Below are 144,179 nucleotides of genomic sequence, written 5' to 3' on the forward strand. Positions count from 1 at the left end.
AAACTATGAAACAACTAGAAGAAAACATTGGGGCAAATGCTTCAGGACACTGGTCTAGGCAAAGATTTTTTGGAAAAGACCTCAAAAGCACAGGCAGTCAAAGCAAAAATAGACAAATTGGGTTATATCAAGTTTAAAAGAAACACAAAACTTCTGCAGAGCAAAGGAAACAATCAGCAAAGTGAAGACACAACCTAAAGAATGGGAGAAAACATTTGCAAACTATCCATCTTACAAGGAATTAATAATCAGAATATATAAAGATTCAACTCTACAGCAAAAAGCAATCTGATTAAATAATGGGCAGAGCCAGGCACATGGCACTCATCTGTAATCCCAGCTACTTAGGAGGCTGAAGCAGGAGGATTGCCTGAGCCAGGGAGTTGGAGACAAGCCTGAGCAACATAGTGAGACCCTATCTCAAAAAAGGAGTGGGGGGCAAAAGACCCAAATAGATGTTTCTCAAAAGAAGACATACAAATGGCCAACAGGTATAAAAAAAAATGCTCAACATCATTAATCATCAGGGAAATGCAAAGCAAAACCACAATGAGATATCATCTCATCCTAATTAAAATGGCTTTTATCAAAAAGCCAAAAAATAACAGATGGTGGTGAGGATGTGGAGAAAGAGGAATGCCCATACATTGTTGATGGGAATGTTAGTATACTCACTATAAAACACTATAGAAGTTCCTCAAAAAAATTATAGAGTTACCATATAATCTAGCAATCCTACTGCTAAAGACTTATTAAGTCTTTAATCCATTTTATCCAAAAGAAAGGAAATCAGTATATGGAAGACGTATCCGCACTTTCATATTTATTACTCTATTCACAATAGCAAAGATATGGAATCAACCTATGTGTCCATCAATGGATAAATGGATAAAGAAAATGTACATATACACAGTAGAATATTATTCAGCCATAAAAAATCCAATCCTTTCATTTACAGCAACATGGATGGACCTGGAGGTCATTATGTTGAGTGAAATAAGCTGAGCACAGAAAGACAAATACCACATGCTATCATTCACATGTGGGAGCTAAATGTGGATCTCATGGAGGTAGAGAGTGGATTCATGGTTACCAGAGGCTGGAAATAGTAGGGATGAAGGAGAGACAAAGAAAGGTTGGTTAGTAATCACATGAAAAGATTCTCAACAGTATTAGTTATTAGGGGAACGCAAACCAAAACCACAAGATACCACTTCACATATATTAAGTCATCTATCATCAAAAAGATAGACAATAAAAAGTGTTGACAAGGATGTGGGGAAATCCGAATCCTCATTTATCGTTGGTGAGAATGTAAATGATTCAGTCACTTTGGAAAATAGCTTGGCAGTTCCTCAAAAAGTTAACCATTGAGTTCCCATATGGCCTAGCAATGCCAGTGCTAGCTATACACCCAAGAGCACTGAAAACATGTCTACACAAAAACTTGTACACTCATGTTCATAGAACATGATTAATACTAGCTAAAATGTGGAAACAACCCAAATGTCCATCAGCTGATGAATAGACAGAATGTGTTATAGCCATACAATGGAATATTTGGCCATAAAAATGAATAAAGATGGATGGACCTTGAAAAATTACACTGAATGAAAGAATCCACATAATATATGATTCCATTTATATAAACTGTACAGAATAGGCAAGTCTGTAGAGACAGAAAATAGATTAATGGTTTCCAGGGGCTCCAGAAAAGGGGAATGGGGGTAACTGCAAATAAGCATAGGGCTTCTTTTTGGGATAATGAAAATAATCTGGAACTGGTGTCAATGGTTGCACAACTTTGTGAATGTACTAAGAACGCTGAATTGCACACGTTGAAAGGATGCATTTTTGATATGCGAATTATATCTCAATAAAGCTGTTATTTTATAAAAGAAAGAAAGGAAAAGAAAAAGCGAGCTATACAGAAAAAGATAGCTAGACAGCTATCGATGACGCTTTAGGCCACCATCGTCCCTGGCTGCTTCAACGCTGTCAGGTATTTACATTGATTAGCTTCTGTTTAGTTGTGCTTTTTGTCTTTTCTTTTTAAATTTTGAGGCTTCAATCCAAGTCATCTAGCCAAATAAATTCCCAAACATGTGTTTCTGACACATGGCCAAATAATCTAGATTTAGAGAGGAAATCATGAACAAATTAATTTTAGTCATAAATTAACAGACAGGCAGCTTCTAGAGACCCAAATATGTCTCTTTTTCAAACATGGTGACTGTCTTACTCCATTCAGGCAGCTATAACAAAAATACTATAGACTGGGTGGCTTAAACTACATTTACTTCTCACCATTCTGGAGGCTGGGAAGTCTGAGATTAAAATGCAGATTCAATGTCTGGTAGGGACCCACTTACCAGTTTATAAACTGTGGTCTTCTGACTAAGTCCTTACATGGCAGAAAGGGGTAAGAGAGCGCTCTGGGTCTCTTTTATAAGGGCACTAATCTTATTCATGAGGGCTCTGTCCTCATGACCTAATCACCTCCCCAAAGCCACACCTCCCAATGCAGCACAATGAGGGTTAGGATTTCAACATATGAATTTCTGGGGGACACAAATATTCAGTCCATAGTAGTGACCTAGAATCATTAAATTAATGGGTTTCCTTTAGTGCAAGGATAAAATCCTGAAAATACTAATTAATTTAAAAGTTAAAATGATTAACAAATGGAATGAAACACACACAGACATTTAAATGCACCCTGAGGAATGCCCTTTTATATTACCATATTAAGAGTGTCAAAAGAGAGAGAGAGAGAGCTTTACCTGTGGGTGTATAATGATTTTGGGTAGTTAAGCAGCACCCTTCTTTTGGATTGCTCACAATGCTTTATAGCATTCACTTCAATGGTGACAACACTCTTGTGGGTGGCAGGCATTGTACTAAAAGTGTAGTACAGCTGCAGGTCAGACAACCCAGGGACACACAGTTATCACATCAACAGTTTATAGCACAGGTGGGTGCAGAGCCCATAGGGTCGGTCCAGTCATGCCTCATCCACATCTGACCAAGGTGGCATCTTCTTGGACTGATAAGCTCTCGAATGAATAATAGTTTTGAGTTCCCATTATTCTGGGTTTCCCAAGTGTGCCTGCCATATCTGAAACAGATGGTCAGTATTACAGGATGATGACTGTTTTTAATTCTAATAGGAATCACATGATTAACACTTCCTGAAAGGAACTGGATTACATATTGAAAATTGGACCTCTGCTCTTAAAAAAAAAATTATTTGATTTCCTGTCTCATTTCCAGAAAATCATAGGAATACTGAAAAGTCTGTAAAGAGTATTTTGAAATGGATTACCATCTACACTTGTTTTATGTCACACTGATCTCTTAGGCCCCATCCAACTATTTACTTATTTGGCAGTTATGGTACTTTCTCTGCACAGCCAAAAGCCTGGGGAGGGACATGCATGCAGGGACAACATCCGTTTTCTTTTCCCGTGTCGTCCCATGCTTAGCACCGTGCCTGGCACATAGCACGTGCTCAACAACACTTTTTGAGTAAATAAATCTTGCATTTTTTTGCTTTATAAGACTTTTCTTTGACTATATGGCACTCCAGTTGGAGTTCTATTTATGATAACAACCCCTTCTAGCAATGCTTTTGTTGCATGGATAATGTGTTTTTATTTTTCCAGATTTCTTTGATTTCTGATTTACTCTGACCATTCACAAAAGTATATTAAGATTTTAAGATTTCCAAACACCTCTGGTGAGGGAATTTCTATAAGTGTTCAAATGTTTCTTGACTACATGTTAAAAGATTATTTATATCTGCAGTATTTTTGGCACTTAACAAGTAATAACATATTCATATTACATCAACACTTACTTCATTGTTTTTCCTTTAAAAGTTCTTTAAAAAAAAAGAACCTTAACATCTTCCCAGATTGTATTTCCCTCATCTCCATTAGTTACCAGTGTTGACTCTATTCTTTTTATTGCCAATATTCCTGCAGAAAACTTAGAGATGACCTATTTGTCCTTGATTTTTGCTTCCAAAGATGCGCCACCAAATAGGAATTTCTTACAGAATGCATACGCTTTAGGGGCATCTGTCCCTGTCTTTAACTTTACAAAAATAAAATAATAAAGTTATGTGTTTTCTTCACACATTTGAAAACCAGAAATAGATTCAAACGTACATTTTTCTATCCGCGTGCCAAGCTAATAAGTCGAGCGCAACAGACTGCAGCGCACAGGCCACCGCGGCTCCGCCCTCACACAGCGCTCTTCCTCCTCCCGCACCTCCCCCGCGCCTCCTCCCACTGGGGCCCGGCCGGCCAGCAGCCCCCCGCAGCCCTGCCAGCTGCTCTCCTGGCAGCTGCACGCTCGCCTCTGGGTCTCTCGTGCCGCGTTATGTTCCTGGGCATCATTAAAATCAGAATCACTGCGTTTTAGAGCCGAGTGACTTTGGACTGGCTCCTCTGACACCACCGAATTTCTGCAGATCATTTACTCCATTTTAGACTCTTAACACTTCACCATCTGGAAGGTCTTGGAGAGGGCACTGGGACCAGCGGAGTGTCTGCTGCGTCATGTGGGGCACTTTTAGTGACCTCCTCTTGAAGCAGACGTCAACGGGAAGTGTTCTAGGTGCCCACAGAGAGGGGTCTGATGGAGGACGCCTGTTACTGCTTCTTCACCCTCAAAGGAAGGAAACCTTCTAGACTTCTGAGGAGGTAGAACTCAACAGTATACATGCTTTTAACTAGCAATATGTGTGGTACACGTTCTTCATTTATAAAATCAGTTCTGCAATGCCTGTTACTCCAGTCTCTGTTATCTCAGGAACTCTTGAGTGAAGACTATCCCCTGACCTAAGCTGGGCCGATCAGAATCTCTCGGGGGAGTCTGGAATTGGGACAGAAATGCTCATCTCTGTCCTGGTTTCTCCAACAGGCAGGATGTGCATGGGCAGCTGGGGATGGGCAGTGTTTGGGGCTGTGTACCTTGAGGTAGTGAAAACAGATCTGCTGATCCTGCAGGCAGTGAGAGAGAGAGAGAAAGAAAAAAAAATCTACAGTGAGAAAAATAGACATGAGAAAAAGCCAGCTTCCCAGCTTCCCAGAAGCTTCCTGGCTCGTGGTTCTAGTCCCCCAGGAGACTGGGCTACTTCCCCGCCTGGCCTAAAGTTAGTTTCTCTTCCATGCAACAAAAATACTCTCCTAAGATGTTGACTCCACAAGGCTTCTGACCACAAAGCACAATCATAATCCTTTCATCGAGTTTAATTATCCAAAATCTCAAGAATCTCAAACGCAATTAAGAACCCAGAAGTAGATAGATGACATATCCAAATAGTGAAAGCTATGTTTTTGGTCCAGAATTGTGCAGTGTCAGTCCTAGCTGCCCCTGGCCCTGCTCACTAACTCCTCCTCAGAAAACAATTCATCAAATTTATCTTGCAGCTGGTATATGCTCTGCACCAGGTCAAATGCTGAAGTTTTGAAGGCCATCATCACACAGTCCAGTTCCCATGCTTTCAATCTAGCGGGGAACTCAGACAAGCAAAACACATTATACAAGGGGTCTTTAAAAAGTTCACTGAAATACGTATTATGAAAAACTATGCATAGATGTCAAAAATTTTTGCACCAAAATAAACTTGTACTAACTTGTTATAACATGTCTGAAAAGGATCTAGTTGGAGGCACTAAGATGAGACATCAGTTTGTAAGGAGTCCCTTATCAGAGCAACGTAAATTCTGCTAAAATTGAAGCAAGAACAAACATTAAATTTTTAGTGAAGCTTGGTTGGAAGAATGATGAAATCATTAACTTTTAATGAAAAGTTTATTGGGACAATGTGCCCCAAAATTAAGCAGTTTATAAATAGAATAATTCATTTTAAGAAGGGGCGAGATAATGTGAAAGGTGAAGCCTGCAGAGCAGACCATCCACATCAATTTGTGAGGAACAACTCGTCTTGTTTGAGCCCTAATTGAAGAGGACCAATGATTAACAGCAGAAACAATAGCCAACACCATAGACATCTCAGTCGGTTCCACTTACACAATTCTGACTGAAAAATTATAAAGTTGAGCAAACTCTCCACTTGATGGGTGTCAAAACCGTTGTGCCCAGATCAACAGCAGACAAAAGCAAAGCTTTTGATGGCAATTTTAAAACAAGTGGGATCAACAATCTCACGGCATTTCTTCAAAGAACTGTACAGCAAATAAAACATGGCTTTGCCAGTACAATCCTAAAGACAAAACACAATCACAGCAATAGCTACCAAGAGGGGGATGTGCGTCAGTCAAAGCACAAGCAGACCATCAAGAACCAAGGTCATGGTGAAGGTTTTTCTTTTTGGATGCCCAAGGCACTTCGCTCATTGACTTTCTGGAGGGCCAAAGAACAGTAATATTTGCTTATTATGAGTGTGTTTTGAGAAAGCCAAAGCTTTAGCAGAAAAATGCCCAGGAAAGCTTCACCAGAGAGTCCTCCACCACAACGATGCTCCTGCTCATTCATTCCTCTCATCAGACAAGGGCAATTTTTGTTTTTGTTTTTATGACGGAGTCTTGCTCTGTCGCCCAGGCTGGAGTGCAATGGCACAATCTCAGCTCACTGCAACCTCTGCCTCCTGGGTTCAAGCCATTCTCCTGCCTCAGCCTCCCGAGTAGCTGGGATTACAGGCCCGCACCACCACGCCCAGCTAATTTTTGTATTTTTAGTAGAGACGGGGTTTCACCATGTTGGCCAGGCTGGTCTCAAACTCCTGACCTCATGATCCGCCCGCCTCGGCCTCCCAAAGTGCTGGGATTACACCGTGCCTGGCCAGAGAAGGGCAATGTTTTGAGTTTTGATGCTAAATGATTAGGCATCCACCTTACAGTCCTGATTTGGCTCCTTCTGACTTTTTGTTTCCTAAAACGTCTTTAAATCTTTTTTTTCAGTTAATAATGTAAAAAAGACTATATTGACCTGGTTGATTTCCCAGAACCCTCAGTTCTTTAGGGATGGACTAAATGGCTATTATCACTTATAAAAATGTCTTGAATCTGTTGGAGCTTATGTTGAGAAATGAAGTTTATATATCTTTTAATTTCATTTCTTCATGAACCTTTTGAACTAGTAAGAGAATTTTCTAATTTAACTTTACTGAGTTTAAATCTCAGTGTTGTTCAAGAAATGATAATACTGGCCGGACACAGTGGCTCATGTCTGTAGTCCTAGTGCTTTGGGAGACTGAGACAGGAGGATTGCCTGAGGCCAGGAGTTTGAGACCAATCTGGCCAACATAGTGAGACCCTGTTTTTCTTTTTTCTTTTTTTTTTTTTTTTTGGAGATGGAGTCTCACTCTGTCGCCCAGGCTGGAGTGCAGTGGCACAATCTCGGCTCACTGCAAGCTCCACCTCCCGGGTTCACGCTATTCTCCTGCCTCAGCCTCCCTAGTAGCTGGGACTACAGGCGCCTGCCACTATGCCTGGCTAATTTTTTGTATTTTTAGTGGAGACAGGGTTTCACCGTGTTAGCCAGGATGGTCTCAATCTCCTGACCTCGTGATCCGCCTGCCTTGGCCTCCCAAAGTGCTGGGATTACAGGCGTGAGCCACCATACCCTGACAGTGAGACCCTGTTTCTAATTTAAAAAAAAAAAAAATCTGAGTCACATGGCAGAAAAAAATATATAAAAAATGATACTACTTTGCAGATTTTATCTTTTTAATATTTCAACAGGCCAAGCATGAGTATCAGCTATAAAAATCTCAAGAATTTTAAAGATATGACAAACTTAAATTATTTGAAGATGTTGTATGAGACTTGCAGAGTTCTAGATGGGGAAGAAACTGTTTCCAAGATGCTTACATATCCAACCGAATGAAGTAGATTAGAAAACAGCAGGATGATCACATAACACAGCTTCACTTTGCTGGTTGTGTGGAAAGGGCCTTACGGGACACCATCGACTTTGCTACGATCGTGTTGCATTTCTAACAAGGTCTCAGTGTTGACAGTACAGCAAAGCCCTTTTGGTCAAGGAAACAAACTTTAGACACTGTCAGAGACCAGTTACAAGATCAAGTGGTTTTATAAGATTAATGTAAAAAAATCTTTATATTAATATTTTACTACTTTTATTTTGAATATGTACCAAAGAGCATACATTATATTTTAAAGCTAATTTGGTAATTTAGAATAAGACTTATAAAAGCAACTTTATCAGATTATATATTAACACATGTTGATTGCAGAATATTTGGATAATATAGATCAATACTGTATGACCTAATCCACAAAACCACTTTATTGTTATAGTCATGACTTTTATTTTTGTAATTAATTTCTCAAATCCTCACTTACCCTATCAGGAGAAAGTCTAATATAGACTCTCCCCAAATTGTCCAAAGACACTATGGGCTAGGTGTGGTCGCTCACACCTGTAATCCCAGCACTTTGGGAAGCCAAGGTAGGCAGCTTGCTTGAGTCCAGGAGTTCGAGACCAGCCTGGGCAACATGGCAAAACCCCATCTCTACTAAAAATGCAAAAATTAGCTGGGCATGGTGGCACACATCTATAGTTCCAGCTACTTGGGAGGCTGAGGTGGGAGAATCACCTGAGCTCAGGAGGTAGAGGCTGCAGTGAGCTAACACCACTGTACTCTCTCCTGGGCAACTGGAGTAAGACCCTGTCTCAAAAAAAAAAAAAAAAAAAGAAAAGAAAAGAAAAGAAAAAGACACTATGGTCTTACTGGGTCCAAAGAGTGACAAGGGTGAGTTGTGTTTCCATTGCTAGGTCTAGAGGGAAGTGGGAAGCTTGACCATTTCACTAGTGCTCTCCTTCCTTGCAGCCTCACAGGCTCTCTCTAAGTATGGTCCTGCATGGTCCATGCTGTGGCAAATGCCCTTGCTGCATCTGAACCTGCCTAGCCATGGTGGGGCTCCAACCTGGGGTCCTACAATTATAGCTCTCTTGGCGTCCCTGTCAGTCAATGATAGTCACCATTTCCCGTATTCTCAGCATAGAACGAGAGTAGCTGGGTCCCAAGAAGCTTCTAACTTAGCCACGTGCTGTGCTTCCTCCAAGAATGCCTAGGCCCTTAAATTTATCCCAGGATGTCAACTTAGGTTTGCTGATTCCTAATGATAATTTTATTTCAGGTCCTCATTACTGTTCTCTGAGAATGGGCCTTGGCCTGGTTACCCTGATCAACCTTGAAAGAGCAGGGTAGAAAATGTGTCCTTGCCTTTCCAGATGGTCAAGGCTCCATCCTCATATTATCCAACCACTTCATCGGGGACCAATTTTGTTTACCCTGAGTTTCAGAGAATAGCATAATACCAGAAGGATGGGTAAACTCTACTCCCAACATTTCCATAGCTAAGGGGGCAACTGGAATGACTTGGAAGGCTACAAATGAAATCCTCTTATGTCAATTAAAAAAAATCCATGACAAAGCAGTAATATGTGGTCACTGCAGAATATATAGAATGTACAGAATATTACAAAGAAGAAAATAAAAATCCCTCATAATCCATCCACAGATAACCCGTTAATGCTCTTGTCAGTAAGGACTCTTGTCCTAACTTGCCTTCCCACCCACCCTTGCAGTACTCTCCCATACCCATCCAACAATTCAGACAAGTTGCTGCTCTGAACACTCCATTCTTTACTTCTTTGTGCATTGTACCTCCTTGTCCTGCAATGCCTTCCTTTCTATTTTTGCCTGTTGAAATCTACTTCTTTTAACTTCCAGATTGAATGTCACCTTCCTCTTAAATGCATTCTGCTCACACCCTCTGAATGAAGCTCCACCTACTCGGACCACCCACAATTTGTACTTTACTTGAGACACATATATCATGCCTTTGAATTGTACTAATTTTTGCAATAGTGTCAACTCCATGACTAAAGTGAAAGTTTGAGAGTAATTCCTACTTGAGAGTAAGAATTTTGTTGCACTCAACTTTTCCTTTTTTTTTTTTTGAGACAGGGTTTCGCTCTTGTTGCCCAGGCTGGAGTGCAATGGCGCGATCTTGGCTCACTGCAGCCTCCTCATTTCAGGTTCAAGTGATTCTCTCGCCTCAGCCTCCCGAGTAGCTGGGATTACAGGTGCCCACCACCATGCCCAGTGGAGATGGGGTTTCACGTTGGCCAGGCTGGTCTCGAACTCCTGACCTCTGGTGATCCACCTGCCTCGGCCACCCAAAGTGCTGGGATTATAGGCATGAGCCACCGCACCCAATCTGTATTCAACTTTTCATCTCCCATGTCAACTGGTACAGTGCAAATAGTTATACACTCAGCAAATGCTTGTTAAAAAATACATGTGTGTACCTAGCAATAGAGAGATAACATATCAATTAAGTTGGCCTAGTCAAATTATTTAACTTTATTAAAATAAAAAATGATAGGGCCAGGTACTGTGGCTCACACCTGCAATCTCAGTGACTCAGGAGACTGATACAGGAAGATCACCTGAGGCCAGGAATTCAAGACCAGCCTAAATAACAAAGCAAGACCCTGTCTCCACAACAAATTAAAAAATTAGCCAGGCATAGTGGTCACATGCCTATAGTTGTAGCTGTTTGGGAGGCTGAGGCAGGAAGATCGCTTGAGCCCAGAAGTTTGAGGTTACATTGAGCTATGATTGTGCCACTTCACCCCAGCCTGGGTGACAGAGCAAGATTCTGTGTCTTAAAAAAAAGAAAAGTATCAAATGTCTGTTATATGGAAGACTCCAGGTATTTACTGTTTCAAACTTTTCTTAAATTTATTTTTTAAAAGTTCAGATGTACAAAATTACAAATAATAATATAATAAACACCCACATACCCAGCATCCATATTAAGAAACAAAACATTACCAATATAACTGAAGTCCTGTAAATTCCATCCTTAACGCACCCCTTTATGCCTCTACCATAGTTAGGCAAATCCTGAACTTGGGGATTAATCTTTCTAAGCATTTATTTTTATTTTAACCATACTACACATGTATTTATAATGTGTGTTTGTTGGATTATTTAAGAATATTCAATTCTGCTATACAAAATAAGACAAACACATAGGGAGAAAAAAATGAAACTAAGAATTGAAGCAAGTAGCTTATGAAACAGGCAAAATTCCTACAAAATGTAGTATCGCATTTGTGTAATGAACATAATTAGAAAGAGATGGAAAGAGCAAGAAACACATAATAGTCATGATACATGAGGCCCTGAATCATCCAATTTTCATGACGTACTGAAGATACTTAAGGCATATCAGGCATTCTCTATTCAAAAGGTTTTAATTTGGCCAACCATTGGCTCCTCACATCCTCTGCAAAAGAAATATAAATAAAATTCATAGCTGCTGATGAGGTTAACTGACAAGCTACCGCCGTCAACCAGACCTACTCTGCTCCCAAGACTTTAGGGCAAGTGTGTGTTTTGACCCCAAACACCCCTTTCTGTGGGGCTGCTTTGGTTAAATCTCAACTCTGATCTTTGCAAGCAAACCCTTGGTTAGGAAGGCTGATGTGGCAAGGAGAGACAGGACTGAGGATTCAGGTGTTGTCATCTTTCCACCCTGCTTCCTGTGACACATCTTAAATGTGTTAACCCACTCCATGTCTTTCACCTAGCTTCTTATGGTGTGTTTTAAATTGATTTAATAAGCCAAGTGATTTGAGGATTTTGTTTTGGTTCATGAGCCTTTCTTGTTCTACGATCCCTTGAATAGCTTGCCTGTTAGTGTACTCACAGGCTACCATTGCAGCAACAATGGTTGCTGTTTCCCACACAATAGCATTTGCAAGTTTTTAATCTGGATAGAAATATATTCTACACATTCAACAGAAATTTTTTTTTAAGAGACAGGGTCTTGCTCTGTCACCCAGAATGGAGTGCATTGGTGCAACCATAGCTCACTGCAGCCTACAACTCTTGGGCTCAAGGAATCCTCCCATCTCAGCCTCCTGAGTAGCTAGGACCATGGGCATGTGCCAGCAAGCCTGGCTAATTTTATTTTTTGTAGAGCAGGGCCTTGCTATGTTGCCCAGGCTGGTCTCAAACTCTTGGCCTCAAGAAATCTTCCTGCCTTGGCCTCCCAAAGTGCTCCCAATTTACAGGCATGAGCCACTGGGTCTGGTCTTGCAACCTGATTTTTGGTCAACTTCATCAACATCTTGTTTGTGAGATTCTTCCATGGGAGATATGCATAGCTATTTCATTCATTTTCATAGCTATATTCATTGAATATTTAACAATTTACCCATAAATTCTTCTGTTGATCTAATGTACATCATTTCCAATTTTTTTCTATGCTGCTGTGAATATTCTTGTATGTATCTCCTTGGGCACAGGTAAGAGAGCTTCTCAGAGAATATACCTAGGAGCGCAATTTCTGGCTCACAGAGTATGCACAGCTTTAACTTGACTAAATACTGCCAAATTGCTCTCCAAAGTGTTTGTGCTAATTTATACTCTTACCAGAAGTAAGTTCCTATGTTGTTTGTTTTTTGAGACAGGCTCTCATTCTGTTGCCCAGGCTGGAGTGCAAAGGCATTATAGCTCATGGCAGCCTTGGACTGCAGACTTAAGCAATCCTCCCACTTCAGCCTCCCTAGTAGGTGAAACCACAGGCGTCTGCCATCATGCCTGGTTAAGTTTTTATTTTTTGTAGAGACGGGATCTCACTATATTGCTCAGGCTAGTTGCGAACTCCTGGACTCAGGTGATCCTTCTGCCTTGCCCTCCCAAAATACTGGAATTAAAGGCAGTTCCTATGTTCTTAATCCTAACCAACACTTTGTGCTGTCAGACTTTAAAATTTTTACTGATCTGATGAATGGATGAGCTCTGCTCACAAAGAATCATCTTATGGCATTTCCTCAGTACTTTAATTATGAGGAAAAAAAATCTGTGCAAATTTTGTGTCAGATTTTTGGATTTTCTCATTCTCTGCTTAAGGCCAAGTAAGGTTTCCTCTTTCTATTTCCATCACTGTCAGCACCAAAAGAAAAACTTTGCAACAAAACTTGTTATATTTTTTCAGAAGGATTAAAGTTTGGAAGAATACCATATTGGAGGCTTTAAGTCTCAAAAATATCCCTCTGATTATACAGGGGCATAAGAAAATGAATTTAACTGCATCCATGCAAATCAATCATCACTAAGCGTATGTCGTAATGAGGGTAGGTCAGTAGTGGAACAACTATGACTCACAGGCTGAGAATGCCCTCATTTAAGAAATTCTACAAAGTTGCTCCCTACCCCAGAATATCTACCCCAGGGGCTTGTTCCATGCCTCAAATTCAGCTACTAAAGTACTGAAGTCCAAAATTTTCATATTTAAGAAAACTCCAAAAGAAAACACATCTCAAAAAAAATTTTTGTAAGTCATTAGCACCTTATTTGTCACATCTCTTAAAAACACAAAAGGAATGGGCCACAGAACCTGCAAGTGCTAATAGGACATAAGGTGGAGGCCACCCTCATCTTCTTCCCCTCCCTTTATCCACAACATTCAGACAGACAAATCTCTGTTCTTAGCATCTTGCTTAAATATTTTGGATGGCTCCCCAAAAGGGCTACCTGTATTCTCCAAGTGTGGTCTAGGGGTCCCTTCTGGCTTCAGGTCCTTCACTAAGGTAATCATTTAAAAAGTACAGATTTCCCAAGTGCCAGCCCAGGCCTACTCAATCAGTATGTCTGACAGGGAGATCCTGGAATCTGTTTTCAATAAATAACCCAGTTTGATTTTCTTAGAGTTTTTCGCAATTGAGAAGTACAGTGTACAGTAAGTACAGAAAGCATAAATGTGCAGTTCAATGATTACAAAGTGAACATCCACATAACCATGGTCCAGAACAAGAGAGAGAGCCTTGCTTGCCAGCACTTCAGAAGCCCCCTTGTTCCCCTTTCAATGATTTCTCTCTTCCCTTAGTCATATCTATTATTCTCATGTCTGACACTCACAGCTTGATTCTTGCACTCACTGGTAGTGAGAACTACAGCTACAAGATAAAGTCCAGACTGCTTAGCATGTCAGAGGCGGCTCCTGCACAATTTGGTCTCTACAATTTCATCTTCTGCCTCTGCCCTCTTCATATGTAATTCTCAAGTCATTTGGAATCAGTTATGCTTCATTTTACAATGATTTCCGTAAGTTACTGCTCATGCTGCCTCCCTGCCTCTGTGCTTCTGTACTTGTTGGGGAGTGCCTGCACTTCCTGAGTCTTAATTTCATCCTTCCAGACCTGTCCAATTGTTGCTTGCTTACAAGGCCTACTGACTTCCACCCCTCTGCCCTACCCAAACCAGAACCATCACTCTTTCTTTGCGTGACTAAGAACATCTTATAATGTGTGCAAGTGCTTGTTTAATGTGTATTCCCCTTTCTAGACCAGGAATTAGTGCAGATATTTTTTAATTTTCTTGTGCATATAGGCTTAGTGTGTATCCCTCAGTCAGTGCTTATTTGTTGAACAAGCAAATAGTCTCCAGGTATAAACATCTTTGGAAAAGTAGCACACTGCAACCTTAATAACTCTGGGTATATTTGGATCAGATCACGTTCTTCCTTGTCAGGAAACAAATGCAGACATCAGTAACACACTGGGTGCCGGAGAGGAAGGTGAAAGCAAGTGAAGAAAGTGGGATGAAACACTGCAGGAGCAGGAGCGGGGGAGCTAGTGATGTTGTCTGAAGGGCTGCCAGAGCCTACAGAGCAAGGGACAATCAGAGTGCTCCCGGCAGCAATGAGCCTTCCCTTCTTTCTCTGAGAGGGCTCCCAGTTGTCAGACCACTTTGCTGCATGGGGAGCGTGGACTGTTCCAAATTCCTTACACCTTTTCCTGCCTCTGATTGTCCTCACATTGTCCATCTTCTTCTCTGAGTATCCATTCTGCTTGCAAAATGCCACCTTTTAAGTAAGTAACCTGCCTATTTTTGACCTTAGCATCAAAACTCCTATCCATCCATAGTATGTAAGTGGGAGTGGAAGGCGACAATGAGCCAGCCACACAGAGGGGCCTTGTGTAACTGCTTGGTGCTCAGAGGATCTGGACAGAAGCATCTGGGCAGCCTGCCACAGGAAACTTCACAGCAATGTCAATAGCCCTGACGAAAACGAACCTTGACTATTGGGCAAACTGAGAGGGTGGAAGGACAGGAATGAACATCACTTGAAATCTACTGATGCTGGAAAAGATACTGTAAAGCAAAATTTAAAACCAAAAAGTAGTTAATAAATTTAGGCCCTTTCTACTGTATGGGTCTGAAAGAGAGCCATCACTGGTGGTTTGATACCTGGGGAAAGGGTGAGGGCAGCTTTGAGTGGAGATGATCAAGGCAGGTCTGGAGCCCACACTTGGGAGATGCTTGCATCTGCAAAATGAAGAAAGAACTGCAGTCTCAGAGAAAGGGGGCTCTGCTATCCTCCCCTAAGGAACCATAGCAGCAGATGGGTCTCAAGCAGCACTGGACCAGTTTGGCACATGGTGGGCCAGTTTTCTGCAGCTAAACAGGGACTGGAACAAACAAATAGGGCATCAGAGGTGGCCCAGATGCCAGTTCTGTCATTGGGTGTGAAAGCCCAGTGAACGTCACATTTTGAACTGCAAAACTCTGGGACTGCATAGGTCCCCGGAACAGGAGGATCCTCAAGAAGATATAAAGAGATACATGCTTGAACGATTAATCAGGAAAAAAAGACTATCTGTGACATCAGATTTAAAGCCGTTCAAGCCAACTCTGTATCTATAAATATATATAAAATCAATATTAACACATTAAATTTTTTTGTAGCTAGTTGGGTGATAAGGCAACTCAGGATTGTATCTGAATCAGCATGGTGAAAGTATTTGGTGTGGTGGGGTATCTATGTCTTGAGGGTCCACCATGTGTCAGATGGTATACCCTCAAGACATGCAGTTATACAGGACAGATGACATACTAAGTGCTTGACACATACTTTTTAGCTCCCAGTTTTTGTTGACCTCCTGGTTTTTGTTGCCCTCTGCAAACAAGTGGATACATACATACAATTTTGTTTTCATTTTTATTTGTAAACTGCTTTTAAAGCAGAACCTTTGTTAAAAAACACTTATTTTCTTCCTGATTTTCAAAGTAATGCATGTTTAATGTTGTGTTTTTTTTTTTTTTTTTTTTTTTTAAGACAGAGTCTCACTCTGTCACCCAGGCTGGAGTGCAATGGCATGATCTCGACTCACTGCAACCTCCGCCTCCTGGGTTCAAGTGATTCTCCTGCCTCAGCCTCCCAAGCAGCCAGGACTAAACATGCCACCATGCCCGGCTAAGTTTTTGTATTTTTAGTAGAGACGGGGCTTCACTGTGTTAGCCAGGATGGTCTCCATCTCCTGACCTCGTGATCCACCTACCTCGGCCTCCCAAAGTCCTGGGATTACAGGCATGAGCCACTGCGCCCAGCCGAAATGTTTAAAAATTGAAAAACGCATAAAGAAGAAAATAAAAATTATCTATAATACCATCACCCAGATATAATTACTGCTAACATTTAGTAAATTTGCTTCCATGTTTATTTAGGTATAGAGATTACAGGTTGTTTTTCTCTGTTCTATTTTTACCCATAACATTATGAGCATTTCCCAATATTGTTAAATATTAATTGAATATATTCCATCATGTAGATGTAATACAACTTATTTAACCAATACATCATTTTTGATTTTTTCCATTTCACAAATAATGTTGTAATAAAAATGTATAAACTTAAATGTGTACAAACTTAGCATAATATCTTAGAAGTGAATTTGTTGGCTGAAATCATATAGACATGTTGAAACTCTTGGTTCAACTTGCCAAACTGCTGTTCTAAAGGTTGTTTATTTTTTTTTACCAGCAATGATGAGCCCCTAACCTCTGCAACACTGTGATTATTTGGAACAGTTTATTTAAGGAATATAATTTATAGTTGGAAAAACCCTTACTGTGCCACTATGAGAAATTATTATAGTAAGGAATGAAAAAATACAATAGATAGAAAACTTTAAAGTTCTTGACTACCACGTATTATTGCCAGTCCTGGGTAAGCTGAGTCATGATGTATAAGTCCAGGTACACAACAATATAATTCAAACTGTAAAGATGTAACTTTGCAATTATATGCAAACAGAACTACGTTTGATTTATCTGTATTTCAGTAGTTTAAAAGTCTCTCATTGTAGGATACATGCATTGTCCTTTCAAAGTATCCACTCCCAGAAGGCAGTGTTGAGTAATTTGCTGTGACAGTTCGCCAACTCATCAATATTAACACATTCAATTTTTTTTTTTTTTTTTGGTAGCTAGATGGGTGATATGGCAACTCAGGATGATATCTGAATCAGCATGGTAAAGTATTTGGTGTGCTGGCATAGTTTTTGAACCCATTCTCCTTTTCTTTCCTTTTCCTGACACTTACCTCTTGCAATCCAAGCGAAGAGAGAAGACTGGCTGCTGTTTCTCTGTCCCTTCTCCCTGCAGATCTGTCCCAACTACTCCATCCCAACACTCCCATCTGTCCCACATCAAGAGGCTGGTGTAGAGGAGATTATGTGAGGACGATCTCTTCCTTGCCCCCTCTGCCTTTTCTTTCCATTTCTTTTTCAGGGGAGCCCTGCACTTGGTACTTTTCCTTTGGCTTTTCACTTCTCCCAAAATAGTTATGTCTACTTTAGTCACTTTTCATAAGTACAGACACATCTTCTGTTATCTCCATTCTCTTTCCCCACTTCCTTCCAATTCTTGCCCATTTGCTTTAAGAAGGGCTCCCTTCCTTAACATGCCCTCTTCCTATTTCCTTGCTCCTTTCATGAAAAAGCCAACATCTTGGCTGACAAGTCACACACCTTTGTCAAGGAAACAAACAAAATCCTCCATCCACCCTCATGTGGAGTGCTTCACAGGGGTACTCCAGCTGCTGAGTCCTTTGGCTGCAGTCCTTTGACCTAGAAGAAGAGAGAAGCCCAGAGACTGAGCTGGGAGAGTGGGCACAGACTTGACATTGATCTCAGCAAACTGGGTGGAGAAGGGCAAAGCCAAAGCTGGGACTGTGAGGAACAAGGTGGCCAAGAATGCAGTGTGCAGTGGAAGACGGTTTGAATACATTCCAGAGATGGGGAGCAGAGCACTTTAACCTATTCTCCACCCTGGCTTGTGTTGTTAACAGACAATTATTAATGGCCAGGAATGAGCGGACAGTAGCCAGTGTGGCTGAGGCCTAAAACGGTGTTACAGATTAGTTAACTATACAAGTCCTGCACAGTGGATGCTGGGAGAAAAGGGAAGGAGTGGGAAGACAAGATAGAGTTGCAGAGTTTTAACCACTGTTGCCAAAGATAGGGGATAGAAGAGAAAGAAAAACAAGGCTCTAATCCTTAAAAAATTTCCCAAATTTCTCTTAAGAAAGTCTTTTCAAAAGTTTCCGTTTACATTTCTTCTGTCTTAAACACAAATTTTAACCATAATTACTATTCAGTCAATTAAATGTTTGGTTGTACTTACTGCCTAATATATTTTTCTACTCTTTCTATAAGCAATGTGTAGTATAAATTTCCTTATCTGTAGAAATCAATTGGATTAGATAATTTCTAGGATCCCACCTAATCCCCCAAAGTTTATAATATGGTATTTTCACTTGTATTTTATAAGCACTGGTAGCCCATCCTGGGAATCTAACCATCTTGGGTTTTTTGTTGTTGTTGTTGTTTGTTTTTTCTTACAACAGAGATTGCATTATAAGTTCAAAATAACCAACTTATAAAGAAATAAACAACTGGAAACTAAACTAGTTGCATGTTGAATTTCTGCAAGGTATTTGAATATATTTTGAATACACAAAAGAAGATGAACTAGGTAAACTTTATAATCCTTTATACCTTAAAATTCTATAGTACCTTGTAATAAAATACAATGGATGAAGGTTTGCTTATTTTTCAGAAAAGCAGATATTTTCAAAGTTGTGGCTCTTGAAATTATGAGTTATTATATATTCCTATTAACTTGTCTTTAAGAAACTTATTTATAACCTGTATATATTTTAAAATATTCAAATTTCCATGCAGTTACAAGTTTATTTAGTCTACAATACACTTCCAAAGCTTTGAATTTCATATTGCAAAATAAGGGAAATTTTAATTATATTCTGGTAATATGAATATTGTACATGACTCAGTTAATTGTAGGGCTACCACCACACAGAGTGGAAAATTTGTTAAGTATAGAATTGTTCTGAGGCAATAATAGGCAAGAATTATATTGTATCTTAGATCTTGTAGGTCGTAAGCCATAATGTTATTCTTCTTCTCCTCTAAGAACATTTTAAATCTATTCTTTTGTTTGGAATTACTGAAGCATTTTAAAGCAAGAAATCTTTCCAAAAGTAATAAATTAATGCTCTTTCAGTGAGATTTTCATTCAAAAGTCAAAATCACTACCAACTTCCTACGTTTTTTTTTCGCTGAAAACTTTTTTTTAGTTTCACAAAGTGGAAATGTTTTTTTTTTAATTTGTCAGAAGAATCCCCTATTTTTGCAAATGCTAAAATAATGCACTAATCATTGAAGCAGTTTTAATAACAATTTCTTAAAACCCCTTTTAAACATACATTTATTGAATTCAATAGAAGTACAAGGCATAGTTGCTCTTTCCAAGGGGGCCTTACTGTATCCTTAGGATAAATATAAATTAAGTAAAAATGCATAAATAACTATGAGCCTTCCATGTGGTACAAAAGAGAAGTGGAATGGGAGTTAGGGAAAGCAGAAGCTACAGAGGAAGGTGGAGCTCACGGTGATCTTCAAGGAAGTTAAACTGGACCTTTAAAGATGGGAGAAACACTTGTGTCAGTGTTTCTGAAACCTCCAGCACTGACTTGGCTGCTTAGAGCTATTTGTGTAATGGTCCAGACATAGGCTGTGGGACAGAGCTCTTGGCCTCAAAGCCTGGCTCTCCCATGTTACCTAAACAGGTTATTTTAGTACCCCACATTTCAGTTTCCTCAGTTCTACCAGAGAATGAAGTGAATAATACTGCATACTTTATAGCGCTGTTACGAGGATGAGATGAATTAGTACCGATAAAGTGCTACAGCACTTATTAGGCACTCAATACATGTTAGTTATTATTTTCTTGCACCACTAAAATAGCATTTACCCTTGGGAGGTGAGCTTGAACCCAGGAGTTCGAGACCAGTCTGGCCACCATGGTGAAACCCCGTTTCTATAAAAAACACAAAAATTAGCCGGGCATGGTGGTGTGCCTATAGTCTCAGCTATTTAGTAGACAGAGGTGGGAAGATCACTGGAGCCTGGGAGGTTGAGGCTGCAGTGGAAGCCGTGATTGTGCCACTGTACTCTAGCCTGGGTGACAGAGTGAGACCCTGTCTCAAAAACAAAAACAAACAAACAAAAAAAGAGTTTACTTAATAGTTCTCATTTTAAAATTAAGGCTTTTTGCTCAAGGAAATCTATTTAAAACGTATTTTGAGATCATTGTTCTAAATGCATAATGAATCTAATTTGCCTCAATAGAAGATAACCATAAAAACAAATACAAGGAAAACAATGCAATTAAATTCTAGCTATATACTGAGGCCTGCCAAAGGCTCTGAGCTGAAGCCTGTTTCCTCGTTGTAAAAAAAAAAAAACAGAATTCACCAAGTATTAGAGGGATTACAGACATACTGGCACCAATTTAAATTTCCTCCTTCAAAGGACTGAAAGAATTGAAAAGGGAATAGCTTGTTTCAGTATGTGGTTTACTGCTATTTAATGCCAACGTTCATCTTCCATATCGAATCATCTCAGCATGCTTCTGTGCTTTGACAGAGTCATCAGAAGACAAAGTGAAGGAGCAGTGTTCATTTACCATTGACTGGTCTTGTGTTCAAAGGTGTGTCATATATACTGACTGTATATTTTCAGTGGCATCCATTATATTCTATTTTCCATGAATTTCAACTTCCATTCAGAAGCAGAAAGAAATTATTCCTTTTCTTTAATTTCTAAACCTGAGAGCAGCCATAAAAAAAAGAATGACTTCATGTCTTTTGTAGGAACATGGATGGAGCTGGAGGCTGTTACCCTTAGCAAACTAACCCAGGAACAGAAAATCAAATACCTCAGGCTCTCACTTACAAGTGGGAGCTAAATGATAAGAACTCATGGACATGAAGAAGGAAACAACAGACACCGGGGTCTACTTGAGTGTGAGGGGTGGGAAGAGGGAGAGGGGGAGAGAAGACAACTATTGGGTAGTGGGCTTAATACCAGGGTGATGAAATAATCAGTACAATGAACTCCAGTGACGCAAGTTTACCTATGTAACAAACCACATGTGCCCCTCAACCTAAAATAAAAGTTAAACAACAACAACAACTTGAGAGGGGAAATCTGGTTTTCTGAGAAGGGAAATACATCTGGTGATTTGGCTGTGTCCTGTGACACACTCCACAGTACGGATTAAAATTATGAACAGGCCTGTAAAATAAGCTTCTCCCAAATCTACTCCTAACAGGTAAAAAACAAAAACCAAGTCAACGACCTGAAAGAAGGCTTTCAAATTTTTAAAAAAGTGTTTTCAAAATTTAAAACCGTACAAGTGATATTTATTAAAGCCATCAGAAGTAGCTCTGTCTTGCCCTTACTTTTATAGATAAGGAATAAGCCTGGGATGATATTTGCAAGAGATAGAGCTAAGAATAAACACATGAATAATAGATAAAAAACAGAATTTGATATATTTCGCAGGCCACTTTCCAAATGGTGTTAAAAATTCAGAATCTGGTGTATTTATTAACACTTTGTCATTTATTTAAAAAGAAATTCTGTACCTGAAAATCTAATATGAATTACTTTAGAACATTCTAAAATTACTTCACAATTTATACACTGCTTCAAAACATATTCTAACTCTTAATATTTTATTGAAAATGTTATATATTTAATCAGAAGTAAGTATCACATATTTTAGACACTTCTATTAGGAAATACAATTCATGCTAATAACATCTACAAAATACAAAAACTGTTATTCATGTTTTCCATTTCATTTATTCAACAAATATTTATTAAGTGACTAGTATGCGTCAGCCAGTGTTCTAGCCACTGAAGATACAGCAGTTAATAAAATGCCATAGCTAATAAAAAATTCTGCCCTCTTGGAAATTACACCCATGTCCTTTAGGCTCTTATTGAAATGTAACATGAAACGTGATTTTCCATTTATAAGCAAATTATTTTTATTTTACTGTGATTTGCATTAGTATTACAAAAATAATGTAGTCTCATTCCTCAGTAATTAGTTTTTATATTCATCTTTTAGAGTGCATGAAAAGATAATAAAAACTATAAACAGAGACAAAACATTTTCCTTTGTCTTTTAGACTTCCTTTTGTTCTCCTTATTTTCATTGTTTTATAGCAAACCCCTGGGGGCAGGGAACCATCCATGACTTACTTGTCTTTGTGTTCCAAGCATCCAGCCCTAAACCTGGCACATTCTTGATGCTCAACAAGCTGTACTGAATAAATGAGTAACTTCAATGTACAGGTATTTATAATAAAATCACACCCGGAGAAACCAAAACTATTTCATGGACGTTTAACAAAACATATCCAAAGTGGTCTGAATGGGAACTATTTGTGTTACCACATTCTTATACCTGTCTGGGATGCCTCCAAGAACACACTAAAGCCTTGAAACTGTTTGATCTCTTCCAGAGGGCCTTCAGAGGATAATCAGACACCATAATTGTTACCTTCCAGGATAGAATGTGCATCTCTTTGCTTTCCTCTAACAAATCATCAGGGTGTGGGAGTGGGAGAAGACTGTGTGTGTGCTGGAGTCCAGAGGAGGTATTAGGGATGGCATGAGTGACAAAAACTGGTAAGGTAGAAAAAAAGAATCCATCGTCTGACTTGTCTCACATACAGGCGATACTTCAGTTCTTTTTGAGCTACCATATTGACTACAGTGTTGTCATATAAATATATGGAATTGGATGCTTAAAAGCTTAAAATTTTATCTTTCCTTCATTTTCCTTCCTCCCACCACTTCCCCCAGCACCATAGGGCGTTTAAGGCAAAGTAAAGTGGGCCAAAAATGCCATTCTTAATGTGGGAAGAATACACTATCTAAATGTGCCCAGAAAACAAACAAGGATAGATTCCACTGTTTAACTGTAAAAATCAGTTACAAGTCAGAAGAAAAAGTTATCTGCCCTGACACATTTCCTTTTCAGCATCATGTTCAGCCAGACACAGACAAGCTTGGGAAGAGGATTTAATGTTGTTTCTTCCAACTCTGGAAACAATTCCACTTGAAGGCTCAATAGTTCAGGTAAGACTACCAATTTTGTAACTCATGAATCAGTGATTATACATCTTTATGGAAAAAAGTTCTTTTTCTCTAGCTGTTCAGAACCAACAATGTTTGCAAAACATCAAGATTCCAGAGAGGAATTAGAAGAGAATTTTGCAGATTTCGTTGCCTGAACATTACCTTCCCCACCAGCCAAGAAATTGGCTCAATCTTCTTTAACATAACCACCTTTCTCTTTAGTAGAACAGGATCCACAGCTGCAAAAACCGTGACAATTAGGGAGACTAAAAGAAACTTCCAGCAGTGATTTCTGCAGTTGAAGAATTTCAGGAATTAAGCAGACTTACTCTTTTGAAATATCAACTCAACTACTCCAGACAAAACCTGTCACTAATATTGAAAAGATTTAACTTTAATTACATATATACCATTGTGGCATTACTCATTTCTATAACATGATTTCGCAAAAAAAAAAGAGGTTCTGAACTTTAATTAAAGTCTTTTTCTTTCAATATCATCATCATCCTATCCATTGCTGCAACATAAAGATGTGGTTTGAAGAATTTCCCATCTCAAAGAATGCCTTGTATCCCCATCAGCGAAGTAGGCACACTCTGGGAGGCCAGCCAGGATGTGGGAATGGCCTCCTATAAAACTGAATTTTTATGTGTATGTTAATATGGGATTCTACCTGTGTTTGCAGTAGTTTTATATTAACGAATGCTCTCTAATCTTCAAGAACACAATGCTAAAATTCTTTAATTTTTCCATTTTTTGCAAAGAATGGAAATATCGATTTAAAAAATAGACTTCCAAAATTTTTTTGGCAATAGCTTAAGTACCTTTTTTTTTTTTTTTTTTTGAGACGGAGTTTCGCTCTTGTTGCCCAAGCTGGAGTGCAATGGCACGATCTCGGCTCACAGCAACCTCTGCCTCCCGGGTTCAAGCGATTGTCCTGCCTTAGCCTCCCGAGTAGCTGGGATTTCAGGCATGCGCCACCACGCCCGGCTAGTTTTGTATTTTTTGTAGAGAAGGGATTTCACCACGTTGGCCAGGCTGGTGTCGAACTCCTGACCTCAGGTGATCCGCCCGCCTCGGTCTCCCAAAGTGCTGGGATTACAGGTGTGAGCCCTGGCCAGCTTAACTACATTTTTGAAGGTGCTTTAATACTCCAGTTAGCAAAGTTTATGCAAACCAAAAAATTCTATATTGTGCCTTGGGAACTCTAATTTAACACACACTAGCACTATACTAGCGCCGTAGTTTTTCTACACCGTGGACACAGAAAACATTAAACAATAAAATAAAAGGCAGATTTTCAGGAGGTTAAAAAGGTTGGAATTAAGTTACCCGGCTAGCTCGACAGTTGTCAAAGGTGTACTTCGGACTCCCTGGTTCTATTCCTCCCTCCTCCTCAGGTCCCAACGCCAGGGCGGAGGTGAGGAGGGGGCATGATGGGCGAGGCAGAGATGCTCTCCCAGCCGCCGGTTCTTCCAGCGCCGCGCACCTGCCGCCCCTTCCTCTGTGTGGTCGCTGCCACCCTCCCGCCGGATGCCTCGCTCCCGGGGCAGGGGCGCACCTGGACCACCTGCCTCCCCGCCTCCGCCCCGAGCTTGCGGGGGCGAGGGGAGCCCGGCGCGGTTTTTTTTTTGTTTTTTTTTTTTCAAGTCAGCCTCCTAGGGGATGTTGGATTTGGCGGGTGTGCTCTTTGAAATACTATATCGGGAACCTCACACATAATTTTTTTTTTTAATTGCAAATCTTCCCAGTTCACTCCGCAGCTGGAGAGCAGGCCCGAGGCGGCGTCCCCCACCCGTCTCCCTCCTGCGTCCCCTCCCCGCGCCCGGAGCGGGACTCGCGGGAGCCGCCCACTCCCGGCGCCCACTTGGTTCCTCCCAGCTGCCGTGTGAATGGGCCGCCCTCCGGATTCCGCGGAGGGGGCGGCGGGAAGGGGCCGAGCCCCGGGCCCAGCGGCCGCCCCCGCCCCCGCCCGGCGGCGGCCCACGCCGGGATCTGCGTCACTCGGCCGCGCGTGGGCGGGAGCCAGAGCGGCGAATGTAGCAAGAGCGGAATCTCCCAATGTGACAGCGCGGGGTGGGGGAGTGGAGGCGGCGGAGGCGGGCGGGGGAGGGGGAGGAGGGTGCAGCCCGCGCGGGGAAGGCAGGGTAGGGGAAAGCAGGGGAGGGGAGGGCAGGGCGCGGCGGGGGAGGCGCTGCCGCCGCCGCCGCCCGCGCGCCGCAGCCCGGAGGAGCCGCCGCCGCGGCCAAGCGAGCGCCGTCGGGGCGGGTGGGCGGGAAGAAGCGGCGGGCCCGAGCTAGCGGGGGGAGCAGAGAGAGCGCGCCCACCACCTTCCCTTCCCCCCTCGATGGGAGCGGGGGCGTCCCGGCTCCTGCAGCCGCCAGAGGAGGGACAGCCGGGGGCCGTCGCTTCGGAGTTGGGGCTGAGCAGTCCTCGGGGAGAGCGCGCCAAGACCGCTGCAGCCGCTGGCTGAGTACGTACCGAAGCGGACGGTCGCCACTCCCGGTCCGCCAAGTGCGGGACGCTTTCGCGGCAGAGCGGCCGCGGGCGAACTTGGGGCGGCGGAGTCGCGGGGCCGCGCGGGCACTTTGGGGGCGGTGTCCGGGGAGTGGGCTCCGCGCGGCCGCCGCCGGAAGGAGAGGGCGGCCCCGGGCTCGTGTGGGCGATTCCCGGAGACATTCGGTGTGCCAGGGCCGCGGGGAGCGCGGCCCTGACTCGTGCATTTTCCCTCCGAGAAAGCTTGGGGTGCCGAGTCCGTTCTGCTAAGGGGGCTGGGGGTGTCTCGCGGCGCTCGGAGGAACCGTGGGGCGCTGTGGGGGTGTGCGATGTGGGTTGTGAGCGCCAGCCCCAGAGTTTTGCAGTCGCCTTTGTCAGGGCGGTCTTTTTGTTTGTTTACTTTATAAAAGTGCTGCACTTACCGTCTCGATTTTCTTCTTGGGTATCCTCCCCTTGCGAATGTAGTTTTCTTTTTAAAAGCGGAAGGAGAGTTTTGCATGGAAGAGGCTTACAGAAACTTGGCACTGAGGTGCAGGGAAGCGAGAAACTCTTTGTGCCTCTAAGGCCGATGAGGAATTTGCAAACATGTGGGACGTACAAGCCTTGGATGCAGAGGTGTGTGTGTGACCTTATCATGGAGAAATCCTGAAAATACTGTCCAGTCTTTGTGGTCTGCAAGCTCAGAGTTTCCAAAGCTTGAGTTAGGAAACGACACTTCTGATGAGCCTGAATGTTGAAGGATATTGAGGAAAGGGATAGTTGAGATGGAATATGCATTTGTAGATGCTGCAGACCAAGTTTTGCAGCAAGTGATCGGGAGGAATCGTAGAGTTGCATGTACTTACCCCTCGCTTCCTGAGATTCGGGAGGCACCGAAAATTTTGGGATGGCTGTTAATTTAAAATTTCATCTGAAAGAGTCGATTTGGAGTAACTTGTCACTACCAGTTGGTTTGCCAGTGACGTGTCTGCCAACTCAAGGAGTGCAAAGATCAGAAGCTGAAAGAGGAATTCTCAGATCTTGTTTAAAAATATTTTGGCAGTTTTAATAGATAATATGAGATTGCATAGGAACAGAGGAACCGAATTTAAAATAGATTAGTCACGTAGGAAATGCTTAGCTGTTGTTAAAGTATTCACGCAATGACTTACCTTCCTAGGTTTTCACTTTTTTGAAAATTTTTCCCAGAACAACATACTCAATTATGATATTTCATAATCTGTGTGTGTGTTATGAGAAGTATGAGAAGAGAAGATGCATAGGATTTGCTTTTTCTGTTTTGGGTGGAGATTGAGCTTTTCCTGAAGACCTGAAAGAGCTGCTTCTGATCTAATCTGAGTGCCAGTAAAAGTGGCTCTTAGATGAAAGGCTATCTTTTTCTCCTCCATATTTGTGTCCTTTAAGATATTTAATACTATCCTTTCATTTTTAAAAATATATTTTGTCATCGGTATTAACATACAAATAAGGATTTTCATGAGACTTTGTAGATGGCTGCCTAGGTCAGCCTTTTTTATCCCTGATTTGGTATTAGATATTGGAACATTAGGTCTTGAAAGAAAATTTCAAGGAACTTCTGGAAGAAGCGTTCTTGTTTCAATTTTATTATTTTTGCCATTTTGCACTAAAGTTAATATGTCATTTCGCTATTAAAAATTTTTCTTGGCTCTGATGGTCTCTTGTTACTTGTGAAGGTGTCAGTAATAATAGTAATAATGAAAACATTGAGGCACTGTAGATTTTTATTTTATCCTGCCTGCTAATTATGAATGTAATTCAAATGACAAATTCTTAGGATTACTATGGCTGTTACAAGGACGTTTAGTAAGCTTATATGTCTAGTAAATAACTTGGTCTATCTAATAAATACTTTATCTCATCTTATTTCAAAATTATTAATTCAATTGAGCAATCTCTTTTTTGTAAGTGGCAAATAACATCCACTGTCGTATGAGAAAGTTAATAGATGTTTATTCTCCTTAGAGAAACAGTGAAAGCATTAGGTATTTTCATCACGCTATAGCTAAGAGCCTATTGGTTTATTAAATATTTGGGGGGTTTGCACCGTGGATGCTTCTTTGAAAGAAAAAAATTATAAAGTGGGGGACATCTTTGACGAATTTGTTAATGAACTTTAAATGTTTAAAGTTCAGGTTGGATGAAAACAGAAGTATGTCAGTTTCTAAAGAAAATATAGACACGGGGTCTCGCTATGTTGCCCAGGTTGGCCTCAAACTCCTGGGCCAAGGGATTAGCCCACCTTAGCCTCCGAAGTTACGTCAGGTTTCATTGGCCTAAGACTTAGGACTCATTTATTCCATTATAACAAGCCTGGAGCTGTTTTTTGTGAGTGCTATTTATGTGCATTTTTGGAAATGAAATCTTTATAAAATTTACCTTTAAATGCAAAGCTGTGTTTTGGATGGAAGTGACCATTTTATAATATGTTTTGAACAGTTTAAGATCATGCTAATGTGTAATCAACCCATCTATGCATATTTCATTGTGGAATTTGCTAAACATATTATAGCATAAATAATACCCACTTGAGCATAATAGAAGGTTGCTAGCCCCTTTGCTTCGAATTTATTTTTATCTTACCTGCTTGTTTTATCCTTTTCAACAATAGAATGGTACAGTTACTATATTAAATGCAAATTCCCTTTCTGATCTGACATGTTCAATAAGTCATACAACAGAATATACTCCTTAAACTTAATAATGGAATAAGTGAGAAATTTGAGAAGTTGATGCTTGGAAAAAATAGTGATCCTCATCTTGTGAGAATTCACAAAGCTAAAACATACCATTAAGCTTTCAAAGAGTGTCATTTCTCACTACATTGTATTTAGGGGGTGACCCATTAATTTGCATAGTATATTAATTTAATGATTTTTACAGAGAAACTTCTGAAAAGGTGAAAAAGCTTATAAATATTGCCTGCATACTCTGTACTCAGTGGGTACTTAATGTTTGTTAAATGACTTGATGGTAGGTTGGTTGAGGATTTCCAGCCATTATATGAAATGCTAGTATTTGCTTATTGTTATTATAGTTAAATGAATACATAGTTATTTAGCAAAATAAATCTGGTTTAGTTTTTTCTAATTTTGGCAAGTAAATTTAATCTCACACTGACAATTTTTATTAAAATTTTAAGGTGTCTCTAATTTTTTTTTTTGAGACGGAGTCTTGCTCTGTCGCCCCAGGCTGGAGTGCAGTGGCGCAATCTCAGCTCGCTGCAAGCTCCGCCCCCCAGATTCACACCATTCTCTTGCCTCAGCCTCCCGAGTAGCTGGGACTACAGGCGCCCGCCACCACGCCCGGCTAGTTTTTTGTATTTTTTAGTAGAGACAGGGTTTCACGGTGTTAGCCAGGATGGTCTCAATCTCCTGACCTCGCCCGCCTCAGCCTTCCAAAGTGCTGGGATTACAGGCTTGAGCCACTGCGCCCGGCTCTAAAATTTTTTCCAACTTCATTCGGAGTTTAGAAACAAATCAGTAAGAGATGACATTTTAAGTTTCCCAAATTACCCTCAATTCACTAGAAGGTATATATTTAATTCATAGCTAAGGTCCAAAAGTGTCTTGATTTATATGGTACACCGCTTACTAATATGTGCCTAGGTAAATCATTTGGAACTTGAAACACACATGCGAGTTAGTACTTAGGCCAACCTTGCAATCTTAAGTAACCCATAAAGTGTAGCTGAACTCCATTTAATCATTTTAGCTTGAGTTCTGGGTTCTAGGATGAGAATAAAAGCAAAAATAATTAATTGCATAGAGCAAGCTTGTCCAACCTGAGGCCTGTGGTTGCACGCAGCCCAGGAGGGCTTTGAATGCGGCCCAATGCAAATGCGTAAACTTTCTTAAAAATTATGAGGCTTTTTTGCCATTTTTTTTAAAAGCTCATCAGCTATCGTTAGTGTATTTTTTGTGTGGCCCAACACAATTCTTCTTCCAATGTGGCTCAGGGAAGCCAAAAGATTGGACACCCCTGACATAGAGGCTCATCCTTCCCTGAGTCAGATTCTTGCTTTTTATAAACCTTTTCAGTTTCAGCCTCTGGTGTACCCATTTCACCCTTCTCCTAGGCCCCTGTACCTTCAAGCTATACTCTCCTAAACTTGGACTACTTCAGAGGCTCTAAAAGTGTAGTCTTTCTGTCCTCATATTTCCTATTTTCATTGTCCCCATTTCCCATCTCAGTATTTCATTAACGTGCATCAGATCTTGTCTAGATGTTAAGAGGAAAACAATCTGGTGGAACTAATTTACCTTAATCTGTAAATGACTCATGAGCTCTTAACTCTTTCCAAGGTTTTTCACATTTTTTGTAAGTCTGTAAGAGGTTGCTATTGACTCAGATAATTTTAAAGTAAAAATTGCAGGCTGCGTTGGGGGAAGGAATTTCTAGTCTTCTGCATAAATAAGTCAAGCCTTACTAGGATTTTGCCCTTGGTTTCTTCCCACTCCTGGAGGCGTGTGCATATGTGTATTGCTATATATGTTTGTGTATGTGTATATAATAATGATTCCCATAGCATGGAGGGGAGAAGATGCAAGAACAGTGATTATAAATCCCTTTGACTATATGGATTATTAATGAGATAGATATTTGATGATGACTTACACCGTGTTTATAGGAACAGAGAAGCAAAGACCTAGGATCTCATGACTGAACTTGAATTCTTAAAAGGCAGGTGGTGGGGCCAGACTCGATCCATGATATATAACACTAACCACTTGTAGTTCCTGTATTGGGAGAGCATCTTTTGCTTTCTTGGGAGAATAGCCATGTTACAGGAGTGCACCATATAGCTTTTTAAGAAAGAACAAGTATTAAGGATGAGAGAATGAAAAGGATTGTAGCTAAAGTAACAGGATGCCCTGTTATTGGATAGGCAATTCATTGAGATACCGGTTTACACAGAAGGCCTCCGTTTTGGAATATGAAAGGTTGCTGATCAGATTCTGACTCAGACATTGGGTTTCATTGCACAGCAACCTTTCCAGAGATGTTATTTATCGTAGAAACTTTGCTAGGAATAAAGGGGGACAAAAGAGTAATGAAACCTAATTCTGCCCTCGGGGTGCTTATAACCTAACAGTGACTTGTTCTGCAGAGCCAGGCAGGTTGCCTTCCTTGGGCCATGACTCCTTCACAGCTGCACAGCATTTACCACATCGTGTAAGTCTCTGCTGCTCGTGTTTCTCCTTGCTGTTAACTGACTCTCCATGAAGAGCTGTCTTTCCTCTGTTCCCCGGAACTGGCTTAGTTCATGGTGTGTTTGAATAAGTTCAAAATATAAGAGAGACAAAGTGTTGTGGAGTTGGGAGAAGGGCGAGGACAGCGGCAGCCAGGGGTAGTGGGAAGAACATTTTGGGAAAGGCTGTGGAGGTTGGAGGGAGAGAGGATACCTGGCACAGGAGCAGGGAAGTGGAATGCATATTTGAGGAACGCCTAATGTATCTGCTTGGAACAAGTATATGGGCATGTTAAGGAACAGAGAAAGGCTGGAAAGAGATAGGCTTGGGTCTGGGATGCCTATATGAGTAGTTTGGATTTCTTTATGCACTAGTGGAGAAGTTTGCAATTTTGTAAACTTAGCATTGCAGTGCGGGATCTATTGAAGGTGAAGTAGCTTTTTTCAAAGTTGGGGCAAGAAACAATGAACACTAGAATCTGGTGCTTTTGAGGCAGAGAAAGAAGTGGTGTAGCCTAAGGACATGTAGATTTGAGGAAGAAAGAACCAAAAGCAAAAACGGAATCCAAACTTACTTAAATCCTGGAAACTGAAAGACTCGCGGTGCAACTGAAAGAACTAAGAGAGTTGGAAAGAAGTAGACTTGGGAATCTGGAAGAGGGGAAGAAAATGAGAGAATGTACTTGCTTTCAGACACATCAGATTTGAGGTGTTGACAGTGCCCAGGTGGAACGCCAAATTACAGTTTAGAAGAACAATTTGGGCTGATGGTTCTGAACTTTTCAGGTGTGAGGATAGCTTTTTAAATAAATAATTGCAAATATTCATGACTACTTTTAGTATTTGTTTTTTGAGAATACATATAAAGACAAAACAAAACTTCAGTTACACTTTTAAGTGAGTTTTATTTTACTACATAACAGAAGTGTCTGTTTACCTTCCTTTGCAAAGTAGACGTGTGTGAGAGGCATCTTTTTCACTCAGCAGTCAGTGCTTTGTGTGCATTTGGATTTGAGAACACTTGGAGCCACTCCATGGCCCTGGTCCAAGCTACAGATACAGATTTGGAGGTCATCTGCCTATAGGGATAATTAAAGCCTGGAAATGGGTGAGATCATCAAAAGAAAATTATGGGCACACAATAGAAAAGAGATGCAATATTAAAATTTGGAGAATTCTTAGAATATAATGAGAGAAAGAAGGAAAAACAAATAATACAGCATTACCAAAGTAAGGCGAAGAGCATCTCAAGGAGTGTATCAGAGAGATTAATGAGAGAGAGGCCCAGAGTTTGGATAGAATGGTGAGCCCAGAAAACAAGCTGGCCTGAGTCAGGTTGGAAGGAATGGTTCTTCTTTTCCCTAGTGACAAAGGCCTCTGTCCTATCAAAAAATCCTCACATCCCAGCTTGGAGACCGTTAGGGAAATTTTGTTTTTCATAGCAAAATAGCAGTTGACCAGTACTTTTGTGGGCCAGACTAGCTCCTTCCTTCACTTGGCACAGTTGGAATCTGGCAGGTGACTGATGCTACCCTGTAAGGAGCCAAAGTGAGTTTTAAAAAAAGTTTTGTAACAAATGATTACTGTGTAAAAGATCAGTGAATAACAACAACAAATGGTCTTAATGCATTGTTTAATTCCTCTTCCCCGACATCATTGGGATTCTTTTCATTGGACTGAGCAGGGGGAGGAACATTTAAGCTAGTGGAAGTAGAAGTTTGCTGTACATTGGCAGCAAGGCCTCAGAGTTAACTTTTGAATGCAGTTAACGGGTTTCTCTTAACTGGAATTCGTTGAAAAATCAGACTCAGAGTGGTCGTTCCAGGATATCTTGAAAAGGTCAGGTAACAGTAGTTTTCAGCTGAGTAGATTTACAATACTATAAGCTACCTGTATGTACCATGTTAAGGACCCATTTTATATTTACTTCAGATTGGAGAGATACAGGTAGAAGCTTTCTTTTGACTTATTTGACCTTCATGTTGAAGCATTAATGATTACAGATTTTGTGAAAACAGAAAATCTTGTAAAAGTTTTCGTTCAAATCACATCAAGTTAATGTATGAAGGGGTGGGTGTTTAAATTACCACAGCAGGCTTTGGAAGGAAACTGAAACATTCTCTTAAAGCAAAAGCTTAGTAGGAAAACTCCTTTCCCAGCAGTAAGTGTGGGCCTCTAGAAAGCCTCCAGGACCGAATCGGTTACTTAGTTATCTTGCATCTGTTATCTTGGCTTTGGAAATGTACACTTGGTCCCATCAGTCTTTATGGAGATATTATATTCATAACTACTTTCTTACCCATACAGAGGGCTTTCTCTTAAGAACTAGGGGGTTTCATATTTTTTAAATCGGTAAAGATGAAAAAGGATAAAACTTGAAAATTGTTTTCTAAAATCATTGCCTTATCTCAGAAGAACAAAAAGAAGCTTGGGTGTTTTCGTTCTTAAGTTTCTCTTTTGTATTTGTCTAACATAGATATTTTTTTCTTATTGCTCATAAAAAGATTAAAAAGCATTTTTCCAGATTTCCTCATGTAATCTCTCCTCTATTCCATAATGTGAGAAGTACATATGGTGAGTTAATTGATCACCGTGTAAACCTTGCAAAGTTACAGTCCTCTTATTAAAAAAAAAAAAAAAAGACTGTGTGTGTACTACTGGGAAGCCCCCTGTCTTGGAACTTCTGTGTCTTACACAGTCTATTTTGATCGTGTGTATGTATATACACATTATACATGTCCTTTTTTTTTTTTTTTTTGTATTCTTGCATCGAAAGCTTATGGAGGAATTGCATGAGGTATACGATAGGAAAGTAAGTTTCTTTTCTTCCACTTCCAACACTTTATAGCAGGCCTTCTATTTGGTATAGTGTAGTTTAATATAGCTCTGAACTTGGGTCTGTAACTCCTGAAAGCTCTGTTGTTGTGAGTTAGTGCCCAGGTGGGTGACAGACTCTCCCTGGAGTGGAAGGACACGCAGAGCCTCCTTTAGGTGATTTAGAAGATGCAAGAACGTTTTTTTATCAAGAGTACTGAGGTGGCATGAATGTGAAGGTTGACCTAAAGAATTACGTGGATCATCACAGGACCTGTAGGAGTTTGTGGTGCCTGGAGGATTTATTAAGTAGGAATCTTGTGCAGTTTGTCAGATTTGCCTAATCATGGGAGTCTCCTGAGATGCATCTCAGGCACCTGGGAAACTGTATTTTTCAAAAGCACCCCAGGTGATTTCCTGGATGTTAGTAGAAGCTACTGGGCCCTAATTCAGCCTTTGTTGTCTTTTGGGAAGTCATCAGGTAACCTGGTTATGCCCATACTCGCCCTTGCAAAGAAAGAGACATCAAATTTGAGGAAGTCAGAACAGATTGTGGATGACACACAGGTTCCAGGAGATAGGGCTTCCAGTAGTCAGTGTTTAGAGTGGTAGGGACACCTATTCTCCTGGCTTGGAGTGGCTGGGACTAGAATTTTGTGTAGCATTCTGATTGGTGGCAAAAAACAAAAGTCCCAAGTTCGGTGACTTCTTGGCTTCCAGGGATGTCCCCGTTAACTATTACTGCATACTGTCAGTTGAGAGTGGGCCTTCCATTTTTCACTGATGCACATGTTCTTTTAGCCTTCTGTTGTTTTCTCCATAGAGGGCTACAGGGTACTTTTAATCCTAAGGGTGCATTTGATTACAAGTTTATTTGTTTCTCTTAAATGGAAGTACTTGGCCAACTCCTCTTTGTATGTGGGAGGTCTCCAGGCAACTGTGAACAACTTTTAAAGGCTGCTAAGAGGTCAAGAAGTACTTTGCTGAGTCTTGTTCTGTCTCTTTAAAAACAGACTTCTTTGTCTTGCTTGAGGTCTAAAAGTATGTTTCGTCTTTGGCTCTGTCTTAGGCTTTGTGCCGCTGCTTTGGAGGGATCACCCACCCTCCTTATTTTATCCTACAGCCCTCTCCCTAATACATAGTTAGATTCTAGTCTATTATTTTGCATGCAGGGCCGTTCTACATAAGCATTCTACCCTGTGCCATGTGCGAATGCCATGTGTTTGAATGGGAATCCCATCATCCTTATTTTTCTGTGTCCCTAATGCCTGTTAGATTTCTGAACTCTCAGATGTAATCTCATAGTCACCTGTAACTCTCCTTAAACCACAGACTACAAATAAGCGGTAACTGTTTTCTTCATCAATAAATGTCAATAAAGGGTAACTTCCTTCCTCACTTAGATCTAAATGATCACCAAGTCTTGTCACTTACTTGTTTGACTTTTCTCTACCTCTTCTTTCTTGATTCCTAAATATACCACCTTCTATTTCTCACCTCCAATTCATACTGAAAGCTATCTTCCTCTGCCTGCCAGGCTCATCTTGCTCATTTTTTCTCCATAAAATGGGAATAACTGTACCTGTGTCACAGGGCCCTTGTGAGAATTAAGACATGTGTAATGTAAAGTGTTTATTGTATTGCCTGGCACAAAATAAGTATTCAGCAAATGGTAGCATCCTCTGCTTCTTACCTCCTGCTAAATTTGATTGTCTTTCACTCCACCTGCTTCCATACCTTGGCAGTAGCAAAGTATATAGCCAAAAATATGGGACATGGAACCCTTGGTTTGAGCCTTGGTTTGAACCTCCAGATTCCCGCTTACCAGTTATTCTCTTTTGGGAAAATAAGTCAGTTTAGTTACTGACCTATAAGATTGTTAGGAGTGCAGAACGAGATAAAGTATGTAGAGAGAATGCTGCCTTCACAGGCAGTCACGATGCAGATGCTTCTTGTTTTTGTTCTTAAAACCTGTACCTATTTGGTGTAAGAAGTTTGAAGCAAGTATGATGAGTTTTTACTTTTTTTTTTTTTGGCAGGTTAAACCCATCCAGAGTAATGGCTGCGGCCTTACCCAGGACCCTGGGGGAGTTGCAGCTGTATAGAATATTACAAAAAGCCAATCTACTTTCTTATTTCGATGCCTTTATCCAACAAGGTGGTGATGATGTCCAGCAACTCTGTGAAGCAGGAGAAGAGGAGTTTTTGGAAATCATGGCACTCGTGGGCATGGCTAGCAAGCCCCTTCATGTTAGAAGGCTGCAGAAGGCTTTGAGAGACTGGGTCACAAACCCTGGGCTTTTCAATCAGCCGCTGACTTCCCTTCCTGTCAGTAGCATACCCATCTATAAATTACCAGAAGGATCACCGACATGGCTGGGAATATCCTGCAGTAGTTATGAAAGGAGTAGCAATGCCCGGGAACCTCATTTAAAAATCCCCAAATGTGCTGCTACCACCTGTGTGCAGAGCTTGGGACAGGGGAAGTCAGATGTGGTCGGGAGCCTAGCACTGCAGAGTGTTGGTGAGTCCAGACTCTGGCAAGGGCACCATGCCACCGAGAGCGAGCACAGCCTCTCCCCAGCAGACCTGGGCTCCCCCGCGTCCCCAAAGGAGAGCAGCGAGGCACTGGATGCTGCCGCTGCGCTCTCTGTGGCCGAGTGTGTGGAGCGGATGGCCCCCACACTGCCGAAAAGTGACTTGAATGAAGTGAAAGAGCTGCTAAAAACCAACAAGAAGTTGGCCAAAATGATAGGTCACATCTTTGAGATGAACGACGATGATCCACACAAAGAGGAGGAAATTCGGAAATACAGTGCAATATACGGCAGATTTGACTCAAAGAGGAAGGATGGGAAACATCTCACGCTCCATGAGGTACAAAGCCCGCGTTGTTCTTTCTCTGTGTGTGTGGCATGTTGCTAGTCGTTAGAGATAAATTTGGTAATAGTTTGCCGCAAATGTGATACACTCCCTGAAAGCAGTATTAAAAACACTGAGGTGTTAGCAACACGTAGCTCTTTTGTGAAAATGGACCATATTTATTGTGTTAGGGGTATATTTGTATTGAACTTGAACATGTTTGAGCTTTGGAACTACAGTATGAGGTGACTTTGAGAAAAATGTCAGAATTTAAGCAGTGAAAGCATAAAGTCTTTGCTTTTGAAAGGCAGTTTGTTTTTTAATTAAGAAATAAAACTAGGTTTTAAATATAACTTTTAAAAAACATTTTCGTAGGCTTTTTTTTAAGAAAATAATTTTGTAAAAATAGCAAGAACTTAAAGCAATTCTCAGCTTGCATAGAAAACAATTTGATGAATGTTGGAAGAATTCTTGCTTTGAACATCGTTTTGGTTTGATGTTTGGCATTAAACATTTTTATCTTTATAGTAAGTACTGTAGACATAGTCTGCTTAAGTTCATGTGTGTGTATATGTGTGTATAGACACATTTTCTCCATATAACATATATACTTTATGTGTGTGTATAAACTTTAACATTTACTCCTTTTCTTCTCGTCTATCTGGTCGACACATCATCTTTAAAACTCAGCCCAGAATAAGCTTAAGTGTTTTCTGTTATCTTTTCCTTCAGACAGAATGACCTTTCCTTTCCATTTTTATCCCTACATATACTTCTGTCACAATAGCTTCAACTTCTTATTGTACTTATTTGTGTACCAGTCTGTGCTTCACAGTATACTCTGGGTTTCTTCAACGCAGAGATCATGTCTCCTTCATCTTTATATTCACAGAGTCTAATGTACACAGTAAGTGCTTGGAAAATAAATGTGTTTTCAAAAATTAAAAAGACTATTTCATAGCTAATTTTTTTTTTTTTTTTTGAGATGGAGATCTCGCTCCGTCACCCAGGCTGGAGTGCAGTGAGTGCAGCCTCGACCTCCAGGGCTCAAGCAGTCCTCCCTGCTCAGCCTCTTGAGTAGCTTCAACAACAGGTGTGTGCCACCACACCCAGTTAATTTTTTTTTATAGAGATGGGAGTCTTTCCATGTTGCCCAGGCTGGTCTCAGACTCCTGGGCTCAAGTGATGTGACTGCCTTGGCCTCCCAAAGTGCTGGAATTACAGGTATGAGCCACTGTACCTAGCCTGATCTTTTTAAATAAATGATTTTAGACGTGAATGTTGGAGCTTGAGATCAGATAATTGGTTAGCAGAATGACTTAAGTCATAGCCAGTCTGTGACTTGGATCTATTTTGGGAGTATCCTTTGAACCAGTAGAGGAATCCACTAAAAGGGCTATATGGCTGTCATTAGTAGAAAAACAAAAGGCAAAATGTGTTGGCAATTTTAGTTTCAATTTTAGTTTCATGCTTTAATCTAGTTTTCTTATAATTTTTAAAACATAGCAGATGAAACTCAACAAAGTTGAGTCAAAATACCTGTATTTTTATCAAAATAAGAGTATTTCTAAAAGATTAACAAACCTAGTTAACCTGAGTTTAAAAAAATCACACCCTACTTTTAAAAAATCTAAAAAGAATTATTTTACACTTAGCTTTCGCCAAGGGGCTCTTTGCCTCTTTAGATAAGTAGGTACATATGGTATTTAAGTAATGAGACCGTGGGTTTCCCAAAATAAGGAAATACTCAAAATGAATGCCAGTAGGCTGAAATGTGGGGGTGGGGGCTTTGGAAGTTGTGGCTTGTGTTTTTGAAACTTAACTTAGGCCTACTTGTTTCTTGTGACTCCAGTATGTGAATCTGGTTCAATAATATAGTTTAGAATAAATGTTTGTGAATCAGGAAGCTTTCTTAAAACTAGTAAATATCTAAGATCTTGGAAGAAATGACAGAATCCTCAGGGAATTGAAAGAAGGTACTATTAGGTATATCTTTTAGGTATTATGAGAATTTTGCTTTTTTTCTCCTGATTATTTACAATTAGCAGAAGTTTTTTTAGTTCTTCTAAGTTCCTGAGATTAAAGAATGTTGCTAGTTTGTACTCAATTTCCACATAAGGAATATATGACTTATTCTTAATTCATTGTTGACTTAATCTCACTGTTCTGAGGGTTTTCTTCACATAAATTGTGTGGATACTGTTCTTTTAATCTTTCAAGACATAGAGCTATATGTAGGTCACTAGTGGATGAAATTCAGGAAGCTATCTATACCTGTAAGTTTTTTTCAACTGTTCAGTACATAAGATTATTTTTCTTGTAATAAGAAAAAAATATTTGTTTATATATTTATAATAACATAACTTGTTTCCAAATGTACACCATAAAGAATTATAGAATGACTTGTTGTTAAGCCCCCCCCCCTTTTTTTTTTAAGCTAAAGAATCAGTGATAGTCCTACAACCTGGCTAAGTCCGGTCTGTTATATAGGTGTCAGATTGTGAAGAGAGTGAGTTCTGAGGCTTAGAACCACTCATGTTGCTGGTGTTCGGCAGGTGCTAAGGGACAAACCCAGAAGCAATATCAGAAAAAAGCCAGCAGGCAGCGTTGCATCTATCATAAAGAGTGTTAACAGATAGCAGGTGGTAAACTAGGCAAGCAGTGTGCCCCCAATCTTCAATCAGTGAATGGATGAGGAGAGAGAGCAACTAAAACTTGGGAACAGCAAGGCAATAGAGAATATAGTAACTTGTAATACTCAGAAATGTAAGCAGGTAGATAATTTGGCATTACAGAATATTTGTCAGCAGATAGCAGCTTCTAGTCAAAGAGCTCTAGAAAGATAGGAAGGAGAAGAGGAGAATGTAGTCAGCGGGTAACTGTAGACTGAGCAGAAGAAATTCTGCAGGCATTGGGGTGCTAAGCAGGTTACCAAGATAAGGACCCGGGCCTGTAGAATGAACAGTGATGCCAAGCTTTGGTCAGTTTCCATTGTAGTGCTGAGAAGTCAAGGCTGAGTGTGTCAGAGGAGGCCAGCAATTTCACCTTTGAGAGAGGAGGAATGCTGAACCTGAGAACAGCATATACTTGGACACATTATTAAGTTAGCTTGTTTTATTCTGAACTCTCAATCTCAGAATTCATTGATTTCAGCATCTAACAATTGAAATGTTGGACTTTTCTTTCTGATGATTTTTAAAGACGAATTATGGTAGTCTATTTCTTGAGTCAGTTTTGGTAAGTTACATTTTTCTAAGAATGTCCATTTCATCTAAGTTTTCAAACTTAGTGGCATAAAATTATTTATAGTTTTTTAAGACCTAATATTGACCTAATATTGGTTGTACACTTATCTCTCCTTTGCCCCAAACAACCTTGCCAAAGGTTTGCCCATTGTATTCTTTTTCAGAGATCTGCAAACTAGAATCTATGTGCCCAGTCTCACTCACCTCCTGTTTTTATAAATAAACTTTTATTGGCACACAGCTGGGCCTATTTATTTATGTACTGTTTGTGGCTGGTTTTGAGCTGCAATGGTGAGTTAAGTAGTTGTGACACAGGCTGTTTGACCCGTAAAGCCTGAAATATTTACTCTCTGGCCTTTTACAGAAAAAACTTGCCCACCTCTGATCTTTTTGAAGAAGCCACTGTGGGCTTAGTTGCTATTCTTGCTTGTGCTGTGTACATGTATGTATGTGTCTCCTCTTAGTTATTTTATTGTTCTTATCTAACTTAATTCGGGTGCTTAGTTCATTAATTTTTAGTCATTCTTTTTCTAATATGAGCAATTAAAGTATAAATTTTCACTATGTATTGATTCAGTGTTATTCCCAAAGTTTTGTTATGAGGTTATTATTTTTCTATTTTAATTTTATGATTTATTTTCTGACCATGAGTTATTTAAAAGTGTTTCTTTATTTCCAAATATGAGTAATTTTTTTCCTTAATTATTTTTCCTAATGATTTCTGACTTCATTACATTGAGGGCAAGAGTGCATGGTTTGTGTGATGCCAACCCTTTAAAATTTGTTGCGAGTTTAGTTATGGTTCACTCTGTGGTCTGTGTTTTTTACGTTTGGAAATGGTATCTTAAGCAGTTGTTAGTAGAGTGTTCTGTATGTGTCTGTTCTAACAAGCTTACTAACTCTGTTATTCAAATCTTAGGTTCTTAACTATTTTGTCTGCTTGCTCTGTCAGTAAAAAAAGAGTTGTGTGCTAAACTTTTACTGTGATTGTAGTGTCTGTTTCTCTTTGTATCATGCAATAATCTTATCTTTAATAATGAATTTTGCTTTAAAAAGCTGTTTTCTTTTTTTTTTTTTTTTTTTTTTTTTTGAGACGGAGTCTCGTCGCTCTGTCGCCCAGGCTGGAGTGCAGTGGCGCAATCTCGGCTCACTGCAAGCTCCGCCTCCTGGGTTCACGCCATTCTCCTACCTCAGCCTCCCAAGTAGCTGGGACTACAGGCGCCCGCCACTGCGCCCGGCTAATTTTTTTTCTATTTTTTAGTAGAGACGGGGTTTCACCATGGTCTCGATCTCCTGACCTTGTGATCCACCCGCCTCGGCCTCCCAAAGTGCTGGGATTACAGGCGTGAGCCACCGCGCCCGGCCAAAAAGCTGTTTTCTTTAATGTTGATATAAATACATGAGTTCTCTTTTTGTTAGTCATTGCCTATTACATCTTTACATCTTTTTTTTTTTTTTTTTTTGGAGACAGGATTCACTTTGTCACCCAAGCTGGAGTGCAGTGGTGAGATCACAGCTCACTGTATCCTCGACCTCCCAGGCTTAGGTGATTCTCCCACTCAGCCTCCTGGGTAGCTGGGACCATAGGCATGTGCCACCACACCTAGCTAATTCCTCCTTCCCTCCCTCTCTCTCTCTCTCTCTCTCTCTTTCTCTCTCTCTCTCTCTCTCTCCCCTTCTCTCTCTCTCTTTCTCTCTCTCTCTCTCCCCTTCTCTCTCTCTCTCTCTCTCTATTTCTCTCTTTTTCTCTCTCCCCTTCTCTCTCTCTCTGTTTCTCTCTTTCTCTCTTCTCTCATTCTCTCTTTCTTTCTTTGTCTCTCTTTTTGTAGGGACGGGGTTTCCGTGTTGCCCAGGCTGTTCTCGAACTCCTGGGCTCAAGCGATCTATCTGCTTCAGCCTCCCAAAGTGTTGGGATTACAGGCGTGAGCCACCACACCTGGCCAATTGCTTATTATATCTTTATGTCATCCTTTTATTTTCAGCCTTTCTAATCCATGTTTTATATATATCTTTTATAAATACTAATCAGTTGGATTTTAAAGAACCCAGTCAGATGTTCTTTGTTTTTTAACTGGAACGCGTGGTCCATTTACATTTATTATATGACTAATATTTTGGATTTTTTCCCATTGTTTTATTTGTATCTCCCCTCTAGCCCTGATACACTTTAGTTTTTTTTCTGAGAGGGGCCAGTAATGGTACCTAGCCTTCTCAGTGCTGGAAATGAAAGTCCTGATTGCCTTTTGAGCCTCCCTAACACACAGTTGTTCACAGTGTTTTTGTGCCAACAGTACTTAAAGTCACAATCATTTGATTGTTGGAGATTATAATTTTAACAACCTGTAAAGAAAGTTTTTTTAGGAATCAGTAAATCACTCTTTTTAAGGATAAAGATAACTGTAGTGAGTCCAGTTTTTAAGTCCAGTTATAAAAGATAGAAAGCTAACTTTAAGAGGCCGTGCGTGGTGGGTACGCCTGTAATCCCGGCACTTTGGGAAGCCAAGGTGGGCGAATTGCTTGAGGTCAGGAGTTCGAGACCAGCCTGGCCAACATGATGTAACCCCGTCTGTACTAAAAGTACAAAAAAATTATCCGGGCATGGTGGTGCATGCCTGTAGTCCCAGCAATTTGGGAGGCTGAGACAGGAGAATCGCTTGAACCCGGGAGACTGAGTCCGCGCCACTGCATTCCAGCCTGGGTGACAGAGTGAGACTCCATCTCAAAAACAAAAAGGAAGCAAACTTTGAGAAATCTTTCATATAAAGAAATGAGTGGAATTTTGGTATTTTGGGCTACAAAAAGAGGAAATGGAGGAAATAAGTAAACCAGTAAGGGACAATATCTTGTTACTTTATCCTTTAAACAAAATTAGATTATTGGCATTCAGAAAAAGCTAACAGTGCTGCAGCAAGTGAAGAATTGTTTGGGAATATTTTCATTTTTCTTTTGTAATTATATCATAATCGTTATTGATTTCATTATTAGCAACTAGGGAGCATGAAATCTAGGTAACACTGACAGAACACATGTTTTTAAGGGAGAGTTATTGATTTGTTCATTATTAGCAACTAGGGAGCATGAAATCTGGGTAACACTGACAGAACACATGTTTTTAAGGGAGAGTTATTGATTTGTTCATTATTAGCAACTAGGGAGCATGAAATCTGGGTAACACTGACAGAACACATGTTTTTAAGGGAGAGGCTTCATGAATCAGCTTTTTATTACAACTCGGGGGTGAGCTAGAGTTATTTCTCCAGCCTCAGTTTTTTACCAGGTTCCCTGAGGGCCTGGAGTTTAGTCTACTTTTTTGGTCTGTGGGAGCCTGAATTCAGTGACAATGAATGCGTTGTGTTTATTTTTCTTGGTTTCTGGAAAGGTAATAGAAGGAATACTAGAATATTGTTTTCAATTTGTGTTGAAAAGTTACTTTCTGTGGTTGTGCATAAGCTAGTACCTCTGAAACCTTGTCAGTTAAAACACCTTACTGAAAATCAAGCGTTTCCTTAGTAATGTAGATTTATTAATATGAAAAAGAAATCGCTACATAAAAAGGTATTTGAGAATCCTCTTCAAGGTCATTTAGCTACTGCCATGCTGAAACTGAAGTTGATTTGTTTTGAAAATCATTATTTAAAGTATACATTTCACTTTTAACTCCAATAACATTGTGCCTTTCAAAGGCACTTAGGGGAGGAATTTATCTATTGATGACTCTTTAGGAGGAGGGGAGAAGGCTGAAAATAAATTCTTCCTTCAATTATGCTTTCATATTCAGCTATGGGTTTAAAATAGGAAACTTGGGTTTATTATTATAACTTGCTGTCAGTGGCCAAATTAATTGTTTCAGAACAATATAAATTACAGTTATAAATTTGGGGAGGAGGATGTTAGATGTCTACATCATACCATATACCATAACACATTCTAGATGGTTTAAATACTTAGGTGGGAAAAGTAAAACGATTAGACTAAATTATGGAACATTTATATATTATTAGAGTAGAAAGATTTTTCTGTGCCTGTCACCCACAGCATAGAAACTGTATGGCTGATGACAAACTTTAAAAAAAAAAAAAAAATCTCATTACATATGATGAAGAGTTGATGCTGTTAATAAAGAATTCCTGAAGTTCTAAGAGAACAAAACATTGTAATGAGTCAAAGATGTAAGAAAAAACTTTAGTTTCATAGTCAAAGAGATGCAAATTATAGCCAAATGCTGTTTTAGAAATGTAAAATTGGTAAAGTTTTCAAAAGATAATAACTAGTGTTGGTCAAGATTGTAGGAAATGTACTCATCATATAATCATTGTAACAGCATTATGATTTAGAGCAACTTCTCTGAGGGTAGTTTGGTGGAATGTATAAATTTCTTAAAATTTAGTATACCCTGTGACCTAACAGGTCTATTTGTAGGAATGTATTGCAAAGAAATAGTTGGATATGTGTGCAAAGGTGCACATTTAAGAATCTCTTATGCAGCTTTTTTTTAAATAGTACCTGGAAAACTGGAGGTAGTTCGATGTCCAGGGCGATGGTAGTTTAAATAATATATTGCTGTTTTCTACAATGGAATATTGTATGTGTGGGTAGTAAAAGTGATATTATAAAGGATTTCTCAATTCATTCATCAGTCAACAGATTTATATTGAACTTCCAACCCATGCCAGATGCTAATGTAAACAAGCTGTGTCTCTGTCTTAATACATTGGTAGAAATAAAAAATATACTGAAAAAAGTAGATTACAAATTTGTATGTACATATATATTTAATGTTTGTAAGTACACTGAAATATTGGAATAATGTATATTAGAATATCGTCATTCTGGATGGAATGATTGCATGCTATTTTTGTTTTCAAAAATTTTAAGTAAGAAAAATTCTAAATAAAGATGAGATGCCTGGGTAGGGAGAAAGGGTGACTACAGTAGTCCCCTCTTATCTGTGAGGGACACATTCCAAGGCCCCCAGTTGGATGCCTGAAACTGCAAATGGTACCAAACCTTATATACATTGTTCGTCCCTATACATGCATACCTATGATAAAATTTAACTTATAAATTAGACACAGCAAGAGATTAACAACCATAACTGTTAATAATAATAAAGTAGGACAATTAGAACAATATGCCAGCATTACTGCTCTTGCACTTTGGGGCCACTGTTGAGTAAAATAAGGATAACTGGCACATGAGCACTGAGATATCAGAAGAGTCCATCTGATGACTGAGATGGCCACCAAGTGACTGACGGCCAGGAGTGTAGACAGTGTAGACAGTGTAGATGTACTAGACAAAGGGATGATTCATCACTCGGACGAGACAGAGTGAGATGGCACACAGTTTAAAACTTACGAATTGTTTATTTGTATAATTTTTCATTTAATATTTTTGGGTCACAGTTGACCACAGGTAACTGAAACCTCAGACAGCAAAACTGTGGGTAAGGGGGTACTGCTGTACCTGATTTCTTATGAAAAGGAAACAAGAACTAACACTAACCACAACCTTGTGCCAGGTGTGTCTCCTCATCTGTTCTTGTTAGAGCCTTTTGGGATAGTGATATTATCCCATTTTGCCTCTCAGAATACCAAATACCAAGCCTCTCAAAAGTTTTGCATGTCCAGAGTCATAGCTGATAAATGATGGAGCAGGACTCTTCTCAGGTCTGCCTGCCATCACGTCCCATTTTCTTTTTGCGAATCATCGTGCCTTGGTTAAGTTCATCTTTTGCATATTAAAAAAGTTTGATATACCTCTTGACAATTTCCTGTATCTATTTATATTGACAAAATTATGTGAAAAATTTTCTACTTTGTTAAACAATTAAGATTTTGTGTTTATGATAACAGAATTTTAGTACAAAGTGTTTGGTCAACTAGCAACTCTATATTGACAATATTTAATAATTATTGAATTATGAAAGCGTGGTAGAATTAGATGGATCTTAGAGATTAGTCCAAGACCTTGATTTTCCAATATAGCCCTAGTACATGATAACTCTATTTTTTACTAAGTGATTTGATAAATGTTTAAAATCATATAGTCTTGATTCCTTTTTAAGAATTTTCATGTCAGTTCTTTAAAAATCTGTCAGACTATCTACATTGATTTTTGGTTAGAGAAGTGGTGTCAGCAAATCCTGTATTCTGATATTTTGGTTTTTTTATAAGCAAGATGCAGAATATTTTTCACTTTTTATTTTCCTTGTTGTCTATAAACTCTCCTACCTAACCAAAAAAAGCATATAAATAAATAAAATCAAGATGACTATCGTGATTAATTTGGACTCTGTGAGATGGCAGATTGGTTGATTTTCTTCAGAAATTTGGCATTAGGAATAATTAGGAATAAATACTATTCTGATTTTTGTGAATTATTATTTCATTATATAATGGTGTGACATTCTTATATTTTAAGTGAAATCTTTTGCATTTTGATGAAATTAAAATGTTCTTAATTTTGAAACTCTGTTTTGGATGTCCAGCTCACTGTTAATGAAGCAGCTGCTCAACTCTGTGTGAAGGATAATGCCCTGCTGACACGAAGAGATGAGCTTTTTGCCTTGGCTCGGCAGATTTCTCGAGAAGTCACCTATAAATATACTTACAGAACCACCAAGTAAGTATTTAACTAACTGTCAATATTTTTCCGTTGCTTGATAGAAGTAGAGTTTGAAACACTTGTTGATAGAATAAGCATTTCTGAAAAAGTAGAAGTATGATTATTGTTCTATGAAACTAAACGATGCAGTGACTTTTGAAAACCTTGCTAAGGTGATTTTTGTTGTTTAATCCTCCTCTTTCTCTTTTAAAAGGCATCATTCTCTGGGTTACTATAGCATTGTTCTGGTAGTGGTTTTAGACATTCGTCTCTCACACACACACTTTGGTTTTGAGCGTGATGAGGGGATTTAGTCAGCATTATAGATGTATTTGTACGCCTGCTAACTACATGAACTTGTTGAACTCTGAGGAAATAGAATGGTCCTTTTTGCAAGGTGTTTGCAATCTGATGAGATTAGCTGAACATGTAAAACTACTCTATTGACTAATATCAAGGGAAAATTGAAAGATACTTCTATTACTAGCAAATGGGTTATGGAACACAAGTCTGAAATAAAAAAAACGTGATGTTAGAAAGCAATGGTGGTTTCAAAATTTAATGTAAACACAGCATATTTTTCTTCACCTTATCCTTACTTGAGCCATAAGCATTGTCTACAGGACAGGACCATTTGATTTTGTTCACTTGATTCCACACAGACTCCGATTTCCAGCCTACATTGTGTTGTGCCTGCCACTGCCTCTCTGGATGCAGATGACCACTGCATTAGAGTAACTCTAAGTTTTTGTTGAAAAGCCGCATTCTGAGCACCCTCTCCAGCCCTAATAAATCACATTCTTGGAGGATGGATCCCTGGAATCTGAACTTTCACAAGCATCCCAGAGCATTCTTGTGCATCCTAAGTTTGAAAACCGGCACTATAGGCATTTGCCATCATTACCATTATTTTTCCTAACTCACAGCAGTTTTATTTTCTGCCCTATGTCAGTACCTACGTATTTATAACTGACAAGTGAAATCATGTAGACTAAATGAACAGGGTAAGAATATACAGCACATTCTATGGGATTATTTATGAGGTTTTTTTTTTTTGGAGTTGGATAATCAAGAGCTGATTCACTGATTTTTAATTTTCTTCATTGTATTATACACCATTTTCTTTCTGAGTATTTAAATAATTTTCTTTAATCAAAGTGATACATGTCCACAATTTAAGAAGTCATACAATACGTAAGGCTTTCAGTGAAACTCGACTATTCCTGTGCTCTGCCTTCCCGCTTCTCAGTTCCACGTTCAGAGGCAACTGCCTTCAGTGATTTTTAGCTGTTTCTTCTAGTAGTTACCTTCACCTTTCCTTTTTTTTCTTTTTCTTTATTTTTTTGAGATGGAGTCTTGCTCTGTTCCCAGGCTGGAGTGCAATAGCTCAATCTCAGCTCACTACAACCTCCACCTCCTGGGTTCAAGTGATTCTCTTGTCTCAGCCTCCCAGGTAGCTGGGACTACAGGCGTGCGTCACCATGCCCAGCTAATTTTTGTATTTTTAGTAGAGACGGGGTTTCACCGTGTTGGCCAGGATAGTCTCCATCTCTTGACCTAGTAATCCGCCCACCTCAGCCTCCCAAAGTGCTGGAATTACAGGCATGAGCCACCGTGCCTGGCCTAATCTATCCTTTTAAAGTTAAATGTACTTTAAAATATATTAACACTTTTACATAATTTAGAAGCCACCTTGGACTCCTAAGGTGCCCTCATTATTTTTTACGACTGCATGGTATTGAATTGTGTGGATGTGCCATGATTCATTTAGCCCCACACCCTATTGATGGCTACTGGGGTGGTGTCTAGTCTTTCACTCTAAATAATACAATAAATAACATCATACATTGTATGTTTTGTTGATTCTGAGGTGTACTTTTTCACATTTTAACATCTTTTATATTGAAGTATAATGTAGTTGACGGCTTGTAGTTTAATTTCATAGTGGTACATGAAATAATTATGTGTCTTACCATTGATGGAGCATCATTTTATATATGTGTAGGTACCTCTGGGATACGTTTTCCCAGCAGAGAAATTGCTGGGTCAGGGTAAATACATCTGTAGTTTCTGTAGATAGACAAAATGCATTTTAATCTCATGTAACCATAAACATACATCTTAAATAGTCATTTTAGTCATTTTATCCTAAATTATTCCTACTGAATCATAAAGAGATATCCTCCTTGATTTTTTTTTTTTCATTATGTGATGATCATTAAATATTTATTAAGTGCTAGGTTGGGCACAGTGGCTCATGCCTGTAATCCCAGCAATTTGGGAGGCTGAGGTGGGAGGATCATTTGAGCCTAGGACTTTGTGGCTAGTCTGGGTAACACAGTGAGACCCCGTCTTAAAAAAAAAAAAAAAATTATTGAGTGGCTTTCATACCAAAGCCAGAGGTGGGGAGTTCTTAGGTAGTGGCCTTTTAAAATGTATAATTGTATCTGTACATTCCCCTAGTGTTAATTTGGAAATGATGAAAGATATTTTCTTCATTATTTTAATGTTCATTATGAATATGTCATTTCTGGTGTTGGAGTTTCAGGGTATATATTTTGGTGGAAGATTATAGGCTGAGATGCCTTTGGAATAAAATCTGTTACTTTCTCAAGTTTTTGGTTTTTTTCCTCTCCCCTTTCCCTTAGGTCAAAATGTGGAGAAAGAGATGAATTATCCCCAAAGAGAATTAAAGTGGAGGTATGGTCATATGTTACATTTTCTTATGCTAATAATGTTTGTTTTTGTTTTAAGATCAAGCAAAATCTTAACTAGCTCAGACAAAACAAAAAAGATGGTCCCATAAACTGGTGAAAAATGGCTTTCAATCTTTAAAAAATATAGAATTTTGTAACTTTGAAATACAATATTTACAGTAATTTGAATTAGCAGACCAAGGAAAATTTTTTTAAACTTTTTTTTCTTGTAGAGATGTGGTCTCGCTATGTTGCCCAGGCTGGTCTTGCACTCGAACTCCTGGGTTCAAGTGATCCTCCCTCCTTGGCCTCCCAAAGTTCTGGGATTACAGGTGTGAACCACTATGCCTAATCCAAGGAAATTCTTAAATTTGGTGACTAGTCCAGTCAGTTTATCAAAGGTTGATTTGTAGTTGATGTTTCTTACAGATTTAAAACTTTACTGGTTAAACCATTTCTTTTATAGTCTTATTTACATCATTAGTCATCAAATACAGAGGAGCTAACTTTTCGTTTCTTTATATTAACTATCTAAGGCAAATGATAATTTAGTAACTATAAATTACAGAGACTTTAACTAAAGCCTCTTTTAGAGGGTCATGGTTGAGCCTGCTCTTTTGATTTTAGATTTGCAAGTGGTAAGATGGGAGTTAAGAAAAGCATACTTTTCTTAGGACTCTCAGAACTATAGAATGGTTTCAGAACTATTATTTCTTACAAATACTTTTTAAAAAGTCTAGGTTGCAGCAGAGTGGAAATCTGGTCAGGCGGCTCCTTTCTTTCTTTTTCTTTTAGGCAGGAGATGGAGATCAGTGTTCTCTTAACCATCCTATTATTTAATTTCAAGTTAAAGCAAATGGCTTATATTTGACCACCCTAAATTTCTATAATCAGTTATATCTACAGAGTATCTATTTGTATGGCAGTAATCCTTTATTCATACCTAAGCCAGAGTTATCTTATAAAAACATAAATCCCTTTCTTTCTTAAATCTTTTCAGTGGCTTTCTACTGTACCTGGAATAAAATCTAAGCTTTTTTTTTTAAAGGATCTAAGACCCCACATGCTCTGACTGCAGCTTGCATCTCCTACCTTGTCTGCTGCCACACTCTCCATTCTTACTGTGTTCCAGCCACACTGACTGACTTTCTGTTCCTGAACATGCCAGACTCATTTATGCCTCAACACTCACTATTTTCCCCCTACCTAGACTTCTATTTCTTTAGATGGCTTCAAGTTACAGCTGTGTTTCCCGAACATGTGTGTGACTTCCCTGCCTCTCTTTCTAAAGGGGTACCCTCTCCCCATAATCACACTCAGGCTTATTCTCCTGGTTTGTTTTCATAGCATTTGCCAGTATTTGAAACTATTAGATACTTGTTTTAAATTTATTATCAGTCTGCCCCATTGGATGAGAATAGATCTCTTATCTGTGAATCTGCTGCTGTATACTTAGAGTTTATAACTGTCTTGCACCTAATAGGCATTTAACAAAATCTATAGAATGAATAATGAATGGCTGCAGATAAGCATCTTTGACTTAACACTTTATCCTAAAGCAGTGACTCTCAAGGAAGAAAAGTATTTTGTCAAAAACAAAAAGCCACATTAAAAAAAGAAATGTGGGCTGGGTATGGTGGCTCACACCTATAAGCCCAACACTTTAGGAGGCCAAGACAGAAGGATTGCTTGAGCTCAGGAGGTCGAGACCAGCCTGGGCAACATGGGGAGACCCCGTCTCTACCGAAAAAAAAAAAAATAAACTACTTATATTTGTAACCTACCTCACTGTTAGCTCTGGAGTAATGTTTAAGATGGTTAACTCAGAAAATGTTGAAATTATCTAAAAGGCTACATTGAAAAATGATATAACTAGTGAGGTGTGTTATCTCTTGCTCCCCAGATAACAGGTTACAGAGGGTCCCTGTGGAGTTGGCTGTTAGTGACTCACTGCCACTTAAAGGGAAAGGCAGGTGAACATAGAAACTGCTAAGAAGGCATGTGCCATTGGAGGGTTGAGAGGAAAGAAAGCACAGAAACTACCCAGGGGCCAAAAAATTAGTCAGTTGCTAGGCTAGAAATACGTCTATATCTGTTTTTCACTGTTGGCCCTAAGTGTGATCGTGATTCAGGCTGCTCACATTTAAGCCACACTTGTCTAGCTTTAGAGGTCACTATTCAATATTGAAATTTGTGATCATGAATCTCATGGACTGTTTGAGCTGCAGTTGTTTCTTGATGAGCTTTATTGGTAAGTCTTTCTGACCCTCTCAGAGGCCTTGTATTTCATTACAGTGCTTTCAGTTTCTTATTAGAAGCCCAGAGTATTGGGCTGTAACATTAGATGTGGCCTTTCTGTTCCTTTAAATATACTCCACTAGAGATACTTGAATTATAGTTCTATATGGTTAGTTTATTGGTTTACTGGAGTTCACAAAGCCACTTGAACAGCTCTAGATTCAAAATTAAGATAATCAGTGTTTCTTTTTCCTGTGAATAGCTCTTCTAACCCTTCCTAAAGATGACAAGCGACAGTCGGCCTCAGGCTTCTTTAAATGCCTTTATAGACACTAGACTCTTGATTTTGTTTCCCAGAAATAAATAGTAACTATACCTTTGAATTTAGGACAGTGGCTCACTTTTTTGTTGTTGGTTTGTTTTTAATTTTGTTTTGTTTCTCTGTGGTTTCTTAAAAAGCACTTGTGTATTGCAGGTCATCAGTATCTCTTGAACATGTGTGTGTCTTGTGTGTATGTATACCTACACATGTAGATGTTGGTATGAATCCTTGTCTGTGCTGTACTATAAGTCAAATTTGAAATACCAGAACTATTGCTGGAAGCTGTTATGAGGTAGATAGTACCAGCTGTATAAAGTTACCACTCCCTTAAAACTTTTCACCAAGTACTGGTGCTTTATGTCTACCTTCTATATGACTTCTGGGGAGTGGGAGAATTTCTGGTATGAGAAGAGATCAGGGGAGACTATTGGGAAGGTGTAATTTGAGCTCAGTTTTTTAAAGAAGGGTAGAATTTCAAAAGGTAGGGATGTGGGGAGGGGATTGGAGTGGTATTATAAAGATAGACTAGCATGGGCAAAGACAGAGATAAGAAAATACTAAGCATGTTTAGAGAACATTAAGTTTGTCTAGGGAATGTGATTGACACAAAGGACCTCATAAATAAAACTAGAAAGAATTTAGAATTCTTTTAACATACTTTTTCTCTTATTTCATTTGAATCTTTCTCTTGTGATTCTCAGCTTATTATTTTCTATTTAAAGAAAGTAATATACAAGGCTGGGCATAGTGGCTTACGCCTGTAATCCTAGCACTTTGGGAGGCTGAGGCAGGTGGATTGTTTGAGTCCAGGAGTTCGAGAGCAGCCTGGGCAACGTGGCAAAACCCCATCCATACAAAAATTAGCCAGGCTTGATGGCATGCACCTGTAGTCCCACCTTCTCAGGAGGCTGAGGTGGGAGGATCACTGTGCCACTGCACTCCAGCCCGGGCAACAGAGCACCCCTGTCTCAAAGAAAAAAAAGTTTTAAGTAACGTACAAATAAACTTCAGCTTAGCCCATTTTAAAGTGTAACAGATTTCTGCTTACAGGACCCAAACTAATGAGACAAGTTTTTCTCTTTTTTAAAATCTTTAAGCGTTCTGAAATCCTTTATAACAAACAATAAGCATACGTGCCGAATTGCTGGCTTTTTCCATCTTAAAAGGATAATTTTTACAGTGAACAAAAAGAAATGTAATGTTGAGCAGATGAATTGACATCAAAATAATTTGACCTGTAAAGGAAAGAGAAACATTTTCTTGCTTGTCATGATTAATGCATTAGGGTACACTAATACAAGTAGTGCTTTGTTCAAGCTCAATAAGATCTTTCGTTGCTCAATACTGTATTTTCCTGATCTATACCTGAAGACTTGGGTGGAATGAAGTTTTAACTCATTCACTTGTCTGATTTTTCTACCTGGAAAGCTCTTATTTATGTAGTAGGTTGTTCTCCCTTAAAGGATAGTTAGTTACTTATTTGATTTAAGCAAAATAGCAGCATACACATTGCATAGAAGAACTCAAGATAATCTGTTTTCCTTAAATAGTGTTCTTGCTTACAGGATATGTTGAACATTAAAAAACAGACTTTGAACTTTAATTCCTAGAATATATGAAATGGACATGGAGAAAAAGATCACCTGCTAGCTTAGGTGTGCCTTAGGGAACCTACCATTTGAAATGAAATCTCTAGGGAAATATGTCTTCAGCCCTTTATGCTACTTAGTAAGTGAGGCTGAGAATCCTTCTGCTTAGCCTGAATGAATAACATGTCCGCTGGAACACAGCTCTCTGTGAGTCCACTTTCAGGTGAAATGAAAATATATTTTGTTTATTCTTACTTATCTTTTTAATTAGATCTTCTAATTAAATCTTCTCGTTCTGGGGCAGTTGTAAAAATCACTACTTTGTATTGCTTTCATTTTGTGTCAGTCCCTACTAGGCATTTGGAATTCATTATCACAAACATTCTTGTCTAACCTATGTGGAGGCTTTATGATTTCCGTTTTACAGCCAAGGAGAGACCCAGACAGGCTCAGTACCTTCGCCCGTGTTGCCAAATTGCTATCCAGTATTGCTATAGCAGAGCCAGGGCTTCCTATCTATGTCTGATTCCTGAATGTCAAAGCAGTACCACCTTCCTAGGTGCTAATGATCATTCACAAAGCATCATACCTGTGAAAAAAACACTATTGGGATTATACCTTTCCTCCTAGTGCCGTGTGAAGGGCGAAATGTGTGCAGAACTGGTAGTCTTTGGAAAGGGTGGATAGTGGCAGTTATTATTTTCTAATGCAAGAAATTTTATCTAGTAAACAGTTACAAGTTTTGAGTAGAAAATGTAGCAATGTAAGTTTCAAAATATTTAAATATAAGAAATTTTCATTTGATATGCCGATTGTTTACATCAGAAAAATTAGTTTGATTTCCTTATGTCCTACCTATGAAAGGACATATTTAAGGTGGCTTGACAGCTCATTCAAGGAGATGAAAAATCAAGAGCCAAAGTCCCTAGCTCTCTTGTCTTCTCCTAAATTTTTTTAAATGTTAGTTAAAAGTGAATTCAATTGGTAACCTTTCTTTTTCATTAAGAACACACTGAGGTTCATGAATAAATTAGTCATTAACTCCAATGTTATAAGTAACGTCTTAGAAGAGAGGAAGGCTATATAAAGCTACAATCTCCGAGCTGGTGATGGCAGCTGACTAACTGGACTGAGTGCTATATCTCACTTGAGTTTTCTTCATTCGCTGAAACTGCTGGAGACTGGGTAGAGATGGGAAATGACAGCATTCTTGACCCTGTGGGAGTCAGAGGTGCAAAGCATTCAGAGATAAGTGGATGAAAGAAATGAGGTTTGTTAATAGAGCCCAGGAAGTCAGAGAATTGGGGCTTGAAGAAGAAAGACCTAAAGGAAACATCTGCTAACAGTTCCAGCAGGTGGGGATGGGAGAGCGAGGAAGGGGGAGGAAAGAGGGTCAGAATATCCACCTACGCTGCTACTAAGCTTGTTGAAAAGAAAGCTGGTCTAATTTGACGTAGACTCTTCCCCTCTGGATCAGAAAAACAGAAGCATTACAATGTGCTATTCATACAGAAAGTGTGATTAGAAAAAAGGAAAATGCACGTGTGGGGTTGAGAACATCTGCTGTAACAAGTCATCTAGAGACAGCTAAGCAGTGGCTTTAAAGCAGCTTGCTAGTGTTCGGCAGAAAGGTTGAGGAGGAATGGGGATGGAGACCAATGGGAAGAGAGTAATTAGGTCATGCACCAGCCTCCGTCCTATATCTTTTATTTTCTCAGTGACAGACCCAGAGTCTCGTCAGCAAGGAAAGACTGTGATTAATGGCATCAGCCAAAAATATGACATGGAGATAGATCGCTCATAGCATGGTGCAGCTAGCTGGTGCCTGGGAAACAAGCTTACGAGACATATAACAAAAGTTGTGCACCAAACATAATGTGAAAAAGACCGGTTTCTTGGGAATGTTCTCACTTTTATTTCTAAGTCATGTATTTTGGGGACTTTAAATCTACTTTATGTGACATGCAGTGATAGCTACTCGATTTTGTAGTTTTTCCATCCACAATGAACTGTCAAGACTGTGGGAGTAAATAATGACTAATGTCCTCAGTTGCAGAGAGATCACTGATTACTTTGGATATTGTTATTTATTACTTATTTTAGGCTTTTATTTATCTTTATTAATGATGGGATACTGTCCATTTTCCAGCAACTTTCACATGTAGAGTTTGAGGTTCCCCATCCAGCTTTTTCAGTATTCTCATGGTTGAATAATCCTGACTTTGGTGCCACCATATATTTATATGGCAATGTGTACTCTTCCAAGGTTCACTTATTTGCATTACTTTATTTAATCCCCACAAACCCAATGGGCAGATACACAGTGGTGTAATCCTAATTTAAAAATTTGGATCACTGGAAATAATGAGGTTTACTTTTTTGCCTGAGATCACGCAGCTGGTTCCTAATGTAAAATGACTAGATCATACCTTTCTCCTGCAAGCTCTTCCAGAAACAGTATTGAGGCGTTGGGGCTCATGGGGATTCTGACTGGTGCACTCCACACTCCACTCAGATTCTACTGATGAACTGATAACCCTCTAATCTGGGTCTCCAGCCCTGATTTTACCCCAAGCTCCAAACTCACTGCTCCTGCTTACCTGGCTTATCTACACACAGAGATCTCACTAGCAAATGAGCTCAACCGAATTCATTAGCTTTCGGGCCCCTCCCAGACCTCGTGATCGTGAGTTCTTTATTCTAGTAAATGTCATAACCAAACTCTCAGTTGCCTTATTTCTGCGGCACCTGCCACTGTCCAGGTCTGGGCCTTCACCTGCAGCCCTCTAACCGGTGTCCCTGTCACCACCCTGACCTCCCCTCCTCCACGTGCGTTCTCCCCATCACATTCACATGTGCTTTCTGAAATGCAGATCCGATCAGTCTCTTTCCTGAGACTTTCAATGGCTTCTCTTTGTATTTAAGATAAAATCTAAAATTCTTAACATAGCTTACAAGGGCTTACAGAATCTGGCCCTATGTTTCCACCTTCCCTCGCCACTCCTTCTTTTTCAGTATATATTGAATATTTTCCGGCTTCCCAGAGTGTGCCCTGTTCCTTTTGCCTCCAGGGGTCTGTACCAGCTGCTTTCTTTTAGAACTCTCAGCTTAGACACCCTGGCCTCTGGGACGCCTGCTCTGTCACAGCGCCCTCTGCTGTGCTCTGGATGTCCGTCCATTTCCCTCCCTGGACTGTTGTCAGGAGCGCCCGAGGCATGGCCTTCTCGTTTGCCATTGTATTCCCATATTGAGTGCAGTGTATGAATCAGCTGGGTGGACATGACATTTTTGTTGAATGTATAAACACATGTTTCTAGATTTCCAGTGTTCTTTTCACTGAGATAGTTCCCCAACAATGTGCTCAATATTCTCTGGTTGATTTTAGTATTAAATTTTGAGTTCTTCCTTCTCTAAGATGTCTATACTTTATAATTGTCCATAAAATTTCTCTTTTCCCCAGTATCGTGCTTTACTCTGATTAAATCTGGTAGCTTTTTGGATGAACTTAACAGATATCAGTAACAAACATTTATCAAGTAGTTCATATGTGCCAGGCACTGTGTTAAGTATTTTTCATGAATTTTCTGCTTCCTTAAAATGATTCTGTAAGTTAAGTACTATTGTTATCCCCAGTTTATAGATGAGAAAATAGATACAGAGAGATGAAGTAATCTACCCAGTATCACAGCAAATAAGTAGTAGAGTTGAGTTTTGAACTCAGTGCAAGTCATACAGTTAAAGCCTGTTCAGCTTATGAAAAACAGAGCTATAATTTCTGTTTATAGAAATGCCTGTATTCTTGTGAGTTTCATAAAGATTGTAACTGTTTGAATTTATGGACTGAGTGTAGGCTTTGAAGCTAGTGTTGTAGCTGTAAAAAAAAAAAAAAAAAAAAAAAGGGAAACCCAGTCTTGAATGTGATGAAGATTAAATGAAATAATGAACATAAAATATAGAACATAGGGACTGGTACATTGTAGATTCCTGGAAAGTGATAACCGCTCATATTGAAGTTGTTCTAACTCTTCTTCTAGCTTACCTCACTGAACTTGAGAACTTAAGCAGTTCCAGTGGGGTGGGGGTATGCTAAAGAGAAAGTTGGATTTTTCAGTCTAAATAAATAAGAAAACTGAAATGGCTAAGAAAAAGTGAACTTTGGATTTAGCTTGGACTGTGTACACTTGTATGAAGTTCATTTTAGCTTGTTTTGTGATTATGTTCTATATACATCTGTGAGCCAACATGGAAACCTAGCAGAGTGGCTATTTTCAGCACTTTAGAAGTGCTAATTACATACTGACCCACAATAAAGCTATATAGGACCATCTTAAGATGTTAAGTTTATTAGCTCTTGGCTGTATATCATGTCTTTGAATTTTAAAAATAGCAAATTAGTTATTACTTGGGGAATGTATTTTGATAGATAAAATATTTGAAAATGTGAAATCTGCAGTGGAGAAATAATTTATTGAAAAGACCCTGATGGGGGAAAATTTTTGAACCACTATCTTATATCCCAAATAAGGTAAAATAGTTTGTTATTATTACATCATTGCATCTTTTTCTGCTGTGTATTGTAAGAACTTTGGTTTTTAAGGATTTGCCCTCTGCTGCAAATATATAGCTTATCAAAGAAGGGGAGAAATAATGTTTTGGAGTTTAATTGTTAATGCTAATTTCTGTGAGGAGTCCTTTAGGTGGTTTCACTCAAGTTACTAAAACCATGCTGTCATGATATTTTGTAGTTATAATGTTCATGAGCAATAAACAGCAGAAAAAGAAAACTTTGAAAAAAGTAGTAGGTGGAATGCCAAACATAAAATGGAAGTAATTTAAGTTGAAGTATTGTCCACTGCCCCCCAGATAGGCCCTGTTTATTATAGAAATTTAGTATGTATTGATATACCTGTTTAGTAGTTATTTCATGTTGAAGGCATTATCTCACTTGCTTTATCTCATTTGGTCCTCGCAACAATCCTAATAGATAGGTTCTCCTGTCCTCAGTTTTCCTATGAGGAAAATGAAGTTCAGAAAGGTTAAGTTACTCATCTGGTGTCACATAGCTAGTGAGTGGTGGAATTGGAACACAAATACAGGCCTTTCGAATTCCAAAACTCCATTTCCTGTCATAGGATATGATAAAGGAGAAATCACAAGCCAACATGAAGGAATCCTTGAGCAATTCAGGTTGGGATTATTGGTTAGCACTTTAAAGGAAATTTAGTTTGGATCGTTAGCCACGTTTCATGTAACAAAATTAATTTCAGATAGGTTAGACGGTTAAATTTTAAAAACAAATCAAAGTTTTAGAAAAACTAGAGGGTAGATTTGAGTACTTACCAAATTTCTGAAGCAGAATTTCCTGAAGCAGAATTTCTCTAAACTTTATAGCAGCAGTTGAAATCACAAAATAAAAGTATGTACAACTATAGCGTATAAAACAGGCATATAAAAATTAAATGATTTTTTAGTATCAAAAGTATAGATAAATTGGCATAAATTAAGAAAACAAGAATACTTAGTGCTGACAAGGAAATTGTCATATATTGCTTGTGGTATGATAAACTAGTAAAGGCCCTCTATAGGTTTAGCAAAAGTACATAAGCACAAAAATATCATCTCTGCAGTAATTCTGCTTCTGGGAATCTTTTGTAGTAGATAATCTAAGCTATCGAAAATGCTATTTCCATGAAAATATTTTTGCAGTGTTTTTCATAAAAGCAAAAATTAGGAAAAGAATAAAAAATGTCCAATGCAAGGATAGTGGCTAGTCAAACGCCCCACTGGGTTAAATGTTTTATTTTATTTTATTTTATTTTATTTTATTTTATTTTATTTTATTTATTTTATTTTATTTTATTTTAATTTAATTTTATTTTATTTTATTTTATTTTATTTTATTTTATTTTATTTTTATTTTATTTTATTTTATTTTATTTTTTTGAGACAGAATCTCACTTTGTCACCCAGGCTGGAGTGCAGTGGTGCAGTCTCGGCTCAGTGCAACCTCCGCCTCCCGGGTTCAAGCGATTCTCATGCCTCAGCTTCCCAAGTAGCTGCCCAGCCTCCCTAGTAGCTGGGATTTCTGGCATGTGCTACCATTCCCAGCTAATTTTTGTTTGTTTGTTTGTTTTAGTAGAGATGGGGTTTTACCATGTTAGACAGGCTGGTCTCGAACTCCTGACCTCAGGTGATCCGCCCACCTTGGCCTCCCAAAGTGCTGGGATTACAGGCGTGAGCCACTGCACCCAGCCTAGGTGAAATGTTATATAACCATTATTATCAATGATCATAAAGCCTACTTTCCAGTGTAAAGCAATGGGTATGATGACATTTTTCATCTTATTTATGTTTCTACTGAGGTTACCGCTGTAGAAAATAATGTATGTTTCATAAAAGGCTGAAATGAAATATTTTATAACCAATGAAAGATTTTATAACCATTAAAATCTTAATCATGATTATTCAGGTAGTGAGATTAAGAGTTTGCTTTATTTTCCAAGTTTTTGATAATTTATTATTTACAAACTCTAAATATAAAGGACTTCTTATTTGACCCACAGGATGGGTTTCCAGATTTCCAGGATTCTGTGCAAACGCTCTTCCAGCAGGCTAGAGCTAAGAGTGAAGAACTTGCAGCTCTTAGTTCACAGGTAACATAAACTCCCAGTTATTATTTCATAATAGTATCTGAAGGTTAAAAAATAAATGACTACTTCAACTAGCTTCAGTTTTAAGTGTTTGAGGACTGATTTTTATTTCCGGTTGTTTTTTAAAACGTCATCTGAGCCACAGCTGTATCAACATGAGAGCAATAACAACTTGGTTTGATTCAGTTTATGAACGGAATCTGATATGGTGCTACTTATTTATTCTTGTAGTTTTGTAGGAAGTGAGACAGATTCTGTACTCAAGAAAACTTAAAACAGTTTGATAATCAGGAAAACCAGCCATGTTGACCCTGGCTGTGTGTAATACAACTCTGAGATAAAATAATACTAGTTCTCAGTAAAATATCAATAAAATATTAATATGAACATTGTAATTATTGTTAAATCTTTTACATTCATATTTATTGAAAAACTGTTAAATGAATATGTGGCTTCAGGTGCTTTTGCCATTAAGTTATTTAATTGTGTCTGTGTACTGAAATTAAAATTTTAAAATGCTTTCTGCAAACGTCATCTTTTAGAAAGCACTGTAAGCTTTTATTCCTGTTGAACAACTGTCTTGTAATAAGTTGCTTTTGCTCAAATTTAGTACTGCTAAGTTTTGTTTTTTTCATGTTAGAATGAAAAATACATTTTTTACCTCAGATATGCTTATTTAAATTTTGTCAATTTAGTAACAATTTCAAATGAAATGAAGCTGTAGTTACTTTTGATTTGGTTTATATGCATTCAGAAAAATAGTATAAGTGTTTATCATGTTTATTCTGTAAATTAATATATTTTACCTAATGATTTTTACATTGTGAATCAGGGCTTTTTGTAACCAATTTTATATAGAAGCTTTCTTGTCCTACACTTTTATATAGCATGGTAGTGATTCATATCTGTGCATTTTGACTGTTATCTCCTTGGCAAAATACCACAACAAATACACTGCTCTGAATATCACATGTAAGTAATTTAGAGCATTGAAAAGGAACTTATAAAACACATGCAGAGATAAATTTATATGTCAGTTGACTAATTGTGTATTTAAAATATGCCTTTTTATGATTGGTTGGGAAATACTGCAGTTTCATGATGAAGGTGAAAATGCTTATTGGCACTGATGTTTTTCTGCATAATTTACATTGTTTAATTTTAGTGGGAGGTGTGTTTGTCTTGTTCTTCTAGACAGCCGTTTTACACCTTTTCTCCCCCAAACATATTGTCATCATATCAGAGTCTGTGTACTGCCAGATCCTAAAATAAAAATGCCAAGATTTCGCCCCAAGTGTTAGAAGTAGTTTATAGCAGATGTTGCTGTTGCTTTTAGATTTCTTTTTTAAAAAATCCTTTAAAGGACTTAGTACCTTGGAAAACAAAGGTAAGGTTATGTTGCTTTTGAACTGACATGGAATTCTCTTGAAAGAATTGAGAAGAAAGCTTTTACCTTTTGTACAATATCCAGCCTTTTACGTTTTAACATGATGATATAGACATCTATGCATATTTATGGAATTTGTATACCACATGAAGTATGAACTAATTTTAATGAATACTAAATATATTTGCTGGAGTCTGAAATTGGCATCTTTAAACCATTAAAAAATCTAGAATGTTTCAGTTACTGATGTGATTTTTGCTTTACTTACTAGCAGCCTGAAAAGGTGATGGCAAAGCAGATGGAGTTCCTTTGCAACCAAGCTGGCTATGAGAGACTGCAGCATGCCGAGAGGAGGTTGTCTGCAGGGCTTTACAGGCAGAGCTCAGAAGAGCACAGTCCTAACGGCTTGACTTCCGACAACTCAGATGGACAAGGTACATCTGTAGAATATCCTACGCCTTTAGGGCTACTATGTGCACTTCAAAGAGAAACAGAAGACAGTGGCTGATTTTTGAATTATGATATTTTGTAGAGATTATTTTACAGGTTCTCTTATCAAAGTTAATTTTTAAATTCTTCATTTTCTTAAAAGGAAATAATTTATCCTGCAGATTTTAATTTGTAAATGTTTTCATCTTTAAGCAGTTGGCACCTGAGATTGACATGTATTATTTTGTAAGAAGTTGGTGGGAATGTGAGATGTCAGCAGTACAGATTATTTTCCCCAAAGAAATGATTCCAGGAGAGATGTTTATCCTTTTTAAATGACCAAAACTTCATATTTTTTTAGACTTCAAAAACAAGTTTGTGAAATTTACAACATTTGCGTCTTAAAAGAATATGGTAACTGCTTCTAAAGTATTATGACAGAGTACAGCTCAGGTTTAGAAAGTCATGTGATTCGTGTTTTTACCATTCTACGAAGTACTTCATTCTTTTCACATCCTCACATAGAGAAAATCCCAAGCCATTGTTATTCGCTCATTCAACAGGCATTTTATTAGCATTTCCTACGTGCCAGGCACTCTCCTAGGCACTGAAGATGCAGCAGAGAACAAATCCCTGTTTACCTGGAGCTTACCTGGAGGGAGATGTACAGGTTATAAGTATATACATGTATCCCCTAGTTTCAAATAGTAATAACTGTTTGAAGAAAAAAATAATTTTATAGTGCCTTCTTTTTATATGTTATTGTTATACTTTTCTAGAGAATGGTTATTATTGTAGAAAAAAAAAAAAGGATTTCTAGGTAAGAATACCATCTTAACAAGGATTCTCAAGCCATGGAGTGAAATATTACATGTGTCAACAGATCAGAGTACTGAAAGAGAAGAAAGTTCTTCCTTTTAAAAATATTACAGGAACCTTTGAGTTGAGGTCTTGTTTAACTTCTCCAGTTGTCCTTAACATGTTAAGAAGCAAAGGCGGTTATTAAAGATTTGGTGACTCTAATTTGTGACACCAGGATAATTCAGTGTGGGGTGACAGTTTGCTAATGTGGTGGATTTCAGTACACGACAACATGATTGGGTGTATAATTTTTTCCCATATTTGTGCTAAATCTGTTTTTTCATGGATTTTGCTGTCATTTTGTTTTCTTTTTTTTTAAATCTGTGATTGGCTTGAAGCCTTCTCTGTCTTTCTAGTACTTGATATTATATGATTAATGACATGCCTTGGTAAAATGGTTGCACTAGTAAGAAAATGTCCTATAGAGGAGATGTATTATATGCCAAAACTGGAATGCTCACTGGAATTCTCAGTCTTTTGTTTAGCTCTTAAAAATATCCTGGCAGAATTGTAAACCTTGGGACTAGCATGAAATGACTTGCCATTTTCCTCTTAAATTATTTAAAATGTTCTTTCCAAGTCTTATTTAAATTCTTCAGTGCTCGTTGACTTTCCTCACTTTTTTCCTAAGGAGTGTTCAGGCAATATTTTTCAGGAAAACCATGATGTGTTTTTAATATTATGCATATTTCTTTTTTCATTAGGAGAAAGACCTTTGAATCTCCGAATGCCTAATTTACAGAACAGACAACCCCATCATTTTGTAGTGGATGGGGAGCTGAGCAGACTTTACCCCAGTGAGGCAAAGTCCCACTCATCAGGTGAGAATGTGCTATATGATGAGAGGGTAACACTTGAATAAAAGGATCTTTAAATTCTGTTCTCCTATTCCCTCCCCCACCAAAAAAAAATGTCATCGCTGACAGTGTTCCTACAGGTTGAATATCCCCAGTTGGAAAATTCGAAATGCTCTAGGATCCAAAACTTTTTCAGTGTCCGAATGACACTCAAAGGGAACCCCCATTAGAACATTCCAGATTTGGGATGCTGAACCTTCAGTATAATGCATGTAGTCCAAAATCTGAAAAAACTTGAAATCCAAAGCACTTCCTGGTCCCAGACATTTTGGATAAGGGATGCTCAGTTGTCAGTTTTTCTCCCCTTGGAAGTGATAGATTGCCATAACACTGGCTGCTCTAGCTAGTCTTTTTGCAAACTTCATATTCCGAACAATGACAGGGAAAACTCATAAAAGTTGAGATTACTTTGATTCACCATTACATGAATGGTGATGTTTATATGAAAGTTTAATAATAAATAGCTGGTTTGAGTTGTGTTACTACCTTTTTTGGCAATAACATAATATGAAATTGATGGACTACATGTTTGCTTTGACACTGAGAAAACCTTGTGTATCAAAATCTAGACTTTTCATGCAGATGCATTTTGGAGGTGATACTCATATTTCAGAAGTAAACTGAATTCCATAAAAGGATGAGCAGCTCCTTATCATAGTTAGATATTTACCTATTTTTACCCAAGTAAAGTGAGTTAGACCTAGTTAAAGCATTAGAGACCAGCACCATTTGAAAGAATCTGTTATCATTCCAAGTCTTAAAGTCGCTTTAAGAGTCACTTAATCTCTCAAAAAAAAAAAAAAAGAGTCACTTAATCACAGTCACTGATTTTATAGATGAGGTAGCTAAAGTCAAATAGCTCCAAATTTGCGTTGTAAGTCAGCGGGAAATGTAGTTTTATAAGCATTAGGATTAAACCTGACTTTAATTCTATCTAGATAGAATGAATTATGTATTTACTAGAAAAAAAGTTATCAAGAGCATTTATGTCTTTCAATTTTAGATCATACTCTTGGTAGCAGATGCTAAAAAGACGAGTTCTAAATAATGTTCTGGTGCTGTGACTTTATAGCATGCTATTGCATACTTGATTGTAGCCACTTTAATAATGTCAGAGGGAGGTTGAGAAATTGAAATTATCCTAAACAGCTGACATCTTGGTCTCATGTTTTCCACAGCACAAAAAAAGTGATCTATTCTTTAAAGTTTTTTAAAAATGAACAAAAAACCACGTTTTACCAATTTGTATTCCTTAGAAGACTGTATAACACGAATACTCCAATTACATTGATCATGTGTCTCATCATGGGGCATATTTACATATTTCATGGAGATACATTACATAGAGATAGAATTGATCTAGGTCTTTATGTAGAACTAAATGAAGAAATGCCTGAAAAAGCCTTTTTCTTTATTTTTAACTGAATAGAAATAATACAGGTTTCATATAGTGCAAGCCTGGGTCCAGATCTTAGCACCGATACTTGACTGAGTGACCTTGACTGAGTTACTTAAATACCCTGTCCTTCAGTTGCTTCATCTGTAAAAGCGAAGTAATTTCTACCTCATTGGGTAGTTACAAGTATTAAACAATATAGTGTACCTGCATCGTATGCTATCTATTCCAGCCAGCAGGAATTCAATAAATAGAAGCTACTTTTTTTATTACTCTTACACAGAATTTAAAATCCCCTTCTGTTTAGAGAAGATTCATAAATTGAACTATTTAATTTCAGATAAGCTGTTAGTGTTGATTACTTTCTAGAATCCAAGGTGTGAGTGTATGTGATATGGATGTTTGCATGTATATGTGTGTGTACGTATCTCCCAGTATTTGTACTTTACATAAAGGTTACATTTGATTGTTATTATGTAGTGTTTGTGTATGGTTGAAATAACTATACACATAGAACTCCATGGAATGATTTCTTATGAAAATAGTGTTCATATTTTATCCCTATTTCTCCCACCTTAATATGTCATTGTCAGAAGAACTTTAAAAAATAGTTCCAAGGTTATGAAGATATTTTTCAGTCTTTCCTTCATTGATGGTAAATATTTAACCAGTAACAGTTATATATGAATAATCAGCTTCCTTTTATATATTTATCATGTTGGATCAAGCATTAGATAAAAATTAATATGTTCTGTATGCTAAATGTTTTATGTGCATTTCATTATTTAACTTTCATACCACTTTATGTAGATACTATTCTTATTTTATAGATGAAGACAGTAAGGCTTGGAGAGGTGTATAACTTGCCCAGAGATGTATACACCTAGTAATTGGCAGAGTTGAAATTTAAATCCAGAATCCAAGCTCTTAATAGCTCTATGAACAGAAATTTTATATGGAATTGCAGAATCATGAATAGTTGATACTCTTTGGATTGGAGTTTGGGGGTTTGTTTTAAAACTTTGTTTGATTTTTATAGTCCATTGATTTAAAATATCAACTCACTTTGTTTCCATTTTTATGTAGAGAGCCTTGGGATTTTAAAAGACTACCCTCACTCAGCTTTTACCTTAGAAAAAAAAGTCATCAAAACAGAGCCTGAAGATTCAAGATAGCTGTGATTTCTCTCACCGTTTTCTGGAAATGGCATCAGATTTAAGGATAATACTCCATCATAGAAATAAGCCTTAATAACCAGTGTTGCCTCATTCAGCTCAAACAGATTTCATAGCCAAAGCAAAAGGACTGGTACGGTAGTCTGTGGAAACTGGGAAGATAAAACAACAGCCACAAAAGAGAAAATCAAGAGTGTTGCAATCTATAATAGTAATATTGATTCATTCACATTCCTGTGTTAAGTCATTTTATATGGAAAGGCTTACAAATCAATATTGTAAGCATTCATTATTTAAGAATGTACGATGTATTTGTGTAATTTATAGAAGTAAAATCTAGATGTTGAGACCTGTTTGGTCCAATAGATGTGGATACAGTTTATTTTACTTGAAATTTTGTTGTCTACTTTGTGTGTTCAACGTAAATATATGTCAGAGTTTAAAATCTTTGCCTGCAGTTGTGAAAAAGAAAGCTTAAGTGATGTAGTTATTGGCAAGATTGCAATGATTATGGAAAAATAGAAAGCAAATACTCAGTTTAAGCCAAGGAAAATATTGTGGATTTAGTATTTGATAAAACTGATTTTGTTTAACAGGAAATGTTTAGCATTCACTCATATAACATCTGATTATCAATGCACGTTTACACAATAAATACTTGAGTGGAGGAAAGTTAAAAAGATGAGCAATAGAGTAGAAAATATCTCTTAAACTAGTTGACCTAGATTGTATTAATAACTACTTGAGATGTTTCAAAGATAGGAAGCTATTACTTGGTCAGAGAACTTGAAATAAGTGGACCCATGTATAAAACCTTTGACTTAAACATTGATATTTCAGAATGTGTTAAATAGATTAAGACATAGTAAGTTAACCCTCATGTTAGAAAGATGGCGACTGTTAACAAAGGCTGTAACAGATTAAGTACTATTTTATATCCAGAAAGTCTTCTCTATGTAGAGAAGTCAGAGAGACTAGATGCTTTCACTAGGGAATGTCTTCCCACCCAGCCATCACAGGTGTGGACAATCACTGCATCCACATCTGTAGGCATATTTCCATGGAAGTTTAGTTGACAGCTATATTCATTATTTATTTTACGATTTCATTTTTCTACACCTTTGAGATTTATGAATGCAGTTTTTTCTTAAAATGTATTTTAACTTGACAGTATGTTTTTAGTTCCCCCAATTTAACTAATGGACCATATGCATATACATGGGAGTATGCTTACATGTTAATTATATACTTGCATACTTAGAGAATTTCACATTGGAATTCATAATGGTAAAAAAACATACATCTGCCAATATACGTTTTTTCTGTTGGTTTAAGAGAAGATAACTGACAGCTTTACCTACTTCCTACAGATGCATCTAAACCCAGATATTGCTGAGAAGAGTGTATTGACTCTAAGACTGAGTGTAAGAGAGTATATGTTTTTTTGTTTTTAGTTCTGCTCTAGATCATAACTATAAAAAATATTAAGTCATAATCTGTTACACTAAAATTTGTCAGCCAAATGTTAGATGAAATGTCTGCACTGTAGTCTCAGATCACTGTCACATATATAAATGGCTTCTTCATTTTAATTTGTAGAAGTACTTTACAGTAAGAAACACCAGTAAACAACTTTTATACTGTTAAAAGGCTTTTTTCCCCTTCCTAAATGTTTTAATTGTATCATAGTGTTTTGCTCACTGAAGAAGCTTCTTATGGACCTTGCAACTTTGTTGCTAGCTTGAGGTTGATTATTGTGGTTGTATCGTTCACTGTGTGTAGAAATAGTATGAGTACGATTTCAATAGACTGTTCAGTTTTTAATATTAGCCATAGCACTGGTTAGTATCTCAGTAGTTTCATGAAACGTTTCCTGTATTCTAATCTATTTTGAAACTTTTTGTTTTTTTTAATTGTGTTACAGTCAAGTTTGTAGATTTTCATAAGCCACAATTTTAAAAGATGCAGTAATCTTCCAACTTCCAATATTTATCCATTCGTTGTGGACCCACACATTGCATCTTTAAATTCATAATAAGTTTCCTTAACTATCTTATGTTTCTGGTCTTTTAAGCTTAGTGATAAGGTGGAAGCACAAGAAAAATTTCAGTAGAATACAGTTTTTATTTTGTAAACACTAATGTATTAAACTTGCTATACATTAAAGCAAATAATATATATTTTTATTTGAATTGTATATGTGAATTGGAAGTTATAACTAGTTGATTTTTTCATTTTGTTAGAGGTATTTTCACTGAACAAGGTCAATTGGTTACCTCAGTATTACAGCCAATATAGTCCAAGGGACCATTTCTCCCCGAGTCTCTTACACTTTATTGTGCGATGTCCACGTTTTTGTGACTCTTCAAGCTGTTGGTGAGGTGGGACGAGTGCACTTGCTTCCTGTGGCAATAAAGATTTTCTGTGCCTCACACATTTATGTTTATAGCGTTTTCTACATAGCAGTTTTCCAGTGACTAATATTAACCCACTCTGCCTCGCTTATCTGCTTATTTAAGCTGGGTTTCAGTATTAGGGGACAAGAACTTATGTCTTAAGTTGGAACTAAGTATTGTCAGCTACCGTCATTTCTAAGAAGTCATTTGGTAAACAGGTTCTCAGTAGACTCTGGTCTGGCAGAGAGAGGTCAATTTATATTGTTCTCATTTATGAGAAGTTTATGAAGACATTTTTAAAACTCTGCCATTTCTAACTATGAATAAAAGGAGGAACATTAGGATTTAACATCTATAATACATATTTGTAAAATATTAATGTGATTTGGGTTCAGTATTATGGGCTAATTATATGAAATAGAGCTAACCTGTAGTAAAGAACCAGAAAGAGCCTTTCAACAAGTATTGATGAGTTCTGTAGATTAATGATCATCAGTGTGCCAAGCACTGTGCTAGGTGCCAGGGAAGAGGTAAAGGCCCCAGATGAAATACATGATCCTTGCCCAAAACCTAGTTGGATGGGAACTAATACCACTCACATAAAAATAAAAATTTCAGTGCCTTACATATTGGGATGAGGAGCTGACATTTAAGTGCATTCTGTATTAGGCAGACATTATGGTAGCAGGCACTACAGGTGAGACAAAGCACTTTTAGTGAGATTCAGAAGAGATCGGCCAGGACTGAAAACATTTAGAGGTGGAATTTGATAAAAAGCCATAGTGGCAGCACATTTCGCTTTGAGGCTGCCTTTTTTTTTCTTCCTTGGTTGAATTACTGCACTTTTATTTTGAAACTGCATGGCAGATCTGCTTGCCTGGGTAATACTTCCTTTGACAATCTATTGAATCTGTCAAAAGGTAGTGGGGAAAGGTGCTTTTCATCTGTCCTTAATTAGTGAAACCACTTGGGTAAAAGCTTCAGGCTTTGGTAATTATGATACTACTAGCACCTCGTGTACCTTTACAACTATAGTTGACACTATTTAAGACTTAAAAGCTAAATAAGTATGCAGGGAATTTCCTAAGGTCTGCCCACTTGGGTCTCAAATGGTTAAGTATTACTAACACAATGCCCATTTTGCTTGTGACTTCACTTAATATACTACATCGAGTCTTCAAAAGAAAACCAAGGTATTAACCAACCTGATGAAGCCAGAAGGTCTGCCTCTTTTAGGAAGTGAATTCAATTGGTAAGTAGCTGAAGTTAGAATTGAACAAATCTTGTATGTTTGTAACAGCTTGAATGACCAAATACGGTAGTTGTTCTTTTACTAAAAGCCACCATATGGTCCAGCTGTGCATGGGTGGTGTTTCAGGGAATGCAAGCTTGTTATCTGTGGGTGTCCTCATAAATGAAATTTGTAAGCAGACCTCCAAAGTTAATAAAAGAATGATCCAATGTCCTGACATTTTTATTGTAAATACAATTTAATATCAAAAACCTTACTGTTAACTATGTCCATAGTGATCCAGTAAGACAATTTTTATTTCACGTAGAAGTGATCAAAAGCAAAATGCTGGAGCTAGGATTTTTCTTACTGAGTATGCAACAGTTAAACCTTTAAAACATCTTTGGGAGGCCAAGGTGGGTGGATCATGAGGTCAGGAGATCGAGATCATCCTGGCTAACGGTGAAACCCCGTCCCTACTAAAAAAAAGAAAATACAAAAAAATTAGCCAGGCATGGTGGCGGGCGCCTGTACTCCCAACTACTCAGGAGGGTGAGGCAGGAGAATGGCGTAAACCTGGGAGGCGGAACTTGGAGTGAGCTGAGATCGTGCCACTGCACTCCAGCCTGGGCGACAGTGCAAGTCTCCGTCTCAAAAACAAAAAAAAACACAAACATCTTTTGGCATCTGTTTCTGCTATCTATGACTTTTTTTTGTGGTCACCTCGAAGGTGTTTTTTATTTTTTGTGCAGAAAAACCTAATCAAATTTATTTTTTAAGTTCATAATCAACTTACTAGAGTTAGAATGCAAAAATGTATTGTGCTTAAGGTTAAGTTCAGCTTACAAATCTTTACTTTCTAAGTTTAGCAAATCTTAATCACTTTTAAGGGAACTGTGAACTGGTTCTGTTTACAAAGTTGGTTAATTAAGCCTTATTCTTCTATAGTCTTCCCATCTGTTAGGTCACACAATTCTTAAGTGTTAAAAAGATGTCCTGTTGAATTCTAGGTCTCCCAGCTGTGTTTGACTATTTGGTCACAATTTCCAAATTGTTATTCTGACTGCTAAGAGATTTACTTTCAAAGTATTGCTTCAATAATGTTAAAGGTCTAACTTCTAGCACTTCATCTTAAAGGAATGTTTAATGAGGTTTTTGGGGTTTTTTTTTTTTTTTTTTTTTTTTTGCAATTGGGATAAAACCCTCAAGGAACATCAGACTCACATAAAATAGTAATCAGTTCTTATTTTAACATCCATATGAAATCCTTAGTTACCATTATTTTTCCATTTTATTCTTTAAATTTAAAAATATTTGACAAAAAGATGTTAAAGTATACAGTGTGATGGTTTTTTATACAAGTACATTGTATACTGATTACCACAATCAAGTTAAGACACTAAAGTAGGAAATTACCTCTCCTAATTTTTGTTGACTTTGTATTTAGTGCACTCTAGTCAATTTAGTTATTAAATATCTTAATAAAGAATAACTTTCAGTAAAATGTTTAAAAAACTTCTTCTGTACAGAGCATTATTCTACATTTATGTAAACTGAGAAACCCACCTAAATACAGTTTTAAGTTTTAGAAGTTCCTATTGAAATGTTTGCTTTATTATACAATTCTATTTAAGTTTTCCATTCTAACTTATTAAAAGAATCGGCTTCTTCACAGTCTCTGAGAAGTAGTGATAGTTGAATGTTGCCATCAAAACATAATGTTGCAAAATGTAGATTAAGTACATCACATTGGTTCAAGATGGTAGTGCCACATATGTTAAAATCATGAACCCAATAATTTTTCTCACTTATTAAGAGTGACAAATTTTGTGAATTTCCTGTTAGTCCAAACAATTTGGTAATCAACCTAGCCTAGTTTTGCTGTGGGTGAGCACTAGTGATGGTATAAATTAGAATGTGCTTCATATGTACACATTCTGAAACCTTGTGAGTCATCTTTGCATTAAAAGTTTGCACCTCATAAATTTGTTTTTTAAAGTGCCATGTTCAACACCCACACATAATCCCAAGCAAGCATGGCCATTCTCTTGTAACTGTCACAGACACCCTATATTGGCAGGTCACTTAGGCTGCAGTATGTAGGAAGCTAGTTAAGTAGTGCACACGTAGGTGGAATCTTACTGGTAACTGTTTCAGCAGAGACATTTTATAATTTTCTGAGACTACCTATCGTCTTCAACTGAACTGTTAAACCAAACATCTGTGGTCTAGCACCCACCATACCCTGCTATTATCCTTCCCAAAAGACAAAGTGATTTTTTTGGTAGCATGTTCTTACACTGTAGGCTCTTCAGAGTCTCATCGTTTTCATTATTTCCCCCCCCAAAAAATATGTATTTTCCATCCCCAGATCCCTGACAACATAATGTAAGCATGTTTTTCATCAGCAGTTAAAACGGACTAGGTCATTCATTTTCTTTCTGAATTCAACCAATGTTTCCATCATCAGAAAATGCTCATATATTGACTTTTCTTTTGTGAGTTTCTTTTGCATATATTGGCTTTCTTTTTTTTTTTTTTCAAACCATCTCTTCATTTATTTTTTCTTTTTTTTATTATTATTATGCTTTAAGTTCTAGGGTACATGTGCATAACGTTCAGGTTTGTTACATATGTATACTTGTGCCATGTTGGTGTGCTGCACCCATCAACTCGTCATTTACATCAGGTATAACTCCCAATGCAATCCCTCCCCGCTCCCTCTTCCCCCCTCCCCGTGATAGGCCCCGGTGTGTGATGTTCCCCTTCCCAAGTCCAAGTGATCTCACTGTTCAGTTGCCACCTATGAGTGAGAACATGTGGTGTTTGGTTTTCTGTTCTTGGGATAGTTTGCTGAGAATGATGCTTTCCAGCTGCATCCATGTCCCTACAAAGGACACAAACTCATCCTTTTTTATGGCTGCACAGTATTCCATGGTGTATATGTGCCACATTTTCTTAATCCAGTCTGTCACTGATGGACATTTGGGTTGATTCCAAGTCTTTGCTATTGTGAATAGTGCTGCAATAAACATACGTGTGCATGTGTCTTTATAGCAGCATGATTTATAATCCTTTGGGTATATACCCAGTAATGGGATGGCTGGGTCATATGGTACTTCTAGTTCTAGATCCTTGAGGAATCGCCATACTGTTTAGAATGGCGATCATTAAAAAGTCAGGAAACAACAGGTGCTGGAGAGGATGTGGAGAAATAGGAACACTTTTACACTGTGGGATTATAAACTAGTTCAACCATATTGGCTAACTTTCAAGTTGGACCACATCTTTCTGATTTTTACTGATGAGAAGGCAACAGAAAAATTTGTATACTGAGATAGGGACATCGCAGATACAGCCAGGCACTTAATTCCAATTCTTAGGATAATAAAAGGCAATTTCCACTTTAAAAATTAACATTAAAGGGGAAATTAATTAGAGGTTATGTAATTTATTCAAAGAAGAACAAGTTTAATATATTTTAATATTTAAAAGTGAGAAGAGAGGATTCCATTTCTCAAGACTTTTCAATTTCATGTCACAGGTATGTGACAGCTGGCTTATAAGTGAAGTCACTTTTTCTGTGATTCCTTATTTAAAAGACAGGATCTAGTTCTGCCTTGCAAAGCAAAAGATTTAAAACTCAGGCTTATATTCTTAATCTAGTAGGTAGTGCTATATAACAAATCCACCATTTCTAGCACTGGGCCAACTGCTTTACATGTAATCCTCTGCAACTCCAGGAGCTACTTATCACCCCCATTTCGCAGATGAGAAAACAGACGTCTCAAGAGATAATAGTTACTTCACAACTAGTACTAGGAACTTGGGCCGGTCACTTGTCCATGAGCACCCGATCCTGTCAAATATCCTTTGAACTGAGTGGCCTGTACTATGTGTAGATATTTTACATGGTAAACACTTTTAAAAATATAGATAAAACTTGAATACACACATGTAGAAAGAACTAGGCCTTATGTGAGTACTGATCAGCTGGCTGTTAGTGGTGGCTAGACTGCAGCAGAGGCTTCCCAAAGGAAGTAAACATCAAGCCATTCTGAAGGCAGCTACTGAGGCGGAGAACTGAAAGGGCATTGCATGGTTTTGGGATTAGCATGTCTGAAAGGCCCAGGTTGGGAAGCAGAAAAGACACATTCCAATACCACTGGAAAATGTAATGCACTAAAGCAGAACATTCAAATAAAAGTTTAATTAGATATAAAACATCTAGAAAAGAGTGCCTACTAAAGGAAATCCTTTGAAACTCATACAAAGTTCTCATTCAATCTGGGAAGCAATTAGAAGTTGTTTTGTTTGTTTTTGTTTTTTGAGACAGGGTATTGTTCTCTTGCCCAGGCTCGAGTGTAGTGGTGCAATGTTGGCTCACGGTAACCTCTGCCTCCTGGGCCCAAGCAATCCTCCCATCTCAGCCTCCTGAATAGCTGGGACTATAGGTGTGCGCTACCATGCTCAGCTAATATTTTAAGGTTTATAAGCTGTTCCAAGATGCCCCCAAAGGGCTTAATTCTGGCTATGTTATGTGGAGGTAGTGACTAGGAAGCTGTTGCGGTTGTTCACTCTTCAGGTGGTCAAACTTGAGCAGTGACAATAAAGACCAAGGGGAAAAAGGGTGAAGGATATGCAATTATTCATTCGTTCATTCATTCAGCAAGCGTTTGTTAAGCCACCTGCTTAAAAATGCCCAGGCACAGTGTCAGAAACTGCCCTTGAGGGATACTCACGTCTAATAAAGGAAGACAGAAATTGTTGATGATGAAGTGGCAGGACTTGATGACAGATTAATTGTCTAGCTCATGAGAAAGGAACATATCGACTAATTGGAGAAAAAGAATTAATGGTTGTGACCCTAGTTAAAAGAATAGTAGCATCACTTTCCAAAAAAAGAATTTAGGAAAGAAAGGGAGTTTGGTGCTCAATAATACTTTGTGTCAGTTCAGTTTTGGGGTCATTGGTATATGTGAGTAGGGCTGTCCTGCAGGCAGCAACAAATAACTGACCAAAGAGAGTATACAAGATTCAAGCTGGAGTAGAGGAATTTTGAGAATTCAAAGTCATTTTCCTAGAGAGCTCCACCAAGAGCAAGCAAAGTTAGTTATAGATACATGATAACCTTTTTTTTTTTTTTTTTTTTTTTGAGTCAGTGTCTCACTCTTGCCCAGGCTGGAGTGCGGTGGTGTGATCTTGGCTCACTGCAACCTCTGTCTCCTGAGTTCAACCAATTCTCCTGCCTCAGCCTCTTCAGTAGCTGGAATTACAGGTACATGCCACCACGCCTGGCTAATTTTTGTATTTTCAGTAGAGACAAGGCTTCACCATGTTGGCCAGGCTGGTCAAACTCCTGACCTCAGGTGATCCACCTGCCTCAGCCTCCCAAAGTGCTGGGATTACAGGCATGAGCCACTGTGCCTAGCCTAAAGAAACCTTAAAGAACCCCATGATTAACGGTTGAGGTGTCTTTTATATGTGTTATTTAGAGGGCAAGGAGGAAGGGGAATTAAATGAAGGAAACAAACAAATTAGCTAGGTTTCAAACTATGGTTTAACTTAATTTGCATCTCCAAATTTCATGCACAAATTAGTTCTTAATTGTGCATGGAGACAAGTCAATTTTACAATTATGAAGTCTAGACTGTTTTCCTTTCTTGTGCTAAGTGGAAAATTCTATAAATAACACTTTTATTTAAAAGTTGCAAGGCTATCTTTATCATTAGTTGTAACCTAATTAATCCTTTACACAAACCAACAAATTTGGTACTATTATCCTCATTTTATGAAAGGAGAAACTGCACCGAGAGATTTAGGAACTCACTGATACCTAGAGAAGAAATCAGTTTGCAGGTGATAAGTATTATTTCTGCTCTGGTTTCTGTCTGTAATGAGAAGGAAAAATCAGATTGTGCATTTTAAAAATACAGGTTTTCTCCAGTTCCTTGATGTGGGCCAGTGTGACGGCCCTAATGAGACAGTTGTGTAGGGACTGAGGAAGCAGCAGCACAGCAGCATAGATACTGATGACTTGAGAGAGTTTCAAAATTAAATATAAATATTGTATTTTGCTTGTTTCTTAAATTGAGGGTTTGTTTGTTTGTTTGTTTGTTTGTTTTGTGAGACAGGCTCTTACTGTCACCCAGGCTGAGGAGTGCAGTGGTGCAACCACGGCTTATTGTGACCCCAGCCTCAACAGCTGGGACTGCAGGTGCTCATGCCACTATGCCTGGCTAATTTTTTGAATTTTTTTAGAGATGGAGTCTCACTATGTTGCCCAGGCTGGCCTTGAACTCCTGGGTTCAAGCAATCCTCCCACCTTGGCCTCCCAAATTGCTGGGATTACAGTTGGGAGCCATTGTGCCTGGCCATTAGAGGTCTGTTTTTAAGATGGAGAAATGTTTTTAAAAACTCAAGAGTTTCCTAAACACAACAAAAAATTATCCTCATTAACATTTTTAGGCACATCTAAGGACAAGGTGACCAGAAGAACAAATTAAAATATGATTGTTGAGCTTGAAACAGTTGTAATCTAAAACAGACAAGCACTATCCTGAACAAATACAAAGAATGTAATAAAGCATTATAAGCCGCCCACTACTCAGACTCACTCTCTGCTTCCACTCCAGGACATGAATGTGTACCAGGAAATGGGTGCCGTTGGGGGCCACCCGGGAGACCGCCTTCCACAGTGAGGGAGACAATGAATTCTATTTGGGGCCTGTGGAGTTTGAGAGGCCTTCAGTTTATTTCAGTGGAGCTATTTAGGATTCACTTGGAGACAAAAGTCTGGAGATCAGAAAAGCCTGGAATTCAGGTCAAGACCAGGATCTTAGATTTGATCATCATTGGAGTCTCCTAATTGGCAGCTGAAACCATGGGAGTGAATGAGACAACAGGAAAATAAAAGAGAAGATGGGTAAGGCTAGGTGTCTGGGAAATATTAACTATATGGGATAGGTGGAACAACAACTAAAACCATCAAGGATATCAAGAAAGAGCAGTCAGAGAAATGGGAGGACAACCGAGAGAGAAAAACATCCTAGAAGAACAGGCACAAAGTCACAGAATAGAAGGTATTGGGAATGTCAAACTAGGTAAGAGTCAAGCAGGGTGAGAACAGGCTGTGGAAGTGGATTATCAAAGAGGCTACAGTTAACTTTAAGAATGTTAAGAGAGTGCTACCAAACAGGGTAACTGGGAAGAATAATTGATGCAATAGTTTAATTTACTAAAGTAAATTGAAGAGAGAGAAGTAAATACTGAGAGAAGTAAAAAGGAAGAATATGAAAATGAGTAATGGACTCACTATATGGCATCTTTTATTCAAATGTAAGGGTTGCCTATTCCTCAACAAACACCACATTCCTCCTTTATACAGAGAAGGTTGGAGAGATGTTCTTACAGCTGTTTGACATATCCAAGCTCACTAGACATGCCACCTTTGCACTGTCTGTACCTAAAAAGGTCAAAGAAGAATCCCATAGAACAACTGATCAGGCAACACCTAAACTTTACAGCACAGGGAATTAGTGTAAAAGGAAACATTTGTTTTTATTTTCTTTGTTTTTTTCATAAATTTCAGTAAAATGACTTTTTAATCTCAATCTGTTAATGACTCTTGACCCATGACACCAGGAAACCCTCACTGACATCTGGCTGTTTGTACTAGCCTGTGTTTCTTTGGTTTAAAACACTTTACTCATCTTATTACTGCGTATCTGCAGTTGTTATGGCTTCAAAAATATGTAGTAAAAATCAAGGCATGAAGAGAAGTTTTAGAAGGCAACACTAACAATTCACCATTGATTTTTTAAAAAAGGACTTGAAATATGTTTAAGCCTCTAAAGTAGACTTGTTTTTCTCCGGTTAAGAGCAGGTTTGACTTATGATCAGAACACTTTAATAGCAGTAGTTCAACCTAAACATATTCTTCCTGATCTCACAGAAATGATGAATTTTTATGACATTTATTCCATGAAAGTAAACTACATCCGCTTCTAGCTTCTCCCATCAAAGAGAGTGAATGTATACATGACAAATCCTAGAAAACAGTATGTGCCCAACCACATATTTGGGGAAGAAAAAACCCACTAAAACTCAAAGAATGTTGGAATTGGAAGTAAAGAGCTATCAAATTTTAAAATTTTAGTAGCCTACGATACACTATTCTTGAACTAAGTTGCAAGGGAATTAACTCATGAAGACTCCTGAGTTAAAGAAATTAGACTGATTGTTCTCATCCTTCATAGTTTGCTACTTTTAACTTAATAAAAATGGCTTTCAAAATTCACTTCATTCTCTCAAAAATATCTTACAACATGTCCATTTTGTTTGTTTGACTGCAGATAGGGCACCAGAATGCGAATTCTGCCACATTATCACATGGGCGATGACACACGCACAGAAGAATCAAAAAAGCCTTTCCTATTGAAAGAGTGTAGAATGTTGAGGTCACCTGTCCCATTTCCCAAAGCAAATCCAGGCCCAGCTGTTAAGTGACTTGTCAAAGGTCTCACACAGTCAACAAGTGGCACAGCCAGAGACCCCAGGTCCCTGTTTCCCTAGTACAGGTCTTGTTTCCCTGCAGCACCCTTCTTCTCCGCTAGGTGAGATTTTTATTACTTAACAAACAACAACAATATAAACACAAACTTTTTACTATTAGTGGTTAGAGATAATTTAGGAAACAGGAGTTTGAGTCCTGGCTCATCTACTATTTATTTGACTGCTATCAAATCATTTTGTATCCCCATATCTACAGCTGCATTTTTCTTATCCAGAGAGGAGCACTTTGGAAGTTCAAAGCCATGTGCTACAGATCAAAGGACGGGGAGTCAAAAAACCTTCATTTTACAACTGGTTTTATCTTCAGATGATGAGACCTGTAAGCAAGTCATTCAAGTTTTTTGAGCTTCAGTTATCTCATTTGTAAGATGTGAATCATAAAAGATGCCCTCTAAATCCTGAGATTGTGGTGAGATCGTGGCATATACAAGACATAAAGATGCTGTAAAATTGTAACCGTCTTTTAGGGGTGCAGATACTTTCTCATCTGATTCCATGCATATCCCCAAGAATCCATGAGATGAATCTTATAAACGTTTAAGTTGTTGCTAATATTTACTGAGGAAAACAAATTCTTGGAGTCAGCAAGCTTTGTCTTGCCATTGAAGAGCATGCTTTGCCTGCTCGTTACAATCCCACGTTAAAGAGGCTTTTATTTGAGCACTCAGGAGGCACTGCCATGCAGCAGAAGAACCCTGGATAATGTTCTGGATGTGTGGATTTCAGTCTTTGACTCGGCCATTGTATTTATGTGTGACTTATCAAGTGGCATTTTTGCCGTGCCTCAGTTTTCTGTTAAAAAGAGATTGGGCTTTAACTGGTTGTTAACTCTTGTGTCACGTACCCTGTTGGCTAGGTGATGAAACACATTACTCGTTTCCTTATAACAATGCATGCACTTAAGCCTCAACTTTTGCATAAATTTCACCCAAAACATAATAAAATCCAGGTTAAGAGGCCCTGTTTGATCTCTTCTAGCTTTAATCGTCTAGGAAAGCTACAGTCAAACTGTCTGTATCTACTTTGGACAAAGATGACATTCCATTTTCAGTTAGCTTTTTCTTCATTAAAGTTCAACCCAACTCCTACAGTTGTCAGGAGCTTTCTGAAACACTACTAAGCACAGGGTCACTCCACAAATACCAGATATTTGTGAGAGAAAGGATCTGATGGCCTCAATATTATTTAAAATCAGAACTGCTAAATCTGTCATCCCATACTTTAAGCACTGATAATTTTTTGGTTCTCACATTTATGCCTACAACTAATATATAATGCTACTTTTTTTTTCTCACTATGTCACCCAGGCTGGAGTGCAGTGGCACAATCTCAGCTCACAGCAACCTCCACCTCCTAAGCTCAAGCGATTCTCCTGACTCAGACTCCCTAGTAGCTGGAATTACAGGTCCACGCCACTACCACCTGGCTAATTTTTGTATTTTTAGTAGAGACGGGGTTTCACCATGTTGGCCAAGCTGGTCTTGAACTCCTGACCTCAAATGATCCACCCGCCTTGGCCTCCCAAAGTCCTGGGATTACAAGCATGAGCCACTGTGCCTGGCCATATAATACAACTTTGTAAAATGAATTCTAAAGTCTCTGTTCATATTAAAAAGGAAAGTCAGTACATCCAGATGCCATTTTCTACTCTAAAGAGATACATGGAAAGGGAAGAAATTAACTTAAATTGTGTTCTTTTTCTCTCTTTAATGTTACCTGTTTTGAGAATCACGTGAATGAATGACAGTCACATACTCTATCAATTATAGAATGACTGACCCCTATAGTGATCTCTTGGCAAGACTCTGTGATTGAATGGCATAGAGCCCACTCAAACGAGCTTAAGCACAGGGAAGTTTTTGAGAAGAATAGAAGGACATCTTAAGGAACCCCAGGACAGGAAGTACAGCCCAGCCTCAGGAGGAACTGGAGTCCAAGAAGCTGGAGAACTCAGAAGCAAAGGTCCTCTGCATACCTCTCTGAGAGGCAGAGTGGTTCCTCATTCTCCCTTCCCTTTGCACACTTGCTTTGTCTCTCTCAGACCAGCAATGTCTGCTGCAAGACACTCACGGTTGCCCAGTCCAGCCTGACAATAACTTTCTATCCAAACCCCGATCAAGACTGACCAGAGTCTCTAAAACCCAATTCCAAATTCTCTGCAGGGAGAATTTGACTGCTCCAGTTTAAGGCAGGAATAGGTTTCAGTGAGCTGGGAGAAATTTGGCTGCATCACTGCCTGCTAGCGATTAGTAGGAGCCATGTGAGCAAAATTCCCAAGAAGGAGGCTTGCACTGGTTCCCTAAAACGAAAGCGTCGGGGCAGAGTGAAAACAATAGAGAAGGAAATTACTTTCTTCCCTAGCATGTGGCAGACCTCAAATCAAAGTGAGTCAATGGCATCAGAAGCATCATGGCGGCCGGCTAAGCACGGACCTCTGATGCTTGCTCCCGTGGTCCCAACACACAGAGAGGAAGACTTTACCTGGGGAAGACGTCCATAGCATAGCAACTACCATTTAACAAGAGGGGCGGAGAGAGTCTGTCTTTGTCATAGCTCTTTCCAGATGGATACCAACATTTAAGACTAATTGCAACCACATTCTGAAATCTTCATCAGGGAAATGTTAACTAGAGGGGCAATAAATAATACCCACTTTTATAACAAAAGTTATAGGCCCATTTAACTATTAGTGTTAATCTCTATAGCGATATTTAAAGATAGTTGGGAAAATGTAGCTTAGCTTTGCAACCATGAAACTGTATTAATTAGCACTGTTCCCGTTGCTAAAAGTATAAACTCGAGTTAGCTTAAGAAAAATTATAAATTTATTTTAAGAATAGAATGATGTTTAAGGATCTGGGGATAAAGGACAGCTCTACTTAGACTGAAGCTGGGAATTTTAAAAGTGTCAGGAACCCAGACAGTTCTCTTTCCACTGTTTCCTCTGGTTTTGCTTGTTTGTTTTTGTTTTGTTTTGTGACAGGGTCTCACTCTGTCACCTAGGCTGCAGGGTTGTGGCATGATCTCAGCTCACTGCAGCCTCGACCTCCCAGGCTCAAGGGTTCCTCCCACCTTAGCCTCCCAAGTAGCTGGGACTACAGGCACATGCTGCCATGTCTGGATGATTTTTGTATCTTTTTGTCGAGACAGGGGTCTCACCATGTTGCTGAGGCAGGTCTCGAACTCCTAAGCTCAAGCAATCCGCCCACCTCAGTCTTCCAAAGTGCTAGGATTATAGGCATGAGCCACTATTCCTGGCCTCACCATCTCCTCTGTTTGTGGACTCAGGAATTAGCGGATCTCCATCTGTTCAGGCCATTGAGGACAAGCAGTCTTTTGAACACAGCAGGACATTCCTAAGCCTTACCCAACAGAGGGCGGACCTCATCCCAGAGCAGGGCTAGTGTTGCGGGGAAAAAGTGCCACTGACCCGTGCTTGGGTACCACTGGACAGTGGCAAATCTGACCTTGTCACTGGGTCTAGCTACATCAATTGCCACTGTCTATCTCCAAGTCTAATTCCAAATTCCCTGAGAAGGGACTCTGATTGACTTATCCTAGGCCAGGTGTCCAGTCCAGTTCAGCCAACTGTGGAAAGTGGAATGGAGATTCATCCACTTTGGGCATGGGAAGAGGGAACTTTAAGGAAGACGCCATGAACTGGACAGATACTCCAATGCACTGTTTCTTTTCTTTTCTTGAGACAGGGTCTCACTCTGTCACCCAGGCTGGAGTGCAGTGGCACAATCATGGCTCACTGCAGCCTCAACCTCCTAGGCTCAAGTGATCCTACCACCTCAGCTTCCTGAGTAGCTGGGACTACAGGCATGCACCACCATGCCCAGCTAATTTTTAATATTTTTTTGTAGAGAGTGGATTTTACCATGTTGCCCAGGCTGGTCTCAAACTCCTGGCCTCAAGCGGTCCACCCACCTCGGCCTCCCAAAGTGCTAGAATAACAGGCATGAGCCACTGTGCCCGGCCCCAATGCAATTTCATATGGAACTCTTTTCACAGTTTTAGTTTGTAGTATCAGATCATTGCATGTCTTAGCTTTTAGACTTAGAGTATTCAATCTTTTATAAACTATGATGTAAACTTGGACACAATATTCCTGTGTCCCAGTTTCTTTACTTAAACTATAAAGATACTGGTAAAAGTATCTCTAGGATTTCTTATAACTCTATTTCAGATTCTGTGATTCTCTTCATTTCACCATATCTGTAGATGATGAAGGAGTTAAAAATATGCCACTCTCACATGTTGACTATTTTGAATTAAAGACACTTGAAAATCAGCAGGTGCAAGTAGATCATTCTGACTTCGTTTCTATTTTTACAAAGCAGGAGATGAAATTCCCACTTAAAAGACACCCTCCTATACGAGAAGAAAAGTCAACATTCTTATCATCAAAGGTGAGAAGTTGAGACCAGGAGACCTTGTTAAAGTAACTCTTATTTTTTAAGTCTTCCCAGAAATCTAGTTGCTTCTTCACAACTTCCTTGGTCCAATCTTTTGTCCAATTCAGTATATAAGTAATTGACTCTAATTTCTTCTTTGGGTCTTCATTTCATTACAAGTTTCCTGTGCCATGTAAAACATCTGTTACATTCATTGGTATGCTTTTCTCCAGTTGATCTGTCTTGTGTGAATTTAATTCTCAGGCCCAGACAAAAAGGAACTTAAGGGGGAGCCTCCCTCCCCTACATGGCTACAGACTGACCTAAATTCTGTTCTAAAATGACCTTTTATACCTGCAAACATGCCACACACCTCCTCACCACACAGCAAGCCCCCACCCACCCATACTGTCTCCCACTCCCACCCCGACATAGATTCACATACTGGAAGTTGCTTGTCTCTACTGCTCAGGATTCAACTCTCTGTCTTGAACTTGAGAGGAAAGAGGGTATTTTGTAGGATGGACAGGCTGTGGTAGAGGGAGGAGAGGTTAGACAGGGCAGAATGGAGTCTTCCTTCTCCAAGTCTAGGCAGGTTTGGGGTCCTCTGTGCAGTGGGGGGTTGGAGCCTGGAGCTGGACGAGTTATTCAGAGAACTTTGTGAGGCTTGAGGACAGGCCAAGTTGATGCAGGAGCTCAGGTGACAGGTGTGGTTGGGAGCATGGCTGTGACACCCCTAGGACCAGCAACCATGAGCATGGGCCCTGCACCCTGGACAAGGACTCTGGAGGTCTTGGAGGCTGGTGGCCACAGCAAGCCTTCTTCTCCCAGCAGCTTTGTGAGGAGCTGATGCGATGAAGCGAAGCTGAAGTAAAGGTAGAAGAAAGGCTAGGGTGAATGTCGGGCAGTGCTGTTGTGATGTGGGAACACATTTAGGACTCATTTTTCCCTATAGGACAAGGTCCTGCAGTAACTCAAACAGGGACTAAAAGTGAGTATATCTTTAAGATCCACAGAACTTTGTGTCCAGATGTTATGGGCTCAATTGCGTCCCTCTCCAAATTCAAATATTGAAGTCCTAACTCCAAGGACCTCAGAATGTGACTATATTTGGAGATAGGGTCTTTAAGGAGGTGATCAATTCAAAATGAGGTCATTAGGATGGGTCCTAATCCAATATGACTGATATCCTTAGAAGACGAGACAATTTGGACATAGATACATACACAGAGAAGACAATGTGAAGACACAAGGAGAAGACCATCTACAAGCCAAGGAAAGAGACCTGGAACAGACCTTTCCCTCACAGCTCTCAGAAATTACCAACACTGCTGACACCTTGATCTCAGACTTCTGGTTTCTAGAACTGTGAGAAAATAAGTTTCTGTTTAAGTCACCCAGTCTGTGGTACTTGGTTTCAGCAGTCTTAGCAAACTAACTCGCCAGAACACTGTTTTCTGAAGGAACTTTCTTGATATCTGCATTTTATGGATTTCCCAATATCAGGGACTAAAAGATTCACTGAGTTACAACTGTAGTTTCTTAGGGACAGAGAGAAGATACTGGTTTTATCCATGTAAAGCTACAGAACAGAAGAAAAAGCTCCACCTTCAGCTCAGCTGGTTACCAGTGGCCTCACAGGTAGTGCACTGGCCATATTTTCATGTGATTTCCTAACAAAGTTATCTGAAACAAACCAACTAACTGTTTAATTTTTGAGGATTTCCCACAAAAGACATTATTTGAAACTCAGAGCTGGTTTAAAAGGTAAATAGCTTCTTTACTCTGTTGGGATCCCAGTCTTTAAGAATTCATATGGACATACCATAACAAATTGAGAATATTGTGCTAGTTAATGAATTCCTTGCATAATGGGAAAAATGTTAGCTATCCTGTTCCTTTGTGTTCTTGAGAAGAAATACCAAACAAAAATCTCTGAGGAGTATCTTTCAACATATACATGCATGTTGCAGACTGCAACTATAAGTTGGGTCTCAATCACGATATATTAGTCCATTTTCATGCTGCTAATAAAGACATACCCGAGACTGAGCAATTTATAAAAGAAATAAGTTTAATGGGCTTATTGTTCCACATGGCTGGGGAGTCCTCACAATCATGGCGGAAGGCAACGAGAAGCAAGTCACGTCTTACATGGATGGCAGCAGGCAAAGAGAGAGAGCTTGTGCAGGGAAACTCCCATTTTTAAAACCATCAGTCTCGTGAGACTTATTCACTACCAGAGAACAGCATGGGAAAGACCCACCCCCATGATTCAATTATCTCCTACTGAGTCCCTCTCACAACACCTGGGAATTATGGGAGCTACAAGATGAGGTTTGGGTGGGGGCAGAGAGCCAAACCATATCATGTGAGATCAGCTGACAGTCTTCTGAGGTCTCAATCAGCTACAGTTATAACACTGTGCCATATACGCAAAACAAGTAATTTGTTTTAGTCTAAAATTTAAACCTGTAATAGAACTCCCAAGAAGTTTCCTACTAAAAAAAAAAAAAAAAAAAAAAAAAAAAAAAAAAAAGTGCTGCAGAAGAAGACTAATGAGAGAGGGGAAAAAATCTATAGAAAAATTGATAATTTTTGCCTTTTTTTTTTTTTTTTTTTTTTTTTTTTTAGTTTTGACATTGGGCTACAGGAGTAAAGCACTAAATGAATGCGTTTTTTCCTGTTTCTCCAAAAGTTTCCTTTACAGGCCAGGCATGGTGGCCCATACCTGTAATCCCAGGGCTTTGGGAGGCTGAGGTGGAAAAACTGATTGAGTCTAAGAGTTCAAGACCAGCCTTGGCAACATGACAAAATCCTGTCTCTACAAAATAAAAATAAAAATCAGCTGGGTGTGGTGGCAAGTGCCTGTAGTCTCAGTTATTTGAAAGGATCACTTGAGCCCAGGAGTTAAATGCTGCAGTGAGCCATGATTGTGCCACTGTACTCCAGCTTGGGTGACAGAGCAAGACTCTGTCTAAAAAACAAGTTTCCTATACAAAATATGTTTTATTTCCTGATTATGATATGGAAAAATCAAATAAAGCAGTGTTGGATATCTGTTGGGTCAAATAATTAATTTTACGGGCTGTGTAACTGAAAGCTGATTGAAATTGGAAACGTTCTTTTCTAAAATGAAGTGCCAATTGATTCAGCCAAACAAAATTTGATTGATATTATTGACATGAGTGATGGAAAAACTGAAATGTGAAAATCTTATGCTACAGTTCAAATAACAAATCAACTCTTTTGAACATAAAAAAGTGTACAACTTTTGTTAATAAAAATTCATTTTTCCCTCTAAACATATGAAACAGTATTTAAGTAATATTGGCTTGAATGACTGATATATCTTGGTTGGGCTCCCCTTACATTATCTTCCCTATCTAGTTGGAAGAATTTTGTAATTAAGAAAAAGCTTTATTCTTTCCTTTTTCCTGCTTCAATGGTCTGATTCAAAAATTGTAAGCTTATCAACTTTCATAAAATGATCTGTTCCCACCAACATATGTTTAGAATAAACTTGAAGGAGGAGACGATAGAAACACCAACTATTCTTACTCCTAAATGGTGCCAAGATTTTTGTCTTCACTCAGACTTGAACCCTGAGTCATCTTTGAAACTTATCTTTCTCTTCATGTTTAGTCAGATATGAAGGCCTGCTTATTCTTCATTTGTATTTTCACACACACACACACCCCTATTTCTTTCTAGTCCCATCATCATTCCTTAGTTCAGTCCCTTTCATCTCATGCATTTTCAGCCTCTCTTTTTTTCTATTTTCCACTCCATTCTGTATATTGTTTCCAGAAAAATTTCTCTCAACACTACTTTTCTCTGCTAAAGAAAAACAAAATACAATACAACAAGCAATGTCAACAACTCTCTACTGCTAATAAAATACAATCCAAATTCCCTAGGCCAGCATGTTTTTCAGGCTAAGTCAGTTCCACTGAGTTTTCTCTTTATCCAGATTCCTGGCTCACTGGAAAAACAAGGTATATGCTTTGCCTCAGAGCATCCCCCATCCGGCACTTCAAACCTTCCGTCCTGTGCTGCCTCATCCCTAGATTTTCTTTTGTTTCTTTTTTTCCTTTCCTCTTTTTTTTTTTTTTTTTTTTTGAGACGGAGTCTTGCTCTGTCGCCCAGGCTAGAGTGCAGTGGAGTGATCTCGGCTCACTGCAACCTCCGCCTCCTGGGCTCAAGAGATTCTCAGCCAGGTGCGGTGGCTCACGCCTGTAATCCCAGCACTTTGGGAGGCCAAGGCGGGTGGATCACGAGGTCAGGAGTTTGAGACCCGCCTGACCAACATAGTGAAAACCCGTCTCTACTTAAAATACAAAAATTAGCCAGACATGGTGGCAGGCGCCTGTAATTCCAGCTACTCAGGAGACTGAGGCAGGAGAATTGCTTGAATCCGGGAGGCGGAGGTTGCAGTGAGCCGAGATTGTACCACTGTACTCCAGCCTGAGGAACAGAGCGAGACTCTGTCTCAAAAAAAAAAAAAGAGAGAGAGATTCTCCTGCCTCAGCCTCCCAACTAGCTGAGATTACAGGTGCCTGCCACCGTGCCCAGCTAACTTTTGTATTTTTAGTAGAGACGGGGTTTCATCATCTTGGCCAGGCTGGTCTTGAACTCCTGACCTCAGGTGATCCACCCACCTGGGCCTCCCAAAGTGCTGGGATTACAGGCGTGAGCCACCGTGCCCAGCCTCCTCATCCCTAGATTTCTTATTGCCTGGCACTTTCAGATTGAGAGTGAGTTTGGGCACCTGCTTGACTTTAAATTGAGCTTCTAAAAAGGTGCCTTTGGAATCCAGCTCCGTACAGTGCAGAATGTGACATCCCCTGGCAAACTTAACACAGCAGAGGAACAACGCTAGCCAGCTGGAAAGGGGGATCAGACGGTCTGCAGTGCTCTCTTCAATATGGCCTCCACATAGATATTTTTTGCTTTCTCTCATTACACAAATGATTTATTTCAGCAAAGAGTCTAACTGTGGTACCCTAAATCGGAATCCCTAGTCCTCTTCACCAGAGAATGCTGAGGCCCCTCCTGTTAAATTGTTCAGGCTGTTCCCTGTTGACATATGGCACAATCAGGGACTCCAGCGTGGCCATCTCTGTGGCTCATGATGTTCCCTGCTTCTATTGGCCATAAGTCTCCTCATTAATGCCATTACCAGGTAGGACCCTTCTGGTAACCCACTTGGGGGCAAAGTCCCCTCCAGCTCTGTCTCTGCCCAACTTATTGGCCTATCAGTCTCTACTTGGCCAAACGAAATGGGGCCTCAGTGACTGTGGGAACTCTTGTGTTGTTGTTGCTTTTTCTCAAGGGAGGGTCAGATCTCAGGATCTGTCCACAAGGCAGTGTGAGAAGTGCTGGCTGTGGCTCTATCCACATTCCTTTGTTCCACCTGAGGAGAGGTCCTTCCTGACCTGGGCTTTAAATGGAATTTGTCTTCTGGAGATCCATCCTTCCGTGCTTTCTTCCCTCCATCTCTCTGCACTGCCATTAAAGCCCCATCCTGTAACTGGGGAAATTCCTTCCACGTAAGGAAGAGGAAGCTCTGTCCAGAGAAACCTTTTTTGGGTCTTGAAAGCTTGAGGTCCTCAAGCTTTGACAAGTTGTTCTCTGGGGCACTGCTATTTATTCAGTCAGCTCTGGAGGGAAGGGATGGGCTCCAGGCCTCTGAATGAGGATAAAAGTGGCTGTTCAGCCTCCCCACCATGAGAGCTACAGTTGATTTCCTCACTGGTTACCTAACAAGTACTCACCTTTTTGTCAAAGAGGACACCGTCTAAACTCACATCTTAAAAAGGTTATTTCTTCTGTTAGCTTGGCTTTTCTCTTACCCTTTTGAGAAAAATGGAACTCACTGTTTGTTGTGTCAAAAAGCACTTGTTTCTTTATTTTTTATTTTTATTTCTTTTCAGAGATAGGTTCTCACTCTGTTGCTGAGGCAGTGGCATGATGATAGCTCACTGCAGCCTCAAACTCCTGGGCTCAAGCAATCCTCCTGGTTTTGCCTCCTAACTAGCTTGGATTACAGATGTGAGCTACCAAAATCAGCTACTTAATTTTTTTTTTTTTTTAAAGAAACCATCTCTCTCTGTTGCCCAGGCTGGTCTTGAACTCCTGGGTTCAAGCAATCCTCCTGCCTTGGCCTCCCAATGTGCTAGTATTATAGGCATGAGCCACTGTACCCAACTGAACTTGCTTCTTTAATTGGTTACCACACCAGTTGTCTGAGAGGGGTGGCTCAGGCTTCGATCAGCTTTAAATTCCAAGTTTCCCTTTTATAGGCTTAGAACGAGATGGTCATCCCACCTCTCAGTATTGTGCTCAGATAGCAATTTACTCAACTTTTCCTTCACAACTTATATGCGGAAGATACCTGTGAACCTTATGGTACATAGACAAAGAAATGAGATAATCTGAATTTCAGAAGTATGCAAGCTAACGAACAATGTAATTATGTCAGCAACTAGGCATGATGTACAAAATGAAATATCCAATAGGTTGCAAATGAGGATGGAGGAAGGTTGATTTTGATTGGAGAGGGCTGACTTTGATCAGAAAAGTTTTCTTGAATGTGATGCCATTTAATATCCTTCAGTGTGAGTAGGGTTTTGATTGGAGACAATGACATTAGGGTCAGATGAAATTACATAAGAAAGGCCTAGAGTGTTGGGGAATATGGCATTGCTGGGGAAACAGTATAGATAAAGAATCATGCTAGGAATTTAAGAACAAAAATGCATTCCAGTTTTTGAGCAGAATAATATTCTCACCTAAATGTTGATTGAGAAATACAACTCTAGTATCAGTGAGAAAACCAGATTGGAAAGGTGTACATATCAAATGTCTCTTGACAGGGCTGGTGAGCTTTGCTTGGACGTATCAAATTTCCATAAGGCCACCTGCAGCAAGTAGAAATTCAACTCTACCGTTCTTATGCCTTGGAGAGTCTTCTTTGTTCCTTGAGGCCTTGTGTCTCCACATCAGTGCCATTAACTGGTCTCAACTACTCCCAGCAATCTACAGAGGGGGGTGAAATATCTCTTTGTTTTGTATTACACTAGAAATACCCTTGGAAGTACATAGTAGAAACATAGTTAGTTGTTTACAGACCAAAAGGAAAAATCAGTAAAGCAAATGTATAATGTGCTAATACCACTGTAATATTTAACTTTTCTATTTATGATGGTTATTATATATGTTTGAAGATCCATAAAATTGATTTTCTACCCACTAAGGAATAAATGAGCTATTTAAAACCATAGGCCCACAAACAAATCCCCTGAGGTGCATGAGAGTACATTTCCCTTCTGATAATCACCCACAATTAGAGCAGATTCTTTCAGATACATAAATTAAAGCAATAAAATGAGATAGCTATAAATAGCATTGCTGTTCACACTAAAGGAATTGAGCTGTAAACCACAAATCCTCACCCAAAATAGCTTGGTTCTCTAGTTGCAAGCACTGATAAGAATAGGTTATGGAATCACCATATGGGAAGAAATTCTAGTCTAGTGCAAATCTTTTCTTCTAAACTAGATTGGATCAAACCTCACAGAGGGACAAGAATCTGTCTTGTTCTAATCATTCATATCAATGAGTAATTTGCAGATTAGTCTGAAAAGAATTGAGAATGCTGGTGAGCATTCTTTACAGGTCACACCTACACAGTATCCCTCCCCTAAAAGGAGAGAATCGGGCAAAGACTGGCAGATTTCAGGTGCTGTGGCAAGTGCTCAGGGACAAATCTCTTCTCATCCCTGGTTAGGATGCTTGAGGCTAGACGGAGTACCTGAGACCATTTCTTGGAGATGCTTCTGAGGTGCTAAGTCTGAAATCAGGATGCCTAACCAGGGGCTTGAGGGGAGACTGAGGCTCAAGGTAGAGAACCAAAATAGGATGAATAGTCACAATCAGAGGCTCTGAAGGGCTTGGGAGGATGGGCTGCATCATCTTAAAAGATTTAGAAAGAGGTGAACCACACTTCCATTTATTGGTATTAAGTACAGACAATTCTTCCTCAGAACAAGTTTTCTTAACATGAATTGCTTGAAAGACAATTGGCTAATTAGGGAGCATGTTTTGCATAACACAGATATCTTTGATCATAACAATTACAATCAAGAACTACACCAAAATAAGAAAAATGAAAAAGCTGTGGCTAGCACAGTCTGGGAATACATCACTTCTTTGCTGTGTGGCAGGCTGCTCATTTAACTCTGATTTATTTTGTTTATCTCTCCCTTATACCAATTTTGTGTTTTGTCTATAATAACAATGAAGGTGATAGAATTGTGTTAGAAACCCTCCAGATCCTAACCCCATCACCCATGGAAGCAATTATGTTTATAATACATTTTTGATCATGTAAGCTGTCCAGAGAGTACAATTATTGCACTATGGCAGAATAGGCATTTTCATGTACATTTCTTGGCTTTAAATTTAGTACTACTTATTTCAAAAATATAGAAAATGACAAAAAGTGTGCTTGGAAGGACACACCCTCAAGGAATTTATAATCCAGTTTAGATGAGACCTGCTCATTTCTCTAGCCATTCAATGAACTGCACTTTTCTCAAGAAGCTAAAATTTTTGATCAAGTAAAATGTAGGGCAGTTATTGTGTGTTTAGTGAATGAACTGGGTGAGCCCAAAATAGAAGACAAGAAACAGTCACCAGTCACATCACATTCAAACATGAGTTATCACAGATCATGTTGTCCTTATATCTCTCTGTTTTGAGGACCCCTTAATAAGAATGGTATAAAAATAGGACCTGAGTTACTAAGGAGGACACTTTTCATATTCCCTTCTTGAATATTATTACAGTCATTTTCCCTGAGTGTTTAAAGTTTCATTTTCATTGCCTCTTCTAATTGGCTAATAGTGCCTGCCTGGATCACTGAGTTGAGGAGGATGCCAAAGTCATGACTTGGCTCAGAACAATCCAGTGCCTGATTGATTAGTACTGTCTAGCATGATTGTGGGAAGGAAGTATGTAGGTGTGGACACTGAGAATTGGCCTTCTTGGGTTTTAGACTTTTTTTTTTTTTTTTGGATATGGAATCTCACTCCGTTGCCTAGGCTGATGCGATCTCGGCTCCCTACAACCTCCGCCTCCCATCTTCAAGCAATTCTTGTGCCTCAGTCTCCCGAGTAGCTGGGAATACAGGCATCTGCCACCATGCCCAGCTAATTTTTGTATTTTTAGTAGAGACAGTTTTCACCATATTGGCCAAGCTGGTCTCGAACTCCTGACCTCAGGTGATCCACCCTCCTCGGCCTTCCAAAGTGCTGGGATTACAGGTGTGAGCTACCATGCCCAGCCAGTGTGCTTGTTTTATAACTAATGAGGATATTCAGGAAGACCCTTCCAGAAAGGCAGAGGCCAGGGGGAAGGTTGCCTAAAAGGATGGCCAAAAAGAGTTTGAGAGAGTGAACAAAGCTGGTGGCTGGAGTCAGGAAGAACCTGATTTTTCCATGGTCTCAGAGTAAGCCACTCACTACTGCCCTGAAAATTCATGGAGAACTAGAATCTCTCTCCACCCAGAGAGTAGGAGGCATTTCAAGAGGTGCGCTGAAGTAGAATATGCTTGAGGTCCACTGTGGAAATTGGGTGAGACTACACAAGCTTTCAGAATAGACCCCCATCATAAGTGCCACACAGCTGTGGTGGGATGAGACAAGGAAGCTGAATTTCATTTAAAGCTGTACCTCAGATACACTGGCTGCATCTTAGATTCACTTGGGGAGCTTCACAAACCTATATCTGCCTGGGGGCTATCCCAGACAAATTAAATTATTATCTTTTGGGGGCAAGCCCAGGCATTTTATTTAAAAAAAAAAAAAAAGACTGTAGGCCGCTGGCCTAGAGGAGGAAGAGTCAGAGAGCCGATATGGTGGTATTCCCAGTTAATGAGTAGGCTCAGCAAACTCATTCTGGAAAAGAAGGATCAGAAATGAATCATGGTGAAAACATTTGAGAAGCCCTCCATGCTCACCTCCAAATAGTAGTCCACTGACCTCCATCTTGGGCTCCGTCTGAAAGCTTGGAGGCCTGAAAGAAGGATTTCATTCAAGGTCTTTGCCACCAAGTCTGAGCTGAATAGAGAGGGTAGGAAGAAAATAGGAGTTGAAGGTAGGACAGGGAGAAGGGAAAAGGAAACTTGAGGAAATAGCAAGAGCTATGGAACGGCAAGGGCTCTCTCTGTCTTTAAAGGTGTTTGTAAAATATTGCTTAGGATCTGGAAGCATGAGAAAATCAGGTGAAGGAGATGGCGATGCTTAACTGGGGAGAAGAAACCACAGGGACAGTAACTGTCTTCAATATTTGAATGGAAAGCCAGAATGACCTAATCTCCTAATAATGCCAGCCACATGCCAAATTCTAGAACAAACAATATCCAAAACTCTTGGCTGGTACAATGTATTAAACTTCTTTAGTGCTACTCTAGAGACAGAATTAGGACTGGGATGTTTAAAGTTCCAAGAGTGCAGAATTCAACTCAACCACAAGAGGAAATTTCTATGAGAGACAGTTGAGAGGGGTGGAAGGTCTTTACAGTCCAATACACTGGGTCAAAGTCCTGGGCCTACCACTATTAACTGTGTGATTGAGAAATGTACTTGAATTATCTGAATTACTATTTCCTAACCAACAAAATTAAGGTAATAATATAAGGTTTTGAGGTTCACATAGAGATTCTGTATATAAAGACCCTACTACAATGTCCAGGGTTTGGTAGTGACAGCATAACACTGGTAGGTATTTTTCTTGTTGCTCTGGAATTGACAACTGGAATCCAAAGCTGAGGCAAAGAAGTGTCAAGGAGCAAACAATAAAAAAAAAAAAAAGTGAATGAATGGGGGTCAGGAATCCCTTTCGGGGCTTGTTAAGAAGTGGCTGAACTTTCTCTGCTTCCCTAACCTTCATCTCTACCACCTGCTTCCAGTCCATATAAACAGATCAGGGGCGAGAGGAGAGACTCCTGGGAAGTCATCTGCTTCCTTGGGGGACTGCAGAGTGAGGTGCTTTTCCAGCTCCCTCCTCACTCACGGGTTTGCTGTCTGCTTATACGTAGATGGCCTGGCCCACCTCTGTCCAATGTGACAAGTAGAAAAGAGAATTGGAAGGAGGTGGAGAGAAAGGGTAGAGTGCTGCAGTTCCCATGCCTACCATTTAGCATTTGGCGATGGAGATGTGATTTCACAGATCAGAGGGACGCATAGAAGGCAGCCAGACTTGAGCCTGTCTCACCCATATCCTACCCAAGAGAACTCGCTGCCAGGAAAGTGGACCCTGGTAACAACAACAACAACAAAAACCAATGGGGTGAATCGCCAAGGGTAGGAGCAGATGGTGGAGATTGCGAAGTGGGAGGCATCTATGGGGCTTCTGGAAAATTCACGTCAGCATCAATGAGGAAGCTAGTATTTGGATGTCTGCCACCAGCTGCCAGCCCTGGCCAGGCAGGTGAGAAACACTTTTCTGTCTCTCCTGTTCCTCCTCCCTCGTTCGCACAGAGGGAAGGACTGCACAGAATAGAGGAGGAGGCAGCGGGAGCAGGTGTGCTCCTCCACACTCTGAGTCCCTCCGGTGGGGGCCGGCCAGGGCTGGCGGAGTGGACATTGGTCATTGCATTGGACCCAGACGGAAGTTTTAAATTGGACTTGCTAAAGGAAAATATCTTGGGCTTCCAAAATCGCTAAGGAAAACTCAAGTTGGAAACTGCTGAGGGCAAACGTGCCTCGCATTCTATTCTCAGTCTCCCCTCTGCTCACTGAGATAGATTCATATCTGACTTGCCTCCTTTGGAAAGGCTAATCAGAAATCCAAAAGAATGTAACTGTTTGTGTATCACCTATCTGTAACCTGGAAGCTCCCTCCCTTCAACTCATCCCACCTTTCCAGATGGAACCAATGTACTTCTTACATATATTGATTGATGTCTCATGTCTCCCTAAAATGTATAAACCAAGATGTGCCCCTACCCCCTTGGGCACATGTCCTCCAGACTTCCTGAGGCTGTGTCACGGGTGCATCCTCAACCTTGGCAAAATAAACTTTCTAAATTAACTGAGGCCTGTCTCAGACTTTCGGGATTCACAGACTATACCGAGTGGGGCTTTTAATCTTTGAAAGTGACTGGAACCCTAGAGATCTAACCAAGATATTGTCAGGGAACTCAGCAGAGAGATCGTGAACATGGCAGAACTGAAGGCAAGTGATTGTAGAAAACTAAATTATCTCATGCCTGTACTTCCTACAAACAAGGATTTGTTTAGTAAACTAGATGTGGTAGCCACCATTTTCATGAAAAACAGAGTGGCAACAGGCAAGACTGAACCATGGGGCTTGAGGAAATGCACTGGCGATGAATCACCTTGAGATTATGCGGGTGGGGTTTCCCCTGAAGGGCCTGGAACTGCTCACTGCCAGCTGTCCTCAGAAGAGGTCAGTCATGGGGCAGGAAATCAGAATGCTGAGACCAGAGTCGGTCTGACTGGATTCCCAGGAAAGGTGACTCTCGAGTCCCCAAGGCACTTCCTCCTGGAGGGGGAAGGGGGAAGGACTTATGCCTGGCACTGACTTATTCTCTGTTTTTTGTTTCCTTTCCATTGTCCCTGAACCTTTACTGTGATCTGATCAGTGTCTCAAATATTTTGACTTCTGATGTCCTGAGAGGAATTAAGGGGAAAGGTTCACGGCCACCCCTGGGGCAAAGCAGAGAAGGGATATGACTTCTGTCCTCAGGCCACAGCAGTGGTGGCGGCCACAGGCACCAGCTGAGAATAGCTTTGCCCCAGAGGGACCAGTTTCTGAATACATATGACAGAGCACCCTGAGAGAGTCTCAAGATTCTTTAGCAGAACAGGGGACACTGGGAGTAGGGGCAAAGGGCGCTCATTTATGTCAATAAAACTAGTGTGAGTCAAACCACGATGGCTTTGGTTACACTATAATTAGAATTATCCAACAAGGGGACAAGCTCCTTGTCACTACAAGCGCTTAAAGGATAAACATTTTTCTTTTAAGGAGTTTTCTAATGGTGTTCCTCTGCCATTTAATTATTAAACATATAACAACTTTGCACTTACTGTATATCAAGCATTGTGCTAGGTTCCTTAAATACAATTTCTATTAATAACCTGGTTTTATAGTTGAGGAAACAGAAGCTTACAAAGTGAAGTAAGTTGCCTTAGGTCTTGCAAATAATCGATAGTAGAGACCCCTAAAGGTGAGCACACTAGAATACACCAGCCTAGTCGGGGAGCATGACCATCATGGAAAACGACTCACTGATGCAGATGTGCACGAATTGTTTTGGGGGCATATGACTTAGTGTGACAGGAAAGGGCAGAATAGAGGGAGTGGTCAGAGAAGTTGTCTTTTTTTTTTTTTTTTTTTTCCTTGAGACACCTTGCTCTGTCGCCCAGGCTGGAGAGCAGTGGTGCACAATCTTGGCTCACTGCAGCACCCCCAGATTCAAGCGATTCTCGTACCTCAGTCTCCCGAGTAGCTGGGATTACAGGTGGGTGCCATCATACCCAGCTAATTTTTGTGTTTTTAGTAGAGACGGGCTTTCACCATGTTGGCCAGGCTGGTCTTGAACTCCTGGCCTCAAGTTATCCTCCCACTTCAGCCTCTCAAGGTGCTGGGATTACAGTCATGAGCCACTTCACAGGCCCATTCAAGGCTTTTTAAAAGACGTGCCTCCAAGGCTGAGTCTTAAAGATGTGCAGGAGTTAAAAAAAAAAAAGAAGAAGGAATCCACCTGGGGGCAGGTGACAGGAGGCTGACACTCCAGACAAAAGGGCCAGCCAAGTGATTCTCTCAGAGATGGCTCAATAAATATTAAGCTGAATGATGACATGGGCAAAGTCACCTAATCAAGACACCACATAGCTTTGGGGTGGCAGGGGGAGACTCCATGCCTGTCAGGATGAAGTGCAGAGGGCAAGGCCAGGGAGTGCCAGCGAGGTTGCAGAGAGCAGAGGTGGCCATGCACCAGAGGGAGAAGCAGCAACTGTGTGGACGGTAGAAATGTCTGGAGGTTGTTTTCTGAGAGTGGATATTGGAATCTAAGATTTCTGAAGTGGAGCTCTTCCAGGTGAGAGGATCCACGGAGTGATGGCTGGCAATGTTGGCTGAAATGAACAAGTGCTAAGGGTCATTGGAATTAGAGGAATGTCCCAACATTTTGAGGCTATATAGTTTCCTTTCAACCCTAAGAATCTATAATTCTATTAATTACCTGGCTTTTCTTGAAGTGAATGGGTTTGTAAAATGCTTTGGTGTTATACAAAAGCTGGTTGCCTAATTAAAAGTTGCTATTTTACTCAGCTTTTCACAAACACACTGCCAGGGTGTTACAATCAAAGCCTGTGATTCTTATAATAGTGCCAATTAAGCTTTTCAGCTTTGTGATGTGTGGACAGAGTATTTATTCGTGATTCTAATACCCCGTGGACCAGTTCACTGGTTTGCATGCAACTGATCAAGCTCAGAGATGTATTACTTGTAAGAAAAAAAGGTCCACTCAGCTTCGAGGATATAGTTAAGCAGCTTAACGAGAAGCCTCTGAGAGCCTGCCTTATCAGCCACCAAAGACGTATTTAGTGTTTGTAGAAATTTTGACACACTTGCACCAGTCCCATGCATCCTCTCTTTAGACATCTTCCTGGTGCTTCAGTGTGATGTTATTATACGTGTGTGTGTGTGTGTGTTATTATCCATATATATTGGTTTTCACCCGTAGTTCCTGGCTTCTAACTCCCATAGCCCTCGTTACAATGCTGGGCACTTCTGGCCTCAGATCAGGCTTCAGAAAATAGAACCTCTCTCTGTGACATTGTATTTTTAGTAGAGACGGGGTTTCACCATGTTGGTCAGGCTGGTCTCGAACACCTGACCTCGTGATCCATCTGCCTCAGCCTCCCAAAGTGCTGGGATTACAGGTGTGAACTGCGCGCCCAGCCTTTCCTGCACTCCTTTCACCTGCTTTTTTCTCTCCCCAAGGCAGGAGTCTTTTCCCTCCTTCCTGTCTTGCAGCTGGCCATCAAGAAATCATGTGACCTACCTTGTCTGATTGTGGGCCACAAGATCCCCTTTTCAGATGGAGTCTACCCCACACCCTGGAGGAAGAAATGCTGCACAGAGAGGCCAAGAAGAATCTGAACAGACAGGCGTTGCTGAGTTTCCCTTCTCAGCCTATTAGTATTGGATCATACCCCTTTTGTCCAATTACATTTCCACAAGGTTGTCAATCATGCCTATCCAAATGAAGTCTCCATGAAAGGCCCACAGTGATAAAATTCAGGGGGCTTCCTGAGAGCTGAACACATGGAGGTTCCCTGAGGGTGGCCGCCCAGGGAGAACATGGGAACTCTGCACCCATTCCTCTATGCCCCACCCTATGCATCTCTTCATTTTTATTATTTGTAATATCCTTTATAATAAATCAGTAAACGTCAGTGTTTCCCTGACTTCTGTGAGCAGCTCTAGCAAATTAATCAAATCTAAAGAGGGGGTTGTGGGAACCCCAACTTGAAGTCGGTCATCAGAAGTTTCGGAGGCCCAGACTTGTGACCCGGAACTGAGCTCTCCACCTGTGAGATCTGACGTTATCTCCGGGTAGAGAGTGTCAGAATTGAATTGGAGGATGGTGTCTGCTGCAGGATTGATTGCTTACTTGGTGTATGGGGGGAAAAAGCCCACTCATTTGGTCGTAGAAGTCTACTGTGTTGATGGTTGCTATTGAGGGAGAGAATAGAAAAAGCAGTTTGAGGTTTCTTCCCACTCAGAGTGAGACGCAGATGAGTATCAGTATAAAAAGGCACATCTGAACATAGTCATATTAGAGAGGGCACATCTGAGCACTTAGGTTCTACCTTTGAACAACTGCCACTGTGGAGGTCATGACCTTAACCCTATGATTAACCCTATGATTCAGCCCATTGTTCTTTTGTTCAAAAAGAAATAAGGATACCACATTGTCTAACACACTTGCTTAAAATGGGCCACTGCTAAATGTAATGAGTACAGCTGAACTTTTTGCCTTCTCCGGCAATAAGAAGCTAGCATAGAAATACCAAATAGATAATTTGAGTCAAACTGAAAAGGCAAATTTTGATCATCAGCAAAGGCAATGTGACAGACTGGAGATTGTCTTTGACAACTAACTTCAGGACTGTCTTTATCAATTGTTACCTGCTTCTACACAGCTCCATAAGTTCTGGGAAAAATAATTGTTCTGGGTTCTACAGAATCTCCATAATTTTTTCTATCTTCTGGGTAAAACTCAGAAAGACAGTTCTAAGAGACACAGTGCCAACCTAGTTTCAGTCTTGGAGCTAGAATCCTGCATTGTGTCCCACGTCTCACCGCCACACTCTTTCCCTCCTGCTGCCTGGGGATCGTCCTCTGCTGTCATCTCTATCATTTGAGGAACACGTTGCCAGCCTTAAAGAAAAAAAATCAGCCGCTAGTTTCAACTTGTGGTGAATTTTTATGGTTGAATTACAAAAGGCTAACAGACTGAGGGGGAACATGAGAGGTTTAGGATGGAAATACTGACTGCTTTCTGGCTTTACCGGTGCTGACAAGCATCTACTCTACAAATCTCACAGATGCAAACACAAATCTTGCACTTTGGAGTTTCTTGTGGGCTTCTTGATGAGAAAGGCAGCAGAAGTGCTGACTTCACTGGAAATTCCCTGATGAAAAGACCCTTACTACAGTTTTAAAAATTGGGTCTCCAGGCTCTGATATCTCTCATTGATCATCAAAGTAATGCATTCCCAACTAATGTAACCTACCTACTAAAATGCACAAAGAGAAATGAGCCTTCTCACTCAACTGCACGACCACTCAGGAGGCAGCACCTGCCGGGGCATACATGCTTCTCCAATAGTTGTCCAGTATTTAAGAGGAAGGGTCCAATCCTGAGCAGGGCACAGCAACGGCCTCTACACATAGCCTGGTATTCCCAAGAGTCTTCTGCCTTTAGACAACATTTCTTGGAAACTTGGAATAAAAAGCCTCCATTATTTTGTTCTTTCAGGAAATGATTCATGGTATTTCCAAAATCAACAGAATCTCTCTCATACAGCAGAATACTTGAATTCCCAAAGCAGGAATTGCTCTTTGCAGACCTTCATAATCTCCTCGTTCATTAAGTTTATGTCTGTTAGTCTCTCATTTGCTAGTGATTCTGGCACTTCTGTCGCAAATAGAACAACACAGAATTTTTTTAAAAAATTAATTTCTTAAATTAAAAAAAATAGAATTTCCAGTTTCCCTGAAGCACACCCAGGGCCCTGATTCTGTCTTCTAGGAGAGGGATTTGACAGTGACTCAGAGAGATGTTTGCAGGGGAGTGGGAAGAATGCTGGAGATCAGAGTCCAAAACTCAGTCCTGGATCTGCTGCTTACTGGCAGAGGGTCCCTGTGTTCATCCTGTAACCTCTAAATCTAAATTTTCTCAATTATAAGAATTCTAGGCCAGGTGCAGTGGCTCATGCCTCTAATCCCAGCACTTTGGGAGGCGAAGGCAGTAGGATCATGTGAGGCCAGGAATTTGAGACCAGCCTGGGCAACATAGCGAGATTCCATCTCTAGAAAAAATTTTAAAAACTTAGCTGGGTGTCATGGTGCATGTCTGTAGTCCCAGTTATGTGGGAGGCGGAGGCAGATGGATGGCTTGAGCTCAGGAGCTTGAGGCTGCAGTAAGCTATGATTGTACCACTTCAGCCTGGGTGACAGAGTGAGATTATGTCTCTAAAACAATAAATTTAATTTAAATTAAAAAAAATTTTAACACAGACTGTGGGAGTTTCCATGCGATCATAAGACTTAATCTTTTTAAAAGACATGTGAAAACCAAGGTGTCAAACAAAATATCATTGTATGCACAATTACTTGCAAATAGGATAGGATGCTACCTTTACCTGGCAGTGGGGCAGATTCCTTTGTGCTTGGCAAAGCATTTCAATGCAGAATTCCTCTAAGTGGCTAGTGGAATTGGAAAAAGGATTTAGGCAGATGTTTGTGACGAGTGGTGCTCTCCATATGGCCTTTTGGAGAAAATTTAGGGTTGTTATCGGGGCCCTTAGGTGCCAAGATGCTTCAGAAATTTTCTGTTCTATAGACCCTTATTGCTTGTATTTAGACCCCATGGAATTTGAATTTTTAATTAGAATTCCAACATCTTCAATGCAGTTGGATCTCATTAGCAAAGAAGCAATGGAGATATTGATACAACCAGCAACACTCAGTTGATCATGACCTCTGAAGAGGAAGCTGGGGTATGAAAACCACAGGACCGAAATGCTTATTGACCCAGTTTTCTGGAAGGTTGCTCAGTTCCTTCTTCCTTCCCCAGGAAATGCTCAAGGAGTTGCTTCTCTTAGTTTCAGGGATCTACGAATATCTGGTCAAGGTTGGGGTAGGAAGGCCTAAGCCCCTGGCCTCAGTTTAGGACATCTTTGAGAGCCATTTACCTCCAGAGCTGTCTGTGCAATTGGCTGAGACCTTTGTTGCAACTGCTTTACGGTTCAGTTGAATCATTTTCTCTTGGCCCTGTCCTATTTCCCTTTCTTCCACGTAGGTACTGTTCCTAGGAGCACACCCATGCTATGAGTTACCACGGCCACCCAGGACTGCCTTTCTTTGAAACAGAAGCTTACAAGTTTGGCCCTTGGTTGGCATCTAGGAACTTGGATTTCAGTAGCATTCATACCATTCCCAGAACTGATAAAAGCAGCTCGCCGTGCCTAAATTGTTTGTTAAAACAATTTGGTTTATGGCGAACACCTGCTTTTCTTAAAGGAGTCTGGAATTTTGTTACATGCTAGGCCAAGGATACTTACAGGGGCAGCCCTGAATAAAAGCCCTGGGCATAGAGTCTCAGCTGAGCTTCCCTGGTAGACAGCATTTCAAATGTGTTGCCACACATGTCCTGGGTGACTCCATTGGGAAAGAACTCTTGGATGCTTGTGTTTGTTTTCCTCTGGACTTCATCTCATGCACCTTTTCCCTTTGCTGTTTCTCTCAAAATCCTTTTGCTATAATAAATTATAGCTGTGAGTACAACTATATGCTGAGTCCTCTGAGTCCTCCTACAGAATCATCAAATTCCCCAACAAACTCCCTGCATGCAAATCTCCATCATCTCAGAAAACCTGACCTAAGTCACTCTCTTCCTCACCTCTTACCCAACACTTTGTCTTTCTTACAACTCAATTTTAATTAATAGTGCCACCATTCTTCCAGTCCCTCAACCTTATAATCTTAGACTCAAAACCTTCCCATCCAATTGAGAATGTGTCTCTATCATGTCTTCTGAATGCATGCTCTCCATTCTTGCCATCTCATTGCTATAATTCAGGCCATTGTATTTTCCATCTAGACAATTGCATCAGTGCCCCAATTGTTCTTCTCCCAGTTACACTGATACACAATGCTGCCAAATTAATCTTTCTAGTGTAAACCTTGGAAAAAGTGAGTTTCTTGTTTTAAAACCAAAACAAACCCAAAAACTTCAGGTTTTTTCCCCCACTGTTTTCTAAATAATGTTAAAGTTAGCAAGGCATTCAAGGGCTCCATAAACTGGCCTCAGCCGCTCTGCCAGTCTTTTCCCTTCTACCTTCTACCTATTGTACTATACCTTTTAGCCATATGGAACCTCATGCTATTCACCAAACAAGCCCTGTATTTTTGCCTCCTTTTTCCTTTACTTATGCTATTTCTTTCTTTTCAAAATGTCCCTTACCCATCTTCTCTTATCAAGAGTTTATCAGTGCTTTCCATGTCACGCTTATTTTAGGAAATCTTTTCTATAAAACCTTCCCACTCCATCTCCTCTGGAAGAATTTGAGTCTTGGCCTCCACTCTTCCACAGTAAAAATAGGTTACTGTGTCTCCTATGCCCTTTGAATGTGTGTCTCTGAAAATAATAACAAGGTTTCCCCTCCTTTCTCCTTTCAACTGGAGCAATAGGTTTGGCTAGACAAGAGCTAGAGGAAATTCCTGGGCAATAATTTTTCTTCCCATGGGATAGGGAACCAGCTGTAGTTTATAAACTGTGTACTCTGGATCAGTGGTCTTCAATCATTCTGGGTTATGTTCCCCTAAAAAAATTGAAAATGAGTCTCCAACTTTATGTGTATTTATTTATATATTATATACATGTACATTATACTGGCATTTTAGGTACACTATAGAACACATACATACATGGTAATTTTCAAAGGATGAGATAAAAAATAGATATAGAAAATTCTAATATTTTCATCCCACACCTCAGTGAATCCCCTTATACTGAGATGTGTGCACTCTTTTGTGGAGAATTCTGCTTCTGACTTTGAAGACTCTGTATCCGGTTTTCCCCCTTTGTGACCTTCCTGTCTCAAAGCAAAAGACTCTTCTCAGTTGTGCTATGAGCAAAACTAGGAAATATTAACTTCTTTGTGGCCAGAGTGCAAAAAGAGGTCATCGTTTTCAAGGGAAAGGTGAATTTCAAAACCAAGCAAGGTCCTTGGGTTTAACTGCTCCCTTCTTATAGCCAGAGATTGTCCAAAAGGAATCTGAGTCTTATTTTTATTAAAGAAGTTGGGATATTCAGGCAGTCCCTAAAGACTTTGATTATTGTTGTTGCTGTTGTTGGGTGGTTATGTGTTTAAATCACACCCTCTGATATGCTCCATGATTAGGAAGACTTTTCAAAGTCTGTTCTGGGCTGTAGCCAGGTTGAGGCAAAATATTTCTTCCCTAGTAACGACAGATCCAGCTTGATAATGGAGAACTTTAAGTGGAAATGACCTTTAAAAATGTGAAGCTCTCAGCTCACTTCTGCTGTCACAACAGATTCTTGAACACATCAAGCAGAAAAACAAGGGTACAAGAAATACATAAAGGGGAGTGGTATAAAAATAATTATAGAAAGGTTTTTTGGAAATATGGTCAAATGCCTATTAGTGTCAAGCATAAACTTGAAAATATGACATAGGGTGAGGCACAGAAAGAAGGCATATTGCAAAAGAACATGTGCACAACTTTGGATTTAATGAGATCCTTGAGTTGTAGTATTAAGGAAAGATAGCCCAGAAAGACAGAAAATTGCTGTTGTACAATAAATTGTTGGGTATTATTCTGGAACCCTTCCCCCACTGGCTTTCATGTCATTATATTTATGATTAATATCAATTTCTACTTCTGCAGCATGTTTATCAAACAAGTATTACTGGAACCCACTACATTGAAAGTCACTAAAAACAGATAGATACCATAGTGACCCTGAAAGGCAAGCTGGGCATCAATTGCCATTTCACACACCCCACACAAATGGAGGTTAAGATGGGCTACAATTCACATTTTGGCTCTGAGTAGCATGTTTCAAACCCAACCAGTAGCCCGTTGTTAAGAATGGACAGTGTGAGGTTTAAAGTAAAATACTCTCTTTTCAGGGGGAAATTTCACTTATTTCAGTGAAGGTCAAAATAAGTGGGAGAGAAAGGGCATAAAATTGCTATCTTCTCTCCACTGGTCCTGGTATTGTCTATGGCTACCTGGGTTCTCCAAGCATAAGTGTTTGCCTTGCACACTGCTCCATTTTCATATGGTTCCTGGGGAGGTAGAGGCAGAGAGGAAGTGGAGAGAAGCCTGGCAAACTCTTAACAATCACTCCAGTTGATTATGTAGCAGATGCAATCCATGGGGGGTACAAGGAAAGCTGCTGGTTTGCGGTGTTCTCGTACAGAACAACTCAGTGCACATAAACAAATGTACATCGAGTTGTACAGGTAATTAACTTAGGCATATTTGCCTTTTCTGCCACTATTTGAAGAATTTAATATAAACTGTAGGATATGTTATCCAATAGTTGACTTCCCTGGAAATGGTACAGACATCTTAGAATGCAATTAGTCAGTTAATACAGAAACAGTGTCTAAAAAAGAAGCTATTTTTATGTCTCTCTAGAGTAAATGCACAGTAAGCATTTTAATCTTTTTTTTCTGTTTATCTTAGGTCAAATATGGGATGCAGAAAGCACCTCTCTTATTCAATAGCCAGTGAGTTAAGAAAAGGAACACACCAGGATTTACGAGTTTTCCTCTAGTTTTAGGGAAATAGTAATACTTGATCTTTGTCATTGAGGCTAGGTGTCTGGATAAATGGATTAAGTATGCTGTTCATATATAATAATTTTTCAATGGGAGGCAAAGCTGCTAATAATACCAAGTAAGGAAATACCAAACAGAAGTATAGATGGTAACTAAAAGATGAAAATGCAACTAAAAGAGATCGACAATAAAGGAATATTTTTTTCTGACACTAAGGTAAATTTTGAAGCAGGAGTCCTCATTCAGTCAATCAGGATTTTCCAGTGGCATTTAAAGGCCCTCTTAGTAGATTTGTAAGACATTTGCTGCTACTGTAGTTTTTTCTTCATCCACTCCATCTTCAGTGCGCTCTCTGTAATTTACTGGGCTTCTTCTCAGGAAAGAGAGGACCCCCTGGAAGTGGCTCCTCTTCACATGCTCCTGATGTGGTTTAGGCCTGTGTCCCTGCCCAAATCTTAGGCCAAATTGTAATCCCCAATGTTGGAAGGGTGGCCTGGTGGGAGGTGATTGGATCATGGGGCTAGATTTCCCCTTTTGTGCTGTTCTTCTGATAGTGAGTGAGTTGTCACAAGATCGGTTGTTTAAAAGTATGTAGCACATCTCCCCTGTCTCTCTTCCTCCTGCTCTGGCCATGTGAAGACGTCTGCTTCCCGTTTGCCTTCTGCCATGACTGTAAGTTTCCTGAGGCCTCACCAGCCTGGCTTCCTGTACAGCCTGAGGAACTGTGAGCCAATGAAACCTCTTTTGTTTATAAATTATGCAGTCTCAGGTATTTCTTTATAGAAGTGCAAGAATGGACTGATACACTCCCCATGGACCTAGACTGGTTGAACCCAGTTTACATGTGTCCTTTCCTACGGGATGTCAGGCTCTTTGGGAATAGAAAAATAATTCCTTCTCACATAAAAGTCAATATGTTATTCTGTATTGAGTCAGGAAATCTGAAACCATGGTAGATATTTCAAACACAAAGGATTTAATACAGGGAATTGTTTACAAAGGTGTTGGAAGAGCTGAAGGAGCAAAAGGAAGAAAGGGTGACACACATAGAAAACTCCTCATGCTCCTAGGCTATCATGCATGAGCCTACTCTTGGTACTGGGAAGTTATGGATGCTGCACTTTAGGGACTGGAACTGTCAAAATTGTCCTTCCGTGGCTCAGGTTGTAATCAAGAAAGAGACTGTGCTGCCGCCTGGGCTGCCAGAGTCTGCAGTTACACTAGCCCCTCTGCTGCTACAGTGGCTCTGGTTGAATTTAGAAATAGAAAGTTTTTCCCCTTTTTCCGACTTTCTGATCTTTCCCAATGCCTGCCTGCCATTGACAGATTTGCTAGATATGAACAGGAAGTCAGTGTCAAGGAGTCTAAGAAAGGGAATCTGCAGACTTCCAGTCCTAAGCAATATAGAGAAAATTATAAATGGTTAAGTATAAAGCCAAGAAACAATAGATACATAATCAACACAGTCAGACATTTGCTCTAAAGCAAAGCTTCCTAAACTTGTTTTTAGGTCATAGCATGTATTCTAATTGGGATAAGCTGGGAGGAATGTGGGGCTTGGTAAAACCATATGTCTTAGTCTATTTGTGCTGCTATAACAAAATACCAGAGACTGGGTAATTTATAAAGAACAGAAATTTATTTCTCACAGTTTTGGAGATCAGTGTGTCAGCATGTTCAGTGTCTGGTGAGGGCCTTGTCTGTGCTTCCAAGGGGGCATCTTCATGCTACATCCTGCAGAGGAGAGGAACGCTGTGTTCTCACACGGTAGAAGGGACCAAAGGGACCAAAGGGAAAGACGGTGCTCCTTTCTTTTTTTTTTTTTTTTTTTTTTTTGACACGGAGTCTCGCTCTGTCGCCCAAGCTGGAGTGCAGTGGCCGGATCTCAGCTCACTGCAAGCTCCGCCTCCCAGGTTCACGCCATTCTCCTGCCTCAGCCTCCCGAGTAGCTGGGACTACAGGCGCCCGCCACCTCGCCCAGCTAGTTTTTTGTACTTTTTTTTTTAGTAGAGACGGGGTTTCACCGTGTTAGCCAGGGTGGTCTCGATCTCCTGACCTCGTGATCCACCCGTCTCGGCCTCCCAAAGTGCTGGGATTACAGGCTTGAGCCACCGCGCCCGGCCCAGGGTATTCCTTTCAACCTCAAGCCCTTTTCAAAAAGTGCTAATCCCATTGATGAGGATGGAGCCCTCATGGCTTAATCCCATACTGAAGGCCCCACTTCTTAATACTGTTACATCAAGGATTAAGTTTCAACATGAATTTTGGAGGGGATGCCATCATTTAAACTACAGCACCATCAACTGCATTTTATTTATAACTGTAATCAATGAATATAATACAGAGAGGAAGACATTTGATATAAAATTTGTCTGAAATTTCTAAATAAAATATTTTGAAATTTTAATAATAAACTTCAGCTTGCTCCCATAAACCTAACTTTTTATGTTGTGATTTGTACTTGAAATGGCTATGTGTCATTCTTTCTTCAATGAAGAGTTCCTCAAATTCTTGATAGTCACTATGGGTGAGAGATGGTTTACAAGTGGTGGTAGAAAAAGTAAAATCTTTAAAAAATAACACTTTAAAAATTATTGCCATTTAAATTGTATTTAAAGATGAACAGCCCTTCTTTTCTTCTTTGACAAACATAATGTTCACATTTCTTGTGGTTAATATGAACGATTTTTAAATTCTGTGAAAATTTTCAAATCCAGTTAATGTGCTTGTATCATATACACATTGTCAGCATAGTTACCCTGCAGTTAGCTTAGGTATTCCTAAAAGGACCCACTGGCTGCAAATAGATGGACAGATTGAATAAACGTGAAAGTAGAGGTTAAGGGCTAATGCTGGGTCAGAAGCTACAACAGTCAGCAGTCCTCGCTTAGGCTCCCCAATCCCACTCTCTCTACCCTTTGGGAACCCAGAGCACAAACTCCCCCAGCAGAACACAGATTCCCTCTTCATGTTGAGTCCCTGTTGGCATGCTCTAAGTGGCCTGCTGACGGAAGTGCCAGGTAGTAAAGCACCTTCTTGACTGCAATCCTTGCAGCATGGCAGATTAGGGGTAAAGGATCTTGTTCTGCTTGCCATCTGCAAGTATCTTGTGGCACATTATCACACCTCATTCCACTAAGGCATCCGTACCCCACAATACAATAACATCCATTTGTGGCACACAAATAGTGAGTGAGTTATCACAAGATCTGGTTGTTTAAAAGTAGGTAGCACAGCCGGGCACAGTGGCTCAAGCCTGTAATCCCAGCACTTTGGGAGGCTGAGGCGGGTGAATCACGAGGTCAGGAGATCGAGACCATCCTGGCTAACATGGTGAAACGCCATCTCTACTAAAAATACAAAAAACTAGCCGGGTGAGGTGGCGGGCGCCTGTAGTCCCAGCTACTCAGAGGCTGAGGCAGGAGAATGGCGTGAACCCGGGAGGCGGAGCCAAGATCGCGCCACTGCACTCCAGCCTGGGTGACACAGCAAGACTCCGTCTCAAAAAAAAAAAAAAAAAAAAAAAGTATGTAGCACATCCCCCCTGTCTCTCTTCCTCCTGCTCTGACCATGTGAAGACATGTCTGCTTCCCATTTGCCTTTGGCCATGATTGTAAGTTTCCTGAGGCCTCACAAGCCATGCTTCCTGTATAGCCAGAGGAACTGTGAGCCAATGAAACCTCTTTTCTTTATAAATTACTTTATAAATTTGGGGAGCTCTACCCTCAAAACCAGCAAGAACTATATAATTTTGCCTACCGTGGGTTTCAAAAGTTTATTTGAGTCTAGTTCTGCTTAAAACTCTTTTCACAGGCCAGGCACACTGGCCCATGCCTGTAATCCTAGCACTTTGGGAGGCTAGAGCAGGAGAATCACTTGAGGCCAGGAGTTCAAAACCAACCTGAGCAACTAGCAAGAGCCTATTTCTAAAAATAAAAAAGAAAAAAAAAAGCCAGGTGTGGTGATGTTGAAGTGTGCTTATAGTTCTAGCTACTCAGGAGGCTGAGGCAGGAAGATCACTTGGGCCCATGAGTTTGAGGCTGTAGTTTGAGGCAAAGAAGCAAACAAGAAACAAACAAAAAATTCCCCCCAAAACCTCCTTTCACTGATTTGTAAAAGCTTGTATTCATTCTCATGATACAGAGATGTGCCTTGACAGAAATTCTGAACAGATTTCTATATCTCTCTAGCAGAACTTTGTATTGCAGCTTTGAGTAAGAATGCTGAAAATCTCTCCTTTGATCAGTGTAGTCAGCAGCTCTAAGGTGACTCCCAGTGATCCTCATCTTCTGGTATCCGTGCTCCTGCGTGTCAGTTGATCTTACTGGTCTGGTTCTAATGAATAGAATATGGCACACAGTGATGGGAAGTCACAGCCAAGATTAGGCAACAAAAGGACTCTAGCTTCCAATTTGCTTACCCTCTCTTGGTCTCTCACTGGCTCACTGACCAAAGTCAGCTGTCATGTTATGAATTACCCTATGGTGAGGCCTTCATGGTAAGACACTGAGAGAGGTTTCCAGCCAACAGCCAGAGAAGAATTGCAATCCTTAGGCCAAAAGTTTGGGAAGAACTAAATCCTTCTCCAGTGAAACCTGGAATGACTGCAGCCCAGTTGACACCTTGATTACAACCTTGTAGGAAACCCTAGTCCAAGAATCGTAGCAAAGCTGTATCCAGGTTCCCGACACAGAAGTTGTGAGATAAAGCTTGCTGTTTTAAGCTGCCAAGTTTTAGGCTAATTTGTTATTCAGCAATAGATAATGATACGCTCAATTTTCTTCAATGGGCAGAATTAGATTCATAAAGCATTTGATACCCGCTCACAGTATACCAGTAGCTCATTAATTGTACAAATTTTGAGATCACTTGAAGAACGCCAAGTTTGAGAGTCAGGAGAGCAACCAGTAGTGACTATCATAATGTAACTCTTTCTTCTATTTTATTTATAGACTTACAACCCTGTTTGACAATTCATAAATAAAAATGCCTTGCAATAGATTGCTGACAAATAACCAAACAAATGCAGTCTTAGGAAAAAAATACTCAGGCACTTCATGTTGGTTTGCTACAAAAAAGATAGCTAGGTTTTATCTTAGAATCCTCCCTTATTGAAACAGAACTAACAATTTTTAAATAAAATGCAAGGCATTTAGGCTGGGCATGGTGGCTCACACCTGTAATCTCAACACTTTGGGAGGCTGAGGTGGGTGGATCACCTGAGCTTAAGGGTTTGAGACCATTCTGGCCAACAACGTGGTGAAGCCCCGTCTGTACTAAAAAAAAAAAATACAAAAATTAGTCAGGCGTGGTGGTGCATACCTATAGTCTCAGCTACTTAGGAAGCTAGGGCAGGAGAATCGCTTGAACCCAGGAGACGGGAAGGTTGCAATGAGCCGAGATCGCAGTACTGCGCTCCAGACTAGGTGACAGAGCAAAACTCTATTGCAAAAACAAAACAAAAAAAAAAAAATTCAAGGCATTTGCTTACTCAAAAACAAAGGTGATATTTATCATTTGAACACTGGAAAATACAGAGCAGCCAGAAAGAAAACAAAATTTAAATTTCCTATTATCCTACCTCCTAAAGACAATCACTATCAACATTTTGGTGTATAGCTGGTAGGTGAAATTTTCAGGTCCTCCTTTTCCTGAAATATGTGCAAACTGGATGGCTAGAGCTTTGGGAATCATCTCAAGGTGTAAAAATGAGGGTCTCATTGTAAGGATGGTGTGAAAGCTGGGTGAAAAGTAGAAGGGCTGTGGTTCTCAGGCAACATCTTAAATCAGCCAGCCTGAACTACCTTCCTCCAGACTTTTATGTGTCAGAAAAACTCCTAATTTGTTTAAGTCTTTGTTTTAGGTTCCTATTATTTGCAGTCAAACATAATTCCTCACTGACACAATGTCTAAGATAACAATATGGTGATTCCTTATTCATGAGATAGCTGTTTTGATGAGATTGTGTCAGGTTCATATTGACAGCCATTGCCACCATTCTCATACCAAACAATGAACAAACACATGTTGTGTAACTGATACCTTGTCGGGTTCTGTTTTGGGCACACAAAATGAATCAGGTGCAGATCATAACTTCAAAGGTCTTATATACTACCTGTTAAAGTGAGATTTTGGACTAACTGGAAAGAATGACAATCTCAAGATACATTAATGGAGAAGAAAGAAATTATTCTCTGGGGAACAGATCAAATATGATTCAAGGAGCAGTGGAAAACAGACATGAAAAAAATCTAACCTTAAAAACAAATTAAGCATATTTAGAAATGTGAAATGGCATTTTCCTGCCTAAATTAGACACCAAATTATACTTTCATTTGGATCATTGTTTGTGTTGTAAATGTTATCTGTATCTTTTGCCCATATATTGGGAGTAATTTCTAATAGTAATAGATTAAGTGGAAACTTGCATAATAGTCTGAATTATCTTTAAAATCCCCTAAAATAGCCGTAACGTATAGTCTACAGTCTATCATCCAGGTTTGGAATGGATCATTGATCACTGCCAACTGGGGACGTCAATAAGTTGTGTATTGGAGCCATATTAAACAAGAAAGATGTATCTTTAAGTACTAGGATCACACTTAGTTTAGCTTACACTTGAACTTTGCCCACACTAAAACAACTTGTGAAAACAGAAACACTCTGAAGCGTAGCTCAAATCATTTCTTACATCATGGTCACTCCAGTGCATAAGCATATGGAGAAGAGTGGAGAGACGAATTGTTCTCACTGTGCAAATTGTTCTTTCTCTCTCTCTTTTCTTCTCTCATGTGTAGCTAAATTTAGTGCGCATATGATGTAACTCCTCTGTATTTATGTAAGTCCTAATCCTCTATCTGAAACCACTTCAGAAAGCCAATACTTTTTTTAATCAAAGAAAAGGCATCCAAATTTATTTAATGTGTATACGTGGGGAGAATCACAAAGTGATTACCCCAGAAAGTCAACAGTTTTTATTATATACCTATATGACCAAAGGCTTCTTTAAAGGCATTACAAATCACCAAAGGCCAATGGTAACTTGGTAATTTGCATGACGGACTGGCGAGTTAAGGGTATTTTTTTTTTTTTTTTTTTTTTTGGCGTTTTCTAAAGTATATGTACTTAAGTGTGCTAGGTAGTGAAAGGAAGAGGAGTGAGGGGGTCTCCTAATTGCCAGTGGACCTTGAAATCGACTATTGGCTTAGGCCCATTGCTGGGTTAGTTCAGCTATGATAACGTGACCCAGCCATTATGTGAGCCAGATTGCCCAGGTGCATTCTGACACCTTGAGCAAATTGAAGAGGTGCAGAAAGGTACTTAAGCATAAAGGGACTATTTAGGTGGGACAAGAAATAGCTCCTGAAGCATGAGACCATAAGGAAAGATGACCCAGTCTCATCTCAAAGTTGGGGATAGAGCCATACAATGTTATAACTCAAAGGCATCATTGAGAGAGAGTCCAGAGGTAAGAAAACCCTAAGTGCCAATTAAAGGAATATGAATGTGTTTATAGGTTTCAGTTTCACCCCTTCCAACTGGAAAATAATTATTCAGGTCTCATGGAGAACTGTAAAGTCTTAGGACTGACATTATCCAATTCACTGAATTGAAAAACATCAATAAAACAAATGGCTTGGCTTTTTAGCCACCAAAATGTTAATCCAGTCAAGCATTGGTTAACAGTGGGAATACAGTCTCAGAACTGCATCTTCAGGCAATTTTGTTGTTGTGCAAACATCAGAGTGCACTTACACAAACCTAGATGAAATAATCTATTATACACCTAGGCTATCTGGTATGGGCTAGTGCTCCTACCCTACAAACCTGTACAGCATGTTACTGTAGTGAATACTGTAGGCAATTGTAACACAATGATAAATATTTGCATATCTAAACATATCTAAATATAGAAAAGGTACAGTAAAAATAGAGTATAAAAAATGATACACTGAAGAGGGCAGCTTCATCATAATCTTATGGGACCACCGTCATATACGTGATCTGTCAGTAACTGAAACGTCATTATGCAGGGCATGACTGCATATGGGTATGTTTATGAAGCAGATTACAAAAGGCAGCATTATAATTTTTTATTCTGGAATTACACTTTAAACTATATTGCAAAGTCAAGTGATGGATCCCAGGCTGGGGCTGATGAGCACTGATGATCATTATTTTACAGGTAGGAAAACTGGGGATGAGAGAAGGAGGGAAATTCACCCTGAGTTACGGTGCTGATCTGTCTCTAGACCTGGAATCCAAGTTTCTTGACTCCCAGTTTAGACCCTCCCTGAACTCATTAAGGAAATTCAGGATGGGAGTCAGGGTAGAGTGGTTTGGAACTTCAGTGAATACTATTTGCATATAAAATGTTCTATATTGGACAAATGTTTTCATTTAATTGTTATACCAACTACTGTTAAATCCCTTTTTAATAAATTAAGTTAAAATAAATAAAGTGGGTTTGGTTTGTCAGATTTTGATTTTCATAGTAAGTTATTTTTTAAGTAACCATTAGTACTGGATATTTTTGAAGACATCATCTAATACTATACTATCAAAATAATGTCATGTCTGTTAATGGGAAATTGAAGCAGAAAATATGTATAAAGGTGCATGCATTAAATGAATACTAAATATCTTTCAATGCCTGCAAACATGGAGATAAGAATCATTGCAAAAGCAACTTTGTGGGCTGGTCCCATACAGACAATGACACATGAAAAAAACACAGAAGGAGGATGGTGAACACTGAGTTTTAGGTGACATATCTAGCAATGGAATTATTATAAAAGGGATCAGCCCATTTAACATAGACAAATGGAGAAAAACTATTAATAGGATGTCAATTAAAAGAAGAGATCATAAAAATAGATTAAAAACAAAACAAAAACATAACCTAACTATATGCTATCTATGATATACTCAATTGAAATATAAGTCAGTTAAAGCCAAAAGGATGGAAAAACTATGCCACAAAAACATAAATCAAAATGGAGCTGGAGTGGCTGTATTAACACCAAAATCGACTTCAGTGCAAAGAAAATTAGTAGGCTAAAGAATGACATGTCATAATGAGAATTGGGTCAATTCACCAAGAAGTCATAACAATCCTAAATGTGTATTTACCTAACAACTGAGGGTCAAAGTACAGTCATGTACTGCATAACAATGTCTCCATCAACAGCCAACCCCATGTAAAGGAGTGGTCCCATAAGATTATAAAACCTTCTTTCTTTATTTATTTTTATTTTTTTTTTGAGACGGGGTTTCACTCTTGTTGCCCAGGCTAGAGTGCAATGGCGCAATCTTGGCTCACCACAATCTCCGTGTCCTGGGTTCAAGCGATTCTCCTGCCTCAGCCTCCTAAGTAACTGGGATTACAGGCATGTGCCACCACGCCCAGCTAATTTTGTATTTTTAGTAGAGATAGGGTTTCTCCATGTTGGTCAGGCTGGTCTTCAACTCCCAACCTCAGGTGATCTGCCCCCCTTGGCCTCCCAAAGTGCTGTGATTACAGGCAGGAGCCACTGCGCCCAGCCTATAATACCATATTTGAATGTACCTTTTCTATGTTTAGGTTTGTTTACATACACAAACACTTACCTTTTTGTTACAATTGCCTACAGTATTCAGTATAGTAACATACTGTGCATGTTTGTAGCCTAGGAGCAATAGGCTAGACCATAAAGCCTAGCTGTGTAGTAGGCTATACCATCTAGGTTTGTGTAAGCACACTCTAAGATGTTAACATGATGACAAAATTGCCTTAAGGACACAGTTCTCAGAACATATTCCTGTTGTTAAGTGATGCATGACTGTACATGAAGCAAACACTAACAGAATTGAAAGGAGAAATGGCCAAATTCACAATTATAGCTGCAGATGTTAACACCTCACTTTCAGTTATCTATAGGACTAATAGACAGAAAATCAGCAAGTATATACAGTATGATTGGGAAGTTTTTTTCTGTAAAGGGTCAGAGAGTGAACACATTAGGCTTCCCAGGCACATATATTCTGTCACAAATTCTCCATTTTTTACAACTTTTTCTTAGCTCAAGGGCGGTACAAAAACAGGCTATGAGCCAGATTTTACTGGTAAGCTTTAGTTTGCTGACTCTGAATATAGAAGAATTGAACCACATCATCAACCCACTGGATCAAACTAACATTTATAGAAAACCACCTATGCCAAAACAGAAGATCACACATTCTCTTCAAGGGCATATAAAACAGCACCAAGATAGACTATAGCCTAGGTCACAAAACAAACCTCAACAAATTTAAAAGAATTGAAATCATACAAAGTGTGTTCTCTGAGTATAATAGCATGAAATCAGTAATAGGAAAATATCCACACACTTAGAAATTAAACAACACCCTTTTTTTTTTTTTTTTTTTGGTACAGAGTCTTGCTCTGTCACCCAGGCTGGAGTGCAGTGGCGTGATCTCGGCTCACTGCAACCTCCACCTCCTGGGTTTAAGCGATTCTCCTTCCTCAACCTCCTGAGTAGCTGGGACTACAGGCGCCCGCCACCACGCCTGGCTAATTTTTTGTATTTTTAGTAGAGACAGGTTTTCACTGTGTTAGCCAGGATGGTCTTGATCTCCTGACCACGTGATCTGCCCGCCTCGGCCTCCCAAAGTGCTGGGATTACAGGCATGAGTTATCACACCTGGCCCTAACCAACACACTTCTAAATAACCCAAGGATCAACAAGGCAGTTTCAAGAAAAATGAGAAAATATTTCAAACTGATCATAAATGAAAACATAACATACCAAAAATTTGCAGGATACAACTAAAGCAATGATTAGAGGGAAATTTATAGCATCCAATGTTTATTTTAAAATGAAGTAAAGTCTCAAATCAGTAACCGAGGGTTCTACTTTAAGAAACTAAAAAAGAGGAGTAAAATAACCTAAAGCAGGGATAAAGAAGGCAATATTTAAAATAACAGCAGAAATCAATGAAATATAATAGAAAATAGAAAAACAAAAGAAATTAAATGAAACCAAAAGCTAGTTCTTTGGAAAAGTCAATGAAATTAATAAACTTCAAGCCAGATTGACAAAAAGAAAAAGAAAGAAATTACAAAAATTACTAATATCAGGAAGAAAGAAGGGGATATCACCACAGACCCCATAGACATTAAAAGGATAATAAGGAAATGCTATGAACAACTCTATACACATAAATTTGACAACTGTGAGAAAAGGAATCAATTCCTCAAAACTCCCAAGCTACCAAAACTCACCCAAGATGAAACAGACAATATGAATAGTCCTATACATATTAAAGCAATTAAATTTGTAGTTTAAAAGTTTTTTGAAAACAGAAATCTCCAGGTTGAGGTGGCTTCACTTCAACCAAATGTATGATTGACAGATTCAAGCATACATTTAAAGGAATAAGAACAATGGTTTAAATGGGATAGAAATATGTTTCCCTTTCATGTAAGTAAAGTTCAAAACTAAGCAGTCTAGGGCTGGTGTGGTAACTGCATGGTCCCCATATTGTTTATGTCTTGTCACTCTGCCATCCTCAATTTGTTACTTAAACTAATGATCAAAGGTGGCTGCTCAAACCATGTATTAGTTATCTATTGAAGTGGAACAAAAACTAAACTACTTAAGACAGCATCCATTTATTATCTCACAGTTTCTGTAGGTCAGGAGTCCTGGAATGACTTAGCTGGATGTCTTTGCCTAAAAGTCTCACATAGGGCTACAATCAAAGAATCTTCCAGTGCTACATTCTCATCTCTCAATTAGGAAAGGATCTACTTCCAAAAGCAACCATTCTCTAAAGACATCTCTCATTATCATGAAAGGTAGAATGTGTTTGCAACTGAGTGGTCTTTCAGCATGCTCCCTGCCAATAGAATACAGGGGTCCAATGGCCTCATCATTTTGTACTATTTTTGTCTCTTTCATTCCAAACTGGCAGTGTCTTAGCAGAAATAAATCTCCTGAAAACTTCGTAGATCTTTTGTGAATTTCTGGAGTTCATGCCATTAGATAAAAGCCACACCTACAAAATCTCTTCTCTACCTTGTGCTTCTGCAGAGACTGCTGAGGAACAAATTCTTAAATTTCTTTGAGGCTTTAGTATTTGATCAAAAGGATCTGTGAGACCTACTCTTAATTCTTTAAAAGGGCCAATTCTGTGACTGAATAAATAGTATTCCAAAGAACCACTTTTTATCTTGGAAGATATTAACAAAGGAGTTTACAATTATACTCTTGGCTTCATCTTTAGATTTTCTCTCCTGGCAGTGCTCTGGATTTAAACTTTGTTCAAAATCATGTCTTAATTTTATCATCTTTTGCTGCCTAGAGAGGCTGAGAGTTTCAAAATCATCAACTTAACATTTTTTCTCTCAACTTCTCTCTTTTCTTTCAAATCTTACTAGAAACAGCAAGACAGAACTGGGTTGCACCTTCAACACGTTGCTTGGAAGTCTCCTTAGATAGATTATCAAATTCATTAAGCATATTCTCTGCTTTTTGCCTAACTGCAGAAAATACTGTTGCTAAGATTTTTGCAACAGCATAACAAAGATCTCCATTCCTCCAAGGTTCCTCACTTCCTTTTGAGTCTTTACCAACAGCATCCTCAAAGTCCAGATTTCTACTAACAGCCTATTCATGGAAATCTAGGTTTTTCTGTAACATTTCTTCTCAAAATCCTTCTAGCTTCCACCCACTGCTTGGTTCCAAAATCACGTCTACATTTTTAGGCATTTGTTATGGCAGCACTCCATTTCAGCACAGGGTTCAATCAGAGAAGAAGAAATACTACACACACACACACACACACACACACACACACACACACACACACACAGGGTGGGGGGCAGAGGGGTGTTGATTGTCCTTAATTGTAGGAGCTAGTTAAACAGGATCTATGAGTCTCTTGTCTTCACATCTGATGCTGGAGTTTTAAGTCCACAAGGCAGGCAGAATCAGAAAGAGATGATAAAGATCAAGAACAAATAAGAACCTATAAGCATGAGGTTGAAGACTGCTATGATTTGAATGATTGCTCTCTCCACTACTCGTGGTGAAATTTAGTTGCCATTGTGACAGTATCGTGAAGTGGGGCTTTTAAGAGATGTTTAGGTCATAAAAGCTCAACTCTCATGAATAGAATAATGCTGTTATTGCAGGAGTGGGTTCATTATCACAGGGGTGGGTTTGCCTCCCTGCTTTGCCCTTACGCCATGGGAGGATGCAGCAACAAGGTATTCACAAGATGCCAGTCCCCTGATCTTAGACTTTCCAGCCTCCACAATTGTGAGCCAATAACTTTTTGTTCATTATAAATTATTTAGTCTGTAGTATTCTGTTACAGGAGCACAAAAATGAACTAATAGCCCCATGAGGACAGATTGAAACCTGTGCCAGTTATTAATGCCTCTAACCATGGTAGCATGAGTATCTTGCAGAAGCCAAGGCTCACTGTCACAGCCAAACACAATACACATGACCCAGGAGTCAGAAGCTGAAGGAAAATCCAGGAGAACATGGAGCAGTTGCTGCTTCACAGCACTGAGGTGAGTCAGCAGATCAGTGACAAGGTGTGAGAGCTACAAAATGGCTGATGTCCTCTACCTCTCCTACAAGAATCTTCCTGTGGCCTTCTCTCAGTGGAAACATACAGGAAAGAGAATTCTGGAAAAGGTGGCTCAGCCTGGCTAAATGGACATGTTATCAAGTCACCACACACCATCATATTTGTAGTTCAACCAGTGGAAAGGAAGAAGGATATGAAGATCTCACCCTCTTCTAATTAAGGACACATCATCAAAGGGATACCTGGCTCTTCTACTTTAACCCCATTGGCTGAAACTTAGTCAGTGAGTGACTACACTTAGCTACGAAGGAGGTAGAAAATACAGTCTTCATTCCTGGGCCAGGAATTGTGGGCCTAGGGAAGGAAGAAGGATGGCTATTGGGAGATGACTTGCAGTCTCTGCCACAGTATACTTGGCTCTGCTCCGAATGTCGTTTCCTCCTTCTCTGTTTGGCAAACTCTAGTTCACCCCTATAGATCCAGCTCAATTATCATCCCTCCGGCAAAGCCTTCACTCTTTGTTTTTCCATTGGGTTTTATAAATCCCTATACTTTGGCACTTTCTAGTTTATTCATTTATCAAGTTTTAAGTCCCTCCATATGTCCAGTATTGCTCTGGGAACTGGGGATTTAGCAGTGACAAAACAAAGTCCTTTCCTGTACAAAGCTTATTGCTTCATAATTATTTATGATCCTTTGTACTCTAAGGCTGTCCCAAATTCAGAGAAAAGAAGAACAAGATTCATGGGTAATTTCAAGCAATTTTATTCCTGACTAAAAATGTAAATCTGTTATCTAGAATTACAGTTGAATAATTGATTAAGTCTTCAAAAGTACATCACATTCCTTCCTATTAATCACAACGGTAATATTTATGATTCATAAATCATGTCTATTTTAGGGAATCATGGACCTTGAAAAGATCTTGGAGATTATCTGATAAAACCACCTCAGTTTACATGAGAAGTCTGAGTCTTGAGTCACCGAGATTATATGCCTAGGATTTTGTGCCAGGTTAGTGCCAGGGCAGGAAGTAGAACCTAAGAATATTAATTCATACACAGATGCCCTCGATATTTTATATTTTCATAAAACAAAAACAGAGTTTTTAAAAATTCAGTTGCGTTTATAAAATTAGTCTTTCCAAAAATTATAGCTTCAAACTTCAGATGAAAAAATTTGTCATAAGAATAGGAGTATGTTGGGGCATATGTGTATGTGATAGTTTTAAGGACAGTTTCTAGTTCCAATGTGTGAAAAATATAAATCATTTGAACATAAACATATTAAAGAGTGATAATATGGATGTAAAATATTACAAGTTACATTTTAAGTGTGACAGATGAAACCTTACATCAAGCTCTATGTAGCCCTTTTCTAAAATTTCATGGACTCTATTAGAGTTCTGCTTCATGTTAATTTGATATCTGTAATAGTACTCTCTCTCTCTTAAAAACTGAAAAATCAGAGCTTTAGTTGAAAATTGACATTAAAAAAGAAAGCCATTTAAGCAGCAGTTTTAAGCAGCCTCTGAATTCTAACACACATCTTTGCTCTTTGAACCTTTGCTCCCACACACCAACAGATGCTGTCTTAAACACACACCCCCACATTCGCACCTCCACGCTCAGCCTCTCATCCCCCCTCACAGAGCTCTGACACATTTGTTCTACCTCCTTCATCTTGGGGAGACAGCGTGAAGGGTAAATGAAAGTCAGGAGCACAGATGCATAATGTATAAATGTGTGTACTACACAAAACCTATGGGAAAAAACCTCCTGTGAAAGAAATAGTATTAATTTATTTCATAAAAATCTAGTTTCAGTAGAATTAATGAAGATATAGCCACTTCTTTCAGGTGAAATTAATGAGATTAAAAGTGAAGATTATGATGCAGAGTTTAATTTGATCCATTTTTAATCACAATGTTTCTGAGCAAATACAATAAATCAACGATTTCTTTAAAAAGGATATAAGACAGTGCTGCTGAATTAGCTCTAATAGTCCTACAAGAAGAAATAACAGTTTAATTTTTTTTTTGATGTTGCAGGAAGATTAAATTTAACTCACTAAATTTTGCCTTGGAGCTTAAAGTCTTTGATTCTGCACTATATTTAGATTTAGGAGAATACAATTAGATCAAAAGTTATATTTTTAATGTACATGAATATGAAAAATCATCAATGCTACTGCTAAAAATATACCAGCCAGGAACTGTGGGAAATCCAAAGTTACTGAGTAAGATAGGTGTAATGAAGTCTCTCTGAAGCAGCAGTCATTTACTATATGTTACTCTTGCTGACAAAGCACCTTGTATTTTATATGGTAAATTTTTGTTTATCAAGAATCTTGGAGGTTCTTAAAAGCAATAAACTTATGAAAAACAGGGTAGAACAATGTATACTTTCCCCACTAATGAGTAGAAGGAGCTCGCCTCTGACACAAGCTAAGACTCTAGGGGATGAATGGGATACTTTTGGTCACAAGTAGCAGAAAACCTGACCAAAACTATCTGAAAAGGAAATTTCATGGCACAAGTGACTGAAAAGCCTAATTGTAGGGCCCAGGCTTCAAGCATAACTGGACTCAAGCTAAACAATTCAACAGTAATTGGGTTCCTCTCCATCTTATAATTACACCTTCTGTGTGTTTTCAGTATCAGGGTCAATGTGGTCGTGCTCCAGTCCTTCCATTCTCTTAGGTTCAAGACCAACGAGCAAGAGCAAGTCAGCTTCCCCAGAACTCAGAGTTACTGACTTAGCCTTGTACTTATCACTGAGCTAATTGCAGTGGCTAAGGGAATATGATGGACTGACTGGCTTATGCTTAAGGAATATATTTTGCCTTTGAGTGGGGACAGAGCTATAGTTTTAATCATATGGACTGAGAGTTGGGGAGAATGGGTGAGGAGTAAAACTCAGTAAGAAAATTGAGAGCTGTTGCAGAGACAGAGAATGGATGGGATTGTGGAATACAAACCACATATGCCTACTATAGGAGGAATCTCAATTGTGGCCATAGAGAGATGGTTTTACTGGCTCTGTCAAAATCAGTAGCCCTGGATTAAAGGCACTGATTAAAATGCATAGTAAATCTATCATTTACAAGGCAGATGTGCCCCTGAATCAATTGTATAATGACAATTATACCACTCGCCATGCAGTGTTTTTGGTGAGCATTAATAAACCAATGCATGGATTAATAAACCAATGCAATAAAGGATTAATAAACCAATACAATGTCTGAATGCTTGTCTCCTCAAAATTCATATTTTGAAATCCTAACAACAAAAGTGATGGTATTAGGAGGTGGGCACTTTGAAAGGTGATTAGGTTATGAGGGTGGAGCTCTTATGATTGGGACTAGTGCCCTTATAAAAGAGGTACCAGGGCCAGGTTCAGTGGCTCATGCCTGTAATCCCAGCACTTTGGGAGGCCAAGGCAGGCAGATCACCAGAGGTCAGGAGTTCGAGACCAGCCTGGCCAACCTGGTGAAACCTCCTCTCTACTAAAAATACAAAAATTAGCCAAGCGTGGTGGCATGGGCATGTGGTCCCAGCTACTTGGGAGACTGAGGCACAAGAATCAAGGTGGCTCACACTGCAATCCAAGCACTGTGGAAGGCAAGGAGTTCAAGGCCAGCCTGGCCAACATAGTGTAACCCTTTCTCTAATGAAAATACAAAAAATTAGCCATGTGTGGTGGTGCACACCTGTGGTTCCAGGTATTTGGGAGGTTGAGGCATGAGAATTGCTTGAACCCAGGAGGTGGAGGTTGCAGTGAGCTGAGATTGCACTATTGCACTCCAGCCTGGGCAACACAACACTTACTCACAAAAAATAAAAAATAAAAATAAAGAGACACCAGAGACCCCTTAGTTCCTTCTGCCATGTGAAGACACAGTAAAATGACAGCCGTCTATGAACCAGAAAGTGAACCCTCATCAGAAACACCAAATTTGCCAGCACCTTGATCTTGGACTTCCCAGTCTCTAGAATTATGAGAAGCAAATTCTGTTGTTAATAAGCCACCCAGTCTATGATATTTTCTTATAGTAGTCCAAACAGACTAAGACAGTGTGTGAACACATAGGTGTTTAATAAATGTCAATTATCTTCCCATTTCCCTTCCAGTCAAATTTTCCTTTCTAAGGTTGGGAGTTCTTCAGAATAGGAAGTAGGTCTATGTCTAATTTATTATTTTTTTAATCTCTAGAATTGAGAACAGTATCTGAACAGTATCTAACACACAGTAGGAAGTTAATGCATGATGAACAAACAGGTGTTAGATATATTAGTTAGGTTATAAGTAAGCTGTTGCAACAAAAAGACTTCAAAATATATAATAATGGCTTAAACAAGTAAGTGTTTCTTTCTCTTTCATGAAGCAGTCTGGAGCTTCTGGGCAGTGCTTGTTAGGAAGGCACTGTGCTTCTGTAGATCACACAGCTTCCTTTAGTCTTTTTATTCCAGCTTCTCCTTGTTTTCCTCATGGGCATGATCGAAGCTTGCTGACCACCATCACAACTGCATTCCAGCCCACAGGAAGCAGGAAGATATGCAGGGCAAGCAGCTTTCTCTTAAGAATGTGATGTTACACACTCTCTTCTATTTATATCCCCTTGGGGAAAACTTGGTCAACCGGCTACAAAAAGCTGCAAGGAATGCCTCTAACAAGGCAGTCACATGCAAGATAAAATTCCTCTAACAAAAGAAAGATTAGGAGACTGGAAAGGTCCACTAAAAAAAGAAACATTAGGAGACTGGAGGTAGGGGATCAATTAGCGGTCTCTGTCACATGCAGCCATGTGGAGGTCAGAGACATTGGAACCATGGAGAAAACTTTGCCTCATTTTCTCTGCATCATTGCCAGTAAAAAACCAACATGGAAGTGACCCTGAATTATATTTAAGTGTTGTATGTAAATGAGCCTCTCCATGTTAAGGCTAAAGACAGAAGATTAATGAGACTGGATGACTAGTGGATTGACTAAGAAGGATCTTACATGCATTCTAGAAAGCACCTATTTCCTTAATCTCAGCCCACCTAATTTTATGATGTCAGAACCATGAACTTAAATTTTATTTATTTGATTTCATTCTCAATGTTACTTCTCTGGGAATGATTCACCCTCATTCAAATATCTCTTCATATAAACGTGCTAGAGAATATAGGAAGCTTTATTTGAGCTAAGAATTGTATTTTCAACCAAAGACATATAAAAGGATCTTAATTGATAAATATACTTACAATCTGTTCTATGTTGAAGGGAGTTGTCCCAATTCAGATATGACATGTTTAAGGCAGTTAGAGTCCCAGAAAATCTGGGGCAGTTCAATTTTAGATATCTGATATTGTCACTAATTCCTAAACATTTCTGAGCATGCATCACCAATATATGTATATTTATTTATTAATATATATGTTTGCACTAACATACATATGAGGTATTATATATGTTATTATAAAATATGTTCTATTATATGTATTTTATAATATGTATAAAACATACACTAAAACTAAAATTTTTAAATGTGTGCATTATAAAACATACACCAAAACTGAAATTTTAAAAGGATAAGCCAAAGTCATTACAAATAGAAGTTCTAGGCCGGGCGCGGTGGCTCAAGCCTGTAATCCCAGCACTTTGGGAGGCCGAGACGGGCGGATCACGAGGTCAGGAGATCAAGACCATCCTGGCTAACACGGTGAAACCCCGTCTCTACTAAAATACAAAAAAAATTAGCCGGGCGAGGTGGCGGGCGCCTGTAGTCCCAGCTACTCGGGAGGCTGAAGCAGGAGAATGGCGTGAACCCGGGAGGCGGGGCTTGCAGTGAGCTGAGATCCGGCCACTGCACTCCAGCCTGGGCAACAGAGCCAGACTCCGTCTCAAAAAACAAAACAAAACAAAACAAAAAACAAATAGAAGTTCTAATGTTTAACACTACATGCTTTTGGGGTTCATGCACACAAATATGAAAACCACTGTACTAGTTAATTATAGAATCAGAACCGGAACCTAGGTCTCCTGACTTCTAGTTCACTGGTCTTTCCTCTTAATCTTAATCTTTCCATTCATTTCTCTAATACCTCATTTTAAAGTATAGGGCAGGGTCCAGTACCAAATAAGATGGAGTAAATTCATCCCATTTTAATTTTCCTGTTTAATCAACAACTGCCCTTGACAAAATACATAACTCACTTACCAGAAGATCCTGAAAGGTGGATAAAAGAAGTTGTATTGAGTATGAACTGTTTTTCTCTATACTCTCAACACTTCTGGTTACCAAAATGCGTAGTGCTTTTTTCTCACACCAACCAATTCTCTGACACCTCTGGGTATCTTATAACTCAATCTAATCTGACACTACTACCTGGAGTTAGTGCAGACCCCACAGGGTAAGGGCTCAGTTCCCACAAGACTGCCCCCACTTCAGACACCAGTTACAAGTCCAGGTTGTGACCTGTACTTCTGACCAACCAGCTATAAATCAGGCTCTTGCAACAGCCTGCTTGGGTTCAGTCATTTGGTAAAATGGCTCACAGAACTCAGCGAAACACTTATTTATATTTACCAGTTAATTCTAAAGGATATTACAATGGACACAGATGAGCAGCCAGATGAAGAGGTACCTAGGGTAAGAACAGAAGAGCAGGAGCTTCTATCCCTGTGGAATTAGGCTGTGCCACCCTCCCCTCATGTCGATGTGCTCACCAACCCAGAATCTCTGTAAACCCCATAATTCAGGTATTGTTATGGTGGTTTCATTATATAGAGCATGATGGAGAGAGAGGCTGGGAAGTTTCAACCCATGGCAAGGCTTCTCTGGCAACATCAAGTTGCCTCATTACAACAAAAGATGTTCCTATCACCAGGAAATTCCAAGGGGTTTAGGAGCTCTGTATCAGGAACCAGGGTTAAAGACCAAACAATAAAACAAAAGATGCTTCTACTACCTCTGTTGCTTAGGAAATAATAAAGGTTTTAAGAATTCAGTGTAAGACAACAAAAAAATTTCAGGCCAATATCCCTGATGAACATTGATGCAAAAATCCTCAGTAAAATACTAGCAAACCGAATCCAGCAGCACATCAAAAACCTTATCCACCACGATCAAGTCATCTTCATCTCTGGCATGCAAAGTTGGTTCAATATATGCAAATCAATAAACGTAATTCATCACATAAACAGAACCAATGACAAAAACCAAACGATTATCTCAATAGAAGCAGAAAAGGCCTTTGATAAAATTGAACACCTTTTCATGCTAAAAACTCTCAATAAACTAGGTATTGATGGAACGTATCTCAAAATAATAAGAGCTAATTATGACAAACCCAAAGCCAATATCATACTGAATGGACAAAAGCTGGAAGCATTCCCTTTGAAAACCGGCACAAGACAAGGATGCCCTCTCTCACCACTCCTATTCAACATAGTATTGAAAGTTCTGGCCAGGGCAATCAGGCAAGAGAAAGAAAGGGTATTCAAGTAGGAAGAAAGTCAAATTGTCTCTGTTTGCAGATGACATGATTGTATACTTAGAAAGCCCCATCGTCTCAGCCCAGAATCTCCTTAAGCTGATAAGCAACTTCAGAAAAGTCTCAGGATACAAAATCAACATGCAAAAATCACAAGCGTTCCTATACACCAATAATAGACAAACAGAGAGCCAAATCATGAGTGAACTCCATTCACAATTGCTACAAAGAGAATAAAATACCTAGGAATACAACTTGAAGGACCTCTTCAAGGAGAACTACAAACCACTGCTCAAGGAAATAAGAAAGGACACAAACAAATGGAAAAACATTCCATGCTCATGGACAGGAAGAATCAATATCGTGAAAATGGCCATATGGCCCAAAGTAATTTATAGATTCATTGCTATCCCCATCAAGCTACCATTGACTTTCTTCATAGAATTAGAAAAAAATGCTTTAAATTTCATATGGAAACAAAAAATAGCCCGTTAGCCAAGATACTCCTAAGCAAAAAGAACGAAGCTGGAGGCATCATGCTACTTGACTTCAACCTATACTACAAGGCTGCAGTAACCAAAATAGCATGGTACTGGTACCAAAACAGATACATAGACTAATGGAACAGAACAGAGGCCTCAGAAATAATGCCACACATTTACAACCATCTGATCTTTGACAAACCTGACAAAAATAAGCAATGGGGAAAGGATTCCCTGCTTAATAAATGGTGTTGGGAAAACTGGCTAGCCATATGCAGAAAACTGAAATTGGGCCCCTTCCTTAAATCCTATACAAAAATTAACTCAAGATGGATTAAAGACTTAAACGTAAGATGTAAAACCGTAAAAATCCTAGAAGAAAACCTAGGTAATACCTGAATGGTATTCAGGTATTAGGCATGGGCAAAGACTTTGTGACTAAAACACCAAAAGCAATGGCAACAAAAGTCAAAATTGACAAATGGAATCTAATTAAACTAAAGAGCTTCTGCAGAGCAAAAGAAACTATCATCAGAGTGAAGAGGTAACCTACAGAATGAGAGAAAATTTTGGCAATCTATCCATCTAACTAAGGGCTAATATTCCAGAATCTACAAGGGACTTAAAAAAAATTTACAAGAAAAAAATATGAACAACCCCATCAAAAAGTGGGCAAAGGATATGGACAGATACTTCTCAAAAGAAGACTTTTATGCAGCCAACAAACATAGGAAAAAAAGCTCATCATCACTGATCATTAGAGAAATGCACATCAAAACCACAATGAGATACAATCTCATGCCAGTTAGAATGGCGATCATTAAAAAGTGAGGAAACAGCAGATGCTGAAGAGGATGTGGAGAAATAGGAATGCTTTTACACTGTTGGTGGGAGTGTAAATTAGTTCAACCATTGTGGAAGGCAGTGTGGTGATTCCTCAAGGATCTAGAACCAGAAATACCATGTTACCTGGCAATCCCGTTACTGGGTATATACCCAAAGGACTATAAATCATTCTATTACAAACACACATGCACATGTATGTTTTTTGCAGCACTATTTACAATAGCAAAGACTTAGAACCAACCCAAATGCCCATCTGGATAAAGAAATGCCCAGACTGGATAAAGAAAATGTGGCACATATACACCATGGAATACTATGCAGCCATAAAAAAGGGATGAGTTCATGTCCTTTGCAGGGACATGGATGAAGCTGGAAAGCATCATTCTCAGCAAGCTAACATAAGAACAGAAAACTGGGCCAGGTGCAGTAGTCACGCCTGTAATCCCAGCACTTTGGGAGGCCAAGGTGGGCGGATCATGAGGTCAGGAGATCGAGACCATCTGGCTAACAAGGTGAAACCCCGTGTCTACTAAAAATGCAAAAAAAGTAGCCAGGCGTGGTGGCAGGTGCCTGTAGTCCCAGCTACTCGGGAGGCTGAGGCAGGAGAATGGCGTGAACTCAGGAGGTGGAGCTTACAGTGAGCCGAGATCATGCCACTGCACTCCGGCCTGGGTGACAGAGTGAGACTCCATCTCAGAAAAAAAGGAATTCAGTATCAGAAACCAGGGGCAGAGAGTATATATATAATATATATATATCTGTGTGTGTATGTGTGTATATATGTATACATATGTGTGTGTGTATATATTTATTATTATTATGTATTTATATATTTATTTCTTATTATTTCACACCAGGTAACTAGGGACTTGAAGAGTCCCTATATTTTATATACAATATATATGTATATATTATATATATATAAAATACCAGAATATATATATATACGTATATAGATACACATACATATATATATACATATATATATATATGTATATAACACCAGAACTGGGACCTGACGGTGAGTTTCTTGGTTTTTTTTCTCACCTCCTAGATATCCAGGCCTGTGTGCAAGAGATGCCTGCAAACTGGAAACAACGATGGGCACAGACAAAAAAAGCCCTTCCCCCATCCCCCTTAAATCCCTCTTTGTAGCCAGAATACTGGGAAAGGTACAGCCCAAGACAAAAATCTTTTAACTATATTTGGTAAGCAAAAGTCTAAGATGTCTCCTAAGATTTCCCATCACTGATGTATATGCCTCGACCTGGAATCGTGAATTTGGTGGAGTTTATTCCTGTGATTAGACTACACTATATGGTATAGTTGACCTTAAGATAGGAAGATTGGCCGGGCGCGGTGGCTCAAGCCTGTAATCCCAGCACTTTGGGAGGCCGAGACGGATGGATCACGAGGTCAGGAGATCGAGACCATCCTGGCTAACACGGTGAAATCCCCTCTCTACTAAAAAATACAAAAAACTAGCCGGGCGAGGTGGTGGGCACCTGTAGTCCCAGCTACTCCGGAGGCTGAGGCAGGAGAATGGCGTAAACCCGGGAGGCGGAGCTTGCAGTGAGCTGAGATCCGGCTACTGCACTCCAGCCTGGGCCACAGAGTGAGACTCCGTCTCAAAAAAAAAAAAAAAAAAAAAAAAAAAAACATAGGAAGATTATCCAGGTGGTCCTGGTCTAATTGCATGAGCCCTTTAAAAGCTGTTCTCTGGCTACTTGCAGAAGGGGAAGTCGGGAGATTCAAAACGAGACATATTAGACATGAAGAAGGTTTTCTTGAGCTAAGATAGAAGGGTCCATTTGGCAAGGGCCTTAAAGTGGCCTCTAAGAGAAGAGTGGTCCCCAGCTGACAGCTAGCAAGATAATGGTGATTTCAGTCTGCTAACTGAAAGGAAATGAATTCTGCCAACAATATGAGGGAATTTGGAAGGTAAGTTGCCTGCTTTTGAGGCAAATACTGTGAACAAAGCCATGCCCCTCCATCATTCCACTAGTACTATTGTAGTAGAGTTGGTTGGTGGGCTCTGGCTTTCACTCCTCTGTTAATTTCCTGTTGCTATTGTAACAAATTACCAAAAAGTTAGTGGCTTAAAAGAACAAAAATTTATTATTTTACAGTTCTGGAGATCCGAAGTTCAAAATGGGTCTTATGGGGCTAAAATCAAGGTGCACACAGAGCTGCATTTTTTCTGGAGGCTTGAAGGGACGATCCATTTTCTTGCCTGTTCCAGCTTCCAGAGTCTGCCTGTACTCCTTGGCCCATGGCCCCTTCCTCCATCTTCAAAGTACATCATTCCAACTGCTACTTCTGTAATCACATCTCACCTTTTCTATTGACTGTCTTACCTTTCTCTTATAATGACACTTGTGATCGCATTGGGCCCACCTGAATACCTTTCCCATATGAAGATCCTTATCTTAATCACATGTGCAAAGTCCCTTTTACCAGCAGGGTAACAGATCCTTAGGTTCTAGAGATTAAGATGTATAAACTCTAGGCTGAGGGGAATTATTTTGTCTACTATAAACTCCTACAGAATGACACTGTAGAAGAAGTTTTATAAACTAAATTAACATTTGAATCACAGCCCACAAAAGTCAGCTAGGATGTGCATTCTGAACAGAGTTAACTACTTTATAAAATACGAGATCCAAATAGGAGCTAGAGTCTTATAATACCCAGAAGTCCAGGATACAGTCAAAAATTGCTCACCATATCAGGAAAACCTCAAGTCAAATGAAAAATGATCAATAAATGCCAACACCAAGATGACACAGATGGACTTTATTTAGATAATTATCAGACAGTGATTTTATTTTCTAAACTTACAAGTATTTTTATTTATACATGGTAACAACTATGCCTTTTTTGTGTCAGAGCTATTTTTTGTGTATGTTTAAGGTGTACAACATGATGTTTTGACATACTTCCATGTAGTGAAATGGTTACTACAGTCACCATTTAGTATATACGTCATCTCACATAGCTACTCTCAGACAAGGATTGTAAACCAACTATCATAAAAATGCTCCAATAAGCACTTATAAACACTCTTACATCAAATGAAAAAGTAGAAAAATTTAGCAAAGAAATAGAAGATATCTTTATTCTTAGTTTCCCTTCATATTCATTCTTGAAAGATATTTTTACTGGATGTACAATTCTGGGTTGACAGTTCTTTCCTTTTAGGACTTTCAAAATGTTTTGCCTCTTCCTTTTGTCCTTCACATTTCCGATTATAAATCTGCTGTCACTTAAATCATTTTTCATCAATTGATAATGTGTGGTTTCTCTCTTGCTGATTTTAAAACTTTTTCTTTGTTGTTAGTTTTCAGAAGTTTGATTATGATGCGTTTGAGTGTGGCTTCTTTAAAGTTTATTCTGCTTGAGGAACACTCACTTTCTTGAATCTGTAAGTTTATGTCTTTCACCAAATTTGAGAAGGTTGGGCCATTATTTCTTCAATTATTTCTTCTACCCAGCATTCTTTTTACTCTCCTTCTGAAGACAATAACCTGTGAGACAATAACTGTGTTGACTGTAGTAACCATTTCACTACATGTAAGTATCTTGAGACATCATGTTGTATACCTTAAATATACACAAAAAAACCTCTGACACAAATAATGCACAATTGTTACCATATATAAATAAAACACTTGTAAGTTTAGAAAACCTAACACAGTTATTGTCTCACAGGTCCTTGGGGATTTGTTCATTTTTAAAAAATCTCTTTTATCTCCATTGTTCATATTGGTAATTTCTATTGCTCTGTCTTTGAAGTCACTGACTCTTCTGTCATCTTCATTTTGTTATTGAGCCCATTCTCACAGCCAAAGACTCTGTTCCCATCCTGTTTTGAGGTTAGAAAGAAAGAAAGGGCCAAGGCTGGTAAACCCAGTTTTCAGGCTACTGGGAGAAAGAATAGAGAGTTAATTTGGTGTGGATGACTTTGAGGATCCAGTTTGCATAGTGGGAAACCTTGGTGTTGTAGCTAATATCAACATTCAGAGTACAGCCTTCTGACTAGGATAGAATCCCATGGAGCAGATTTTGGCACAGGAGTGGAGCAGCAACTATTTTCTGTTAGTAAGAGGAGAGGTGGGTCAGGCAGGGCAGCCAAAACAAAAGTGATACAGTACCAAGTCTCTATTTGAGGGGCCAGAATAGAAAGACTTGGGCGATAAGGGCTGGGAGAAATGCCTCCTAACCCACTTAGGCCACATCAGGGGAAGCCATGGAGAAATAACACTCAGAAATGTGTACCCCCTGATATCTAAGTTCATCCATAACTGGAAGAAGGATACATATTCCTTCCTGATCCCCATTTACCCTGACCTCTTCTTGTGTTGAGATTGTGTTGGGTTGAAGGATATGTGTGGACCCCAAAACAGTGTTCCAGACCAAATTTAGGGAAGGCAGAGGGAAAAGAGTTACCAACATGTATGCTCTCCAGAGATGATCTTGCACAGGACATGTTCTGAGACTTTAATAGGAATCTGTCTTATAGAAAACTCTTGGAAATCTCCATTAGAGAACCAAATGACACCTTGGTTTATCTGGATGTCAGGTTTTATGTAGAAGCACACCCGAGGAAGAAGAAGGTAATATTGTCTTTGGTCCTTCATATATTCAACTTCCTTTCTTCTCTTCTTCCCTCCCTCTTTTCCGTTATTAACTTCGCCATCATTCAATGATGGAAAAAGACAAAATAAAAAGAAACCAAAGAAGAGGAGAATGGATAAGAAAGTGAGAAAACTGAGATCTGGTTCCAGTGTTGTTAATGGCATATCTTGGGCTTATGCATGCATGCTTTTATTTATGACTGTTCAGAAGTGTCTCATGAACAAGCCAGCTCTATTGCTCTATAATCATAGTTGTATCATAACCCTCATTTACTGGGTGCTGAAGAAGCACTAAGGGGTTGTCTTGAAGGTCACTCACTGTAATTCCTCCATGTCCAGCCAAAGATGGTGACATGACTCCCACTCTGTCACCTTTCAGCTGAGAACAGTAAACATTTGTTATCTCACAGTATAGGACAGGAATTTAAGAGTGGCTTAACTGGGAGATTCTGGCTCAGGGTATCTCATGAGTTTGCAGTCAAGATGCTGCCCAGGACTGCAGTCATCTGAAGGCTTTACTAGGGCTAAAGGGTCTCCTTCCAAGAGGGCTGACTCAAATCGCTTTTGGCAGGAGGCCTTAGTTCTTTTCTACATGAATCTCTCCCTAGGGTTGCTTGAATGTCCTCATCATATAATACGTGATTTCCTTCAGACCATGTGATTCAAGAGAGAGCAAGGAAAGGAAATTGCAGTGTCTTAGAAAAACCACATCATCACTTCTGCAATATTTTATTAATTAGAAGCAAGTCACTATGCCCAACCCACCCTCAACAGAAGGGGAATTAAGCTCCACCTCTTGAAGAAAGAAGAATCAGAAATTTCTGTGCATATTTGAAAACCATCACACATGGTATCATCAGTATAGTGGATTATGGTGTTGATGTGCAGATTATCCAGACAGTCCAAGTCCCTTTGGGTTATATTGTGACAGAGGGCACAAGAATTAGCCTGCTCAATGCTGTAAAAGTCTGTGTCATTCCTGTGCTTTTGTTTCGCTTTCTTTACAGGAAAAGAAATTAATTCATTTGCCAGTGAATGCAAGGTACCTGAGGCCAGGTTAATCAGTGTGTTCTAGCAAAGATATATCTCGCATAACAAAAGCAATTGGGGCAACTATTTGGTTGAATTTATTGTCCGCCAGGATCAGAACAATTTTTGCAAGGGCCTGACAGGTGAATTAAATGAGGATGAGTGAGGGCCATCACCCTGCATCCTTTAGGTCTTAAAGAGAAGCACTAATCTCTGCCATTCTTCCCAGGATGCAATATCACTTTCTTATTTACTATCTTAGTAAGAAAGTGAATTTTGTTTCAGATATTTCTCTTGGTCTCCCCTACTAACACAGCTTTTACCCCACAGTACAAGGAATCACTGCAGATGTTCTGCCAGCTGCCAAGGATATCTATTCCAATTACACATCAGGAAACCAGAGAAATGACCCTTTCCTACTTTATTTTTCTCCATAGCACTTGTCACTATCTAACCTATGTTACACTATTCATTTTATTTATTATTTGTCTCCTCAATGAATATTCTCTATAAAGGAAGGCAGTTTTGTCTTTTCTTAACTGATATTTTTCCCCATGATTACAAATTACCTAACACATCATTGCCATTTTATAGTTCTAGCACATAGCAGGTGTACAATAAATATTTGCTGAATGAAAGAATGAATATGAATATTGCTGTCATTGAATAATAATATGAATGTTGTTATTATTGTTCTAATTGTCCCTAAGATTTTTCCGCCTCCCTCAGCAAATGTGAATCCAAGTGTGAAACATTCATTCTGGGGCAAATTAGGGAAAGGTTTCCACAAAGGATCACAGATTGCCATTGCACTTCAAGTCTTTCATGGTGCACCAGCACGTGTGTTGAAGAGGTAGAAGACAGACCAGGAGGGGCACCACTTCAAGGTTCTCAGCACCTTTTATATCTCTCTCTTCCCTCAATGTGGGTTAAAGTACACATATTTAACCTCCCACATTTTTCACTGGTAATTATTGGTGTTTTGGGATCTCTCACACACACACACACACCTGCCAAGGACATACATTAATTCCGAAAGACACTATGGTTTAAATCATAGATAGCAACTAGTTTGGCCTCCTAGAATCAAATTGCTTATTTTTAAAGTATTTGAATTAGTCATAAAATATTTAAATACTTTCAGGCTTCTTGTGAAAAAGAGAAAGATCTGGCTATTACCAGTTTTACTAGTTCCTAGAATTGAATGCTCATTTTTGGATGGGCATGTGCTTTCCATTTTATTACAGTCCTCACCATTCATTATTGTCTCCTTCACACTAAGGCTGAGTGACAGCTGTCATTCATCAATGTATGGGTGAGACCATTTTTCTTACAGTTAAGAAGAAAGTGATACCATTTTTATATCTAAGTCCTTTTCAAAGTTGGAAAAATAAAATATAGACAAAGAGGAACATATATATTAAGAGAAATGGAAAAAGAGTGTTTTGAGGATGTAAGGGGGAGCAAAGATCATGCCGAAGCATTTAATATATAACACGCGAATGAAGTATGACTGGGTCCATAGAGTGCAATTGAAGGTGTCAGGACCTTCGGTTTGCAATTCTTGCTCTAACTCAATAAAATAAATAAATCATATAGTCTACTTACCTCATAATTTGCATGGTACTTTCCCTTTTTAGGGAAAGATTACAGATTTTTAAATCTGTAATTCTCATTATTATGTAAAGCATTTTAGTTTTTTTTCTTCATATTAACTTCTTCCCCCCAACACACATATAGACCCATTCACCTCCCAAATTTTGCCCTTTGGGAATAGAAATACAAAACTCTGTATTTCTCTTCTGTGGTTTGGATGTTTCTACCCCTAAACATCATGTTGAAATTTGATCCCCAGTGTTGGAAGGGGGGCCTATGGGAGAGGTTTGGGTCACGGGGTTGGATCCCTCATGAATGGTTTAGTGCCTTCTCTTGGTAATGAGTGAGTTCTCACTCTATTCAAAGAGCCTTGCACCTCCCCAAACCGCCCTTCCTTCTCTGAGCATGTGAGCTCTGCACAAGCTAGAATCCCCTTCTTCCACCAGGAGTCAAAGCCACTTGAAGTTTTCACCAGAAGCAGATGCTGGTGTCAATGCTTCTTATACATCCTGCAGAATCATGTGTCAAATAAACATCTTTTCTTCATAAATTACCCAGCCTCAGGTACTCCTTTATAGCAATCCAAATGGACTAAGATAGACTCATTGCTAGTTCATACGCTTTATGACTGTTGAGTCCTTATTTATACAAAGAAAAGCTTTGCAATTCTGGCTCAGAAAAGATTTAATTAAAATCTTAGCTAAGGCCCCTCATTCTCGTTACTTTCAATATGGAGAAAAGAAAGAGAAGTATTTATTTTTCCAGTAACTTTCAGTTGATAATTTTAGGATTTAATAACTAAATTATAACAGCACAAGTAAAATTTTATGTTGGTAATGTAATTTCTGGGATGCCCTTAGCTAGTAAATACACTTGGTGATTAGAAAAATGGAACACCAGGCTGGGTGCAGTGGCTCATGCCTGTAATCCCAACACTTTGGGAGGCCGAGGCAGGTGGATCACCTGAGGTCGGGAGTTCAAGACCAGCCTGACCAACATGGTGAAACCCCGTCTCTACCAAAAATACAAAAATTAGCTGGGTGTGGTGGCACACACCTGTAATCCCAGCTATTCAGGAAGTTGAGGCAGAATTGCTCAGCTTCTGATCAATTTGCGAGATAATTGCTTGAATCTGGGAGGCAGAGGTTGCAGCGAGCTGAGGTCATGCCACTGCACTCCAGCCTGGGTGACAGAGGGAGACTCTGTCTCAAAAAAAAAAAGAAGAAAAGAAAAGAAAAGAAAGGAAAGGAAAGGAAACGAAGGAAAGGAAAGGAAAGGAAGAAAAGGAAAGGAAAGGCAAGGCAAGAAAAAAAAAGAAAAGAAAAGAAAAATGTAACATCAGGTAGAACTATCCAAGTGTTTTTTTTTTTTTTTTCAAAGCCAAACACAAATCCATCACAATTCTGGCATTGACTTTAAATGATAGGGTATTGGGTTATATTTGTCAATCTCTTGTAAATAAACCAGGGTGTTTTATATTTACCTGAATATGTCTTTCTACCTCCACCACCCTTTCCTTCTTCATTCAAGTCAATTATAAAAGTAAGGCAGTTACTGAGCCCAATATTCACTGATAACAAAGCAGGAAGCTTATGGGTATGAATCAGAGTGGGGATGACTCATCAAAAGCCAAATGTTTGTATGGAAAGCTCCCCTAAAATGGCACAAAAGCAAATATTTATAAATATGTTAAAAAAGCATTGTGGAACTCTTGGGAGGAGGGGTTAAAATATTGCCACACATTCCTAATTACACCATTACAATAAAACATTGCTTTGCTATCATGAAGTTTGAGCCAGGCTCTAAACTCTTTAGAAATGGGGTTGCTATAATTGGCTATAATTAGGCCTGATCCTGACCCATAGTACTTCTTATTTTGAGATATCACTCTATTTTGATAACTTCAGTCTCTCTCTATTTTTTCTTTTTTTTTTTTCTTGAGACAGTCTCGCTCTGTTGCCCAGGCTGGAGTGCAGTGGTGCAATCTTGGGTCACTGTAACCTCTGCCTCCTGGGTTCAAGCAATTCTCCTGCCTCAGCCTCCTGAGTAGCTGGGATTACAGGCATATGCCACCATAACTGGCTAACTTCTGTATTTTTAGTAGAGATGGGGTTTCGCCATGTTGGCCTGCCTGGTCTCAAACTCCTCACCTCAAGTGATCCACTCGCCTTGGCCTCCCAAAGTGCTAGGATTACAGGCATGAGCCACCATGCCCAGCCTGTTTTTCTTTCCTTTTTTGAAGACAAGGTCTTGCACTGTTGCCCAGGCTGGGGTTCAGTGGTGTGATCATAGCTCACTGCAGCCTCCAATTCCTGGCCTCAAGCAATCCTCCTGAGTCAGCCTCCCAAAGTGCTGGGATTATAGGTGTAAGCCACTGCACCCGGACTATCTCTATTTTGAATGCATCAAAAATGCATGTGCTACTTATGACAATTTTAAGTTTTCTGTAGATATTCCTCTTAATTGCAATCTGTACAGAGGACACAAGAAAAGGGCGATTAAAATTGGAAATTTGTTTCTTGATGAGGAAATCTTTACTTCAAGTAATATAAGTATGTATTTAAATTCTGCACCAGAATGTTGCCTATTTTTTAAAATGACTTTCTTTATCCTCCAAGTAAATATAGAATGGCTGTTTGCTTTAATTCTAACAGATACTTTTGGCACATTCCAGGTTCTTGCTTAGACTTCTCAGGTTCTCCTTTGAAAGAGTCTGTTATCCAGACTGATCTGGGGTCTATGGTAAGTCAGCTCCTGTTAGAAGCTGCCTTCAAATAGGAGGTGATAATGGAGGTGGTGGAAAGCTAGTGTTTCTCTCTCTGGTCCACATTTGAAAAGGCATCAGATATTCTGGAGGTGATTAGGCCAAGGGGCAAGCCCTCCTGCTAAACCAAGCTTTCTGTCCCTTTTCTATGACTTCTACTGGGGATATGGAGTTTGTTGGCATATTTTAAAAAGGACATTGAGCCATGTAAGTATCTATGATTGAACTCATCATTGAAGTAGGAAGCAGTACTCTTTCAGAATTTTATCTTGTGTACAAGAAACCAGTGGAAAGTACTTAGGATGATGGCTGTAAGAGATGCAAATAAAAAGGCTACTATCAAGGAAAGATAATGTCATCTTGGATCTGCATAGTTGGGGCTTGTGTTATCTATTTCTGTTGTAAAAACATGTGAGTCTATGCGGACCATGGTTACAGATACAACCCTGTTTCCTTCAGTCAAGATCATGAGAAAATTGGTTCTCTGGGTAACCGGGTTTCCCAGCTTTCTGAAGTTTTGCCTATTAAGCACAACAATGTAAATAAAATAAAATAACAAAATAAAATAACCACAGAAAGTGGAAGAATCTCTGTGGAGTATGGCAGAAAGGGATGGGGCAAAAGATTAGAAGCTTTAACTTCTGTATACTCTTCTGTATAAATATATTTTAATTTAACCAATATGTATTACTTTTACGATTTTAAAAGTTTACTTGAAATCATTTTTATATAAGTAAGTGGGTTGCACACTTTTGCCTTTCTAAACAGAGCCACAATGAGATTTAATTTGATGATTCACCATCATCATTATAAAAGTCAATTCCTCCGTGTGCCATAAAGCAATGGCAGCCTCAAACTGTCCTGGAGTACATGGAATGGTTTGTTCCTACACTAACTCTCCTCAAATTTTTTATTTGCTTCTCATAAATTTTCTGCTGTTTGCTTTGCTATGAGATGGTCAGCTGTCATTCCACATGGACAGAATTTGGCCTGTGTTTAGCAGGCTCCCTTAAGAAAAATTTTGTTTTAGAGACAGGATCTGGCTCTGTCACCCAGGCTGTATGTGGTTCAGTGAAATCAGCATAGCTCTCTGCAGGTTCAAACTCCTGGGTTTAGTAATCCTCCTACCTCAGCTTCTCAAGTAGCTGGGACTATATGCATGAGCCTCAGTGCCTGGCAAGAATTTTTCTGTTTTAATTTAATGCTCCAAATTAGCTAAGTGGTTGGTAAGTCACATAAACTAACTTGTTAGAAGCAAACATAAAATAAAATTAAATGGGCATATAGTGAATACCAAAGGGTCACTCTTGTGAGCAATGTACCAAGAATATAGCTTTCATGCATTTATTTGAAGGTCTCTCTTATTCTTTCCATCTGGATCTCAGCTATGTTTTAGATATTATATGTCACCAGATAAAAGAGTTATAGATAAAGGAAGTGATGTTCTGCTGTCATTTAATAAAATGACTTCCAACATTTCTTCCCCACTTTGTGAAAGTATTCAGTGGCAGTCCAGGTAGATGCATGTGATGTTGAATTGAAGTTTTCCTCATTCTCCAGGCTGATTGAGATGATGGACCTGGATGTGCTGCCAGTTCTAGAATAATGTCTAAATCAGAAGTAATTGCTAGCATTTGGATAACCAATGATTCATTTATAGTAAATGTTCCCTGGCTTTTATGCTCTCAGTACTCTTGAATATGTATCAGGTTTACCAAATCCATATGAAAAAAACATACATGTAGTCTCTAGTCTACTAGGTAGATCGGATGAGACCAGCGGATTCACAGATACATGGAAATAGATCAAACACATAGCATGTGTTTGAAAGGAACGCTTTAGTTAGACAGGGAGTGGGGATTTTTTGACAATCCTTCTGAACGTGAGTCAGACTGTAGGTTTGCATGGGTGAGTGTGTGGGTGTATACATCTGTGGGTGTCAGAAAGAGACAGCCAGAGATAGATGGCTGCAGTTCCTAGCTAGTAAAATGACTATAATAGTAAAACAAATTTAAAGGCATGGAGTTTTATGGAGCCCTTTAAAGCAGTTTTGATAAACAATGTCTACAGACTTATCTGAAATACCAATCGCTTCCTGCAAAGAATTTAAATTACCCCTCCTTATACAATACCAGGCAACTTTCATTTACCACTTATTTGAAATTTGGTAATAATCACAAATGAAACCCTATCTTCCATTCCTAGCAGTCAAAATTTTTTTAAATGAGAAAATTGAGATAAATTGCCTGTATTTCTCATCTAGAAAATGACCTTCAGCTATTTATAGGCCAAGACATGACAATAACTTGCCAAAGAAAAAAGAGCTAAAATGGGTAACAGGAGAAGCAGAATTTTATCTACAGTGATAACAAGTGATTTCTGATACACTTACCAGCATCTAGTAACTGGGCAACACAAAAATATAAAAAGAGGGAATTGCCTATATAATTACTTGCCTGGTTTTACCTGGGAGAATAATGGGGATGACATGGAGTCTATGCATAGAAACTCCATTTAACAAGAAATTCCCAGATCTTCATTGTTTTTGACAATTCCATGATTGTATTGCTTGGCCCTGGGAAGTTTGAATTTATGTGCAAGTTGAGAGATTACAAAGCTACACAGAGTATCACCTGAATGAAAGCAAATAACCCCAGAAAGAAAAAGATGATGGATCGATATGCACAGACTGGATCATTCAATATGCTGTTCTGAGCCCCTCTGGTGTGCCCCCTCCCCATGTTTGTTTCTAGAATTCCGGACCTGCACCTGTCCTCAGAAATCTCAACCCTCAAATTAACAGTTAAAGAAGCTAGTAGACACTGTTTGTGCTAAGTGCTATTACACAGATGTCAACGGAGGATGCAATTATTAATTCTTCACCTACCAATGGTGATTTTTTTTCCAAAGCAGAAGTATTTTTTCTAATTGTAAAAATAATGCACGCTCATTGTAAAAATTCAGATATGATAGAAAAATATCATTTGCTCATGTAAGGAAAATTCACTTAAAGCCATTAGACACTAAAAGGAGAAAAGAATCAGGGCTTCCTTACATATTCCTCCTTTGTAAGCAAACCTCTCCACTCCTTGCCATACATCACTTTTCATTATTAACTGGAGGAGAAAAGGTGACGCAATGTACTTGCTAGTGGGCCAGAGACCTGGCTCACTCTTTGTTACTACTACCTTTATGGCTATGCACTATTATTAGTTTTCACATAATGTAAGCGAAATATAAATTTATTTCAGGAACTACTTTAGGCTTGGAAAAATCCAAAACAATTGCATCTGCTTCTTGTGCGTTAGTAAGATCACTCCTGCACTCATAAGAAGGAAGTTCTTGCCTCTATTCTAAAGTCCTGATTCTTTATCTCTCCTTCCCTGTCACAATTAGGAAGTCAAATCCCACTTAACTGGTATGTGGATGAGTAATGGTAGCCGTGAACCTTCACTAGGTTTGGGGCTCTTGATGTGGAGGATGAATAAGATGCAGAGAATGTGAGAGCCTTGTGCTAGTCAGAGCAGGATAGACTTATGTTGTAGTTACCCAATTAATCTGAATCTACAGCAGCTTAACACAAGAAAGGTTTGTTTCTTGCTCGTGCTACATGTTCATCATGGATGGGAGGGGCCCTCGCTCTAGGACTCAAGATGATGGAGGTTCTGCCATCGTGCAGCTGTACCTGCTCCCTATTACCAGGCCCTCCTTTTTTTTTTTTAACCATTAATTCCAATTTGAGTTGGCTGAAAATAGCAACATGCCTGGATTTGTCAGGCCAATTTCTGTAACAATTAGTTGTCTCTGGTTTTTAGAATTCTGGGTAATTTTTCTTTTGTTTATCTCAATGTTATAGTTTGTCTATAATCTCAGGGGTTTAAGACAATAGAATTTAAGCCAGGTGTGGTGACTCATGCCTGTGATCCCAGCACTTTGAGAAAGCTCAGGAATTGGAGGCCAGCCTGGGCAACATAGTGAAACTCCCTCTCTACAAAAAATACAAAAATTAGCTTGGCGCGGGGGCCTGCAGTCCCAGCTACTCGGGAGGCTGAGGTGAGAGGATCACTTGAGCCTGGGATACAGAGCTTGCAGTAAACTGTGTTCACACCCCTGCACTCCAACCTGGGTGACAGAGTGAGACCCTGTATCAAAAACCAAAACAAGACAATAGAACTTATTAATTGCACATGTAATAGTTCAGTGTGGCTATTCGATGAGCTGCCTTGCATAAGGTGACTTGGGGACATGGGCTCCCCCTTCCTCTGCCATCCCCCAGGCCTTTAGAGTCCTCTGCTGGTTCCTCTACATCAGACAGACAGACACAGAAGAAAAGGATCAGGGGCCAGGGTTGGAAGCAGCATATATCATTTCCACCCACATTCTGTTGGCCAGAATTCATGATTACACTTAACCTCAAGGGAGCTTGGGAGCTGTAGTCATCTGTGTGCACAGGAAGAAAAGGAAGAGGTTTGGTGACAGTCTCAGAAGAGGAACTAAGAAATCTGACTGCAGTTAGATATGTCTGAGGAAAAGAACATTATTTCTATTGCATTGTTCTTATTTCCTTCATTTATACTTAGATATTGTTTCTCACATGTTTATTTCATTTTCTTTTAAAATCAGCTTTAAAAAATGTTAATATCCAGCTTTGTTGAAAGTGTACAAAGATGAACATAGTAACACTTAGCTGGCTGGCATGTAAACTAACATAATCTTACTGAAGGGAAATTTGTGTATATGAATCAAAAACCTTTAAAGGACTCTAGTGACCAATTCTACTTCCAGAATTTTATCCTGGGGAAATAAGCAGGTAATAGAAACAGATGTATGGATTTATCATAGCATTGCTTATGGTGGTGAAACACTTCCATGACATAAATGTCCAACAATTGGAAATAAAATAATAATGCTACTTTTAATAAATATCATGTGGCCATGAATGATACCACAGATGTCTATTTAGTGAAACTGAATGATATTCCTTACACATTAAGAGAAAATACAAGTTCACAATCTCTGTGTCTGGAATATTCCCATTGCAGTTTTTCAAAGGATGATTTTACATGTGATTTGCATGTAACTCACATGCCTACACAAAGTATCACAAGCCAGCTGCCTCTGCAGGTTTCCTACTCAGAGAAAAGAAAGCAGACCATTGTCAGAGTGAGGGAGGTGAGGAATGAACAGCAATATATATATATGTGTGTGTGTGTGTATGTGTGTGCATGATTTTTTACCTAATTATTTTTCTCTGGGCATTCTGAATCTGGGTGAGTTTCTTTTTTTCCTTTTTTGCTCACTTGTGTTTTCCATATAAACAGGTGATGTTGTCTAAAAAAAGAAATCTTTCTTATTTTAAAGCAAAAACCCCAAACCCTTAATATTTAAAACAAAAACACAGTTTTAACTCATAGGCATCTCAAAGAAAAAACAAAACAAAATACCACCTGCTTACCCACACTGGCTTGGATAAAGGGCAACAAACGTCTCTTCCAGATGGACCTTGCCTGAACACCTGGAGGAACCTAGACTGGGGTGTGGGGTATGTGGGGGTGGGTTACGTGCCATATTCTTGACTGGGCCCTTGTCTCTGCACCGGGCTTAAGCAGATTGTAGGGTCCATGCATAGTTGCTGTTCATTCCTCACCTCCCTCACTCTGACAATGGTCTGCTTTCTTTTCTCTGAGTAGGAAACCTGCAGAGGCAGCTGGCTTGTGACACTTTGTGTAGGCATGTGAGTTACATGCAAATCACATGCAGAGTCACTCAGAATCCTTTCTCAGACGGTCCAAGTCAAGAATATTTGTCTTGAGTCTGCAGTATTACACCTAAAAACGGGCATGCACCTATGATATTTCTCTTAATTTCTTCCAGAATAAGTCAAATTACTGTAAGAAGAGGTTTCAGCTTTTAAGTTCACTATTCTTTTTGGAGTTATCCATGCATGCATGCTTACAAAAATTAAATTATTTTCAAAGACAGAATAATTTTTCCACACAGTTAAACTCAAAGTAAGTGAAGAGCTAGAACATGATAATTTCCTCTAAGAATAGACGTTCTTTATAGTTCAAATTACTTGCAATATGGATTTATAATAGCTGAAAGATGGGACAAAATTTTAATCACTTTCAGTATTAAGAATAGTGATTTTATGAACTGTAGACTTCACTCAGCAAAATCACACATCTCTGTCACCTACACATTGTTTCTTTCTTACCTTTTTTTTTTTTTTTTTTTTTTTGAGACAGAGTCTCACTCTGTCACCCAGGCTAGAGTGCAGTGGTGTGATCTTGGCTCACTGCAAGCTCTGCCTCCTGGGTTCAAGCTATTCTGCTGCCTCAGCCTCCCGAGTAGCTGGGACTACAGGCACCCGCCACCACGCCCGGCTAATTTTTTTGTATTTTTAGTAGAGAGGGGATTTCACTGTGTTAGCCAGGATGGTCTTGATCTCCTGACCTTGTGATCCACCCGCCTCGGCCTCCCAAAGTGCTGGGATTACAGGCATGTGCCACCGCACCCGGCTACAAAGTTCACAACCGTTAAAATTATATTCGTTAACAAATTAATTCAAAGAAGTGTACTATTTATTTAGAGACAAAATCTCGCTCTGCCATCCAGGCTGGAGGGCAGCAGGGCAATCATGGCTCACTGCAGCCTCGACCTCTCAGGTTTAAGTGATCCTCCTACCTCAGCCTCCTGAGTAGCTGGGACTAAAGTGTGCATGCCACCATGCCTTGCAAAAGAAGTATACTTTTTGAAAGACATTATTTACAATAAAAAATCAAAGCCAATCTTAGTTCTCTATATAAAAATCAACTTGTATTACATCAGTATACTCCTCAGAAAATTATTATAAAACTA

General features: G+C 39.4%; 1 protein-coding gene and 1 long non-coding RNA gene across 7 annotated transcripts; one reads left to right on the forward strand and one right to left on the reverse strand.

The window, feature by feature from the left end:
- Positions 1 to 797: 797 nt before the first annotated feature.
- LOC103217525 (uncharacterized) lies at positions 798 to 25,150 on the reverse strand. The gene is made up of 3 exons (XR_491080.3): positions 24,655 to 25,150; positions 17,833 to 17,931; positions 798 to 5,009 (listed from the first exon to the last, which is right to left on the reverse strand). It is a non-coding gene; the product is annotated as an uncharacterized lncRNA (long non-coding RNA).
- Positions 25,151 to 25,280: 130 nt separating this feature from the next.
- On the forward strand, positions 25,281 to 68,588 carry NAB1 (NGFI-A binding protein 1). Of its 6 annotated transcripts, none has more exons than XM_038001836.2 (9): positions 25,583 to 25,795; positions 26,299 to 26,433; positions 35,881 to 36,718; positions 46,439 to 46,572; positions 49,203 to 49,254; positions 59,963 to 60,052; positions 61,711 to 61,870; positions 63,431 to 63,547; positions 66,066 to 68,588. In XM_038001836.2, exons 2-9 carry the CDS (start codon positions 26,387 to 26,389, stop codon positions 66,152 to 66,154), a joined length of 1,527 nt encoding a protein of 508 aa, XP_037857764.2. In that variant the 5' UTR covers positions 25,583 to 25,795; positions 26,299 to 26,386; the 3' UTR covers positions 66,155 to 68,588. The 6 variants fall into 6 exon arrangements, with proteins under 6 accessions (XP_037857768.2, XP_037857767.2, XP_037857764.2 ...); XM_038001834.2 differs by having other exon boundaries at positions 25,584 to 25,795; positions 61,708 to 61,870; XM_038001837.2 differs by lacking the exon at positions 26,299 to 26,433 and adding an exon at positions 30,932 to 31,011 and having other exon boundaries at positions 25,584 to 25,795; positions 61,708 to 61,870.
- Positions 68,589 to 144,179: the final 75,591 nt, after the last annotated feature.

The sequence above is a fragment of the Chlorocebus sabaeus genome, chromosome 10, assembly GCF_047675955.1.
Source record: "Chlorocebus sabaeus isolate Y175 chromosome 10, mChlSab1.0.hap1, whole genome shotgun sequence".
NCBI lineage: Eukaryota > Metazoa > Chordata > Mammalia > Primates > Cercopithecidae > Chlorocebus > Chlorocebus sabaeus.

What these genes read in the sequence shown, in the direction of transcription:
- NAB1 (XM_038001834.2), top strand. Translation starts at nt 26,387, where the DNA reads ATGAGGAATTTGCAAACATGTGGGACGTACAAGCCTTGGATGCAGAG. An exon ending in AACATCTCACGCTCCATGAG is followed by an intron (nt 36,719 to 46,438) that starts GTACAAAGCCCG and finishes TTGGATGTCCAG; the next exon opens with CTCACTGTTAATGAAGCAGC. An exon ending in GGCAAAGTCCCACTCATCAG is followed by an intron (nt 63,548 to 66,065) that starts GTGAGAATGTGC and finishes ATTTTTATGTAG; the next exon opens with AGAGCCTTGGGATTTTAAAA.